This window comes from Sander lucioperca, chromosome 1 (assembly GCF_008315115.2).
Source record: "Sander lucioperca isolate FBNREF2018 chromosome 1, SLUC_FBN_1.2, whole genome shotgun sequence".
NCBI lineage: Eukaryota > Metazoa > Chordata > Actinopteri > Perciformes > Percidae > Sander > Sander lucioperca.
In genome coordinates this window covers 15,838,497-15,960,392 of record NC_050173.1, presented here as the reverse complement: position 1 = coordinate 15,960,392, position 121,896 = coordinate 15,838,497, and the positions used below count along the sequence as shown (strand labels likewise).

The 121,896-nt window shown below is 37.0% G+C and overlaps 1 protein-coding gene across 2 annotated transcripts; it reads left to right on the top strand.

Moving 5' to 3' along the window:
* The first annotated feature begins 810 nt into the window (after positions 1–810).
* On the top strand, positions 811–67,498 carry olfm3a (olfactomedin 3a). Of its 2 annotated transcripts, none has more exons than XM_035999464.1 (6): positions 811–1,092; positions 62,264–62,407; positions 62,783–62,938; positions 64,254–64,473; positions 66,210–66,316; positions 66,643–67,320. In XM_035999464.1, exons 3-6 carry the CDS (start codon positions 62,792–62,794, stop codon positions 67,318–67,320), a joined length of 1,152 nt encoding a protein of 383 aa, XP_035855357.1. In that variant the 5' UTR covers positions 811–1,092; positions 62,264–62,407; positions 62,783–62,791. The 2 variants fall into 2 exon arrangements, with proteins under 2 accessions (XP_035855357.1, XP_031150527.1); XM_031294667.2 differs by lacking the exon at positions 811–1,092 and adding an exon at positions 47,866–47,985 and having other exon boundaries at positions 66,643–67,498.
* Positions 67,499–121,896: the final 54,398 nt, after the last annotated feature.

The window sequence follows — 121,896 nt, the reverse complement described above, 5'->3', positions numbered from 1 at the left end:
AGTACAAATACACATCACATTCATTCTATACAAATCCCACAGGGAAACTACATTTCCCATAATGTCGCGCGTCGTGAGGCGTGAGGAGCATGCAGCGGCAAAGCAGCGGCACTTCAAAAGGGTCACAGTGCAATACAAACTTCCGCAATAACTTTGAAACACATTACAATACAGACTCCAGCCCTACACACCACATCTGTCCCTCATCACTCCTCCAGAACATAGTCATGGCATAGTGCATCAACATTGGAATTACATTTATAAGTGGAATACTCTGTCAACGTACCTGTCTCTCTCAGTTTCCAAAACAGACTGAGAGAGAGACGCTCATGCGCATGTACCACAATACACAGGTGATTCGCTGATCACAATTATCAACATATCTAAACGAAAATAAATGTACATGAAACATTACTGCTTTCTTTTGGGCTGAAAACAATTCAACAACAGTGACAAGGCTAATCTAACACAATCACTGCATTTTAAATGACATTATAAGAAGGTAGTAAAATCCATACTCCCCCCCTGTCATTGTCGACAAATGGAACATCCTGTTTCCCCTTTTGAGACAGTACCACTTAAGAAAATAAAGTTAGCTGGAATATACACAAAACACACTATTACAAATGCACTATTAACATCGTTGTTCTTTGACTTTGACTTCGAACTTTGGCCAATCACATCCTTCTATGGCCCACTTCCATCCTACCATAGAGAGCGCATTTAAGTCCCGCCCCCACCGGTGGCAAAAATAACTCTGCCTGTAGCTAGCTAAAAACACGAGATTCATTTAAGCATGTCAAACGGTTATTTTAGCACCCTTTGTCTACCAGAGAGGACAAGTTAGCTGTTAGTAAGCTAATGTTAGTTATGTATTAACATGCTAAGGCACTTGCAAACACAATACTATAGCTTTCTAATTTATTTACATTTCACTATAACACAAGTTGCATACTATGTGCAAAATGCAGCTTTAGCTTAATTTACAGACTTGTCACTTGTTTACTGTACAAGACATCTTGATGACAGCCATGCTCCACCCTCAACCTTTAGCCATCTTGCCATCATGAACCAGGCAACCTGTTTGACTCAGTGAGTACATTATCATACTCTCTTACTTAGCTAAGTGGCAGTTTTAGGGGTTGGTATGCAGGGTTAAAAAAAAAAAAAAGGTTTGGCTGGTGAGTCAAGCAAATCTACCATCCATTTGCATATTTTACCAGCATTTGGCTGGTGAATGGTGCTAATTTTGAACAGTCTATGGTCTGGACGCAAGTGATGGACTGGACCGACTGGCCCACATGCATATACTGTACCTAAGATCCTGACATAAAGATATTTTATAAGGTTTTCAGCTGTGGGCCCTTTTGAGCACATGTGGGTGCTTTTGGTAGTAAATGACAACATTCACAATCTGCAGCAAGAGGTTTTTCTTGCTTTTAGGGCTTTTTCAGGAATTGTACCTAAAATGGTTGCAACTGTGGCTTATTATGTAGGCAGTGTTGAGATCAATATCTGATTGCTGAAAAATCACCTTCCTAGCATATCCTATCAACTACAGAATGACTCAGACTGTATTTTTTTTTTTTAATGTTATTAGCATTTCAGTATTCTAATGTCACCTTTTCAAGAGATAATTTGGGTTATTTGCAATTAGTGATAAAGAGGGGCTGAAAAAAACCTAAATGTCAGCAGCAAATACACAGAGCCTGGAGCGCTTTTATGTTGGGGCGTTATTGGCTTATTGAGTCACACCAGGAAAGTATATTGCAAAATTAATTAAATGTTTAGTATTAATCTTATCATAATTTTGTTTCCAAGTAAAACAAGAATAATGTTCTTTATGACGTTCCATAAATAAATGCAATCTAGTTAAAAGGGCTTTAATTACATACATTTTGAAGACAAAGAGTCTGAACAGTCACAACAGTGGGCTCTGATCAGCCGTCTGTAGTGGCTCCTCTGGTTCAAATGTAAACCAGCTGAGCGGAGGCTTTCCAGCTTTAATTCAAACTAAATTCTCTGGTGGCAATCAGGACCAATGCTGAATTGTAATGCTGCTGACCAGAGATAAAATGCCTTGAAAAATGTGGGTTTTTGATACAAAACAATGTCTTTCTCCAACATAAGGGACTTTTAACTCCTCAATAGACCCCTAATGTTGCCTAAAACACCCCCAACACCCCACCCCTTTCCCCCATCCTCAAAAAAACAAAAACATAATATAATCCCCTCACACATGCACTGATGTACAATATGGCTCTCCCCGTACCAAATTTAAGATCAACCACATATACTTGATCTCTCTTTACATTTACTGCAGAACATGTACAGCATCTCTACATGACAGATGGGTTATCGCCATGTGTACACTTCATTTTTACTATTCCTATAAGACTCACCAACCCAAAGCAGGGCATTAAACATGCAGGCGGAGTGCTCAGTCAAACAGATAGGTATTGAGTGGCAATCATTTTAAAGCACGATCCCGGCTCTCAGCTCCACGCAGTCCTCAGAAAGCAACTGGGGAAATCTGCTCAATACACTGACTGGCTGGGAAACACCAGGGAGTGATCTTACTCCACTCCAACCACCATGTTACCATCACATCCTTTCTTAGCAAACTGTGTGTATGGATGTAACATGCTCTAAGCTATTGTGATTGAGTTAATTAGCGACCCCAGCGGGCTGATGTTACTGTATTCTCTAAAGGGAGATGAAGGGGCCGATCAACTACTGTAGGGAGCCAGAGAGCTGAAATTACTTTCATAACAATTGACAATTACATTTTTCAGGGATTTGTATCTCTGGAACTGTACATAAATTCTGCCGTTCAGACTCTGTCAAGGGCCTCGGTTCAGACTCATGTATGAGCAAGACTCCAATCAGGCAAATTAATCTCCAGCCAAGAGAAAACTGAAAATTGAGGCAGACGTCAAAAACACTGATATTGACAACTTCAAATTCTCATCACATTCTGGGAGCATAAGTAGCAAAATGGTGGATAAGAGCCAGTCAAACACAAAAGGTATTAAGGATTGTTTAAGTTTAAGTTAATATGCAATTTTGCTAAAACAATACCCTCTCAGTAAATCAGCCACCTGAGCTTTTGTTTTAAATGGAGAAAATACATCTTTAACTGAAACACAGTAAAGCTTCAGCTAAACACAAATTCAATTCAATTAAAAAAATATCAATACAATTCAATTTTATTTATAGTATCAAGTCATAACACGTTATCGCAAGACACTTTACAGATAGAGTAGGTCTAGACCACACTCTATAATTTACAAAGACCCAACAATTCAAAGAGCAAGCATTTAGTGAGACAGTGGTTAGGAAAAACTCCCTTTTAGGCAGAAACCTTGAGTGGTGAGTAAAACTTCCTTTTAGGGAGAAACCTCGGACAGACCCAGGCTCTTGGCCGGTTGGGGGTATGATGAACAGTGGCAATTATAGTCACAATAAAGATAATGGCACTGTGACTACAAATAGTAGTTGTTGTAGTAGTTCATGGCGTAGCAGGGCACTGCAGGGCGTAGCGGGGTGTAACAGGACATAGCATGACGTAGCATGACGTAGCAGGGCATTGCAGGGCGTAGCTGGATGTAGCAGGGCACTGAAGCGTAGCAGGGCACTGCAGGGCATAGCAGGGTGTAGCAGGGCATCTAGCAGGACCACAGTGACAGCTGCAACCATGATTTAGGTGCCACCCTAATCCAGGGAAAACTGCGGGGTGAGAAAACATAAGGGCTCCGGGGAACACGCTCCCCAGAGCTAGGTTAGTAACAAGCATTTGCCCACAGATGAAAAGAGAGAGAAGAGAGGAGCTCAGTGTGTCAAAGGAAGTACCCCGGCAGTCTAAAACTATAACAGCATAGCTAAGAGCTGTTGAGAAGCAGAGATAGGAGGGGGCGTGCCGTGACTGTGGTTACACACCCTCCCCCGCCAGTCTAGGTGAACACTGCAACTCCTCACTCCCTAAATATAAGCTTTCTATGAAGAGAAGCAGAGATAGGGAGGGGGCGCGCCATGACTGTGGCTACACACCCTCCCCCGCAGGTCTAGGCGAATGCTGCAACTCCTCACTCCCTAACTATAAGCTTTATCAAAGAGGAGAGTTTTAAGTTTACTCTTAAATGTAGTGACGGTGTCTGCCCCCCAAACCCAAACTGGGAGCTGGTTCAACAGGAGAGGAGCCTGATAGCTAAAGGCTTTGGCTCCCATTCTACTTTTAGAGACTCTAGGAACCACAAGTAACTCTGCATTCTGGGAGCTCTGGAGTCCAGCCTAGAAGTAACAAATGCATGGACTAGTTTTTCAGCATCGTTTTGAGACAGGATGTGCCTAATTTTGGCAATGTTACGCAGGTGAAAAAAGGCTGTTCTCGAGGTTTGTTTTAAGTGGGTGTTAAAGGATATCCTGATCAAAAATAACTCCTAGATTTTTGACAGTAGTGCTGGAGGCCAGGGCAATGCCATCCAGGGTAGCTATATCTTTAGATAATGAGGTTTGGAGGTCTTTAGGGCCCAGCACAATAACCTTGGTTGTGTCTAAGTTTAACATCAGAAAATTGTAGATCATCCAGGATGTTATATCTTTAATGCATGCTTGAAGTTTAGCTAACTGACTGGTTTCATCTGGCTTGATTGATAGGTATAATTGGGTGTCATCCGCATAACAGTGAAAGTTAATTTTTTTTGTTTCCTAATAATATTGCTTAGAGGAATAAATAATAAATAAACCTTTATCCATGGAGAAGGGAAGAGAGAAATTCAGTTTAACTTTATATCACCGTATATCAATGTTGTGACCATCCAACATCTCTAAAACATAAAACATACAACTCTGAAGTCTGAATAATTTAACTTATACAACTCTATAAAATAGGCCTTCTGCCTGTCATAAAGTAGAACAATTAAACTCTAATTAGTTGGATAACTTTATATCTGTATGTATATGACAGAAATACCAAAGAAAATACAAAATTTGTCAATTCAGGGGTGCAAAATTGTCACCCTGGTTTGTGTGCTCTGTGTCGATACCATGAGTTTATTTATTTTAAGTTCCCTGAACTGATGTCCCCCTTACATTTGTAGCAGCAATTACATTAATTCTAGGGTGAGTTTTCCCCTACATCCTCATGCTAAAATCAACTCTAAATATACGTGTTTTTAATCTTTTTTCTTACTTTGCACCCCTGCATTTAATTGAATATTTTTTTAAATATATATTTTTTTTTATAGTTTGTAGTTTAAGTACAATATGCATTTTTTTAAAGGTGCAATATGTTACACTGACAGCTAGTGTTTAAAATAGTTACTGCAGTACAAATTCAAAATGCTGGAGAGTGTCGTCTCCCCCGCCCTCTCCTCCCCGGACTCTTAAGTTCGCGGAGGTTGCCAGGCTGAGGCCACAGCATCCACAACAATGTTGCTAGACGCTTGTCTCACATAGCCAGACATTACTTCACAGCACAGCGGAGTAGCTAACGTTAGATGCTGGCTAAATTGAAAAGCATAAAAGCCTGTGCTTACCCGGAGCTCTGTACCCAACTGACAGACACACTTTTTCGGCTTAGAATTATGGTAAGAACCGCTAAAAACACAACAACCTCGCCGTACTCTCCACCGGACGGACAGCAGTGTTGGGCAAGTTACTTCCAAAACGTAATACATTATAGATTACTAGTTACTGTCATTTGAGAGTAATTAGTTATATTACAATATTACTGTCTCTGAATTGTAATGCGTTACACTACTTTTGCCTTACTTTTGAGTTACTTTCACCAAAATAACAGGGGAAGTTTGATTTGGCAGATAGCTTGTGAATTTCACCACCGGATCAATAAAGTCTCGTCTTTATCCACTTTAATACATCATAGATTATTCATATTTTGTATAATTAATATAAATATGCAAAGTAACTAAAGCTATACAAAATAGATAAGTAAAACATATAATAGGCAAGTAGGAGAAAATGAAAATACTCAAAAGTATGGCATTGTTGTAAAATGTTTGTTTATAGCACTTCAATAAGAAATTCATGTTGTTTAGGTTAAAACACTCTAAAGGAAATGTTCAATTATAGTGTGATTAAAACTCACTATTAACATTTACAGTACTTGATTTACAGCTGATTTGTGAAAAGGTAGCCTACACAACCTTATTTAACAGTAATTTAGTTTTACTGCAAACCGTCACAGGAAGTGCTTTTATTTTGTAGTAGGCTACACGGAAGTTGTCTGTTGTGTAGCCTACTCTTGCTAGCTTACTGAGAAGCAACATGTCCGTCAGGCTCAAGTTGTTCACTTTCTTGTTTGTAAAACTGCAACATATTGAACAGTAAATGGTCACAGTAAAAGACAAGCGTTTTTGGTCGTCATTCGAAGCCATTCCACTACAGGCATAGTTACTCTCCACGGCTGATAAAAATGCAATGATATTTACGTGTAGCAAGCCTCAACATTAATTCCCGACATGTTTATATCTGTCAGCTGCTGACGTACCGTCACCTGTTGGGACATACATGCTGTCCGTACTGTCTCTGGTTCTGGCTCTGACCACGGGAACAGAAACAGGACAGCTCACTTCAACGCAGCGTAATAACTCCTGAAAATAATATCCATCTCGCAAATGTATTTGTCTCTGCAGTCATCTCAACCATCGAATACAGCGACAGGAAAATAATACGGCTTTTTTTTTTCCTGTGAAGAAATGTGTCGCGGTGTTGGTGAATTCTTAAAAAAACCAATGCACCAATAAATGCTGCGTTAAAATGCGTTGTAACTCGCGTTACTGAGATTGTAACGAGTATAATATTACCGAAATTTAATTAGTAATGCGTTATATTACTGCGTTACAGCAAAAAGGAATACATTACTGTAATTGCGTTACTTTTGTAACGCGTTACTCCCAACACTGACGGACAGACACACTTCCTAGGCTTAGAATTATGATAGGAACCGCTAAACACACAACAACCTCGCCGTCCTCTGCACGCGACGGATAGACACACTTCATCGGCTTAGAATTACGGTAGGAACCACTAAAAATAACACTACCTTGCTGTCCTCTCCACCTGACTGAACACACTTGTTGCCGTTGAATGGCAACAATTGCTAAACCCACTGCAAACTCACGGTCCTCTCTTTCCGATTTACAGCCCCCCTCTCTTGGCTTAAAATAACTCATCATTGTCAGCTACGACCGCTGAACAGGCTACACGCTGTAAACAGCCGTGGCCTGCTTGCCTGGTCCTCCGGTAATGTTAGCAGTTAGCAGGGTTAGCATGGCGGCGTTAGCCAGGACCAGTCAGGATCACTTTACTGGCTGTGTCTCAATTGTTTTTGCGAGTAACCAACTCGGGTACTCTAGCTATATGATTCAGTGTGATTACACAAATGTTGAAATGACATAAAATGCCCATCCCCTGTAGCTGTGATAAATTAGCCTAAAGTTAATGCTTACCTGTTCAGGAGGAAATTAGCCAACTCTGTGTTTGTTTGGGCTCTAAGCTGTCTCCATCTTTCAAATACATCTCCAATATTTACCCGGGGTTTGTTATGTCTCTGGTCACGCAACTGTTACAAACATGCCGTTTTTTTTAGGTCGGGTAGAATCTATCGCCGTTGATCCGGTTCGTTTCTTTGCTGCTTTCATGGCTGTACTAACGTTACAGCTGTAGTGCGCTGGGTTTACAGGTATATCTGGCAACCCGGCCTGGCTGTCAAACTGGGCAGTTGATAACAACACACAGGCCAAAACACAAACAGAAATTCCGTCACGGAACAGAAATTTCAAAAGGAGAAAATACTGGCATTAGCATTGTTGTCAGAAAAGATAGTATTTCAACTTAGCATGTTTCTTTAATATCTGATGACGCATTGGGGTCATTTTTGGATTTATTACAATAAATATATTACATATTGGACCTTTAAAGTTTGCCACTGACTTGCTACTGACACGGGCCCCAGTGCAACCACACTGTCTACACTGTCTATATTTAGGCCCTTGGTGTCGTCATTGGATATTATAGTATGCACATTACAAACTTTATTTCTCATATCCACAGGTGCAGTGTAGCCCTGGGGTTATAAAGTATGATGCTGCATGACTCACAGTCTTCACAGAATGTCAAGATGTGTTTGTCTTTTGGGATAAAAAGATTTTGACAAATTAAATGTGAGTGTGTAACACTAAATGTCTTTCCAGGCATGATGTGTTTAGGCAGTTTGGTATCTATTGAGATTGGGTGATTTTTGTGTGGATAATTTCTGTTCTGATTGGCTCATTTAATTTACTCGGTGGGTGACTTTTATTTTGGGCACTCAGCTTCTTAAAGGGACAAAAGTGTAGCCATTAAAAGAACAGTTTGACATTTTGGGAAACTCACTTATTTACTTTCTGACTGTAAAATGAAAAGATCACGGTTAGCTTATTTTAGCAGAGAGCACAACAGCAGAGAGAAACAGACTTTATTGCGGTTTGGGAGTTTCAGGTGAACTTGTGAAAGTCGTTGCCGTAAATGTAACGTTATGGTCACGCCAGGGGCTGATTGTGGTCGAGCCGTCAGTGTGCACCATGGTGTGTGTGCATGGAGATGAGGGGCTATTCACTGTTATTCCATGCTGGTAGACGTTCTTCTTTGGCATTTATCGGCAGAATAGAACACTTGTAGGGGTATATGCTGTGAAAAGAAAACACAGGCATACTTATCATTATACTCATACAATAATAGTTCTCTGATTGTTAATCACCGCTATCATCTCTTCCTGCAGTAATCATCGAGTAGTAATATTAATATCCCAGTCCCTGCAGGATAATCATGTGATAGTGACCGCCAGAAGAGTTTTGTGAATCCATTGTTGCAGTCAGAGTGGAATCCAGGAATCAGTCACTCTCAGAAAATCCTTGTGGAAAAACCCTCGCACTGTCATTAATGATTGAGTGGAAAAAATGACACTGTTGTGGTATAGCGCTGAACTGGTACCTAGTGTATGCGGTCTTTTTCTATGTTTGCCTTTCAAAATCCTCAAGTGGAATTAAAGGCCATATTTAAAAGGGGAGATAAAAAAGTATAGGGAGTGATCAGAGAAGCACAGCAAGTGATTGTGAACAAGCCCTAAGGCACATGCCAAGGCCCCACTCGTTAGAAAACCTGAGAGACTGTCAACAGCAGATCCACCGGGACCTATAACAAAGCTCACCCCATGAAATGCTTCAAAGACATGCACTCATTTGAATAAGTTCAGATAAGTCCTGCTCTGCACTCTCCCATCCTGTGCATGAGGTATTGTAGTGCATGGCAATGAATCCCAAACAGGACACAACAGGCTCTCTGACCTCCCTGCCAATAAATTCTAGTGCATCTCCTGGGAGCAAGTGAGCCAGTGAGCTCTTAAATAGCAGGTAAGGGACAAGCGTGAAGATTGTATTTACCAGCCAAGGACAAGGGAGGCAAATCTCACTGGGCAGGAAAGACACCGCACAATAGATCTTGGCAGCACCTGTTAAAACATTTAACAGGTAGACTTTTCAAAAGCCATTTCTTTACTCGAAAACATCCCAGGAAAATAAGTAAAGAAGAGAATAAAGCAACATGAGGAAGGGATATCTCTATGTTCATATTTATAAATAATGTTGGATTAACAATTAAGCAAGACAAACCGTATGGAGAATAGCTGCATTCTCTGAAGAATAATGTAATAATACTTATCTGGTTATACTGGCCTAGTGTGGGTATATTATGAAAACATTTGTTATGTGTGCAAGTGCAAGGAGAGACAAAGAATGATATTTAAAAAATACCTTATAAGCTAAAATGTTTCTTCAAACCAAGAAAGTGAGGAAAAAGGCAGCGGAAAATTGTTATAGGCTTGTTGTTATAGACATTAAAGCAGATCTAGTCTGTCTCTATGTGATTGGCTGCATAATTGATTATGTGAATTATTAGTTATTTGAACATGCTGGTGTTAGGTAGTTGGGCAATTACCACTGTGTGTATAATGTGTGTATGCGTGATATGGTCCAAAATTCTATCCAATTTCTTCTCTTGTTGCTCTCTCAGCTTTTGTTTCACAGTGTTAGGCAAGATAAAGCCAGGATTTAATTAGTTTATACTTCATGAGGAGTGGAACTTAAATGTTGGTTGGTTTGGTAACAACACAGGCTTAAATTTAAAGGTCCCATATCGTAAAAATTTAGAATTCAGTGTTTATTTTTATTAAAAAGCGGGTTGAGGTGCTATATAAGTACTGTGAAAGTATGAAAACGCTAAATCCACAGAGAAATGCACACAGCCCGTTTTCAGAATCAATGCCTTTAATACAAGAACCGCCATGGCCCATGCCACTGAACGCTGTGATTAAAAAAATTGAATTATTCTGTCATTGTTTTTGCTGCTCTGACTTTTCCTTATTTCCAATTCTACACATTCCTACATTGTCATTATGATAGAATAACGTTTAAAAAAAGAGGGTTTTTTGGTGTCGTTTTTCATAAAAACACCCTCCTTCAGTCGCCAGGAGCAGCGGCTAACCCTAACCCTCTCCTCTACGGCCGAGTTGACACGTTTCCATGACGGCCGTCAGAACCGTCCCATGGGTTGTGCCAACTGTGCAACTGCACAGGGCCTTGCGCCTCTAGGGGCCTCGCGCCTGCCTGGTTTGCAATCATGCAGTTTTTTTTCTGATTCTTTTTTTTCGTTTTTTACATTCAATATTTTTTATGCATGTTCTTGACTTCATATGCTCTAAAATGAAAATCTGTTTGTCAAAAAAGAAATAAAAATAATCAAATATTCATTTATAATGTTAAGCCGTTACTATGGTTACGTTAGCGTGCGCTGCGAGAGTGCGAGCGAGGAAGAAGGAGATGGGAGAAACAATGTCAGCGAGACCTATTTCGCAAACACTGGACTACAAAGACTTTATTGCTGAGTTTGCGGGCAAGAAGGCAAGGAAAGTGATTTTCACTTTATCAAGCAAATAAAAATAAAAAGAATATAAAGTGACATGCACCTGAGCTGCCATGCCGTAGGTCAGACGGCCTATTATTTTGACAGCTAAATAGTCCGTTATCTCTCTTAACACCCAAATACAAATACAACTCTCTCTGTAGCAATGCCTTTCATCCTATCTATTTTGGCACGTATTTCAGCAACATGGACAGAGGGCGTACGTCCACATTTAACACATGCACCAAGGCACACGAGAACAGGCACGCACGCACGCACGCATGCAGGATATGACTATATAGCTGTCTGAATAACGGCAGTCCCCGTGCAGGTTGACAGTGATTCTTGCCCGCATCACGGTGTATGTCAATGAGCTCTGACGGCCCGCACACACCGCATTCAGACAATGAATGGTAGATAGAAAACTCATTTGCATGCAAACAATCACTCACATGCACTTATAATCACACTAAGGTATGTACAGTATTGATCCTTTGATATGTGTAAAATATGACTCTAGCTATATGCTATAATATCAGGAATGTTATTAATGTGACTCATTTGAACAAAACATTTAGGTTTATGAATTGTTTTATTTTTATAGGTTGGTGTGGATGTGAGTCACACACGACTACACACTCTCATACTGTACTGACATCCGTTTCAACTGTTTTCAAATTGCATCCCTTTTCAGCATGAAGGATTCTTTTATTTGTCCATAAGCATAAGTCCTTACATGATTATGGTACAATTCATTTATCTACTCTACTCTTTTGATTAGAGTATGCACAATAAGTGCGTTTCCATTAGGGGTGTACGATTCAGAAAATGTCACAATTCGATTTGATTCCGATTTTTAGGCTTACGATTCGATTCAATATCGATTTTCGATTCAAAAACGATTCTCGATTAAAAAAACAATTCACAGTATGTAAATGTGGTTACTTTTCCCATGTGATTGCAGTAGACATACAATTTAAAAGAAACTACAAATCCAATGTAGTTTGATATTACTTTATATGTCTTCATACAAAAATAAAAACTTTTGCAACTAAAAACTGCAAAAGTGCCAAGCTTTGAAATACATTTAATTCAAGTATAAAACTGTTAAAGAAAAAGAGCTTTTACATTTAGCTTTAAAGTGCTGTACTCAGATCAAACAAAAAATACTGCTAAATGTAGTTTAAGGAGTACTTCAGCTACCAGGTTGACTGTTGAAATGTGAACTCGACTGGGCACGTTGAACTTCTTAAAATTAGGCCCTTTCTTTTTAGAACTGTGGCAACTCCAGTCCATTCAACAGAACTTTTGTGATGTGTCAGAATCACATAATTAGCGTTGGGCACATAGATATAGAACAATAGATATGACATGACGTCATAACAAATGGCATAACTGTCCGCCATCTTACTAGGGTACTGTTTACAATTGTCACCTATTGCAGCAAGTATGGTTGTCAGCTCTGCAGCACCTAACTGCTTTACCAGAAGGACCGAAGAGACCCAGGAGGCTGGCATCACTTTCCACATGTCAGTGGGAGTAGATAAAGTATTTTTTCTCTTCTTTTTTTAACTATAAATACAGAAAAGTTGGTGAACTAGCTAGCTAGCTAGTTACGTTACCTAGCAACTGTTAACGGACCGGCTGAGATGTCAGTTATTGGTGATTGCTAGCTAGCTCTTAACAGCATTTATGAACAGCAAACATCCTTTTAGTTGATTGATTTTTTTTTTAGTTGATAATTGATTTTTGACCTCAAAAAAAACTGTTATAACGTTAACGTTACTAAATGTCTTACATTTAGTAACGTTAACGTTATAACAGTTTTTTTGAACACGTCGTTAATATTACCCCTACATTGACTGCTGCGGCTGATTTCACTCAATCTGTGTTAAGTTTTCAGTTAAATTAAAGTTAACGACAAGTACTCTTCTCTACTCCTAAATCTCATTTTATAATATCTCAAGACAAATCCGGCAAGCTAACGGTACGTTAAAATGTAACGTTACACATAGAGTAAAGTTACGTTACACAAATCAACATTAGCCACATCCAGCAACACAGAGCCCTAACCGACCAGCCACACTTAACGTTACATTTTCACCAGCTAACGTTAGCTCCCCAAATATTAGCCATGTTGAATCCTGCTGTCACTCATCATATATTAACATCTAGTGTTGTCAGCTTACCTCATGCCTTTACACGATTTTCCTTTCAGTAAAGCAAATTAAAACTTAATAATCCATGTCTTGATGAGGTAAAGTAACTTCAATCCAGAAAGGATTCCTACTTCAGCAGCAAAGTCTCCGCATTACTATCGTAAATGTAATTTCCATAACGTTAGCGCAATGAAAATTGCGACAAGTTGTATTGGTAGAAAAATATAAGGATTATAAAGACAACATGAGCCTCTTTCCCCATTGATTCCAATTGAAGTAATTCTAAAACTTAACCCTGCTAAGATGGCCGCCAAGTGGTTCCATCCTGGAATGGCAAGTATGAATTACATGTCATATCTATTGTTCTATATCTATGGTTGGGCATCGAGAACCGGTTCCAACTTGGAACCATTTAAAAAAAAAACGATGCCATTGGAATTGTTTAGAAAAATTTTTTCGATTCCGATCATCAGTTCCAAACGCGCAAGTTTTGGTTTCCATAGTGGCCACCGGATTTCCGGAAGTGCTTGCCGTGCCCGCTTGTTCTGTTGCAGCCGTGGAGCACGGTAAGCGGCGCTCAAAAGTGTGACTTTATTTCACCTTAAAAAAGCCTGGGTCGGCACAGTGCAACACATGTGACAAACTTATTTCTTGCATGGGAGGATGCACTACAAATATGACTAAACATCTACGCTGCTCTTGTGTTAAGTAAACGCAACGTTTTTCAACTTTCTGCTAAGATATATGTGACTTTTTTGCAATGAAAATCATGCAAGCCCCGCATATTTCAAAAAATGCGCCTGTGGTGTCTTAAATAGTAATGCTGTGATGCTGTATGAAGAGGAATCCGCCGACACTGTTCTTGATTATAAAAAGGTTTATTACAAGCAAAGATTCAGCATCAATTTTACAAACTCCTGAGAGCTTGGAGAACGACCAACCCAAATTCTTCCAAAAGTCGTTCTGACTTTTCTTCGTGTGAGCAACATATATATCCTATGCATTGTATCATCATAGGACGTAATTTTGTAAGTATACCATTGGATGGGTAACTGACCAATCGATGCCTGTTATCTGGCACAACTCCAAAAAAGGTATCTTCTGTCTTGGGGGGACCCCTACTCATGTTAACAATTTCCAGATGTTCTCAGTGAATGTAGAGTAAAGTTCATAGGACTCCCTTATAACAAACCTTTAAGCAAAGTTTATAGAAAGTTATAGAATGGTCATATACTACATATTTCCCCCCTTCGAGACTTAATAAAGTCTCGAAAAACAAGAAGAGTAGGAATAACATTTCTCATTATAACATGTTCCTTATAATATAACTTTCGGAGTGTAAACAAATTTATAGAATGTAACAAAATGAAATCGTTGGAGTGTGAGAGCGAAAAACCCATCTGGCAGCTGTCTTTTCAAATAACCATCAATCAATCAAGATAGGAAAATTCTCTCACGGTCCCTCTGCCTAGGCGACCACCTTAGTACTCCAGATCAATTAGAAAATAAATCTTTATCAATTTATGTAGAAGTATGGTTTAAGCAAATACATGTGAAAACCTCAGAAAATGAAATAAAATCAAAACAATGTCCAAATTCAGGCAGGTCGACCCTTCGGATCTGAAAAAAGGACTTCTATTTCCTAGACCCCATTTCCCTAAGCGTCAAAAAAAAGAGAAACATCTGAGGTCTCCATATATTCACTTCATGACAAAAGCTTCATTATCCAAGCAATTAATACAAAAATATGATACAAAGTATGCTTTACTTATGCAAACATGTATATATCAGACAAACACAGGAATGTAGTCCACTACATTGCAGCTTCTCAGCAATGTTGAATATCAATGCAGTGTTGGTGTGGTGAAATCTGAACAGATCCACACCGTCCTAGTTCAGAAGTCTCCTAGTTCCTTCATATTGTCCATATTTGTATCTGAATCTCCCTCTGCACATTACCCCATATGCTCTGGAAGAAAAGAAAACACTGACCAGTATCGTTTGCAAAACAACACATGAAAATTAAAAACATCAAATAAGAATAAAAATAATAATATCAAAAATAATATATGATAATATGAATCACATTCCATTTCCCCCCTTCGACCAATAAGAAAACACAAAATACCCCTACAAAATCCAAAGAAATGTGAAAAAGCATACAATAAAAAACAAAAAATTAAACCAAACCCTCATTTTAAACAAAATTTAGCCAATCATTTTGTAGCATGTAATTACTTGCTTTTTACAAAGTACCACACAAAAGTCTCTCTTCACTGTTTGGTTACCAGATAGTGGGTGTAATAAATCTCCTCATGTCCAACTCTGTCAACCTCATCTATGTGACATTCCTGTTTAAATTAGACACAAGACAAACCAAGTCTGCTTGCTAATGTAATATGCAGAACAATTGTAAATTGTCCTGCAATCATTTTCTTCTAACCCTACATACTTCAATAACACCACTGCAACGTATGCAGACTAGTGAAATTCAAATCAGATTTCTAAACCGCTATATAAATAACAAAAGATGCTGGTCCATCATTGGGCTATAATAACTGACTTCCATTCGCGAATCTATACTTAGAGAGAAATCATGAACAAATGACTGGTACACTATAAACAACAAATAAACCAATGCAAACAACCTTTCATTTGAGTAGACTATACCTGTGATTGGGAGTTGTCTTATCTTTTCTCACATTATCACTGCTAATGTTTTTATGCATTCTCTATGCATCCCTATTTTACTTATAGTTACACAATTGTTCTAAGCTTACTTTTAACCAAATTCTGAGAACAGCACTCTCAATCTGCTGTTTATAACAACTTTACATCAATCCAATTCAAATTCATACATGAGATTACTTCCCAATAAATTATCTGGGCAACAATCAAATAATAGAAACATCTTCAAAAGTTGCCTATGACATTGGACCACAAAAATAAAACAGTGAAATGTTCTTTTAACATTTCCTGACACACCAACCAAAGTAACATATTTGTCACTAGTCTTGTTAGAAGCTGTCACAGGAAAATCATTACAAATTTAACAGAATAGATTTCACCAGATACTGACAAAATGTAAAGTTTTCATACCAATTTGCTTAATTTAGATGTCTTAACCCTTCACATAGGTGTGTTCACATAGGAGTAACTATTTTAAAAGCAGAAATAATTACTTCTTTAGAGTCATTGTATTTTCAAATTGTGTGTTTGTTGATGCATTACCTCCTTTTTATGTGTTGATGCGTCAATGCGTCGATGCGTCGATGCGTCAGAGCAAATCCGGTCTCTCTCACTCCTCCCTCTTTCTCTGGTCAGTCTGCTGATGTCAACGCTCATCTGTGCAGATCTGTACCAACTTGTGACTGTCCTGATCCTCAATTGTTGGATCTCTTTCTGGTCCTGATGACACCAGCTGACACCCCCTTTCAGATCTTCTGGGCATCTCTAGAATCTTGGTTCCAGACTCCTATAAGGGTTCACCAGTCCTCCTCTGTAATTTCCTCTGGAGTTTCTTCCTGGTCTATTACACTCACGGGCAAAGTGTCCATCCTGTCCACAATTAAAACACGCTTGTGGAGATTGCATAAAGTATGAATCAAATCTTCTTCCTCTACTTAAGCTTCCTCTGCCTAAGCTTCCTCTCCAGTTCTGTATCTGTCCAAAAACTGGCTGTGGGTATAAAACAACTGGAACCACTAGTGGTGGTTGGAGCAATTGCGGTTGGACGTGACACGGCTGAAGTTGTGGCGGTGAATGTTGATTTGGTGGGCATTAATTCTGCCTAACCAAAACCTGCTTCTTCTTCTTCTTCTTATTCTCCACCAGTTGCATTTGATTGAGTGTTCTGGGAGTTTCTTGGTCTTGTTCTTTCTGCTCATTTCTATATAGCTTCACTTGACGGGCTATATGATCTGTATAAGCACCTTTTGCCATGCTTCCAAGTCCAATCACCTCTGCTAGTTTACTCCTTACTGGCAGGGGCAGCACCTCCTGCAGTTTGGTTCGCAAAATTGACTGCTCCAGTTGGCTCAGATCTGGATCATTTCCTGTAATATTTCTCCACACTCGATAAGCTCTTGACACATAAACTCTCGGTTTTTCTTCTTGTCCCAATGGCTCAATCAGGACGTTATCTGGATGTACATTTGTTGGATACTCATCTCTCAGCGCTCTCCACAGACGACCTCCACTTGCAGCCAACAACTCAGGATCATATACAGAAGTCCTCACATAACGATTAAGTCCTGCTCTCTGGAAGATTTCTCCCATAGCTGGAATCCCAACAAGATTAGCCAAAAGTCTCTTGATATCTCCTATGGCAAACTGTCTTCCCGTCGTAATTTCTTCCAACTTTGCAATCCAAGGATGTGCTCCCTCTTGAAGAGTAGGCAATTTATCAAGAATATCTGACATATCAGTGTTCTGCAAGGGCTTATACTCCAAATCTTGAATGATCACTGGAAGCCTCTTCTTCCTTGTGCCCCTTTGTCTTGGGCACAATGTATACTTCTCCACTTTCTGGGATCCTTTTTTCAGCAATTTGTTCCTCTGTATCTTTAGCTTCTCAAAGTGTTCTTCCAATCGCTCCATGTCTCTTTCAATCTCTTCTATGCTAATCGCTGCAGGATGAAATCCTGTAGCTCCTCTGCTCTCCAAATCTTCATCGCTGTCTCCATCTTCACTTTCATCACACTCTTCTGAATCACTCTGATCATCATCATCATCATCATCATCATCATCCTTTGTCTTGCTAAACCTCAGTCTGTCCTTAGTTTCCAGATGTTTCATTTTCTTCTCACTTTTGGAGCTTGGATTCATCTTTATGGTTGTTTCAGCTTGTCCTCTCTCAATTATTAGTTCATCTGTGAATGTTTCACCAAAGTACTTTGTAGGCATGTGTGACGTTACTTCTTTAATGTCAGTCTCTGGTCATGCCCTGAGAGCCATCTGGGTGTCCAATTCAGTCACTTAACCATGGACAGTTGTAAATCTGTCGCCCCTCCTTCTCTGCTGCTCCAGCTCCAGATGCAGTTTCTGGTGCAAGTATGTGGGGGATGGGGCCAAAGTTGACTACCAAATCAGCTTGTAGAGGAGTAAGACAGGTCTGCTCTGACATCCATCGAGGCACACTGAATAAACACAAAACACAACACCTCCAAGAAGCATTACTTATACTTTTAATCATACTCATTTTAGTTTTCTTGCTTCTAACCTATGACATCATTAATTCAAAATGTTGCTACAAAAATATTACCTAAGTAAGAAAAGTATCATAACAATATGTACTCCAAGTATCAAAAGTAACAATGTAGAAAAATATGTTTGTTCTACACAAATCCTAATTCATTTCTTATGATATGTCAGATTACAATAATATCCAAAAGCAATTTGTCTTGGAAATTACCACTAGTCATTCCTGAAAATTACATAATTTATCTCTTTTTCCCTAAGTTTTTGGTGCTTGTGGTATGGCAGTTTTTACTATTCTCATCTAAACATTTACCCTCCTGTAGATTGTAACCCCAATGCTACAGTTGTCTCTGTAACAACAATATTAGTATGAACTCCAGTATCCTAATTCAAAAGTACATTTATCTCTTTCTTTGTCTTTCTGTCACTTTCACAACACTCTCTTTCTGTCTTTAACCACCTTAGTACCTTATTGTACCCTTAACTTTCTCTTAAAGTCATGCCTTTTTTCCATTATCCCATAAAACTTTCTTTTCCCTTTCTACAGCATACACTTAACATCTTCTCTCAGCTTTCCTGACCATCTTTTGTAACAATAGTTACCCATTATTAACTCTAACTGTTTGATTAGGATTGAATTACTCGCTGTTTCTTCACAGGAATCAGATTCATTCATTCTGTTTTCCACCTTCACAAATGTCACTCATTTCCTTGGTGCAATGACATAACCACATGTGACAGTAGAGAACTTTAACAAAATCAAAAACCTTATAGTATTATCAAATTTCGAATTGTTTTATTCAAAGTAAAATCATTTTAGATGCCTCGCCACTCAAAACAAGTGGTCCAACATTTTAAAATGACAGAGGTGACAACCCTGAAGCCCATCAATCAGTCCTCTCATCTCTTACTTTCAATAGAGGTATAGAGGCTGGACTTTCCTTAATCCAGGGTGATCAATCACTGATTTGAGTTCCAGCAAATCACCTATGCCAGCTATTAATCTCTCTTTTTTCCTTTTTCTTTCAGGCCTGAGCCTTATTTATCCTGCTTTTATCCTCAAATCTTTCTCCCAATTTTTCTTTTCATGCTTCAGAAGCAAACATAGTTAAGGCTTCCTAATTAGAAGGACATTTCAAATTCTAATGCCATTTCTCTAGGTGTTTATGACATTTTCTCTCTCTTTTTTTAATCTATCAACATAACTCTCATTTATAAATTTGATGGATCCCAATCAAATAGTTACATAGTCAAGCAACAGCCACTTTAATGTTTTACTGAGCTGCACTCAACTCCCCTTCTCCTTTAGCCGCTCCGTCTCTGCCCTTTAGTGCAGGTAAGGAGTGGCCTAAACTTTCTGTGAAAACTTGAATTCCTAGCATTCTTGGGCATGCGCAGATCAGTCAGCAGTGTGATTTCACAGTGTGAGGAACTCCACAGCACCTAGGCTCACACTCAACCAAAAGAATAACTAAAGAATCACTCAGCTTACTTTAACATAGAATTTCTTAATCTTACTAATTTCAAAGCAGCAGATAACGCAAATAGCAATATGCTATCATAAAGCAGTTTAAACAATCTCAAAGAAATCAGAGAAAACTTAATGATTCTTACAAATTCTCTCAACAGACAGACCTATTGTCTCTCCATTTTTTCCTTCAACAGACCACATTAAAACAACAATGACACAGGACAAAACAAACCAACACAAAACATAAAGCACAAATACTAATTTGAAGCTTCTTATTTTTACTATAGGTTAGCCTAATCTATTTTCACGTCCTCCAAAGGGCTCATAAATTTTTATATGTTTTTGAAAACGTTCTCCTTCGAAGAAGACTCATAAGATTATTAAACAAAAGTCCTCCCAAAGAAGGCTCATACATTTTAACACTTTTGAAAACGTTCTCTTCAAAAAGAGACTCATAATTTTAGCCATAATGAACAGAATATCTTTCCTTACAGATAACTAAAACTCCTGTCCTCAACCAAAACATATATGTATATATCTATCTATCTATCTAATATAGGATCCTTATGACACATGCACAGGCTATCACACACAGCAGAAACACCACTGTTCACACACACCGCTGTTCACACACACACACTCTCTCTCATACACACAAAAGTCGACATCATTCATGCATGTAATTCCTAAAAAGAGTCTGCTTTCTGCCGTATTGTTTTTTTTTTTTTTTTGTTTTTTTTTTGTTATTATTTTGCTACCTAGGTATAGACGTCCAATGGGAGTCTGCTTCGGACATTATTCGTCAACAATGAATCGATCGGCAAACCTACCATTGAACTGTTAGTCTACACCTCAGTTCTCAGAACTGGCTCAAACTTTTCATCTAATAAAAGTTCAAGACTACGGCCCATCCTATGATCGCCTTTTTTCAAAGGGCTTTTTTTTATCAGATTAACGGCGTTATCCTTTATTTTTCTTGTTTCTGTTGGTTTCTCTTTATTGTTCCTGTTCTTTTCTGTGTTCTTTTATTTTCTCTTATTTCCTTTTATCTTCTCCTGATCACTTCTTGTTTTTATTTTCTCTTGTTACCTTTTTCTTTATGTTGTTTAAGCCAAATTGCCCTGGCCAGGGTTAAACTGTTTTCTTTAATCCAATTTGCCTATTCCTTAAAATCTTTTCACATCGTCTATGTGAATATTCCTTAATCCCTTACTTTTTCTCCCTTTTCTCTATTTCTTCACTTCAATTTCCTTTCCTCTGTTCTCTAACTTCCTTAAGCCTTTGCTTCATTTGTCTCATATTCCTTTCCTCTGTTTCTCTAGCTTCCTTAAAGCATTTGCTTTGTTTTCTTCTTATTTCTCATATGTTAACTCACACTTCCCTCTGTCTGCGTTGATTTTAACACAAATAATTTAAAACGGAACCCCATCACACAGCAATCACTACACAAAATACACACAGGTTCGACACGGTGCAATCCCTCAACGCACACACAGAGTCACACACGAACTGACCAGCGCCCAAATCTGTGAGAAAGCTCACCTCATAGTCGACCAATGAAGCGGGAGTCAGTCCCTGAGTGCCCATGATGAAACGATGACCTGGGAGATGCAACCGATCCCATCCTCGTCGCCAAAATTGTGGTGTCTTAAATAGTAATGCTGTGATGCTGTATGAAGAGGAATCCGCCGACACTGTTCTTGATTATAAAAAGGTTTATTGCAAGCAAAGATTCAGCATCAATTTTACAAACTCCTGAGAGCTTGGAGAACGACCAACCCAAATTCTTCCAAAAGTCGTTCTGACTTTTCTTCGTGTGAGCAACATATATATCCTATGCATTGTATCATCATAGGACGTAATTTTGTAATTTGTAATTTTTTATGGGTAACTGACCAATCGATGCCTGTTATCTGGCACAACTCCAAAAAAGGTATCTTCTGTCTTGGGGGGACCCCTACTCATGTTAACAATTTCCAGATGTTCTCAGTGAATGTAGAGTAAAGTTCATAGGACTCCCTTATAACAAACCTTTAAGCAAAGTTTATAGAAAGTTATAGAATGGTCATATACTACACGCCCCCCGCATAAATATGTGGACTTTGGCTGATTATGCATTGAATTATGCGATCGCATAATCGCATTTTTCTGGAGGGACTGACTTGTGACTCTTGGACTAGCATTGCTTAAGACCACTACCTAACTGTCACAGCACACTATTTAGTGGAGGGCAAAATGAAGCAAAAAGTGCTGCAAACCAAAGCTGTCTACACAGCCCAGACCGGACATGCTGTGGCAGAGGAGATCGGCGACATCCTGAAAGAATATGGCATTTTTGACAAAGTAGTGGTTGCTACTGTGGATAATGCAGCAAATACGGACATAGCCATAAAAAGACTAGAGTTTGTGAAACTGGGCTGCTTTGCGCACACACTCAATCTTGCAGCACAGAGTCTCTACTCCCTGACTGCAGTGACTCAGTGGACTGCAAAGATCCGTGCCATCATCGTGTGGATGAAGAGGTCCTCGATGGCAAAGGTTGTTCTGCGAGAGAAGCAAGATCTCCTCAGTAAGAATCACTGAATTTGTTTCATTTGACCACTGTGAATGCTATATAATTAAAATGCCTTTTTTAGTAATATAAATTTTGCATGCATTTATTTTTTTCAAATAGTACAACAATAGCTGATGTCTGAATGTAACTAAATCACATAAATGTGTGATGTTATATAATATAATTTCTCTGTATTTGTGATTTTATTGTTTGTGTCAGAGCTGCCGCAACACTCACTCACACTTGATGTGAGAACTCGATGGAACTCTCTCTACCTTATGATGGAGAGATTCCTACAGCAATACCCTGCAATTCAAGCAGCCAGCTTGGATCAACGGCTGAGAAAGAATATGGAGAGGGACAGGTAGAGCTAGATAGGAGAGAGGAAAATCTGGGTATCCTACTCAACGTATTTATACAGCACAGCACCAATACACAAGATGACTAAAACACTAAGCAGCTCAAGTTTCAGTCAACTTCAAGTGAGAGTCTAATGTTAGATAATTAAATATAAAAAGTGTAAGCAAGAATAACTATTCATTTTATATTATAAAATGTATCCTAATTGTCACACACAGACTTGCCCGGCTGAGTGATGAAGACTTCAGGAAGGCAGAGGACTTCATCAACTTGATGAAAGTTCTTTACACTTCCACGCTTTGCGTTTCAACTGAAAAGAACCCCACATGTGGTCAGATCCTGCCAATTCTCAAAAAGCTTGATATGCACTTTACTGTTGTTGAGGGAGACACAGTATTTGTATCCAATCTCAAGAAGCAAGTTTGAGCAACCTTGTCCAAGCGATATCAGGTAAAAATTAGGTGAACTTTCATTAAAGAACAATACATTAAATAATTATATTCCTGTGACTTAATTGTATATTTAAATAACATTTTTATTTTACAGAACGAGGACATCAGGAACTTTCTTGAAGTGGCAACAGCATTAGACCCATACTTCAAACTAAATATGGATGGTGATGATGACGCTGTTGGTGTCTGGGACCAAATCAAGAGAGACATGATGACAGACTCTAAGCATGAGCAGGTTATATAATGTCATTGAAGCTCAAACATTTAATGTCTCATTCATCATTAAAATGTTTGGTCTATAAATGCCATTCATGTTATTTGCAGTCAACAGGACGATTGTGGAGAAGGTAGTGATGTTAGAACAATGTGGTCAGAGAAAAGGCATGAGAATGATGAAGTGGAGGAGGAAGATGAGAATGTAAGCACAGAAATGCTGAAATTATATTTAGGATCTTAGCCTCTGCCTTTAGTAGATGTTTTTCTTTTAGCGAATAAGTCTATTCTTATTCTTATGCAACCTCCAAGCAAACATCCAAGAAAGTCTCCATTGGAGGACCTTTTTGCCGATGAGGATGCAGAAAAGATGTCATCACAGAGGAGGACCATGTCCTTCCAGGACCATGCAGAGAAGGAGATGCAGATGTATAAGGAGACACCACCAACCTTTACGTCTGATGACCCTGCTGCCTGGTGGTGGAACCAGCGCATGACTTATCCTTTAATGTCAAACATGGCCTTTTCGTATTTGTGTGTTCAGGCCTCCTCTACACCTAGTGAACGGGTGTTCTCAACTGCCGGTGACACAATCTGTGCTGAACGTTCACGGATACTGAGAAGGCAGACATGCTCATATTTCTGAACAAGAACTGTTTTTAATGCATTGAGTTAGTTTATACATGTCCAGAGTCTCCAGACCAGGGTGCAAGTTCTGCATATATAAATCTGTTTTTTGGTCTGGTGCAGAGGCATTCCTAATTTTCTCCCACATGGGCTGCAGCTCCCAAAACTAAAACTCATTATTGAATCAAAATAAAATTTAGCCTGTGACATGTTTTGACTCCACCCCTCAAAGAATCGGAATCGAGAATTGAAAAGAACCGAAATCGAAAGGAAGAATCGGAATCAGAATCGTCGAAATCAAAACGATGCCCAACCCTACACATAATGGATACACATTTAGTCCGGAAAAACTGGAGATGAGACGACACGATGACCTAAATTGAGGACAGCTGCGCTCGTTATTGTAAGTGCAATGATAAGTTAAAGTCCAATAAGTACTTTTTGAAACCGTATGAATGTATGTTCCAGGCCAGGCCAGGATAGGAAATTAATTAACAATGTAAAGATCAACAAGCCACTGACAGTGACAGATATGTTCAAATTTGATTCATTCAATAAATTATTATTTTTTGTTTTAAATCCACCAGCCATTTTCATATTATACTAACATTTGCAGCATCCTGAGCCTTTTTGGTAAGGTTACTAGGGAATCTCAGCCCAGAGTAGTTTTATTCTCCCCAAAACAAGTTACTTTTTTTTTTTTTAAATCGCAACTTTTTTGCAACTTTCACTGTCAACTTTCACTTCATTGCAACAAACATACGAAAGACATTACAACTTTTATCGCAATTTTTTACAAAAGCTCCCGCGAAATCAGGCATTTTGGGCCGCAACAATCTCAAAAAAGGGCCGCCAAATCCTGGGGGGACTGTAAAAGACCTGAGTGGTAAGACTACTTTGTAATTATCCTTACAAGTTTTCCTAAAAGAAAACATAAGATGCATAATAAACTGTAATCCAAGAATAAAGTCGTAGTTGGCTTGTGACAGCTTACATAAAAGCTGAGTCACGAGGCTCCTTGCCACAATTCAGATGTCTATGAGGTTTTAGCCTTTTTACTAAAGATTTTACATTTAGCTGAGGATTGGAACCACTGTAGTAAACTAGTTAAAACCAGCTCCACTTTAAACCAGCTACAACACAAAAGTAAAATGCTATTTTTGCTTCGATGCATTAACAATCTAATAATGTATCTATAATAATGCATCTGTCTGATGGATCATTGCATAATAATCCCTTATACTTTTTATACTTTAACTACATTTTCAACAATATTTAACAATATTTCAGTACTTCTCTTTGAGTAAGGTTTTGAAAGCTTTTACAGTTTGTGCATACAGTGTAGTATTGAGACTTCTACTCAAGTAAAAGATCTGAACACCACTGGGAGGCTGACAAGACTAAGCGAAAGCCATAAAAATCTAAGAAGAATGTATCCCATCCGCTGTTTCCTCCTAAAACGCTCCTCTGTTGTCGGTTTCCGAGACAAGTTAGAAAGAACGCTCTATATACAAGGTCACACCTATCGACCTGCCTCTGATGGATTTGCTATTTAGCCCACATCTCCTCAACAGCCTTATTCACATGATGGCCATTTGAACTCCTGTCACACTCAGAGAGGGAAAATATTCTACCTGGGAGATTGGCATTTTCCTTTGGAAATAAACTATACAATAGCAAAGTGCTGTCGTCATTTTGGAGCTCTTATATTATGTCCGGACCCTCTTTATTTGTCACCACTATCTAAACGATTAACATTTCTGGATCCAATTACTTTTTTTTTATTTATTGAAGTTGTGTTTAACTGCAGAACAGGTAGCATCAAATTCTGAAATAATAACTAATAATAATAGTAAATACTTATGCTCTATTATTCTGCAGTTCCAAAACTAGCTCAAATTTATCTGACTCCCATTACAAATCCATATAAAATTCATAAATTTACACAAAACAGTCGGTACTGGCATCAGACATAGTTAGAGGCAGTTGTTGTGCACTTCCATTTGACCAGTCACTGGAATACTTGATGTGAGCTAAATCCCTTATTTGAGCTGATAATTGATAATGTCACACATCACTGGTCTAATCCTTTGAGTTGAAACAGCCCTCCAAGGCAGCACAGTGTGGTCTGTATGATATCCCATGCTGCCTGACTCTATATTATGCCCTAATGTATATGTCGCCTGATATGTATAGTCTACAGTCTGCTGGAAGTTTAGGTACCTGCTATTGTCCACTATGAGTTGGTTATACTGTCACAGAAACAATTCCTCTGAGACTAAGAGGTTGTTGTTCTGATTAATAATGCAATTAACAATGCTAAATGAAATGACATGGTGTATTCTAATTCAGCCTCACTCGTATATTAGTGGAAAACTATGATGCTATTGTTGAATTACATTTTCATTTGTAAGTTTACATTATTATTTTAATTAAGTCAGTATGGGCTTCCATAAGACCTCGTCACAAAACGTGTAAAAAAGTAATTTATCCAGGACATACAGCACTGCACTTATGTTTATGTGATAAGAAAAAAGGGACATGAATTTTCTGCAATAAGGAACCACTTTTGTTCCTGCCTTCCAGTGTGAGGCAAATCTCTTCACATTGTATATCCATCCAAAGTTCAAAAGTGAAGACATCAAGCTGGCGCAGGTGTGTTTAGGGCATGTACGAATCTACTTTTGCCAGTTTAACGGAGAAAAAAAAGGGTCCGTGCGACAGCGCATGGTTCAAAAGGGTTGTACTTAGTGTCTTAATTAATCATAGGTGTGTTTTGGGCGTAACATGCAATAAACCAATCAGAGTGTCATCTAAAGCCAGGAACGTTTGTATCTTGGCGCATTGCTATTATGATGGCGGATTTGCTAAACAGGAAGGAGAGATTTTCAGTAGAAGAAACTGATCTGCTCATGCGTGAAGTGAAAGCGCGCGAGCAGATCATATAATACTTTTTCACATTGTAATATTTTTATTTTTAATCTTTTCCATGTTTGTGTGCTGCTGCGTGTCCCTGTGTGTGTAACAAGCATAGTGTGTGCGTGCTGTGCACGAGCCTAGGCGCGTTTTACTAATGCGCTGTTAAAATAACAATGAAATGCTGTGTTATTGGCTTTAGACCAGGTTTTTATTGGTCAATGGCGCGATCACTTTCCGCTGCCTCAAGATAGCAATACGCCAATAATGCACCTGAACACACCTCCCTGTAAGCACGCCCATAGCCACAAAGATGGGCGCAGGTGCATTTGCTATTTAAACGACGCGGGCGCTGGACGGGAAATTGACAACTGCGTCGGTCTTAAACTAGCAAAGACACTTAATAATATAATAAGAAATTTAATTTGTGTAGCGCTTTTCAAGGACTCAAAGTCGCTTGCGTCGGGCTTTGCGCTACGCTGCGCTGGGTGCAAGATAGGGCCCTAAGACTGCAGACAGAAGCTGGAAAAAAATTCTGCATTTAAATTTGAAAAACTAGAGAGGCTAAGACTGTAAATTACAATGCTCAGGCACGATGGTGAACAGAAAGCTTCAGCTGCAGAGAGCCAGATTGACTATTACTGAGCATTTGACCATGAGCCAGCCGCGCTGACGTTTTATTGACGCGTTTCAGGGGTCATTTTACATCTGTGTGGCTTGGTCGAAAAATGAGTCCCAGCACTTCTCTGCTCAGGGCTTTGGAGAGAATGAGCTGACCCTTACCTTAATCACACAGAATCAGAAAGCAGACTGATGAAATCGCGTATGTATGACACGCCAATTCGTATGCCATTATTGGCGTGTTATCAAGATGCATACTCGCTTTTTAGCGTGTTTATCAATGCTGTTTGGCCTCCATTGACTTACATTACCTTGCGATTGCGTGTGAATTTACGCTGTAGCGAGTAGTATGAAAGGGCTAAAATCCGCGTAGGGGAGAGGTTGTTCGGGGTGGTGGATGGGTCAAACATAGGACTTTCACCCAGGAGACCGGGGATCGTGTCCCACGTCATGTTTCCTTCGTATCCTGCATGTCACATTTCCTAAAGTCAACTGTCGCTTTCTTCTTTTACTAAACCCAACCCCGTTCTTCTTTTCCTAAACCCAATCGGTTATTCTTTTCCTAAACCCAACCCGTCCGCTGTATACGGTGCTCAAAATGCGTACAGATAACACGCCACTTGGCTTAAGAAAGTGGACGTGTATGTTTACGTGAAATCATGATGTCATGTTGCAGAAAGAAAGTGTGTGCTCCAAGCCTTGAGATAATAAAGAGATGACAGTTACTGCATGCTCTATCTTCCAGAACAAAGTTTGCATTGTATGCATGCCAAGGCAGGCTCAAAGGGAGGAGAGACATGGGGGTAAATACAGGGAAGATGATGAGTCAGTGTCCTGTATTAAGCTGCAGTAACGGGTATGAGGTCAGTGAGGGGACCCTGACTACAAAAACTATCATTAACTATCACTAACATTCTCTGAGAATTTCATTCAACTTTCCCCGTGCTGCATTAGACAGGCAACTGACCGTTCGCTAATCCCCATTCCTATTGGTTACTGTTGCTATGCTTGTCAAGCTTTCCATTCTTACACAGTAGCCTACATATGCGTTTTACCACTCAAATTGATAGAATTTTTTGTAACAATGGGTGGTAGATTTCAGACAGAGGTAGACAGCAGCTGAAATGACAACTGTCTCGAGCAGATTTTACAAGCTATAGCTAATAAAGCTAGTGCAAGCTTTATGAGTTGGTTGAAAAGGCGTTCTTTGGTTGACATGTTAATGTTTCCAGCTACCTAATAAATATGCACTTGATAGCTACATAGCTGTTACATTATATTGTGCCAAGAGACGGAGGCTAAAGGCTACATGTCCAGGCACAAAGTCAGCATCCTTAACAGTTGATAATAAACAATATAATAAAGAAACAGTATTGTTCTTATATTGCAGCATGCCTAGTGTTATAAGAAATGTAAGATTAGCCTCTAACATTTGCTTACACTCTGATATAGCAGCATCCAAGACCAGCTTCCACACAGTAGGAGACTAGTCAGGATTTGGTCCTTTTTTTACACACCAAAACGCAACCATCTGTGGGGTAATAGCATGAATATAACACATAAACTAATGAATATTGTTATTCCTGTTTTACTGCAGTTGTTTTAAGTTTCAGTGCTGTGATCTAATTGCTGTTTCAGTGGCTTTTCATGCAATACTATAAATGGATAAAAAATATTACGCAGTTTCTGTCAAACCACAATACAATAGAGTCACAACAAATATTCAGCAAATCAGCATTAGAGAGTAGAATATTCAACAGAGATGAGAGTTTTGATTACCATAAAGAGTAGCTGTTAATAACAATGTAATCCTTACCTTGTTGACCATATTCTCAACAGTTATGACTTTAATTTGAATATGATGAAGGCACTTTTAATAATTTAAAAATATTAGTCTTAAAGGGATACTTCACCGATTTAGCATTAAGCTTTTTATCAGTAGAAACACGGTAGTATTTTCGAATGACCGTGCTTCCCTCTGTCATGTCCCCCCGAGACGAGAGATCTCTGTATTGTGGGTCTGGAAAAAATCTTCCGATGACGGAATACAACGATTTTTGCGTCATCGGAACATTTTTTTCCCAGAGGCAATAGACTACAGCCAGTAGTAGGAGCTACTTCCGCATGTTTTCAACCCGCCCATAGGGGGTTGGACTGTCGTCTTTACCCGAAGGTTACCGAAGCAAAACGAGTGTCAGCCATCTTGAGTCTTCGCTAACAGGGAGCTCCGTCTTTTTAGCAGAAAACTTTTACTACAATTATGTGCATTCAAACTACCGCACGTGTACCACCGGGATACATTGGTACAGATCGGAGAATATGCAGGACACTTTATTACAGACGGAATACTCTACACACTACGCGAGCTTCGCCTTCTACGGAGACCAGTACCTCAGCCTGCCATGTCACCCAATGCCGCTAGCCGGGGAAAGGGACCTCGACAGCGGTGTGCAGGAGTGGAAAGCAGCTAGGTGGAAAGCTAACGCTAGCCAGACACCTGTTCCATCAATCCTGCTTGCAAGTGTCCGCTCATTAGACAACAAACTGGTCTACATCCAACTTCAACGAAACTCCCAATGCGAGTTCAGAGACTGCTGTGTTTTTGTTGTTGTGGAAACATGGCTGAACAACAGTGTACCGGACTATCCAGCTACCAGGCCTGCTAGCCTTCCGAGCAGATAGAGATGCTGGTAAGACTAGTTGAGGTGGGCTGTGTTAACACGGACTGGTGCAGAAATGGGGTGCTTGTATCCAACTAACTGCTAACTGCTGGTGGAGTTTGTGACTGTTAAATGCCGACCATTCTACATTCCACGCAAATTTACGGCTGTGTTTATACTCAGTGTTTACAGTAAGGTGACCAGATTTCTGAGACAAAATCCGGGGACATTTTCAGCTCAGAAGCGTAAATACCTCCAAAAAAGGTAATTAGTGGGGTAGTTTTTTCTTCATATTTTTGCATTAATGTCACTAGGAAGCATACCAGTATAAATATATATTCATATTTGTAAGTGGGATATATATAAGTAAGTGGGATTGTCTGGAATCTGGCAATATAATAACCATTATGGTGGGATACACTGGCATAAATAATAAATAAATAGTTTAGCCTACATGAGAATACATTATAATTTTGGCCCAAAGTTGGAGACCATGTAAAAATTTTGTTGCAATTTCAAAACCGGATTACCCAGGAACCGCTTGTTGTACCGATGCATGTGTTGAGTGAAGAGTTTGTCAGATATTTCACAGAGAGTAATGGATGTGCAGAGATTTATGCAGAATGCAAATATGATAACATGTCATGTAATTTCATTGTTAATTTTCTCGCAAACCATTTGTCACAGCAACTGGCGCTAATATCATTGGAAAGCTTAGATTATGGTTGAGGTGGTTGTGCCAGACTCATGCCTTTGGCTGAGTCTCTATCTGTCAGATCCTAGAATCGCCCCTGCTGCTACTACTCCACTACACCTCAGAGGGAAATGTTGTAATGTTTACTGCACTACATTTATCTGACAGCTGTTATGGTTTCGGTATTTTGCTTTGTATTTTGTTCTATTTCAGTCTGGTATTTTGGTCCTATGTGTTGTCTTATTGTGATTGTGTATTCTGTGGATTTTGTATTATGTTCTGTTTCCTGTTTTATTGTGATAGTCTGGTTTTCTGTGCTGTCATGTCTAGTTTTACTTCCGGTGTTTTCCCGCCCTTGTGATTGCCTGATGTTTCTCACCTGTTTCCCAGCCCTTGTGTCACCTGCCTCTTGTTACCTCGTTATCCTGTTTATTTAGTCTTTGGGTGTTTCTCAATCTCAAGAATGCAAAGAACGGACTTGTCTTCTTGGGGAGAACGTTCTTGCTAGTTGTTCTTGGAAGAATTAACCTGCAAGTTCACAAGCACAGAAAATGCTGTTAACAGTTTGAGACGATGCCTTCTTCCTGTTATTGCTCAACACCCCCAGCACAGAGGCTACCTGTAGTGCTCCAAAATAAAAGCTAGAAATAAAAACCACAACAATATAGCCACTTTATATTAAAACAATCTCCGGACAAGAAAACCTCACAATGCTACAACTATTGCAATAATATTGAAAAATAAAACGTATTGAGCTTTAATTTTATTGTTTATGGTTTAGCTCAAACACCCCTTACTTATTCAAAGGAGTGGAACGCGATCCCTACTGTTATTAGTGTGTTAGTTTAAAGGAGAATTCCGGCCAATTTTTACGTTAATCTTGATCGCTGTAGCTACGCGAGTACTTTCGATAGAAAAGCCCCCGACCCGAATCAGTGCAGGCAACACGGAGTAGCTGCAGCTACGTACTACAAGCGTCCCCTGAGCTAAAACGGCAGTTATCGGGTGCCTTTGTGCCTCTTAACAGACACAAAATGCAATTAATATGTCTGTGCCACATGAACAGGGCCCTTACGTGTCAACAAGATGCTTTTTCAACTCAGACATTGTTTAAATTCACCTACCCTGTCTTGATCCTGCTGGTGGGTAGCTTGGCCTGTTAGCTGCTAGCTGTTAGTTGTTAGCTGCTATCTGCCGTCCGTGATAAATTTGTTCAGCCAGGCTTTTGTAAAAAATCATCACGTAGCAGTTCCGTGTGTATTTGTAGCTCATCCATTTTGTGTGTGATCGATCTGGTGTTGGTGACTAGTTGGCCGTTAACCACAGGTTCCCCTTTAATCCTATGATGTGTTGTGATATTTAAACAAACGATCAGTCAACGGCGAAATAAAAGCCTCTTATTTACGAGACCGGTCTGAGAGACCTCCGGCTTACAGCGGGGTCTCCGAGCGTGACCGTCCGAGTGATGAGCTAGCGGCCCCGGCAGGCGCAAGCTTTACTTTATGGAGCTTCTCAACTCTGAAAACTTTGGAGCAAATTGTCAACTCGGCAAAGATTTTCGCAAGACTCTAAACCGTTCATTTCTCACCTAAAATGTTCTCAGAAGTGAATGTAGTGATGAATAAGATGGCGAAAATTGTTAACATTTTTGGTCTGTCTATGTACCGGAACCCCGACCCTCACTGAATGCCGAAATGAATGTTGGGATACGGGTGATGCCAAGTTCATACAAGTTACCAACCAATGCATCCTCGGTAAAATGGGCGTGTCAAGAACATTTCCGGGAATCTTAACTGTTCCTGGTGAAATGCGAACTTGTGTATTGGGATAGTACTTTGGCAACACCAGATGACGTTTCACAGAGACACAAGAACACAAGTCAAAAGAAGAACACAGATTGAGAAATGCCCCTTGTCTTCCCCCTGTCCTGTGTCAGATCATTTTGTGTTTGTTCCTGCCAGTTTGTTCGTTCCCGTCAGTATTCCCTTTGGTCTCTGTGTTCGGGTTTTGGATTTCCTGCTCTCTGGTGTCTCCACTTTTGGAGTTAGTTTTTTGCCTCCTTTTGTTCTGGACTTTTTTGTATGAACTTTGTTTTTTGTGTTAATAAACCCTCAAGCTCAAACCTTCTCCTGCCTGCCAGCTGTATCTCTGCTTTTGGGTCCTCTAATTTCCTGCGCCTCGTCACAACAGCTTTTGCTTTATTGCTTCAGGCTGGGCTTGTTTCTGCAACAGCTCATTGAGTATCGGATACAATTAAGACTATTGAGGAAATATTTTCCTTTGACATTGGTCCAGTATTAAACGAGATCGCTGCAGTCAGCAACGGCGAAACAAGCTACAATGTAAGTTAATAGGATGTCAATTGTCCAGCTTGTATTTACGTTCATAAAACTGCTCGTTTTTCCACTGACAGGCTCAGATTAATATTCTAAGTGTCTGACAACATTATGGAAAGGATTTCTAAGGAGGTCATTCTTTCTGTTAGAGTAAGTAATTGTAAGTAAGTACAGTAATTTTGGCATCGTAAAATATGGGCATTCTAGATCATCTGAGGTCTGAGCAGCACTTGCTCTGGCTTGAGCTTGCGCGTGTAGGGTGCGCGAGTCAGTGCTACTATACGTTTGGTCAATGTTTTCTTTCTTTCATTCCAATTTCGGGTCTGTCAGTCACAGTGAAAACCGGGGAAATTTCCGGGGACAGCTCCAGCCGGGGACAGGTCACTGAAACCAGGGACTGTCCCCGGAACCCGGGGACGTCTGGTCAGCCTAGTTTACAGCCCACCAAGCGCTAATGCTAGTATGTGTTAGCTTACTTTACGGAGCCTATAATGTGTGTGCACTAAATGTAGCCTGTTTCGTATGTCGTTTTTATGTAATGTCGTTTTTATATATTTTAAATGTGTAACACCACTTGAGCCACAGTGAAACGTTGTTTCGTGTATATGGTTGAAATGACAAACACTTGAGTTGAGTTGACCGTCTTACTGTCTGTCTGTAAACGGTAGGCGTGGCTTGGGAGTGGACTCTAAAGCAGTGAAGCAAGTGCATTCTGGGATTTGGTGTCTTTCATCCACATGAGCCAAAAACACATTTTCTGGCTTTTCTCGGCCTAGAAGCCACCAATTTCTAAAAGAAATTCACATTTCTACTACATAAGTGACCCAATTAAAAGATATATTCATGTTTCCAACGGTGACATATCCCTTTAAAGAAATAGCTCAAGTCTTAATGGGAACATCTATCCTTAAATAACCTAAGGCTTTGAGATTTAATCAGCATGTGATAATCAATATATGCCAGGAGTCATTTTGGGATGTAATGTTGTAATTTACTCTTTGCTGTTGTAGCTGCTTTCTATCTCTTTCTCTTTCGGTTAATGATTTCTTCTGGTCTCCCAGAAGGACTTTCAACAAACCCCACACAATGGCCTAACTTGTTGCCAGCTTTTGATTAAAAGGTGTAGGTGGAGAGAGCAGGAGAGCTGCTGGTGATAGTACAAACAAGTAAATGAGCATTTTTGTGGGTGGGAAGCAGGTATCCTCCTTGCTGCCTTAAGGTTTGCATATAAGGTGAGGATTGGAAGCTCAATATACATTAGTGTTAGACTGATATATGGGGCCAATATTGGACCATTAACTGCTGCCTGTGAGTCAGTTATTCAGAGTCCCCAGTAAGTGTGTTATGAAGGCTAAAATAGCTTCAAAATAAATGAATGATAATAAAAAAGCGGACATTTCCCCAAGTTTCCTCAGTCATGCACGTTGTAGTAAGATTGTTTGTCCACACACCTCTGCAGCATAGCACATCAAACAGAGAAGCAAAGCAGAATCACAGAGAGATAAGTGACCTGAGAAGAGGACATGCCAGCAAAGAGTAAAGATTGAATAAAGACAGCAAGCATTCAGTCTATTATGACTCATACAGCACCACTGTTGAGCCAATCAGTGGGGAAATCACCATCAGTAGTCAGTGCGATTCTCTGTACGGCACCATGCTCGGCCTAAGTGGTTGGTATAAAAGATTGGACAGCAAATTCTCAGGCCAAAATTCTCAGGCAAATTCTCAGGCCCAGTTCTTTTGAACTGCTGGCTGTTAAACTCAGAGGACCCACACCCACCATTATTGTGGTATTGTACAGACCACCTAAACCATCAAATATGTTTATTCCTGAACTTTCAACTGTTCTTACTGCTTTGAATGCAATGTCTCATAATGTCATCCTGATGGGGGATTTTAATATACATATGGACAACTTTTCTAATGCATTCACAAAAGACTTTATGGATATGCTTGACTCCTTTGGCATCACACAATATGTTAACTTTCTAACCCACAACAAAGGACATATTTCAGATCTGGTCTGTTGCTCTGGTATCAAGCCTAGCAATATCAGTACTGCTGAACTACCCATCTCTGATCACAAAGCTGTACTGTTTGACACCCATCTGCCTGTCATGAAGTCCAAAATTCAGCGTGTGATGTCATATCACAACATTAAAAAGGTGGAACCAGAGGAACTTACTTCTCTAATTACCACTTATCCATCCCCTGTTTCTAATACTTCATTGGAGGATTTAGTTGACCACTACAATGACTGCATGTCTACAGCACTTGACAGACTTGCTCATATGAAGACGCATACTGTTTCATTTGTGTACGCCGCTCCTTGGTTTACCTGAATTTTGGCATATATAATATAAAAAAAGACTGGTCTTACTGTACATAAAGACATGTACTCTGAACACCTACTCAGTATAAAAACACCCTCTGTGTTACAAAAACATCATACTATGCAAAGATAATCAGTGAATGACAAGGAAACACCAGGGCTCTCTTTTCCACTGTTAATGGTCTCCCTAAGCCACCTGATAACATCACCCATCAGGAACTCTCTGATGAACGCTGCTCAGTCTTCCTGAACTTTTTTAATACCAAAATTGAGGCAATCCACCAGCAATTAGAATGCTCAATTACTCAGCTGAAACAACCATGCTCACTGAGCACTCAGGGATCATCTTACAACAATGAACTCTGTGAACACTCTCTCTGCTGAAAGTACCATCTGTGGCCTCATCAAAAAGTGCAATTCCTCCACCTGTCAGCTGGACCCTCTTCCAACAAGCCTGGTTAAGAGCTGCCTGTCATCTATTGCTCCGATAATTACATCAATACTTAACACCTCTCTTCTCTCTGGCACTGTACCACCATCCTTTAAAACTGCCATTGTCAGACCAACGCTGCAAAAACCTGGATTGGATTCTGACAACTTCAACAACTACAGGCCTATTTCCAACCTGCCTTTTCTCTCCAAAGTTCTTGAGAAGATAGTGGCAACTCAACTCCAGCATCACCTGAAGGACAATGATCTCTTTGAGCCATTCCAGTATTGACTTCGTCCTATGCACAGTACTGAAACAGCCATGATTAAGATTACTAATGACCTCCTCTGTGCAGCTGATGATGGACTTATTTCCATTCTGATTCTCCTTGATCTCAGTGCAGCCTTTGATACCATCTCTCACCATCTTCTCCTGGAATGTTTAGCCAATATTAGAGTGCGGGGCAGTGTTCACCAGTGGTTCACCTCCTATCTCTCTGGAAGGACACAGTACGTACAAATGCTGAGTTGCAAGTCTGAGAGTAGTGCTGTGACAAGAAGGGTGCCCCAGGGGTCTGTGTTGGGCCCTCTGTTGTTCAATATCTACCAATCTACCAATATCCCACTTGACACTATCCTCAGGCAACATGGTGTTCAATTTCACTGCTATGCGGACGACACCCAGCTCTACTTATCTACAAAACCCACTGCCACTCTTCCGCCAGCTGTTATCACTGCCTGCCTGCCTACCTGAAGCTGAATAACAGTAAGACTGAGCTGCTAGTGGTTGGCTCAAAATCAGCTCTTGCTAAGATGGCACCTTTCACCCTTTCTGTAGATGGCAGCACCATCCCTTGCTCCAACCAGGTCAAGAGCCTTGGTGTCATACTGGACAATACACTCTCATTTAGTGCGCACATAAACAGTATGTCTCGAAGTGCCTTTTTCCATCTAAGGAACATTGCACAGCTTCACCCAGTGCTCACCCAGCAGAGTGCAGAAGTCCTTGTCAATGCATATGTGACATCCCGCCTTGACTACTGTAATTCCATCTTGTCTGGAATCCCTAATAAGCTACTCCACCGGCTCCAACTCATTCAGAATTCTGCAGCGAGGATTATAACATGCTCCAAATCCACTGGCCATGTAACACCATTGCTTATGCAACTGCACTGGCTTCCAGTTGCCTACAGAATACGTTTCAAAGTCCTGCTCCTGGCATACAAGGCCCTACACAATTATACCTCCACCTACCTCACTGACCTCCTGGAAGTTTACACCACTGCCTGCTCACTGAGATCCTCCTCAGCAGGCCTACTGCATGTCCCTAGTGTGAACCTCAGCACCCTGGGAGAGAGGGCTTTCAGCTACACCGCCCCCAAACTGTGGAACTAACTGCCAGACCACATCAGACACTGTGACTCAATTACTGACTTTAAAAACAGACTTAAAACATATCTCTTCAAGATGGCTTATGGACTGACTGACTTTTATTTTTAAATTTTTATTTTATTTTTATGAGATGACTATAATCTTAACGATGTTTGATGATTGTTTGTGAAGTGACCTTGGGTGTCATGAAAGGTGCTTTAAATAAAATGTATTATTATTATTATTATGAGTCCACACCAATATTTTGTGACATGTTATATAGGTTTTAGTGTTTGTCAGCAATGTTCCTTGTTCATTTTCACCTTGAAACCTGCAGTGCTTAACTCCCTGAAAGAAGTAAAAAAGTGTCAAATTGGTGTTGATTCAACTCTTTTAGTATTTTGAAGGCTGTAGTTGGTGGTGCTATTAACCCAGTGTGTATGAAGTCATCCTGCATCCTCATGTCCGGGTCTCCTATCTATGTCAGACAACCCCCCCCCCTCCTCCCAAATCAATAATAAACACGTCAATACTGTTGATGCATGATATTGAGGGGGACTTGAAATAAAGTGTAACCGACATAATTATTGTTTTCATGTCTGTCTAGTTATATGGTATGGTTGGCCATGCAGTAACAGGAATATCCAATTACCAATAGGACTGAGATTTTTCCACAGCAAATGACAAAACTGTAGTAATTCATTAACAGATTCATAATGATTAAAGCATTAACTCCAATTAAATAGTACATATTCACAGTTATCTGTATACTTAGTGCAATGTATATCTATTCTTCTGATGTGATAGCAATTTATGTGCATTTTATTGCGCTAAGGTACTTAGAATCTTTATTTCTAGAAAGTCCACAGGGAGAATCCTGCATTTCCACCCAAACATACACATACATTCATTACAGTAGCTTAAAGTAGAAAGGATTGTTTGGTTTTCAGTTAATTGCTCTGACCCTTTGGCAAAATTAGCATAATCTTGTAAGTATGTGGCAGATGCAAATGCAGGATGCATTACACTCCCAAGTCAGATCACAATTTGGCCAGTACTTTCTTAGACATCAGATGGGACTAACAAGCTAAAGCATATTTTATTGTGTAAGATAACAAAGAGATCTATTTCTGGTTCAAACTAAAGAGGAGTCATACTTCAGAGGCCACTCAACTACCAGCATCCAAAAGGCAATTATATAACAGCTAATTGGTGCACTGTACATTGTAATTAGCTGTGCGCATTGTGATCACTGTGTTGTTGTTGCTGTTGTTGTTGCTGTTGTTGAAAGTTCTTGAGCTTAATTTGAAGAAGCTGTTGTTTTTGTTGCACCTTGGGAGGGAAAGTTACACCTTTATCATTGCCTCCATTTGGCCATGCAAGTGTGCCACTTGTTATGTAGCAACAAGGGTATGAGGTGAATTGCAAGCGTCATATGAGGAAGCAGGTATGATGTTGAATCTGTGGGTAGTAGAGATGTTGTGTAATCTTTTCACAAGTTTCAAGTGTTGATGGAAACAGTACAGTAACGTTTGGGGTCAGCCCTAACAAGCCATGTCAAATATGTATCTATTAATCAGTATTGTTAAAGCTATAGGGCGTAGTTTCTGTCGCCCTATTAGAGTGCGGATCGGGCCGCATTTTTCTGTCTGAGCCTGAGCCCGACACAGTTAAAATCTAATTTTTTTCTCATACTAATGACACATGTACGTTTGTTTGTGTGGAAAGACCGCTTGTATTAAGCAGCTGTAGGAAGGCATTCGGAAATGTCAACAGATGAGCACATCAGCGCACACGGGGCAACAAGCGCACGTTAACACAAGCCACCTACATAATAAGCTGTTTTAAATTTAAAATGTTCAACGCCTTATCGCGCTGATGTGACAGAGCGACCCGAACATCATTTCTAAATATCTGTCCGAACCCGGCCCGGCCTGTCGGTTACCGTCGGGTCCCGTCGGGCTTGGGTCGGGTATCTATCCTCTAGCCCCCATGAGTGATTGGCAATGACAACAACACTGTCGGCACGTCCACATGATATAAGCCTTCACATAAATGCAGCACCTTCAACCTGAGTTCTAATTTCCCGAAGGTAAAAACATGTGCAGTGCCAATAAAAAGTAGTTTCTCTGCATTTCTACATAATTTAGTCATAAATTGTAGTCTGATATCAAAGTCACAATAATGGTGAAGCTACATCTGCCTGCAACATAAAAACAATTTTTTTAAAATTGTTTTTTTTTTTTTTTGAGGCATTTTTAGGCCTTTATTATCACCATAGACTGTATATAGAATGGACCAACAGATCCCGTTGCTCTGGACGGAGACCAGTGAAGGATATTAGAAGCACTTTTCCAGTGAGCGCCGAGCGTTACTGCGCAGCCTCCAACTGAAACTAGATGTGACGTGAGCAACCTGTCTGAAAGTTGTAAGTCTTCTGGTAGCTGTGCCAAGAGAAATCTCAATCATTCTGAATATCGCAGAGATGGAGAGCGTAGGTATATGTAAGGAGATAACATGGACACAGGCTAATTATTGCCAACTAAAATGCTAGTTAACATTAGTAATTAAACTTAAACAGCTAATGTAAGTCGAAACTGCCTGCGAGCTTCTCCTGTACTATACGGTAATTCCTCTACTATGCAACAGTAAGTCCCGTGGTTATGACACAATCGTTAGCCTATTTTTACAAAAACGTCTGCTACAGAGCCATAACGTGAGGTACAAGGTAATGGAGCCTTTTATACATTGTCGTGTTTCTTTAGAAATAAACAATGGACAAATAAAGTCTTTAAACGCTTCAGATGTAAAGTTATTTGCTGTCAAAAAGACGTCAAAATGAATGGCAGTAAATGGGATGCTAACGGGGGGTGAGTGCTTGTTAGCATCAAAATGGCGCCATAGGAGAAGCTTACCCCTTTGATTTTCACAGGACAGATGAAGAAATGAAAGGGGAGAGAGAGGGGGAATGACATGCAGCAAACAGCCGCAGGTCGGAGTTGAATCCACGGCCGCTGCGTCGAGGAGTAAACCTCTATATATGTGCGCCTGCTCTACCAACTGAGCTAACCCAGCTACAACAATTTTATGTTTTGATTTAGCCTATTTATTGAATTATTTGCTCGAACTGGTCAACATCAGCTTGGAAAGAAAAAGTAAACCCTTGGTTTTTAGTAACTAGTTAAACCTTATTTTACAGCAGTGACCTCAACCAAATGTTTCCTGTATGTGTTGATCACTTCTCCTCATCGTGCAGGAGGAATTTTAGATAATTTTCCCGTACAAAACTGTTTGATTATATTCATATTTACAGATTATTCAAGGCCTGGATTGACCTTAACCATTCTGAAACATTATTTTTCTTATGTCTGAGACATTTTGTAGTTCATGTTTCGCTGTGTATTTGAGCATTTTCATGTTAACATAGCCCAACTTAAAGCATCAAATTCTGACAGCTACCCTGAAACTTCAACTAGTAAAAGTGATTTTTATACATTTGACTGCATTGTTTTCTCAATGAGTAATGGTTGTTCAGGTCCAGTGGCAGCAAAACAACTACAAATCATGGTGATACCTACTCCATGCTTCACTTTAAGGATGGTGTTATGATAGGCTATTAGTTTGCTTTATCACTCCAAACAAAGTATAAGGTGTGTGTGCAAAAAAATATATTTGTTTGTTTCATAGTTTGTTTTGTATAGTTTTGTTTTCACAGAACATTCTCCCAGTAACATAACAGAACTTCCAGGTTGCCAGTTTTAGATGTACAATGTCATCAAGGGAGAACCGTGCTTCCCTCCATGGTGCCCTTCCATGAGTACAATTGTCACCCTATAGTTTTCTTTTTGATGAGACATAAATGGCGACCCAGCAACTTTGAGATTTTTTGGCAGGTCCTTAACTGTAACTCAAGAGTTCTCTTCCACCTTTTTAAATCTTTCTTTGCCATCTTGCTTTATCTGAATTACACGTGATTGAACTACAATTTCAACTCATTGATGGGGAAATCTAACTTGTAGAAGCTTTCTTAGAAGTCATTTGTGAAAGAGTTCACATACAATGTCCTATTTGGATTTTTAATATTGAGATCTTTGAATAAATATGGCAATTTGAATAACAGTTACTTGAGTGTTATTAGTTTACATAGAGTGTATTTGTCTATTATAGTGACTTTAGTGCCACCAGCTTGAAGTCTTCCTTATTTTCTCTTTAATAATGCTTAACATGCTTTTACAGGTTAAGGCCACTAGATGTTGATACCCATTACTGATGTTGGCAGTCTTCAGAAATGTGCATCACTTATCACTGCTTATAGTGTGCATGTTAAGTCCTTGCACAATGAATAAGAATAATGCCGGGAAGCGTGCATAAAGAAATCAGCAGTGCAGCACCACACATGGTCAAGAAGTCCACAGGGTACCATTAATTAGCTCCATTTCAAATATAATGTGTTGTTTTGTAAATGGCAAATAAAAGAACTGTTACTCAGTGAATGACAGCATTAGTAGAGATCAAAGTTCCAAGTGCTTTTCAGACCCACCAGCTACTGCAGAATGACTAAAGACCCCTCACATTGAATGTGCTGTTTCTTTCCCTCCATTTTTCTGTACCACCAAATGCCACTTGATGTTGCTGAGCAACTAATGCCAGAAAAGAGAATGAAAAATGAATAACAGAGCAGAGGGAATGACAGAGGAAGGACGATATAGCAATAGCACATGTCTTGAATCGAGCAAAAGGGCAGGAAGGCAAATCTGGAACAAAGAAGACAGAGAAAAGGGGAAGTAGAGGAAGCCGTAATGGAATAATTTTAATACAAATTGGATATTGGTCTGTCAATGTTGTCCAGCGCTGACATAAAAAACATGAAACACATGCATATATTTTTCTAGGAGCTGTGGATGGCAAACTCCCTCTTATGGTAGGAGAAAAAGAAGAGAGGGGCTGAAGAAACGAGTATAATGAAGACAATATTTGCAATGATCAATGCATGTCTTACTAAAACAATAACATATGGTATAACAGGACATACCACATGCTGTATAGTACATACTGTACATGTTTTCTGTACATAATTGTGTGTGTGTGTGTGTGTGTGTGTGTGTGTGTGAGAGAGAGAGAGAGTGAGTTCAGAGTGCCGGTTGTCATCGGTCAATTGTGCTTCTTCTGTAGTTTTCTGCAGGGATGATTGTTCATTGTTGTCTTGATGCATTTCAGTTGTAGTGCCTGACATTCTCTTATGCCCTGAGTGGCGTTATGATGTGTGTGAAATGACTGCTGATGTAAATTGGTGGCATGTGCACCAGTTTTATTGCTTTATTCTGTATATTTGTCAGAAATGGTGTTGTTGAAATGGTGAGTGCAGGACATCTGTACTTTGTACTACTTTGTACTTTTTTTGCTTAAGTATGGGTATGCCCCTTTAAAAGCATCCACGGTGTGTTCCCTATTGGGGTGTGTTCCCTATTGGGATCTTGCCATGCTTCATGTCACAGCAGAGGGGATAGTCAAGTGCCAAGTACCTTAAAGTCCATGTGGCCCGCAGGTGCTTCTTTGGTTGCCTCAAATACCTATACAAAGGCTTACAGTACATGAGACCCTTACTCATCACAAAGAGCATCCTGAAGGGACTCTTGATTCATGGTTCATGTTTTGCCATAATTTCATAAAGAGGAACATGTTTTCCCACACTAGTTTGTGCGTAGTTCTGTGTGTGTACAATACTCAACCTATACTCATTTCATCAAGCATTGGAATTTGTTCCGTGTTTCCTGTTGGTCATGTTGAGCTGTGTCTTAATAATGCTTGGATAAGAAGTGATATTATTGTGACTGGGTTTGATGGAATATTGGAGTTATCGTTTCTCCTCCTTTCCTGGTTTTGTTGAGGATTTGGCACGGTACAGTCAGATTGATTATTGCTCGAGCTCTCAGATGTTTTGTAGTTGTGTGTGTTCCTTGAGATTTGCCACGAGAACAACACGATAAAAACAGGACATTTAGAAAGTAAACATTACTGATATTTTACATGTAAACAAAATAAAAGTCTGAATGTTGTCTCTTAAATGTGACTTTTTGAACCATCTTTTTTTTGACCTACTATAATTGGTCAGTGAGGTATTGGTTGATTCTGCTGTTAATTGTTGAATTGGCTTTGCCAATGATGCTGCGGTATAATACATACATGGTGTACGTCACATGTAGCGTGTGGTTCTAGGCGATCGCTCTCTACTTCTTCAAAGTCTCTTCAACGATACTGGCTACCTCAGTGGATTAGTAAAGATTCTTTAAAGCTCATTAGCATAAGTGATGATAAGTGTTGGAATGTGAACTTGTCCAAGTGTAGGGGAAAAAGGACAGGCAAAGGTAATGGTGACAACAACAGTATTTGGACTTCTTCTCATACTTCCACCCAGCTTTGTGTGTTATTGCCAATTTATGAACTCAAGAGATGAAAAATGACAAAGAGTCCTTCATGCTTATAGCTAATACTACAGGGAGCTCTACAGTTTGGACTGAAGCCATTAGAAGACAACACTGTGGCTAATATTGGTAAATCTTCTTTACTGAGACCGAGACCACCACATGACAAAAGACTTCTCCCCAGACGACTCATTAGATTACCTCTGGGCAAATCAATGCAGATGGACATGCACATGCCACATTCATTCACACACACACACACACACACACACACACACACACACACACACACACACACACACACACACACACACACACACACACACACACACACACACACACACACACACACACACACACACACATACACACACACACACACACACACACACACATACAGAACACACATGTTTATCCCTCAGTGATGCATTAACCTTTAACCCCCACCTTGTGTCTAATAATCTGATAAACACACAGACACACGTGCAAACATTTCAACGTGTGCACAGGTTCTGGGGTTGTGTATACAACTCCGTAATTGATACATTACACATCTCAGTTCCTATTTAATATACAGACAGTCTTCTGATCAATCCAAAGGAGAGCAGAAAAGAGGTAGATGAGAAGAAAAGGGAGTGAGAGTCTGACCTGTTTTGAGGTGTAAAAGAGCAGAGGTGAGATAGAGGCTATCAATTAGCTATAGAAATATCATCATTCCAATAAATGGCCTCTAATGGGGTGTTGAATAATGCAGAGGCATTATATATAGACATACGTTAACAGCATTACACATGGCAAACAGCAGAACCTGCAGTTCACAGACATCATCATCTAAAAGAATATAGAAATAAGCTGATTGGTTTCCTCCAGTAGAAGGTCTGTTTAATTTGAATTACTCCAACTTAACCATCTGAACTAGCTCTATTAACACCTGCTTCATTAAGACTCCATCATACTGCTGTGAATAGGCATTGCATCACTCCCAGATCTCTCTAATCTACTTTGTATATTGGATTTAATTCATGTTATCATTTCACCCAAAAACTAGAGATCACACTTGTCTTATTAACATGCAAACACGGACGTAAGCCTAGTTTCTTTTTCTGTATCAAAGTTTCCTCTACAAACAAATGGAGCTGCGCATGGCTCTGTAGAACTCATTGGTAGGCAGTGCTTCAAGCGGTGTATTGAAAAGCAGTTTCATTCCCTCTTGCTTTAAACTATGACAGGAGATTTCTTTTCTATTTGCTACGGAGGGAACACTGTGTTGCAGTCTAAAAAAACACAGCATGCCACCTGAAATAGCAGACTGCTCAAAACATACCAGATAAACTGGATGGATGAATAAGCAAATGCAGAAAATAATCCTGCTAATTAAAGTATTTATAAACCAAATTTTGCCCCACCAACTGCATGTGAAGTTTGAGTGGATCTTACAGTTTTACCTGAAGAAGGTTTCCGTGAGTCATGAAGTTTCACATACTCACAGAGTACAGTAAACCATAGCTTGGTTACCACTTCAGTCTGCTATTCCCATACTAATTTTGGGTGTTTGTGAGTGCAACCAGGCATACGGCAAGTGTCCCCAGAGAAGCCACGGTATTTCTATGGAACAATTAGTCCTCCACACCTCCAGGAGAGGGCTAACATGTATTTAGGACTTTTTTCCACTCACTTTTGTTATTCTTTACTCTGCTGCTGGTCTTGTTCAGACTGCCAGCCCAAATCTGTTTTTGTCATATCCAGATTGTATCCAGACAAAGTCTTGTCGGCAAAAAGAAAAGTGATGCCAAACGTTCCAAGGGGACTGCAGACACTGCCTCTTTTGCCAGTCAAAGGATTCATCCTCTGGGGTATTATTTTTGCAATTACAGAATTGTTTTCATTTACATTCTTAGCAATCTTCTCCATACAATACATACAGCTGCATGTCATTTGAAATGTATTTATACTTTGGTAAAAGTTCTCAAATTTCTTATTTTGATATAACAATAGTGGCCTATTTTCACTTCACTTCTATGCTAAAGGATTATCAAAGAGTATCCGAGCAAATAAAAACATACGGATGATCCCGGTAATCAATAGAACACTTTTTCATTGGTAAACTATGTATTTTTCTAGTGATTCCTACAAGTCAACATTCTTAGGAGGATCTACCATAGTCATGGGCTGGTATACGATTTTAACGGTATGATAACCTTCAGCAAAAATATCACAGTTTCACGGTATTGCAATTACAGCTTTAAAGTGTATTATTTTTTTAAATGTCTGGGTAAAAAACTTTTTTTTTCTCCACTGAACACAATGTATGTACACTGGCAGGGAGACAGATTACTAAACTGCACTTCCTGTCCTTATGTCCACTCATAAAAAACAGCTCATTCCTTAGGAACGGTATGACAGAAAATGTTAGTGGTTTTGAAACCGTGACTTTTTCAAACCGCGGTATACCTTGAAAGGAGCTACAGAACAGAACGTGAGAAATGGATTGCTGCTGTGATGATTGCACACAACAGATTCAGTGCCTTGAAAATAGACCTTCAAAAAAAGAGGAGGATGTGGAGAGATTATTCTTCATGACACTAGATTTGAACCCCCCCAGAGCCTGGTGTCACACAGCTGATGACCAGATTATCAAGATTTCAACTTGCTGCCAGCAGCACTGCATTTGTACCGCTGCCTTTCTAGAGGCAGCATCTTCACACTAGCCTGCACTGGCATCTCATCTCCCCACTGCTGCTCCACTGATGAATAGTTTCATGAATATATCAGGCATGAGATATTCATGAAACTATATGATGGTAACCACAGATGTGTGCAGAACCCACCCACCAGCCTTGTAAATAAAAGCCTCTCAGCTCCAGCTCTGAATGAGAGTCATAAAGAACCAGGCTCCCTTGACTGCTTCCTTCTTCTTTAGGAGAAAATGTGAGGAACCATAGCCTTATTAGTGATGAGTTTTTGGTGTTGCTACACTACATCTGCTTTTTTGCCTTAATGACCTTGAAGGTATATTGTAGACAAGCATAACGTGGGGAAACACCTCTCTGATTTGTAAGGTGTAGAGTTACCCACCAAGGACACCTGCTCTGAATCTCTGTCACCACAATGCCCGTTGTTACATGATTATTTGTGGACATTTTTAAGTTTGCGAAGGCTAGTTGTTATGACAGCGCCAATAGCAGATCATTAACTTCTTGTCCATGGATGCACATTCAAAATGGGACAAATATTGTTTTGCTTTGATGGAATTTAGTCCATTATTCCATACAATACTGTTGTTAATTTGTTCATTTGTTTGATTTTTGTTACAATCATTATCATCTATGCATAGCAATTTGAGTGGAAACTAAATGACAAATTGTCACAAGAGAGTCAGTTCATACACACACACACACACACACACACACACACACACACACACAAACACACACACACACACACACACACACACACACACACACACACACACACACACAAACAAACACACACACACACACACACACACACACACACACACACACACACACACACACACACACACACACACAAACACAAACACACACACACACAGAATCTTGAGTGCACAGTGACAGTAAGAGGTATGTGCACTGAAATAAACAATAGCAAAGCATTGTTTCTTCTTTTCCCTTTACAAATGGACACAATCTGGAGGTGATAATACGAAGGTCATGGAAATCCTGATAACCTGATACATAGGGTACATGGCATGGTAATAGATCTATCTATATCTATCTATCTAGATAGATAGATAGATAGATAGATAGATAGATATCACCTCCAGCTTGTGTCCATTTCTAAGGGGAAAGATAGATAGATAGATAGTTGGCCCCTAAACCCATCAAGTGATGTCACACCTTGATGCGCCTCCCCTGCAGTCTGCTGGAACTGAAACATTTGTATATTTCCCCCTCGTTCAAAACTTTTTTTTCTCGGCACTGCCTTCAGTCGGAGCACCGGGGAGCTGTGGGTGTAATGCCGGTAACCGCGAGGTCCCTGTGCCGCCGTCGGAGCGCGCTCTCTGTATTTCAACAGTAGAGACGCGGTGAGTGAACAAGAAGACAGGAGCTCTATGTTAAAGGACTGCACCTTGGAGAAAAGTGGCTGCCCGGAGCCCGTAACCATGCGGGTCCTGTTGAGCGTCCTGTACCCCGTCCTCTCCCTCACCATCTTCGGATTATACCCCTCTATGGTGAGTTTCTTATTTCATATTAACTGCCACTTGTTTCATATCAGAACGTTGCTGTAATCAATGCTTACTATTAATGACTATAGTATACTCGGGTTTGATCGCATTGTAGGTTCTTTACAGTAAACCGATACGTGACAGTTCCTTTAATGGAGGCTGGCATGGCAAACTTCACTCAAAAGTCCTACAATTTAATGTTGCCAAATTTATCGACAGCAATATAAACCTGGTTAGACAAGATTTAAGGAGCTTCATAAATCCATAACATGCACTACACTTCGGTATAGGTTTAATGAACCTATCTGCACTTATTTCCATAATAATATTATTTTAAAACTATGAATAATCAGAAGGCTATACCTGCAGCGCTTCTCCACAAAGGTGGACTAAAACAAGTAGGTAGAATGAATCAATTCTAAAACCTCGGACTTTTTGAAAATGCAGTGCTAGTTGGTAGATTACGTGTATGACGAATTTACTAATAGACCTTATTTGTTCGTGTAGGTAGCCTACTTGAGTGTTTTATCGGGAACATTTTTTTTTCGATCAGCAGCAAAATAATAAAACTGCCACCTTTTCAATGCAGTTTTGCGTGACAGTAACCTACTCTATTAGTCAAACAATAAGCAGAACATTGAACCACCATCACCACCTTGCCCACTTGTGGATCTTCTTTTTTTTTGTTAGATACATGAGTTGTGATGCAATTGTGAGAGCAAGTGCATTAGGTGAGACAATCATGTCAGCCTAAGTAATTGATTGTTTTAATATATAGCAATGCTTACATTATAAGACCCAAAGACGCTTCCATTTGTGCCCTATATAACTAATAGTTCAGCAGGAGCATGGTTATGTCCCAGTGGCACCAGGGGCTGTCTCTCTTCTGTCTTAATTAAATACTGTGTTGCTGTATTTAGTTTGTCTTTGTGCTCAACAAAGCTCAAACCAAATTTGAGGGAAATGGAATCGCATGGGCAGTGCTTTGTACTGAGGGAAGGATGGAATAACTGTGACTAAAGCTGACAACTCTGCTCAAAGTCCCTTATGATTAATGGAAGAATCAGTTTGTTGCTCAGAGTCTTCTGGTGATGAGGGTGTGGAGCTGTCCACTCTCTGGTGTTGAAGCTTCACTACACAAGCTCTCTGGCTATGCAGCAACCCACAGAAGAGGAAAAAAAAACAAAAAAACGATATTCATCATTTCATATATGCAATTGTCTAAACCTTTTTGAGCAGAGCAGAATAATGCTAACAGCCAAGGGCAGATACTGCAGGATTGAGATCCTTTATCTAGTCCTGAAACAATTAGGGGATTCATCAATTAGTCCGTAGATAGAAAATGAATTGATTGTTAATCAGTTTGTCATTTATCAAATAGAAATATCAAATATCTCCTTGTAGCATCTTATCCAATGTAAGGACTTGCTGCTAATTTAGTGTCATATGATTTCAAAAGCCTTTGTTTTTTTTTAGCAATTCAATGCCTTCAGTGTGGTTATTCCTAACACCTTATAGGTTAAGCAATTCAGTGAAAAGGTAACCAGCAATGAAAATGATCATGGCAGCCCTAATGCATCCCTGGTCTTCAGGTTTTGGTTATTGCGTTAAGAGAGCTCTGGGTATCTATTCTGTGTTATTCTCTTTATATTTTAGAAATATGTTACTTCTAAAGATTATCATTCTGTTCTGTTTCTATCTTTCATCTGTTTTTGATTGAATCAATGAATACACCGTTGCATTGAGGAATATGAGATATTGCTGGAGCAGGAGCTGCATGCAAATGGCGCAGCCCCAAAGACCTTTCTGCTTCAGTGTTTAAAAGTGATCTGGAAAGCCAAACCTTTTATAGTATACCAGTAAGCTGAAAATTATTAAGCTGTCACTCACAGGCTGTCAGACCTTGTACACAAGGCTTTGTTCATTATAGTAAGGGGTGGCAGCCTCTACCTCTTGGCATTTCAGTTTGTGTTAGTGCTGCCTTTTGTTTTGTTTTTTTCCCACAGGTTAAGTTCCAGCATCTTTAAAATAACCTAGAAGCCAGATCTATTCTGCAAAAACTGGCTAACACAAGGGCTGATGGTATGGACTCCCCTTTATCGGGGTGTGGCATGAGTGATATTACCTCTGCAGTGTACACAACAGATCCCCAAGGAGCCTTTGTGAGAAAATAAAATATTTGCATAGTTTAGTTTCCCTTATGGTCTGTGCCAGCCCGGTAATTACACAGTGACTGCTAACAGCACTGTGTTACGCTCATCATGATCGAAATGATGACAGGAATATGTGTTTTTATGATTACACATTATATTCTGCACCTGGAGGACATATTGATTGGAGGAGAAAAAGAGATTTAATAGACTCCAGGAGTCTGACGTAAGACTGGTGCCAGAATTCAGTTGCTCACTTAAGATTCACTAGACATAGTGTCCCTTTAAGTCGTCACAGCTAACGGCTAAAAATCAATTCTGAGAGGTAGGTTAAATCACATTGATTTTCTGTAAGTTATAATTCAAGTTCTTTTTTTTTAACATTGTCTTTCAATAGAATTCTATTTTATGATCTGGTAATGCCAGTCTTAAACAGGCTACGACTCTTTTGCAGCACAGTACCTCCAGTATCACAGTACCTCCAGTATCACAGTACCTCCAGTACCACAGTACCTCCAGTATCACAGTACCTCCAGTACCACAGTACCTACAGTACCACAGTACCTTCGGTATCACTGTACCTACAGTATCACAGTACCTCCAGTACCTACAGTATCACAGTACCTCCAGTATCATAGCCTCCAGTATCTCAGTACCTCCAGTATCACAGTACCTCCAGTACCTCCAGTACAGTACCTCCAGTACCACAGCACAGTATCTCCAGATGAGTATGATCATTCTACTTACATTTTAAATTCAGTTACAGTTATTAGCCATCATGACCATGACATTTGCAACTGAATATGTTCTGGGAAGATGAAATGAAGCAGTAGATTGAGAGACTTAATGTATTTCAGCTATGCTAAAACTACCAATTTGTTGGCAGGACATGGCTTTTGTGCCTAAATGGGAACTTCAGTATTTTTTCAACCCGGACTCTATTTTCTCATGTTTTAAAGTGACTAATGGGGACAACAACTTTTGAAATTGATAAGTATTGAGCGAGAGCCCAACAAGCTGCATCCAAGAAAAGGGCTGCAATGTATTCCTTCGGGGCTATTACGAACCGTCAATGTATCTTTACTAAAAGTGCTTTTTTGCCATTAAAAGGTTCAGATTATTATTACAAGTGTCTGACATCTGTATAGAAAGGACCCTACAGAGAAATAAGACGTTTTTCATTACTTTGTTTGTTATTGTGTCTAACCAAGTCTCGCTCACTAAGAAGGCTAGTTCTGAAATCTCGCAAGAGGTGACTTGATGCCCTAAGACAGCGGAGTGAGAGAGGGGAGAGGACTTCCAGGATGAGTTTTATTGTGTTGGAGTACATAATGTGTAACTTAGTGTTATCTAAAAGATAGTCATATCATGGCTGAATATTTAGATGATTTGGACAATGTGACTGAGACAAATCACCACTGGGAAATTTCAGAACGAAACATTCTCAGTAAGCGAGACTTGGTTAGAAACAGACCAGATCAAGCAAAACGTAAAGAAAAACGTTTTATTTCTCTGTAGGTTTTTTTCATTATGTAGACACATATACTAACAATGTAAGCCTGTCAGGGGAAAAAACAAGCACTTTTAGTAGACATACATTGGTGGTGCGTAATTGCCCAATAGGATTTCATTGCTGCCTGTTTCATGGCTGCCAGCCTGCAGGGCTCTCACTCAATACTGGACCAATTTCAGAAATGGTTGTCCCAATTAGTCCCTTAGACACTAAAACATGGGAAAATAGGGTCCTGGTTGAAATATATATTGAAGTTCCCCTTTAATAGTGCCATGCTGTTCCCTGGGATATGACGTAATCTGGTTAGTAACAGCAAACGTGTGCCTAGAAAACCTTAATTTGTCTTAATATGTTTGCACCTTGGTGGATAAACAACAAATGATGTGCATGTTTTGTTGAACAAAACTAAAGTAACTATGAATAATGTGGATGTTAAGGAGCAGTTTCTCTTGGGATTTTAGTTACAACACCGTTGGGATGGAGCTTTGTGTAGGCACGTGGCTTTTGTGTTAGCCACTGTGAGTAGGTGGCAAGCAAACATACTATATACACACCATATGCCAATTTACAGAGTTACAGTTTTCAGTTTCATATATATATATATGTCAACACAAACAAAGTAAACAGCTTGCCACAAGACTGCCAGCAAAGTCATTAGTTGTGACGCTGCATGTTTCATGTTGGAAGCAGGGAGGGGGTTGTCAGAGCTGATGGACTGGAAATAAAGAAAGTCCACTGATGATGAATGTGAATCATTTATGCCAGTAGCAGGTTAAATATATGGCGCTCAGACTTAGAGAGATGGTAGACTGTTTGTGTCTGTGTGAGGTTGTAATGGGTTTTCTGTCACTTGAATAACTCAATTGAGCTTATGTTTGTCAGACAAGTGAATTCATACTGTCGATTAGTAATAAGATGTCTAAGTACTGACAGTGACAGAAAAGCACCAGTTACCTCGGAACTGGTGCTACCCTTACCCTTTTCTGTTCTTGCATTGTGCCGTTTTGCCCTATTCTGGCTTCTTGTCCTGTTCATTCGAAAAAGAGATACATCAATGTCATTCATATGTATAATTAGGAAATGCTTAAAATCACTTTATTTTTTATATGTGATGATTATATGTCTTTACAGTGATTTTCCCTGGTTTTGGGCACTTTTCACTCCTTATGGGTGAATGCATCTCAGTTAATATTAGTCTAAGCCATAATTACAGGAGTTGAGACATGATGTTGAAACTACCGGGGGTATAGTTACCAACCTCTCCCTCTATGGCCCTTACGATTGCTATAATTACATTCATGCATATCACTGGATGAGAGCTGAAAGGCTGGACTTGAAAGGAATGGAAGACATTTGTGGTCTCAAGAAATTTATACTGTACTCAATTAACCAGAGAGATGATTATTATGGGCTATGCTTGTTAATTTCTTACTAGCGAAGATAAAATGTAACATAACTTATTAAGTAGCTTTAAACAGAGAGGCAGATAGACTGATATAGTCTGAGATAGTTTGAGTTTGATGAAGGTTACCTAAAACATAAAGTCATACCGTAGCACCCAAACGTAATATCTTACTGGCAATGTGTCTATTTTGTATTTTGGTGAATTTTGTATGACTGGCCAACTACACATAATGTAAGATCAGACCGTTGTTTCATTCTAATATAACCCTGTTTGGCTGTTTAGCTGACATGATGTGCTCATTGGCACACTAAGTTATGTAGATATTAAGCTAGGCATTCCAACAATTGCAGCTTATGTTGGAGCAGATAAAGACATCATTTTAATTCTATCTTTCCACTTCACTCTTTTATCTTTGGCTTTCAAAAGGCTAGAATAAAACCTCTCCACACTCTTAAAATGTCAGGTATCACTCTTAACAGCCCTGTGCACACCGCTTCAACATGTGGAGAAGTGCAAAGCTTGACAAACCTGCTGTGCTTAGTTATGGTTTCTAAGCTGTAATTGGACAGTCACTGTTCGGGGGAGGGGTTTAGTGAACGAATGGTCAATTTTAGAATTCCAGAGCAGCTGCTGTACAATCGAGGTCAATTGCAGTCTTAAATGTTAATTGTAAACATCAGATTTCATCTGTTCTTCAAAATTTAAAGAAGCAGAATTTTGGACAGATGTTCAGCACTCGTACAGTGATAACTCCAATGTACAAAGGAAATGTGACCAATTTCTTCATCAGCAGTAGCCTCTGATAACAGTACAGTCTACAAACTAGTTAGCCAGCTAACAACTGTGAATTAACAGTAGGCCCTAAATGTCCATATATCCTGCTTTTATTTAAAGCAACACATTTGGGGACATTCTCTTGAAGTTGCTGGAAGGCTTTCTAAGAAACAGAAAATTACGAACTGAAGTAATTAAAGGAAAGTAGTTACAGCAAATAAATTGCAATAACTTCAAAGAACCTCGTGGAATGCAGTGAACATACTAATGCAATGGTTTAAAACAGTATTCTGGTTTTACCCGACTAGATCATATTATTGCAATTATTGCATATTGCTCTGCTGATATCAAACCAGTGGGAACACATACATCCTTAAGTGATGCATAATGTTGGTTTTTTTAGCACACTGTTCTTCTGCTTATACATCAGAATGAAGGCCGAAGTGGAGTCTTTAGCCACACTAACACCACTGTTGAGCATAATTAGAAGGAGAAAATTCAAAGGTTGCTAAAGAGCAAGAAATAATCAGGTGAACTAACTTTGCTGCAAATGTTTTAAAAAGTCTGCAGATTCTGTGGCATTAACATGGCAGGAATGTCCTTTTCCAAGATTCGAAAACTGAGTTTGTTATGCAATACTCTACTAATGAGCATACTCTTACTTTACAAACACTTACTGTGAAAAGCTGCCAAGACATATGCATGTTGATGACACAGATTGGATTTGGGCATCAATTTAAGAAGAGAAGAGAAGTTCTTATCCTGACAGACTGCTCCACTAGAATTGCCAACATAATGAGTAAAAATTCCAATTACAGGGCCTCCTCGGGTATCCCAAAAGAGTAATGCTTAAAATGAGGGCGCTTAAAATGGTACCAAATACACCAGTCTTATCTTACCTTAATTTTGGCTACGTTGATTTACCATATTTACTGCCCATCGTAGTTTGAGGCATCCTCAACCTGACTTTATTTTAGAATGTTATATATAACTTTACATTAGAGCACTGCCGCAGCTGCTTAGTATTCCGCTTGTGTATGCATGTGTCATTCAGTGTGGCCTGGAGATGTCCACTGGCTTTACTCCACCGATAATGTTTTATGACTGTTTCATTATCATCCTCCGTGGTGCCTATGACTGACATGTCGTCAGCCAGAAGACTCACTGAAGCACACCCTAGAGAACAAGCACAAGGGTGTGAACAAGATAATGCTGTAGCTCATTCAGAGACTGTCTAGGGCAAAATGTGCCGAGCTCTTGCAGAATTATCTATTCAATCTTCTCTTCGCTGGGGTCAAAGTGGCCAAGAAGGTGGCACGCCTCTAGGAAATTAATCTCCCTGAAAGCCTTTATTCACAGTCACATCTCCGAGAAAAGATGGCCTTTTCTTTTGCTGTGTCTTTTCCCCCCTCCCTCTTTCCCTGCATAGTATGCATCATCTCTTTGTCAGTATCTTACTGGAACCTTTTCTGGTCTCAGGATTATAGTTGCCAGGACTGCTGTTGCTGCTGTATTTAGGGGCGTTACCATTTGTCATAGCTGTCTCAGATGTCTGCATCAGTCTGGTTACAGAGCTGGCTGCACATGCAAGTTCATCTTCCCCTGCCATTAGAGCTAAATGTTAACTCATTTAAGCAATATGATCATCAGTTACAGTACTGACATGCGCATTCCACTTCACTTGCCTCCAATACACGGGTGGCTTTTTGTTTGGACAGGATGATAGATGACTGGATATACTGTATAGCATCTGTTTAGGTCTCTATCTTGTGGCAGGCAGGACGGCAGCGTTACTGTGATATGGGATTTAGCTTTATTGGCGTCATTGGCACCTGGATTGGTTTCTAAATGTATTTATTAACAGGGATTTGTTTTTAAGTTTCACACAATGGTAATTTTAAAGTTTTAATCCAGGTTTTAAAACAGGTTGATGCAAAGCAAAGTAGATACAGGACAGAATTCCTATTTGTTAAGCCTGTCTGGTAACTGCACTCAGTGCAGTGAAAAGGACTTAACTGACAATTCCGATGTTCTGCATTGTAATGCACACAGATAAACCAATAGTGACTAAGAGTAAAGTTGTAAGGCATGTGTGACTTATGAGAGATATTTCCAATCTATCACTGTATACCTCCATCTTCCAGTTATGTCTGAGAACTTTGGGAAGAAAGGTGCCACTTGAGGAATTACCAGCTGAGAGTAAGCTTCCACTTCCATATGTTACACCCCAGTGAAAAAACAATGATAATGGCTACTTAGAATTAGTTTATTTGTGTCCATGTGTTGCCTCTCTGCAGCTCTAGCTGATGCTGTTGAGGTAGTTGGATACCTCTCATGCTATTTATCTAGACTGTATGTATAACAGATTGATTTCTGCCACTGCCACTGACAATCTTTTAATTTTTTGCTTGCCCGCGTCTCACCTGTGGAGTCCCTCTGGGGAGTCCTTCACATTGCCAGACTCATATAGGAAATGCAATCAGCCATCATGAGACTGGCAAAAAAAATTTGATCAAGAGACCAGGGCTATACTCAGCAGGGTGGAGATTCGTTTACGGTGCACAGTCAGCTACAGTATATGGACTTGTTGTAAATCTTGGCAGTGGCTAAAACAGATCCACTTAGCACTAAACAGAATCGTTCCTGAGTCCAACTAGGTTTCCATGCAGGTGCAAAGAGCAGCAAAATATCTTCTATCAAATTACAGAGTAAAAAGTAAAGTGCAGTGAGTTTACAGAAATGTTACTTAACTGTAGTAAGAATTACTGGTGTGGAAAATATATTAAAGTATATAAAGCAAATCATTTTAAATACAAAACCTTTCTATTGTATCTACAATTGGTAACAACATTGACAGAAAAAGAATGCAAGGCAAAAGGAAAAATGTGCATGAAAAGTAAAGCAGGAAGCAAACGCGACCTAATATTCCGGCTCCGTCACCCGTGTTTTCAAAACTGTAATCGTAAATTGCTCACAGTCACGGGTGAGGGCAAAGGAAGTGATTCAGATTTGATGACAGCGGCTAGCTCTCCCTGACATCATTCACTAACTCAATCGTAACCATATTACCCATTTAAACCTACTCACTCTCCCTCCCTCATCAACCCCCTATGTCTTTCCCTCAATCACACAAAAGAGGTTGATGAGGACAAAAATAAGTGTGAAGCAGCCAAAGTAAAATACATGATGAAAGAACAACAAACAGAAAAGGGATTCAATTAGGTGTGTAATTGTCAGGATACCTGTCTGCTGTGAAGAGCATGAATCTTATCTTCCACAGGGAACAATTCATTAAGATAATTGTTTACGCTTTGTAGGTGCACCATTGACTTTGCATGTTTGTACTGAGTAATCCAAGATTTTGAAAGTCAAGTCTACCTTTGACCAGCATGCCAGCTGTAAGCAATCAAAGTTATCCAGATGAACATAACACAGACATTGGCGGTGACTGACTTACAAACATCATTTATTGACAAATGACAATAGAATAGTTTTTATCACTTAAAATCTTTACTGCCAAAACTAAACCAATATTATTGTACATATTTTAGTTTAATATCTTCAAAAAATGTACTTACTGACAATGTGGAAGTCCAACTGTAACTGGCTGAAACAGGCAACTCTACCAATATTAATTTGTAAATGATATAATTTATTTTGAGACTGAAAAAAATACTTGCTCCTCAACCTTTGAAAGAAATAGTTGCCTGCTTAATCTTTTGTTTCTGGGAATACTACTATAAAATGTAACATATTACATGAGTACACTGGCCAATAAAGGCTATACTATATATAGGTATTAAATAGCACAATTGGCAGCAATAATAGTCTAAGTCAGCACACAGCACAGCAAACTAGTCCTGCAATAAACCCAACATACCCAACATACACAACACACAACAGTAAACCTGTGGCTTGCCACAAGATAATAAATTGAGCATTTCATGTTAGGTTAAAAAATGATTATGTTAAAAAAATACTTCCATTTCTTTTCCTGTCATTTGAATATTCCTTGGTGGCCAGATGATGGATACAGTCATATTATACAGTACTGTAAATGTCACTCTTGGATTCACTGAGGCATGAAAAGTTTGAGTGCTAATTCACAGTTTAATCAAGTCGCCTCATAAAAGCCCAACATTAATAGGGAGTAGAAGTGAGACTGACCTTGTGTGCAGCAATAAAAGTAATATAGTTCATGATCATTCATTATAAGTGGCTACTGGACTGTCACATAATTTTTGAGTCAGTAAGTTATATTAGATCCTTGAATAATAGAGGCCTGTTTTTCAAATAGCAGGCCAATGTTAGATAACCCTGTAGGATGTTGGGTGCATGCTTTAACATGAACAATAGTACAATGAAGGTTTCTAATAAAGTCACAAATCTGAACCTGTTTGAAGATTATAGGGTGACATGGTGAGTTACACAGATGTAGAGACAATTCTATGATAATTTTACACACCATAATTTTAGCGTTAGCATTGTATCATACTGTTATATTGTAAGGCGTTTCTATTATTGTGTTATGTCTTTGTTTCTAGAATGTAGAGCACAGAATGTCATTCTAAAGAAATTTATTTGTGTTTAAAAGAGCTCCCATTAGTTAAGATACAAATGAAGAAATAGATAAAAGACAAGTTAAGATGTAAAAATAGCTTACCAAAAAAAGTGCTCTGAGTAAATCAGGTAAAATCAATTTTAGAGGCTATATAAGAAATGGCACATACAATCTGTCTTAGGTTGATACAATAGGCTGTATATAAAGATGGATTGCTTGACAGCGCCACAGAAGTGAAGCCAAAACATCTGGATCGCCCCCTGTGGCTGGCTGCAGTATAGTTCATAAACCCCGCCCCTCCATGTTAGCGGATGGGACATGGGCCAATCTAAGAAATCAAAGTATACATTTTTTTCCTAAGATGGTTTTTGTCATTTTAGGTAGGTCTGATCATGCTGATGTTTGTTTAAGTGTTCATTTGTCTGATAAGTTTTGATTTTATTAGTTATTTGATGCTATAAAACAGTCTATGGTTGATACAGTATCCAGATATGTTTACCCATGATATGTTAAGACCACAGTAAACTATTGATTTACATAATAAATCTGGTCTGATTTTATAAAGGGTTAATGCATCTTAGTGCTGATTGGGCTAGTGATCCTTTTTGTGATAAAACCTGGAGGGGTTATACATTTTGCAGTTGATTTCTGGTTTTGACTTGTTGAATATTAAATACTGGCACAAAATGTTGTCTGTTTGCAACTTTGTTCTAAAATTATTGATGACTATTATTGATGAGTCAATCCCTGGCCAAGAAAGAGAGGAGATCAAGGAGAACAGACGAAACATGAATCAGTCCTGGCAATTATTATTATATATATTATGTGTTTGTGTGTGTAGTACATGCTGTATGTAACCACTCATGCATGTGTGTGTGTGTGTGTGTGTGTGTGTGTGTGTGTGTGTGTGTGTGTGTGATGCCTGTGCAGAGATCGAAACACTTTGCTGAGCGGCTTGGCAGAGCTTTGAGCTGCTGGGTGCTGTTTTGTGAGGATGATTAATGACTAGACTTTAGCGCGCAGCTTTGTGAAACTATTGTAGCCTTGAGTCTGATCTTGAGAGATCGAAAATATTGAAAAATTAGCCTGGCCTTATCAACAACAGTTTCATAAATAAAATACAATGTTATAAAACCACACGGGATAAACCATGTTGTTCCTCATGTATGATACAGTTGGCATGCATTAGCAAGTGATTTTTAATCAGTAGGTAAGCACCGGTGAGATGGACTGTTCTGACAATGCCATCTATCTGCCTATTTTTTAACTTAATCTCCCTGTTTATCCCTCAACTCATCTCATCATCTTATGCTTGCTGTCCCTGTACTTCTCTGTAGAGATATATCTGCCTGCATACCTGCTCTCATACCTCTATCTCTTTCCCCCTAATTGACAGTCAAGTCCTCTTTCTTGTTCTTTGTCAGCATTGTCCTCTTTTCATTGTTTTTTTCAGCTACCGTTTTCCTACATAACCACCTCTTCTGTTTGTTCATAAACCCCCCTTCTTCCAAATTTGCCTTCTTTTTCTTCAGATATGTCACTCAGATATATAGTGGATGACAAGGTTTACTCGCAGAGTCCTTGGTGGCAAAGTATATCAATATTTATATGAATACAAAAGCATCTTCAGGCTTGTTTGTCTGTTTTTTCTTGATTGAAGCGTCAGCTCGATCTCTCCACTGCTAGAGAGTGTATGGCCACAGGTCCTATGAATAATTGAAAAGAATTACTTGAAGTTACTTAAAGTTCATGTCTTTAGTTTTCTGAATGATTCTGAATGGCAAGATGTTGTGCATTATCTTTAGACAACCCCACAGCTCTAACATAGTGGCAACAGTTTGAAAAAGATACTGTAGTGCCAATAGAACTCAAAGAATAATAAAGAATAATAAATAAAATAAAACTTATATTTTGCCTGCTTACAAATGGGCACGTTATAAATATTCTACTCTTACCCATGCGGTAATATAAAAAAAAGAATGCACCCCACACAGGGTAATTAACCCTTTCCTAAAACCTTTACCCCAAACTGTGATTATCCAATCGCTTAGCAACCGTAACTAGGCACAGCAGGCCTGCCAAGCTTTGGATTTCCCTACATGTAGACCTACATGATTTCCCTACAAGCGGTGTGCACGGGCTGTATTAAGAGTGATAGTCTGTATATAAAGAGTTTGGAGGGTGGTGTCTTTTTTTCAGCCTCTCCAAAACCAAAAACACAACAGCATAAGTGTAAAGGATGGATTCAACTGTGTGTTTGTCTAATCTATGCTGCAAATTTGAGCATGCTTGCCTAACTCCCTTACTACCTATAGTGGAGTGGTAACCCAGCATTAACGTTACTTCCAAGGCCAAGGAGCAAGTTAAACATTAAACTTGGTTCATGATAGCACACCCACTGTGTACTTTTTCTTTCACACAGCTGTGACTACAACCAATAAAGCATAACGATTCTCTGTCTTGTTTGTTCAAGTATCTTAACTGAGTGTCCAAACAGGAGTATGTTGGAATGAAATAAGAGTCTTTCATTTTCTGTATCATCATCTTTATCATACATATAATACTAGGATGTACTTCTAGCTCTACACTAAGATACTAGAACAATGCTGGATCTGTATTTCCATGTCTTCTACATTGATCATCAAGTCAGGGTGTTGACTTCCTGGGAGATGCAGCTTTGGCCTCAGTCTTAGCATGATATCATGTATATACAGTAGGCGATTGGAGGGGGGATGCAGAATGACCAAAGTTGCATGTCCCTTGTTAACCTGCCATACCCAATCTCTATCCCCTAGTAGCAGGGGCAGAGGGGATATTTAGTTGAATATGTTATTCTAGTCTGACTCATTGATCCTTTATCTGACTGAGGTTTGTTGGAATCTATGGTCCCAACCATGGCTCTGATATATCAGTAGCCTAACTGTGTATTGATAAATCCATGATGCTGTCTGTGGTTCTGAAGTAGCAAACCGATTTGTTATTGAGGTTGAATGAAACAAACCCGTTTGCATATTAATGGGGTTTAAATGGTTTTTATTTTAACACTAGTCAACATTAAAAAGTAATCTTAAATCTGAATCTAATGCTAATCTAATGATAGCTAGCTAACTACAGCTGATTAAACTTGCCTGGCAAAGTTACAGTAAATGTATAGATGAATAAATATGGGAGAAAGATGCTCATCTTCATCTATAAACATGATAACATTGATTTTTTTTTTAGTGTATGAGCCAATTTCTGAAATCATAACCTTAGGCTCTCTAGTTAGCCGCGCAAGCTGTAGTTCCAATGAGACAACCTGTAGGGGGGCCAAAGAGGGAAAAGTTACATAGTATGCCTTTAAAAAAGCCTTTTTTCTGTATAAGTTAAGTTTCCCCCTCAACATGTTGTTACATTTATTTATATATGCTTGCGAATTTGTCAGCAATTCAGATGCCCAAATATTTGTAATAAAGGGATTATCTCAGTAAAGTAATACCTGATGTACTAGTCTGGGGATGCAGAATAGCTGCTTCAGAATATGCATCACAGATGAATTTATATTTTATTTCTGAAACATTATAAACACTAAAACAAAATGGACCCAACCTGAGACCAATCAGACATTAAATTTATGAACTGATAATTATTATATTATTAAAGTTGAAATCATTGTTTGATGCAAGGTGTGTAGCTACGCACTGACTGCTTAGGTTAATTTAAAGTGGGATGCATCTGTAGCAGTATATCTTTGTTGCTAAGCTTGGAATTACTTAAGCATAACAGCCCTCCAAAGAGAACCAGTGTCACATAAATATGAACTGAATGATTGTGCAATACATAATCTAAAATATAGATCTACCCTTAGTGCATACAGTACATCTATTTGTTTGTGCTTGCAGACTATCGGCCCAAAGGAGGGCTGGCAGGTGTACAGCTCGGCCCAGGATGCTGATGGGCGCTGTATCTGCACAGTGGTGGCACCGGAACAGAGTCTGTGCTCCAGAGATGCCAAGAGCAGACAGCTCCGCCAGCTACTAGAGAAGGTAAGCACAATGGGACATTTACCACCCCAGTGCAGCATGCACACATACAAGCACACACACTGTTAAAGATGGGAATTATAAAGGAACACATTTCTATAAGCTTTATTGTTCTTTTGAGGAGTGTAATACTTGTCCTAATATACAATGTTTATCATGTGCATTTTAAAACAGGTATGCCTCTGCCAGGCTTGCCATGTTTGTTCTTTTTCAAAAATAGCCTGTAAAAGATAGAATAAGTAGTCAAGGGAAGGCATCCTCAATTCACTTACTGACTTAACTATACTAACTACTACTATACTATACTATACTGCTAAATGTCCAATTTGTGAGTGCTAACCCTGTTTGAGGTGATCATTTATCATTGTTTTATTCTAGGTGCAGAACATGTCTCAGTCTATTGAGGTGCTGAACCTGCGGACTCAGAGGGATTTCCAATATGTCATGAAGATGGAAAACCAGATGAAGGGCCTGAGGACCAAGTTCAGACAGATTGAGGATGAGAGGAAATCCATCATAGCCAGAAACTTCCAGGTATTCTACAGCCTGGTTTAATCACAGTTTGGTTTAATCAAATGTTCAATAGATCTTTTCTATTTGGCTTTTCCTATATTTCATTTCATGAATTCCATTTACACCATAAACATGTTTTCAAGTGTGATTGAACTTTATACATATATACATACTTTATACATTACTTACATTTTTACAATTTTATTTCAAAGAAGAGAGGTACAGAAAGACTGGAAAAAACAGGGGAATGACTGACCTAAGTCAGATTAAATCTCTATTACATCACATTCCATTGATGAGAAACTGTACAGCCTTTATTGTTTTAGGCTTAAAGAAATAGTTCAACATTTACAATTTGTAATTTCGAGGATCAATTCCACTCTCATGTCTTTATGGTAAATATAAGACTACAACTGGCAGCTGGTTAGCTTAGCTCAGCATAAAGACTGGAAACGGGGATACTACTGGATTGACTCTGTCCAAAGCAACTTCAGGAAGTCACTGCTCCTGGCCAAGAAATAGTATGACACCTAACCTAACCCCCTAACTTCTTTGTCAGTGTGCAGACCTTTTGTGTGTCATTGAAAATAAATAATATATACTCTACAAAATATTCAGAAGCTCTCTAATTCAGAAAGCACTTACGTCTTTGGTTGTTTCACCGGCTGTTTTGCTGCTGCAATTTCCCTGTGTAGATTGCACTGGACAGCTGGTATAGGAGTAGGAATATCTCTAGTGTGGCAAGTTGCAACACTAGAGACACTGAAAGCATTGAAGAAATAACTGTGTGGAACAACCACTAGCATGGCAAGGACAGAAACAAAGTCATGGTTTAAAAAAAGAATGCTGGCCACCAATACATCTAAATATCATATGTAAATTCTATGTCATATGTTTTAGGTCGGATAAATATATATTTTTAACAAGCTGAAAAGGTAAATGCATGGAGGATGGATGGGTGAATTAATGATTGGTTCATTGCTTCATGGTTAGCTTATAGTTCCATTGGGTGTTTCCTACAGCACATGCTGTACACTATCAGTCTGTTTTCTCATGATTAATAATACTAGACTTACTGTCACTTGCAACTGCATGTTAGCCTGGAGCACTGGGGCAACAAGGGACATATGTACAATTCCTAATCACTTACCAGCATTTTAGTCTACCCAGTACATGGGTGCATTATTTTGATAACTAATAATTAACCATGTACTGAAGCAGGGATCACTCCTCAAACAAATTGTAGTTTTGTTTGTCCCTGACTATCACACCTATCCACATTGTACCACCTCTCTCTTGTTTTCTATTTCTGCTGCTGTCACTGTCACTTCTGCAGGAGCTTAAGGACAAGATGGACGAGCTGAAGCCGTTGATCCCTGTACTGGAGCAGTACAAGATGGATGCTGCGCTCATTTCCCAGTTCAAGGAGGAGATCAGGAACCTCTCAGCAGTGCTGACAGGCATCCAGGAGGAGGTTGGGGCCTTTGACTACGATGAGCTCTATCAGCGAGTCCTGCGACTGGACAGCCGGCTCCGCAGCTGTATGGGCAAACTAAGTAAGTGGTGAACACTGCATGTGCGAGTGTGAAGTGTTTTTGTGCTCATTGTATTCAGTTGTTTTGCTGCTGCTGAAGAAAATAACCATAGGAGAAAAGTAGATCTTAAAATAAACCTTTGTAGCCGGACTTCCTTGTGTTTTTGAAGTAAAAGACCACAAATGAGTGTAGTTGTGTACACCTATGTACAGCAGGTTACCTTGAGAATTCTACTTTCAATTGCTGTTATGCTTTTCTTTGTTGTGTTGCCCTCACATCCCACACAAAGAATGTGTTTCCTTTAAAAGAAAAAACTGTTTAATGGAAATTTGTTTTCACCTCAATGTCATGCCAGTGAGTAAAAGAAGTAATTAGTTTTTGTTCTTGTGGAATATTTGGTGTATTGACAGCCTTTGGCTCTTCAAACAATAAAATGTTCCACAATCTTCCACAAATCCACAAAGGCTTCTGAAAGTGACATACTGTCTACAGTCTATAAAGTCTACAGGCTATTCGTTAGTCAGCTGTGTTTTTCATCATTCATCATTTCATCATTTTCTTCACAGTGGCTGAATAAGACCCACATTAAAGACAAAATTAGGAAAAAGCAATATGTTGACTTTTATATTTTATATTTTCATGTATACTGTAGACGGGTAAATGGCAAAGGTAGAGTTTGCATGAAAGGTGCATTTACATTTGATTGTAAAAATTAGGGCTGTCAAAATAATGCGTTAATTTCGATTAATTAATCTGAGAAAAAATAACGCGTTAAAAAAAATAACGCAGATTAATCTATTCCATATTGACGTTTGACCCAGAGCCGTTCTAGCCACCATTCGACTGTAAAATGAAGGAGGGAGACGAGAATGTGCTGCCTGGATCATTAATTGGAACATTTACTTGTAAAAATCTTCTTCCTGAATAGGGTTGGCTACCGAAATCTGGTGCCACTGATATGTCTGCGCTTCTCTCTGATGCTCTGAAACAGACAATACAGGCAACACAAACACCGCTGCACGTGACGCTAGTTAACACTAGACGGAGAAACAACACGATGGTGCGTTCAATGAAACTGGTAAACTACAGCCTCGTGGTGCATTTGAAGTTATTGTAAATGTCCTTTTCCCATCTGGTGGTGTTTTTGTCGTTCAACAGCAATTTACTAGTGAAATAAGTTAATGTTATTGTTATACATTATTATTAAATCATTTCATTTTGACCATATGGCCTTAGCAATAAACAAGCCGTTCTTTAATGTCACCAACTATTGTTTAGTACAATTTTTTTTCTTTTCTTTTTTTACTTTCTTAAAAAGTATCAGTTCAGGCACCGTTAATTATGTATGCGATTAATTTCAATTAATTAATCACAGAGTATGTAATTAATTAGATTACATTTTTTAATCGATTGACAGCCCTAGTAAAAATCTGTCCTTTGCTAATTGTGCTCAAACCAAATCTGTTGTTGTTGTAACAGCTCGTAACTAAAGACTTTAATGATATGTGAGGTCTGTATTTACATTGTATTTAGGTGCAATGAAAACAAGGAAAAACTATGGGCTAGGCATGAGAAAGCTGTGTAGTATACAAACAGCAGTTGCACCATTATGCTTTAAGCAGCTCGCTGCCAGTGCTATCTTAGTATGCACCAAGGGTACACTCTCTGGTGGCACAGGCATGAAATTGGCTTGAGAAATCTAGTTAGAGACAAAAAGCACCACAGAACATCTTATCGCTGCCTTTCTTTATTAACAGCGTGTGGGAAATTAATGAAAATCACTGGACCTGTTACAATAAAGACATCTGGAACCCGGTTTGGGGCATGGATGACTGATCCTCTAGCATCGACCAGAAACAACAGGGTGAGTTATGAGAGCAGGGGAGTGCTTTCCGAGGACTGGGCAGTGTGTACAGTACAATATCTGTGTTGTGTTTTTAGAGTAGGTAGAATATCACAACAGCTGAAGACTGTTATCATGGAATGGGTTTTGATTTAACTAAGTAGTGTATGTTTCTGAACTTCTCATTTTTGAACTGCATTTCTACACTTTTTTTTATAGAATCAGATAAATTATTTAAAGATGATCATTTAAAAAAGAGGTTAGAAAAAGTTTATATCTGATGGTTGACATGTATCAGGCTATATCGAGTTTCTCACTACCCATTCTCTTCATCCTCTCTGATGTAGGTTTGGTATATGGACAGTTACACTAACAGCAAGATTGTGCGCGAGTACAAGACGATGGACGACTTTGTAGCAGGGGTGGTTTCCCGAACCTACAACCTCCCATTTAAATGGGAGGGAACCAATCACATTGTCTACAATGGATCCCTTTACTACAACAAGTACCAGAGCAACATAATTGTCAAGTACAGCTTCGAGACAGGCAGCGTGTTGGCCCAGCGAGCTTTGGAGTTCGCCGGCTTCCACAACATGTACCCATACACATGGGGGGGGTTCTCCGACATCGACGTCATGGCTGACGAACTGGGAATGTGGGCTGTGTACGCGACCAATCAAAATGCTGGAAATGTCGTCATCTCCCAGATTGACCCTTACACTCTACAGGTCATGAAGACTTGGAACACTGAATACTCCAAAAGGAATGCGGGCGAATCATTCATGATCTGTGGGACGCTCTATATCACTAACTCTCACCTGTCCGGAGCGAAGGTTTACTACGCTTACTCTACGAAGACTTCAAGTTACGAGTACATAGACATTCCTTTCCACAACCAGTACTTTCATATCTCCATGCTTGACTACAACGCCAGAGAGAGAGCACTGTACGCCTGGAATAACGGACACCAGGTAATATTTAATGTCACCCTCTTTCATGTCATAAAAACTGATGATGACTCTTAAACATGATACTTTTCCAACCAAAACTAAAGCACCATCGTTTGTGATATAAAAAAGGACCTCCTAATTAACCATGTTTTCTTCTGTCAAAAGTGGACTATGGTATCTTTAATTGCCGCTAGAACTTTTCTAATTCGTGGCTCTGGCTGAATTGAGCATGGACACCAATGACTTGATACTTTACTGAAAAACATGTTCTACATTTTTTACTCCTTTCCATTGCTGCTGATCAGACTGTTATGCCTTATTTGCTATGTGTTGGGTCTGCCAGCCAAAAGACTGTCGAAAGCTTTTGCATGAATGTCCACATTTTGTCTACAGTGATTTCCTATGATAGTGTTTATGTTGCAAATCTGTATTGCTTACAGTGTTTGCATTTGTGTCTATTTAAAAGTCTATTTAAAAGTATTGAAACCTTAAAGGCAACCTTTCCTGCATATTTGCCACCATGTTAAGCTATCTGATTATAAAATATAGTAGTGATTCTTTTAAAGATGGGACTGTAAAATATTGCTGTTACGGATGTATCTGTGGAAAAAGAACATTTGTATTTTTTATAAAAGAAAACCATAAAAGTATATCTGTGCATTTTCATGAAAATTAAAATATTGTACATTTCATTAAAATGGTTTTGGCTGTTAAAATGTATATCTGCCATGATCTGATGAAATAACAATCAGCTCAGCCATTCAATGATTTGTAACCAGAAGTCACACCCATACTTACATAGCAAGGTATCATGGGCCTAAAGATAACATGGATATACATAATAAAAGCCTACTTCTTTATATTTATACAAATAAGGACAGAGATGAATATATATTGATAAGTGATGATGATGGCAGTATCTGTCAGGAAGAAAGGAAGGGATTTTCTTGCTCTCAACATGAGGCCTTGAGAATCATTCTTTGGCATTTCAATCAGCATGAAGTGGCAATGAACCGCTAAGATGATTCACAGCGTTCACTATAATATCCTTCTCCTCACCATGATTTCTCTACAGTATCTTCAATAACAGAAGTTTGCTTTATGGTACCTGATAATATGTTTTCGTGTGTCACAGTGTGGTCTATCTTTTTTATAGGTAAACACTCACGTTTTCATGCACATATAATGAAAGACGCCTGAGGCAAAGTACATTTGCATGCACACTCATAAACAAACACAGGCTGGAGGTGGGCTGTAATCTGTTACTTTCATGAAACCCATTCAGCAATCACAGGGAACTGCAACATCAGTGACTGGCCTCTGACACAGCCTACAATGCCTTTAATTCAAATGAAGAAAGTTAGAATTGCACTAATAAAAGCAGCACGTTATCTATTAACAGAGACATTAGAGAAAAGACCCAAAAAAACACCTATAGAGACTAGAGATAATGTATAACTGTAGTAGTACCTGCAATTAAAATGCAGCTTTGTAATGATCTTTTTCGATTTGAGAATCAAGATTTTTGAGCCTTTGCACAGCCTCTCTGAGTCTGCAGGTTTACAAGATCATCTGAATATGTGATTGGGTTCTTTAACAGCCCTCACTGCTGTTCTCACTCATTTATTGATTGCCCATCTCGCAATCAAGGCTACAAGTGTCACATGTACAATTACATGCATCCCCATTGTATCTCAAACTGCACCACTAACAACAATGTAAAAAGACCAAAAACTTCCCATCAGAGGGTCTTTATTAAATATAGAAAATGGCTCATGCAGAGAGCTTGATTAGCATTGATCTTCCCACTCTCCCTCCCTGTACACTGCATGTGGCTGTTTGAATGTCTGGGTACTTATTCATAGAGATAGGAGCATCAGATCAAAGTCTGCATGTTTGACCACACACATCTTTATCGGTGCTTAGCGGCTGTCACAGGATACACCGCACAGGGTGGATACACTCCAGTGGTTTCTATATAACACTGTAACAGAACAGGGCTGCATTGGCTTCAGGCTATCGGCCTCACCTGTGATGTGTTTTTGATTTGGCTCATTTGGATTCTGAAAACTGAAAAATGGACAAAGAAGCTGTGCCAAGTGGGAAACAGACAGACACAGTAAGCACAATGATAGAAAGTGGCTTTAACTGTTACCTCTTTTTTAAATGCAACAAACGACAATTTAGATTTGTGTCGAACAAGTAGTCACTTGGAGGATTAGAAATGTTAAGGTCATAGATCATGGAATGTAACCCAAGCACAAGTGTGGCCAGGGCTGACCATTGGAACCAAGTACAACCCCAAAACCTAGTGTTGAGATTGGCTGATGGACTTGCCAGATAGACATATTAGCAAAGTAAACACTACTCTTTGATATGACCGAAGCAAAAAGTACTATGTCAAGCCGGTGATGTTATTATGCTTACTGTACAACAGTCAGTGATAGCATGATATCAGTCTGTAACCCTGGTTGGTAACACTTTACAATAAAGGTACATTAAAGCCCTTCCTCTGAACTGGTAAGCAGCACCATCATTTTAGTAATATCAAAGATGTTAAAGTTGTGCATTTTGATGCATATAGTGTATTGGAGGGCTACTCTAAAATGCAACCACCTTCGACACCCAAAGATGACGCTGGATGTCACCATATCCATTAGAAATACCTATTAAATTATAGAGGGTGGAGAAGGTTTACAAAAAAGCACTTCCCATTACTAATACCTGTCACAAATCATGTTTTTACACACAACACACCTACAGCATTACATCTCACATGTCACACACTTTCCAAATCTTCTCATTAGTAATGTCACATACTACTACATATATACATACTATATTGCCACATGAAATGCCATTTTCCAGAAATGCCAGTAGTGCGTTAATGTTCATCACACGTGTTCTCTGTTGCTCGCTCATAAATTTAGTTGTGTGAAGGATTTGTGGAATCCAATTGAACACGTTCTGTACCATAACAGTGCCTTCTTGTGTATTTCAGTAGAGAGGATCAATTGGAATTGCTCTGTGGTTCCTTTTCATTGATCCAGAGGTGGCTTTGAAGGGCTGCACACTATTCCATTTCAGCTAAATTAATGGAAGTTCCCAAGAAAAGTAATTTTGTTCATATGCTGTAATGACTGGGTGGTATCTGTCAATAATACTACTGAACTCATAATTGATTTCAAATTCACCTCATCCTGGATAGGGACTACAATCCAGGGTGCCTTGAAACTTCTACCTTGATTCCCTGTATAACTTTTACGTTGAAGGGATTCTACTCAGACTCACTTTTCTGCGTTACATTGTTTTCTGTGTCATCTGCCCAGATTTGATTGCTCAGGGCCTTATGATGTACACCAATTCCCTCAGAAGCTAGGAAGCTAAATGAGCGTGTGCTGCACTTTGTGAGACAGTAATTTCCTTGAAGTCAAGGACAGTAGGCAGGAAACACCTGCCAGAACTAGTTCCTGTTTGCGCAACGAAACGCAACTTCTATCTTGGCTGACACATCAACAAAATACACTAAAGTTTCTTTGATAAATTCTAATTGTTTTGTGAAATCCCACCCGTCATCTTTCCAATGCCCTAATGTAATATACGTTTTATGAAAGACCACAGCTACTTCAGCAAAGTGAGAGTTTAGGTGCCACAGTACGGTCCAAATCAAATGCTAATTTTTCTCTTGTGGAATACTCTCTCTCGATCTCTTGCTCTCTTTCTGTCTGTCTCTGTAGCCATGAAAGAAGGCTGGGAAATTACCCATCATAGGAGTAATGACCTCACAGCATTGTCAGTCGCTGTGGTAGATAATTATCAAGTCACCCTAAGTAAAAGTTGTGTCTCTTAATATGACTGCCTTGACATGCTTCTTGAGGGAGCGAGAATATTATCTGACGCTAAAAGAGGGCCGAGAGGTTGAATAAAAACATTATTGAAACATCAACGAGTATGATAATTTCTGCAACATAATCATTATAATCATTACATTGCTTACAGCCTATTCATAGATTGATTGCCTGGCTGGAAACTGTGTTACTCTTGTTTAACACTAAAGGCCCAAAAGCAGTAAATCAATTGCTGATTTAAATTTCCCTGCTCTCAGAACCTCTCTGTCTCTCCTCCTGAACACACTTTCTGTACAAATCTTGGTACATTTTCACAACCAGCTATAATTAAATGAACACACCTGTTCATATGGTTTCTTTGGCTACTGGCACTTCTAGAATCAAGAATAGAAACATTAGTTATGGTTGCTAGGGGTTTAACAAGTAAGGCTCCATAGCCATTCCTCAAACTCATCACATTTAATGTTGTTATTTAGTGTTTGTGTGAATCCACGTTCCATGGTTATGTTTGCATTTTTTTTCCATATTTCGTGAGTGAGACATGAGGATGTATACAACACAACCTTGGCTGTGACACAAGCTTTTATTCAGAATCCTACGGTCACGGAAATATCCTCACAGAAAGCATTTATCAAAATCCCTTAATGATCTAATGAGTCAAGTCCTTGGGGAATGATGCATTATGTCTCAAAGGGCACATCAAAGTTTATGTTGGCCTTGAAAGTACAGCCACAAGGTTGCAGGAGATGATTCGGTTGACTCTTATGTTATTATCTTTTGCTCTGAAGATTAAATGAACAAGATTCTTTTGAACCCACAATAGCCAAGTTTAGCTGAATGCCATTAATCTTAAAGGAACATTTGTTTCTGGATGCTAAGTGCCATTTAAAATATATTTAAAGTAAAAAATGTATTAAAGCTGCAACTCTATTAGGTTGAAGAAATAAAGCAACAAGATGGAACATGTTTTTACCTTTCATCGTTTTCTTCCCCATGCTCCCAGAAGAGAGAGGGTATCAATGTGTGATTCATTGTCACCTAACCAAAACAAAAGTAATTGAAAGCGCATATCAGCAAGGTTCCATTTTCATTTTATGTTGAAAAGTCCAGGTCTTGTGCTGATTTCCATATAAATCATAGGCAAGCTTTGGTATTTAGCTTTTTTTGCTGTATTTTCCGTGACACATTCCTTGTACCTAAATGGTTGAACTTGTACGTACAGTACTGTATGGAGTGATGTTCTCGGCTTGCACTGATGGGGAGAAAAATTTGTCTGGAGAAAATAACTTGAATTATTGCTTTCTTCTGGGAGGAGCTTGATCACTGATTTTTAATAAGATGGTGAAAAACTAAAGCTGTCTTACATCTTTGTCAGAGTCACTAAAGTGGTTTAAACAATTATTTAGTAGCTGAATGAGCAGATGAAAGGCACGTATGAGAAAGTCTGAAATTCATAAAATCAACTGTCATAGATAACACAGCAGCACTCTCCTGTGAAAATGCAAAAGAGTAAAGTGGACAATTCTGAATGCCATTTTAGTGATTGTCACTGTGTAGATGTCCAGTGACTGTTATGTATTTAATTAAAGTAATAACTGCTTTGGAGCCCCCACATCAATAAACCCTCCAACCAGCCCAGCATGGGGGATAAGTGTGTTTACCTGGCTCCTTATCACTGCTGCCTTCACAAAACATGTTTGCTTCCCCGACATGTGTACAAGGAACGGGCAAGCAATAAACAGAAACAGGCTCATATTAGCCTATATACTGATTAGAGGCTAGCAACACAGTAAATGTAGGCATTAAGGTGGTATAGTTTCTTTAAAGAAACATGTCAGTTTACTCGGTATCACGAATTTGGGCATGAGACCTTCCCACCAATGAACTCCCGGCTATGGCACACACCTATTTGCATATGAAATTTGAAACAAGAGAGAAAAAACCACAGGGCACACACACACATACACAGCAGACCAAATAAACAATATGACCACAGTCATACCACAGTCATAACACTTGGTATAGTGGGAAGCTATGCATTTGCACAATGCATAATGCATGCACAATATTGGATTTATAGAGCACTCATTACCCAGAGTCACTCAACATTTACTGCTTAACCTACAACAAACTAAACCCTGGGGTGATAGTGACACCATATATTTATGAAAATACTCTTTTACATAATATAATACTTTGTGTGCATGGATTTTCCACAAAAAGTTAAAAAGAGTTCCCTTGTTAAAATTTCTTAAAAATGACATTTTACCTCATTGGCAAATCCAAAATGTATGAATATTCAAATGTAGTTCATTTCAGAAGTTTAACTACACAAGATGGCTCCTACTTCACTGAAGAATCCATTCTCAGTTCACCTTCACGTTCACTGTAGGCTCCAAGTTTCCACATTATAATTGTTTAAGTTGCATACTGGATCATGTTTGGCTTACAATTATGAAATCATGCTCATACTTACCAGGCTTAAACTCGATTTAAGGTGAGCACAGAGAAATATTTCCCCTTCTGCAGATAAAAACAGCCTTTTAATGTGAAACATCCAAATGAAGCAAAAAGCAAAACATTTTTGAGTGGAGGAGAACCCAATTAAAATCACAAAGCAGGGCTACAACAGGAAATAAATGAGACAACATATATTTTTTAATTTGCCTACATTAAACTTAGTTAAAGAGTTATGGATAATTATTCACCAGGAGGCGATAAATCAAAAGTAATGAGTGAAATCCAAAGTGCCTCCTAAACACCAGCAAGCAACCTTCCCCAATACCACACACAAACACACAAATGTAGCTATGAGCATTTAATAAAAAGCAGAGCATGCTCGGCTGCCTATGATCGATGCTATGATTGAGTCCTCATCAACAAATGTTAAAGTTACCCATCATCACATACAGATGCAGTGTCAATGCAGATGACAATTATTTCTTGGTACAATTAAGACATCAAATGTGAGGGTCAACAAACCAGACTGAGTGGGACTTACAAGTTGTTGTTTTTCTGATCTTTGAGATAAAGTTAGTGTTTTTGATATTGCGCAGCAACGCTTTGATGGTGCTGATCTTTAATAAAGTGAATTAGTCATGAATCACCCTCATGCATACATTAATAATAGCCTAAATTTACGCTTGATCAATGATGATGAAGATACAGAAAAATAGAAATGCATAGGAAAAACAGCATTTTGTCAATATTTTAGAGACCTTCACAAATGATGTTTTCAGGGGAGCTCACGTTTTATTAAGAGGAGTCAAGCTCCCCCTGGCTCCCCTGTAGTTCCCACCCTGACTGTGAGCAAGATATTTAACTGATATTGTACAGGCTTCTATCATAATAAAATGATTCATCTTTTAGGGGTGTTGTTATCAATTATGAAGCTCAGTTTGTCTTTATTCTCAGAAAATAACTGCACACGCTCTCATAATTAATTCCTCAGGGCAACTACAGATATTTCACCTTCATTGCATCACTTGTTCAATATCTATCCCCTGGTGTTTCCCAATGGAATACAGGTTGACAAATATGAATCCGACTGTCCAAAGTAATAACATGAATTAATTATTCCTCTGTTGTCATGCACAAACCACACTGCCAATGCAGTTTTATCATCTGTTGTGACCTCACCTGGTGATGAATGGCTTTCAAATCAGATTAATGGCACAGAAAGATATACTGCAGGTGATAACATGTAGATCACAGCAGAGCCAATGGAGGGAAATTAATTAACAAAAACAGCCATGGACACAAATCACAGCAACTACATGCAGTATCACAGGCTCACTACAACAGAGAGATTTATTGAAGCTTTTTTCATTTGCTTTTATAGAACAATGTCTTTCATTAATGCGAAACATGTCTCACCTGAAAAGCAGTAAAGCTAGCAGCTTTACAGTTTTTACTGATTGCCTGCTTCATCCACTGTTCTTATTGTTAGATCAACTGTTTGAATCAAAGTAATTGCTATGGACTGAAGAGTGAAAAACTTACAAAGCCATATGAGTGCCTCTGTGAAAATCCCGCTTAAAGAAATTTGAAAAAAGACAGTGCTTAATGAGATGTATCGAGGGATTCAACGGTCATGGTATTATTTTCCTACATTTCAATCCAATAAAAAATGAGCAGCTGTCATTGATTTATTCCCACAGGTGTGCAATAGTTTCAGAGCCAATGTTTTTTCATGGCAAGCTGCCAGAGATTAACTACAGCACATCAATATGCTTCGTATAGAGACATTCTCATCGGATTTCTACTTACTTTGCTGTCTCAGCTATTGCTCTGCTTTTGTTACATTATGAAAGGGTAAACCTGCAGTCAATGTCACTGTCACTTACTGTAGCTTAACTTTGTCTGTCACAGAGTTGAAACTTCATCTGTAGAGCCGCTTCCAGACAGAATTACAGGGGAACAGGGTTGATAGTATTGAAGTATTGGATTATTATTTAGTGGATTTAATGTGGATTTTGTGTGTGTGTGTGTGTGTGTGTGTGTGTGTGTGTGTGTGTGTGTGTGTGTGTGTGTGTGTGTGTGTGTGTGTGTGTGTGTTCTGTGAGCACAGGGGTTGCACAGGTTAGTCATAGTTTAGTCATTAAGACAATCACAGATTAACCAATGCTTAGACTGATTAACCAATGCTTAGATTGACAGAATAAATATCTTAGAAAAACACACAATGCACACAATGATTTTTTTCACACCTCAGTTATTGTGATACCTCATGGTCGCAGGCAAGTCCATATGTGAATAAACCATTAGCGAGACTCTACAATCATGCATTGAAATAACTGGGCAAAAGGCCAACCAGATCAGATCATTGTCACGTCCTGAGAGATCTGAACATGTTAAGATTTGACAATTACATTGCATTTGCAAATTCCAATCTCATCTGGAGCTTTTCGTGCATCCCTGTGGAGGGTGGGGGCATTGAACCCGAGTGGACAATGTTCAAAGTTTCCATTGCTGAAGCTGCGGTGGGGAGCTGTGGTCTTAGAGTCTTAGGTGCCTCAAGGGGCGGTAACCCACGAACACCGTGGTGGACACCGGTGGTCAGGGAAGCCGTCCGACTGAAGAAGGAGTCTTTCCGGGATATGTTATCCCAGAGGACTCCAGAGGCAGTTGCAAGGTACCGAAGGGCCTGAAGGGCTGCAGCCTCTGCCGTGAAAGAGGCAAAGCAGCGGGTGTGGGAGAAGTTCGGAGAAGACATGGAGAAGGACTTTCGGTCGGCAGCAAGGTGCTTCTGGAAAGCCGTTCGCCACCTCAGGAGGGGGAAGCGGGGAACCATCCAAGCTGTGTACAGTAAGGATGGGATGCTGTTGACCTCAACTGAGGAGGTAATAGGGCGGTGGAAGGAGCACTTTGAGGAACTCCTAAATCCGACTAATACGCCATCTATGGTAGAGGCAGAGCTGGAGGATGATGGTGGATTGTCGTCAATTTCCCTGGTGGAAGTTGCTGAGGTAGTTAAACAACTCCACAGTGGCAAAGCCCCAGAGATTGATGAGATCCGTCCAGAAATGCTTAAAGCTCTGGGTGTGGAGGGGCTGTCTTGGTTGACACGCCTCTTCAACATTGCACGGAAGTCGGGACGGTGCCTAAGGAGTGGCAGACCGGGGTGGTGGTTCCCCTTTTCAAAAAGGGGGACCAGAGGGTGTGTGCCAATTACAGGGGTATCACGCTTCTCAGCCTCCCCGGTAAAGTCTACTCCAAGGTGCTGGAAAGGAGGGTTCGGTCGATAGTCGAACCTCAGGTTGAAGAGGAACAATGCGGATTCCGTCCTGGTCGTGGAACAACGGACCAGATCTTTACTCTCGCAAGGATCCTGGAGGGAGCCTGGGAGTATACCCAACCGGTCTACATGTGCTTTGTGGATCTGGAGAAGGCGTATGACCGGGTCCCCAGGGAGATACTGTGGGAGGTGCTGCGGGAGTATGGGGTGAGGGGGTCCCTTCTCAGGGCCATCCAATCTCTGTACAACCAAAGCGAGAGCTGTGTCCGGGTTCTTGGCAGTAAGTCGGACTCGTTTCAGGTGAGGGTTGGCCTCCGCCAGGGCTGCGCTTTGTCACCAATCCTGTTTGTAGTATTTATGGACAGGATATCGAGGCGTAGTCGGGGTGGAGAGGGGTTGCAGTTTGGTGAGCTGGGGATCTCATTGCTGCTTTTTGCGGATGATGTGGTCCTGATGGCATCATCAACCTGTGACCTTCAGCACTCACTGGATCGGTTCGCAGCCGAGTGTGAAGCGGCTGGGATGAGGATCAGCACCTCTAAATCGGAGGCCATGGTTCTCAGCAGGAAACCGATGGAGTGCCTTCTCCAGGTAGGGAATGAGTCCTTACCCCAAGTGAAGGAGTTCAAGTACCTTGGGGTCTTGTTCGCGAGTGAGGGGACAATGGAGCGGGAGATTGGTCGGAGAATCGGCGCAGCGGGTGCGGTATTACATTCAATTTATCGCACCGTTGTGACGAAAAGAGAGCTGAGCCAGAAGGCAAAGCTCTCGATCTACTGGTCAGTTTTCGTTCCTACCCTCACCTATGGTCATGAAGGCTGGGTCATGACCGAAAGAACAAGATCCAGGGTACAAGCGGCCGAAATGGGTTTCCTCAGGAGGGTGGCTGGCATCTCCCTTAGAGATAGGGTGAGAAGCTCAGTCATCCGTGAGGAGCTCGGAGTAGAGCCGCTGCTCCTTCGCGTCGAAAGGAGCCAGTTGAGGTGGTTCGGGCATCTGGTAAGGATGCCCCCTGGGCGCCTCCCTAGAGAGGTGTTCCAGGCACGTCCAGCTGGGAGGAGGCCTCGGGGAAGACCCAGGACTAGGTGGAGGGATTATATCTCCAACCTGGCATGGGAACGCCTCGGGATCCCCCAGTCAGAGCTGGTTAATGTGGCTCGGGAAAGGGAAGTTTGGGGTCCCCTGCTGGAACTGCTACCCCCGCGACCCGATACCGGATAAGCGGACGAAGATGTGTATGTGTATGTGTGTAATCTCATCTGGAAGTACTTACATGAACAGGCACCTCAGGCTCTCTGTGACATGGTGCAACCATTACAGGCCAGTGGATTGTCCACTAGAAACACAATTGCCGGGAACTGTAAAATATCCTTCAGAAAAACCTCTTTTGGCCATACATCATTCTCTATCCAGGGAGCTATGGCATGGAATGAGATGCCCATTGAGCTAAAAGCTATACAAAATAATTAGCTTTTAAAAATTAAACTGAAGAAGTTTTTAATTGATAATCAGACCTGCAGTCACATATAGGGGTGGGACGGCGTGGGGTGGTGTGTGGGCGCAGGGGGTGGGGGGGGTTGCTACAGATGTAGCTGTCTTACATGTTTATGTGCTTTATGTATTTTAATTGTGGCAATGTTTAATGTTTGTTTTCATGACTGTTTAAAAGCCCTTCTAGGGACAGGCATTGGAAATTAGCAATAGCTATAAATGCTGTGATGCTGTACATTGGAGATTTGTTGCACACATGTCTATGTCTAAGCATCTGTCCCTATTCAAATAAACATGAAAATAAAATGTAGGCAGGGTTAGGATAAGTTGTAAATGTTATTGTATAATACATGTTCCTTTTTATCCAAACAATACGATAATATTTATAATGTGTATTATTTGCTAGTATTTGGGCCCCGTTTACACAAACCTCGAATAGCTTACCAGGGTGTCCCATTTCACGTGTCTGCATTATGTCTTATGATTGTACTTGTCTTTTAACTTGTGTGAATTAATTGAACTGAACTGCACTGAACTGAACAGATTCATTTTGGTGCGCAGGGGCCCAACTTTAATCCACCGATCCAATCAATGCTTATGAGTTGTGTGTCAGGGGCCTTTTAAAAAGTGTTTGCATGGTAAACCTACAAAAAAGATAATTATAACAGGAAGTGTAATTGAATTAGTGAAATAACTAAAGGCACAACAGTTACAGCTGAGCAGGTAAATATTTTTGGTTATTAGTTGTGTGCATGCAGCATGCATCGATCGCCTACAACTTCTGCATACTTTCAGTTACAAAAACCATTAAAATATCAAAATGTTCAGCTCCTTAAGCACATTTGTGCTTGTTGTTGTTGTTGTTGTTGTTGTTGTTCAGCTTTTTTCTACCATTTATACTTTTTGAAATATTAAGCTTTTTTCTTTGTACATTAAAAGTCAATGGAGCAATGTTCAAATCCTCTTCTGGCTTCTTCCACTTCAAAATGCTACTCCTTCCATGTACTTTTACCTACATACGTCATTCAAATATTAAACTATCGACATACTATACTTTGACATTTCCCATATACTATACTTTGACTTTTTATGTTATTTGGTGGCATGTTGTCTAAGTGGTTTGCACTGCTCTAACTAGCACTAGCAAGTAGGAACTGCAGACTCTGCTCCCTGGTTCGATCCCCAGTCCAGTATGAGCCTTTATCTGTGGAGTTTTCGTGTCCTTGCAGACTTTCTTTGAGATACTATATACTATGGCTTTTTCTACATACTATACCAGTGGTTCCCAACCTTTTTTTCTTGGCGCCCCCCCTACTTATGTCTAAGAAAAGCTGAGCCCCCCCTCCGAAACCGAAGTTGAGGTAACTTTCCCTTACTTTCTTTGTTGATACAGAGGAGTTATCAGCACTTTTACGTTTCTCCGCCATGTTTCGTTCATAAAATAGTGATGCCGTGGTGGGATGATAGCAGCTAGCAGCTAGCAGCTAGCAGCTAGCAGCTAGCAGCTAGCAGCTAGCAGCTAGCAGCTGACCTGATGACAGCAAGGGTCACAGGTGAAGAGGTCCTGGAGGTTTGACCTACTAAGTAGCCTGCCTACAAGTTTAAGCGAGAACAAAAATATATAGTTTTTATAAAGACTTTTGTATACATTATATATTCTAGTGTATTATCATAATTTCTTTAACGTGCAAATATATATTTTTTTTACCTCAACATCAAACCAGATAAAGAGTTGCGCCCCCCCTGTGATCTTTGCTGCCCCCCTTAGGGGTCCCTGGACCCCAGGTTGGGAACCACTGTACTATACTATGGCTTTTTTTAATCACTTTTTTCTTACAATACTATGGCTTTTTTGACATACTACACTATGGCTTTTTATCACTTTTTTGGACATACTATACTATGGCTTTTTCGACATACTATACTATGGCTCTTTTATGACTTTTTTTAACATACTATACTATGGCTTTTTCGACATACTATGCTATGGCGTTTTTATCACTTTTTTCGACATACTTTACTATGGCTTTTTTAATACTTTTTTTTGACATAGTACACTATGGCTTTTCATCACATTTCTTGACATACTATACAATGGATTTTTATCACTTTTTTCGACATACTATCTCTGTCTCTTGCAATTCACTGCAATTTCCACACAATTACTTTTTTCGACGTACTAGACTATGGTTTTTAATCACTTTTTTTGACGTACTATACGATGGCTTTTTTATGACTTTTTTTCGACATACTATAATGTGGCTTTTTTGACATACTATACTATGGCTTTGTCTACATACTATACAATAGCTTTTTTAATCATTTTTTTGTCATACGATACTATGGCTTTTGTTATCACTCTTTTCGACATACTATACTATGGCTTTTATCGACATACTATACTTTGGCTTTTTTATGACTTTTTTAACATACTATACTATGACTTTTTCGTCATACTATACTATGGCTTTTTATCACTTTTTTTAACATACTACACTATGACTTTTTCAACACACTATACTATGGCGTTTTTATCACTTTTTTCGACATACTATTCTATGTCTTTTTTGACATACTAAACTATGGCTTTTTTATCACTTTTTTTCGACATACTATACTATGGCTTTTTATCACTTTTTTTCGACAGACTATACTATGGCTTTTTTATCACTTTTTTCGACATACTATACTAGGGCTTTTTATCACCTTATTCGACATGCTATGCTATGACTGTTTTCATCATACTATACTAAAGTACTGATAACAGTAGCATTTCTCTGTGAGAAACTAATAAAATAATAATTTGAAAGAATCCAGTTATTATGTTGATACATAACTGTAGCAGAATAACTCACTTTGGTTCAACAAGAATGGGATTCAAACCCATGCAAGCAGAGCACAATGTATTTGCAGTCCATCACCTTAACCACTCAGTCATCTCAACCACCACGTCTGCCTATACCTATGTACATACTATATCAACATACTATACTATGGCTTCTTTAACACGTGTTTCGACATACTATACTATGGCTTTTTTATCACTTGTTTCGACATACTATACTGTGGCGTTTTTATCACTTTTGTCGTCAGACTATACTAAGACTTTTTTCGACATATTATACTATGGCTTTTTTATCACTTTTTTCGACATACTACACTATGGCATTTTTATCACTTTTTTCGACATACTATACTACGACTTTTTTATCACTTGTTTTGACATACTATACTATGGCATTTTTCGACATACTATACTACAACTTTTTTATCACTTGTTTTGACATACTATGGATATTTTAACACTTTTTTCAAAATACTATGCTATGGCTTTTTTATCACTTTTTTCGTCATACTATACTATGACTTTTTTCGACATACTGTACTATGGCTTTTTTATCACGTTTTTCAACATACTATACTATTGCTTTTTTATCACTTTTTTCTACATACTATACTATGGCTTTTTTATCACTTTTTTCGACATACTATGCTATGACTTTTTTATCACGTTTTTCAACATACTATACTATTGCTTTTTTATCACTTTTTTCTACATACTATACTATGGCTAATTTATCACGTTTTTCGACATACTATACTATGGCTTTTTTATCTTTTTTTTCTCGACATACTATACTATGGCTTTTTTATCACTTTTTTCGACATACTACACTATGGCTTTTTATCACTTTTTTGGACATACTATACTATGGCTTTTTCGACATACTATACTATGGCTCTTTTATGACTTTTTTTAACATACTATACTATGGCTTTTTCGACATACTATGCTATGGCGTTTTTATCACTTTTTTCGACATACTTTACTATGGCTTTTTTAATACTTTTTTTTGACATAGTACACTATGGCTTTTCATCACATTTCTTGACATACTATACAATGGATTTTTATCACTTTTTTCGACATACTATCTCTGTCTCTTGCAATTCACTGCAATTTCCACACAATTACTTTTTTCGACGTACTAGACTATGGTTTTTAATCACTTTTTTTGACGTACTATACGATGGCTTTTTTATGACTTTTTTTCGACATACTATAATGTGGCTTTTTTGACATACTATACTATGGCTTTGTCTACATACTATACAATAGCTTTTTTAATCATTTTTTTGACATACGATACTATGGCTTTTGTTATCACTCTTTTCGACATACTATACTATGGCTTTTATCGACATACTATACTTTGGCTTTTTTATGACTTTTTTAACATACTATACTATGACTTTTTCGTCATACTATACTATGGCTTTTTATCACTTTTTTTAACATACTACACTATGACTTTTTCAACACACTATACTATGGCGTTTTTATCACTTTTTTCGACATACTATTCTATGTCTTTTTTGACATACTAAACTATGGCTTTTTTATCACTTTTTTTCGACATACTATACTATGGCTTTTTATCACTTTTTTTCGACAGACTATACTATGGCTTTTTTTATCACTTTTTTCGACATACTATACTAGGGCTTTTTATCACCTTATTCGACATGCTATGCTATGACTGTTTTCATCATACTATACTAAAGTACTGATAACAGTAGCATTTCTCTGTGAGAAACTAATAAAATAATAATTTGAAAGAATCCAGTTATTATGTTGATACATAACTGTAGCAGAATAACTCACTTTGGTTCAACAAGAATGGGATTCAAACCCATGCAAGCAGAGCACAATGTATTTGCAGTCCATCACCTTAACCACTCAGTCATCTCAACCACCACGTCTGCCTATACCTATGTACATACTATATCAACATACTATACTATGGCTTCTTTAACACGTGTTTCGACATACTATACTATGGCTTTTTTATCACTTGTTTCGACATACTATACTGTGGCGTTTTTATCACTTTTGTCGTCAGACTATACTAAGACTTTTTTCGACATATTATACTATGGCTTTTTTATCACTTTTTTCGACATACTACACTATGGCATTTTTATCACTTTTTTCGACATACTATACTACGACTTTTTTATCACTTGTTTTGACATACTATACTATGGCATTTTTCGACATACTATACTACAACTTTTTTATCACTTGTTTTGACATACTATGGATATTTTAACACTTTTTTCAAAATACTATGCTATGGCTTTTTTATCACTTTTTTCGTCATACTATACTATGACTTTTTTCGACATACTGTACTATGGCTTTTTTATCACGTTTTTCAACATACTATACTATTGCTTTTTTATCACTTTTTTCTACATACTATACTATGGCTTTTTTATCACTTTTTTCGACATACTATGCTATGACTTTTTTATCACGTTTTTCAACATACTATACTATTGCTTTTTTATCACTTTTTTCTACATACTATACTATGGCTAATTTATCACGTTTTTCGACATACTATACTATGGCTTTTTTATCTTTTTTTTCTCGACATACTATACTATGGCTTTTTATCACTTTTTTCGACATACTACACTATGGCTTTTTATCACTTTTTTGGACATACTATACTATGGCTTTTTCGACATACTATACTATGGCTCTTTTATGACTTTTTTTAACATACTATACTATGGCTTTTTCGACATACTATGCTATGGCGTTTTTATCACTTTTTTCGACATACTTTACTATGGCTTTTTTAATACTTTTTTTTGACATAGTACACTATGGCTTTTCATCACATTTCTTGACATACTATACAATGGATTTTTATCACTTTTTTCGACATACTATCTCTGTCTCTTGCAATTCACTGCAATTTCCACACAATTACTTTTTTCGACGTACTAGACTATGGTTTTTAATCACTTTTTTGACGTACTATACGATGGCTTTTTTATGACTTTTTTTCGACATACTATAATGTGGCTTTTTTGACATACTATACTATGGCTTTGTCTACATACTATACAATAGCTTTTTAATCATTTTTTTGACATACGATACTATGGCTTTTGTTATCACTCTTTTCGACATACTATACTATGGCTTTTATCGACATACTATACTTTGGCTTTTTATGACTTTTTTAACATACTATACTATGACTTTTTCGTCATACTATACTATGGCTTTTTATCACTTTTTTTAACATACTACACTATGACTTTTTCAACACACTATACTATGGCGTTTTTATCACTTTTTTCGACATACTATTCTATGTCTTTTTTGACATACTAAACTATGGCTTTTTTATCACTTTTTTTCGACATACTATACTATGGCTTTTTATCACTTTTTTTCGACAGACTATACTATGGCTTTTTTATCACTTTTTTCGACATACTATACTAGGGCTTTTTATCACCTTATTCGACATGCTATGCTATGACTGTTTTCATCATACTATACTAAAGTACTGATAACAGTAGCATTTCTCTGTGAGAAACTAATAAAATAATAATTTGAAAGAATCCAGTTATTATGTTGATACATAACTGTAGCAGAATAACTCACTTTGGTTCAACAAGAATGGGATTCAAACCCATGCAAGCAGAGCACAATGTATTTGCAGTCCATCACCTTAACCACTCAGTCATCTCAACCACCACGTCTGCCTATACCTATGTACATACTATATCAACATACTATACTATGGCTTCTTTAACACGTGTTTCGACATACTATACTATGGCTTTTTTATCACTTGTTTCGACATACTATACTGTGGCGTTTTTATCACTTTTGTCGTCAGACTATACTAAGACTTTTTTCGACATATTATACTATGGCTTTTTTATCACTTTTTTCGACATACTACACTATGGCATTTTTATCACTTTTTTCGACATACTATACTACGACTTTTTTATCACTTGTTTTGACATACTATACTATGGCATTTTTCGACATACTATACTACAACTTTTTTATCACTTGTTTTGACATACTATGGATATTTTAACACTTTTTTCAAAATACTATGCTATGGCTTTTTTATCACTTTTTTCGTCATACTATACTATGACTTTTTTCGACATACTGTACTATGGCTTTTTTATCACGTTTTTCAACATACTATACTATTGCTTTTTTATCACTTTTTTCTACATACTATACTATGGCTTTTTTATCACTTTTTTCGACATACTATGCTATGACTTTTTTATCACGTTTTTCAACATACTATACTATTGCTTTTTTATCACTTTTTTCTACATACTATACTATGGCTAATTTATCACGTTTTTCGACATACTATACTATGGCTTTTTTATCTTTTTTTTCTCGACATACAATACTATGGCTTTTTTATCACGTTTTTCGACATACTATACTGTGACTATTTTCGACATACTATACCATGGCTTTTTTATCACTTATTTCGACATTCTATACTATAGCGTTTTTATCACTTTTATCGTCATACTATACTAAGACTTTATTCAACATATTATACTATGTCTTTTTTATCACATTTTTCGACATACTATACTGTGACTTTTTTCGACATACTATACTATGGCTTTTTTATCACTTGTTTCGACATACTATACTATGGCGTTTTAATCACTTTTTTTGACATACTATACTATGACTTTTTTATCACTTGTTTTGACATACTATACTATGGCTTTTTTATCACTTTTTCGACATACTATATTATGGCTTTTTTAACACTTTTTTCGACATACTATACTATGGATTTTTTATCACTTTTTTCGACATACTATACTATGGCTTTTTTATCACGTTTTTAGACATACTATACTATGGCTTTTTTATCACTTGTTTTGACATACTATACTATGGCTATTTTATCACTCTTTCGACATACTATGCTAAGGCTGTTTTATCACTTTTTTCGACATAGTATACTGTGAATTTTTTCGACATACTATACTATGGCTTTTTTATCACTTTTTTTGACAAACTATACTATGACCTTTTTATCACTTGTTTTGACATACTCTACTATGGCTATTTTATCACCTTTTTCGACATGCTATGCTATGACTGTTTTCATCATACTATACTAATGTGCTGATAACATTAGCATTTCTCTGGGAGAAACTAATAAAATTGTAGATAATTATTTGAAAGAATCCCGTTATTATGTTGAGACATAACTGTAGCAGAATAACACACTTTGGTTCAACACGAATGGGATTCAAACCCATGCATGCAGAGCACAATGTATTTACAGTCCCCCACCTTAACCACTCAGCCAGCTCAACAACCAGGTCTGCCTATACCTATGTACATACTATATCAACATACTATACTATGACTTTTTTATCACGTTTTTCGACATACAATGATATGGCTTATTTATCACTTTTTCAACATACTATACTATGGCTTCTTTATCACGTTTTTCGACATACTATACTACGGCTTTTTTATCACGTTTTTCGACATACAATACTGTGGCTTTTTTATCACTTTTTCGACTTACTATACTGTGGCTTTTTCATCCCTTTTTTCGACATATTATACTATGGCTTTTAATATCACTTTTTTCGACATACTATTCTATGGCTTTTTTATCACATTTTTCGACATAGTATGCCGTGACTTTTTTCGACATACATACATATAATATGGCTTTTTAATCACTTGTTCTGACATACGAACTATACCATGGCTATTTTATCACTTTTTTCGACATACAATAGTATGTCTTTTTTTGAACTTTTTTTTGGCATACTATACTTTGTTGGTTTTTATCACTTGTTTTGACATACTACTATGACTTTTTTCGACTTACTATAATATGGCTTTTTTATGACTTTTTTCGACATACTAAACTAAGGCTTTATTATCACTTTTTTCGAAATATTATACTATGGCTTTTTTATCACTTTTTTCGACATACTATTCTATGGCTTTTTGTCACTTTTTTCGATATGTTATACTATGGCTTTTTTATCACTTTTATCGACATGCTATGCTATAACTGTTTTCATCATACTATACTGAAGTACTGATAACATTAGCATATATATTAGCACCTATACCTATGTACATACTATATATCAACATACTATACAATGGCTTTTTTTATCACGTTTTTCGACATACTATACTATGGCTTTTTTTATCACTTTTTTCAACATACTATACTAAGACTTTTTTCGACATATTATACTATGGCTTTTTTCGACCTACTATACTAAGGCTTTTTCATCACTTGTTTCGACATACTGTACAATGACTTTTTTCGACATACTATACTATGGCTTTTTTATAACTTTTTTCGACATAGTATACTAAGACTTTTTTCGACATATTATACTATGACTTTTTTATCACTTGTTTCGACATACATACTATGGCATTTTTACCACTTTTTTCGACATACTATACTACGACTTTTTTATCACTTGTTTTGACATACTATACTATGACTTTTTTCAACATACTATAGTATGGCTTTTTTATCACTTGTTTTGACATACTAATGATATTTTAACACTTTTTTCGACATACTATACTATGTCGTTTTTATCACTTTTTTGACAAACTATACTATGGCTATTTTATCACTTTTTTCGACATACTATACTATGTCGTTTTTATCACTTTTTTGACAAACTATACTATGGCTATTTTATCACTTTTTTCGACATACTATACTATGACTTTTTTCGACATACTATAGTATGGCTTTTTTATCACTTTTTTTGACATAATATACTACGACTTTTTCATCACTTGTTTTGACATAATATACTATGGCGTTTTTCGACATACTATACTATGACTTTTTTATCACTTGTTTCGACATACTATACTGTGACTTTTTTCGACATACTATACTATGGCTATTTTATCACTTTTTTCGACATACTATACTATGACTTTTTTCGACATACTATAGCATGGCTTTTTTAGAACTTTTGTTGGCAGACTATACTATGACTTTTTTCGACATACTATACTATGACTTTTTTATCACTTGTTTCGACATACTATACTATGACTTTTTTCGACATACTATACTATGGCTATTTTATCACTTTTTTCGACATACTATACTATGACTTTTTTCGACATACTATAGCATGGCTTTTTTAGAACTTTTGTTGGCAGACTATACTATATGGTTTTCAATCACTTGTTTCAACATACTATACTATGACTTTTTTCGACATACTATACTATGGCTATTTTATCACTTTTTTCGATCTACTATGCTATGACTTTTTTATCACATGTTTTGACATACTATACAATGGCTATTTTATCACTTCTTTTGACATACTATACTATGGCTTTTTTATCTCTTTTTTCGACATACTATACTATTGCTTTTTTTCACATGTTTCGACATACTATACTATGGCTATTTTATCGCTTTTTTCGACATACTATGCCATGGCTTTTTTTATCACTTTTTTCGACATACTATACTGTGACTTTTTTCGACATACTATACTATGGCTTTTTTAATACTTTTTTCGACATACTATATTATGGCTTTTTTATCACTTTTTTCGACATACTATGCTATGGCTCTTTTATCACGTTTTTTGACATACTATACTATGACTTTTTTCGACATACTATGCTATGACTTTTTTATCACTTGTTTCGACATACTATACTATGACTTTTTTCGACATACTATACTATGGCTATTTTATCACTTTTTTCGACATACTATACTATGACTTTTTTCGACATACTATAGCATGGCTTTTTTAGAACTTTTGTTGGCAGACTATACTATATGGTTTTCAATCACTTGTTTCGACATACTATACTATGACTTTTTTCGACATACTATACTATGGCTTTTTTAATACTTTTTTCGACATACTATATTATGGCTTTTTTATCACTTTTTTCGACATACTATGCTATGGCTCTTTTATCACGTTTTTTGACATACTATACTATGACTTTTTTCGACATACTATGCTATGACTTTTTTATCACTTGTTTCGACATACTATACTATGACTTTTTTCGACATACTATACTATGGCTATTTTATCACTTTTTTCGACATACTATACTATGACTTTTTTCGACATACTATAGCATGGCTTTTTTAGAACTTTTGTTGGCAGACTATACTATATGGTTTTCAATCACTTGTTTCGACATACTATACTATGACTTTTTTCGACATACTATACTATGGCTATTTTATCACTTTTTTCGATCTACTATGCTATGACTTTTTTATCACATGTTTTGACATACTATACAATGGCTATTTTATCACTTCTTTTGACATACTATACTATGGCTTATTTATCTCTTTTTTCGACTATACTATTTCGCTGCTTTTTGCAGATGATGTGGTCCTGATGGCATCGTCGGCCTGTGACCTTCAGCACTCACTGGATCGGTTCGCAGCCGAGTGTGAAGCGGCTGGGATGAGGATCAGCACCTCTAAATCTGAGGCCATGGTTCTCAGCAGGAAACCGATGGAGTGCCTTCTCCAGGTAGGGAATGAGTCTTTACCCCAAGTGAAGGAGTTCAAGTACCTTGGAGTCTTGTTCGCGAGTGAGGAAACAATGGAGCGGGAGATTGGTTGGAGAATCGGCGCAGCGGGTGCGGTATTACACTCAATTTATCGCACCGTTGTGACGAAAAGAGAGCTGAGCCAGAAGGCAAAGCTCTCAATCTACCGGTCAGTTTTCGTTCCTACCCTCACCTAAGGTCATGAAGGCTGGGTCATGACCGAAAGAACGAGATCCAGGGTACAAGCGGCCGAAATGGGTTTCCTCAGGAGGGTGGCTGGCGTCTCCCTTAGAGATAGGGTGAGAAGCTCAGTCATCCGTGAGGAGCTCGGAGTAGAGCCGCTGCTCCTTCGCGTCGAAAGGAGCCAGTTGAGGTGGTTCGGGCATCTGGTAAGGATGCCCCCTGGGCGCCTCCCTAGGGAGGTGTTCCAGGCACGTCCAGCTGGGAGGAGGCCTCGGGGAAGACCCAGGACTAGGTGGAGGGATTATATCTCCAACCTGGCCTGGGAACGCCTCGGGATCCCCCAGTCGGAGCTGGTTAATGTGGCTCGGGAAAGGGAAGTTTGGGGTCCCCTGCTGGAGCTGCTACCCCCGCGACCCGTTACCGGATAAGCGGAAGAAGATGGATGGATGGATGGATATACTATTGCTTTTTTTCACATGTTTCGACATACTATACTATGGCTATTTTATCGCTTTTTTCGACATACTATGCTATGGCTTTTTTTATCACTTTTTTCGACATACTATACTGTGACTTTTTTCGACATACTATACTATGGCTTTTTTATCACTTGTTTTGACATACTATACTATGGCTATTTTATCACTTTTTTGACATACTATACTATGACTTTTTTTATCAGTTGTTTCGACATACTATACTATGGCTATTTTATCACTTTTTTCGACATACTGTAGTATGGATTTTTTTGAACTTTTTTTTGGCATACTAAATTATATGGGTTTTTATCACTTGTTTCGATATACTATACTATGACTTTTTTCGACATACTATACTAGGGCTTTTTTATCATTTTTTTCGACATACTATACTATGGCTTTTTTATCACTTGTTTTGACTTACTATATACTATGGCTATTTTATCACTTTTTTTCGATCTACTATGCTATAACTTTTTTCAACATACTATAATATGACTTTTTTTTCACTTGTTTTGACATACTAAACAATGGCTATTTTATCACTTTTTCGACATACTATACTATGGCTTTTTTATGTCTTTTTTCAACATACTATACTATTGCTTTTTTATCACATGTTTCGACATACTATACTATGGCTTTTTCATCACTTGTTTTGACATACTATACTATGGCTATTTTATCACTTTTTTCGAAATACTATGCTATGGATTTTTTATCACTTTTTTCAACATACTATACTGTGACTTTTTTCGACGTACTATACTATGGCTTTTTCATCACTTGTGTTGACATACTATACTATGTCGTTTTTATCACTTTTTTCGACATACTATACTCTGACTTTTTTCGACATATTATACTATGGCTATTTTACTACTTTTTTCGACATACTATACTATGGCTTTTTTTCACTTGTTTCGACATACTATACTATGGCTTTTTTATCACTTGTATTGACATACTATACTATGGCTTTTTTATCACTTGTATTGACATACTATGCTATGGCTTTTTTATCACTTGTTTTGACATACTATACTAGAGCTATTTTATCACTTTTTTCGATCTACTATGCTATGACTTTTTTATCACATGTTTTGACATACTATACAATGGCTATTTTATCACTTCTTTTGACATACTATACTATGGCTTTTTTATCTCTTTTTTCGACATACTATACTATTGCTTTTTTTCACATGTTTCGACATACTATACTATGGCTATTTTATCGCTTTTTTCGACATACTATGCTATGGCTTTTTTTATTACTTTTTTCGACATACTATACTGTGACTTTTTTCGACATACTATACTATGGCTTTTTTATCACTTTTTTCGACATACTATATTATGGCTTTTTTATCACTTTTTTCGACATACTATACTATGGCTCTTTTATCACGTTTTTCGACATACTATACTATGGCTTTTTTATCACTTGTTTTGACATACTATACTATTGCTATTTTATCATTTTTTTCGATATACTATACTATGGCTTTTTTATCAGTTGTTTCGACATCCTATACTATGGCGTTTTTATCACTTTTTTGACATACTATACTATGACTTTTTTTTATCACTTGTTTCGACATACTATACTATGGAAATTTTATCACTTTTTTCGACATACTGTAGTATGGATTTTTTAGAACTTTTTTTTGGCATACTAAATTATATGGGTTTTTATCACTTGTTTCGATATACTATACTATGGCTTTTTTTTCACTTGTTTCGACATACTATACTATGGCTTTTTTATCATTTTTTTCGACACACTATACTATGGCTTTTTTATCACTTGTTTTGACTTACTATACTATGGCTATTTTATCACTTTTTTTCGATCTACTATGCTATAACTTTTTTCAACATACTATACTATGACTTTTTTTTCACTTGTTTTGACATACTAAACAATGGCTATTTTATCACTTTTTCGACATACTATACTATGGCTTTATTATCTCTTTTTTCAACATACTATACTATTGCTTTTTTATCACATGTTTCGACATACTATACTATGGCTTTTTCATCACTTGTTTTGACATACTATACTATGGCTATTTTATCACTTTTTTGAAATACTATGCTATGGCTTTTTTATCACTTTTTTCGACATACTATACTGTGACTTTTTTCGACGTACTATACTATGGCTTTTTCATCACTTGTGTTGACATACTATACTATGTCGTTTTTATCACTTTTTTCGACATACTATACTATGACTTTTTTCGACATACTATACTATGGCTATTTTATTACTTTTTTCGACATACTATACTATGGCTTTTTTTCACTTGTTTCGACATACTATACTATGGCTTTTTTATCACTTGTATTGACATACTATACTATGGCTTTTTTATCACTTGTTTTGACATACTATACTAGGGCTATTTTATTACTTTTTTCGACATACTATACTACGGCTTTTTTTCACTTGTTTCGACATCCTATACTATGGCTATTTTATTACTTTTTTCGACATACTATACTATGGCTTTTTTTCACTTGTTTCGACATACTATACTATGGCTTTTTTATCATTTGTTTTGACATACTATACTATGGCTATTTTATCTCTTTTTTCGACATAATATGCTATGGCTTCTTTATCACTTTTTTTGACATACTATACTATGGATTTTTTATCACCTTTTTCGACATGCTATGCTATGACTGTTTTCATCATACTATACTAATGTACTGATAACATTAGCATTTCTCTGGGAGAAACTAATAAATTTGTAAATAATTATTTGTAAGAATCCAGTCATTATGTTGAGACATAACTGTAGCAGAATAACTCACTTTGGTTCAACAAGAATGGGATTCAAACCCATGCATGCAGAGTACAACGTATTAGCAGTCCATCACCTTAACCACTCAGCCATCTCACCTACCACGTCTACCTATACCTATGGGCATACTATTTCAACATACCGTACTATGGCTTTTTTATCACTTTTTTCAACATACTATACTAAGACTTTTTTCGACATATTATAATATGGCTTTTTTATTACATTTGTCGACATACTTGCAGTCCACCACCTTAACCACTCAGCCATCTCAACCACCATGTTTTCCTATACCTATGTACATGCTATATCAACATACTATACTATGGCTTTTTTATCACATTTTTCGACATACTATACTGTGACTTTTTTCGACATACTATACTATGGCTTTTTTTATCACTTGTTTTGACATACTATACTATGGCTTTTTTTATCACTTTTTTCAACATACTATACTAAGACTTTTTTCGACATATTATATTATGGCTTTTTTATTACATTTTTCGACATACTTGCAGTCCACCACCTTAACCACTCAGCCACCTCAACCACCATGTTTTCCTATACCTATTTACATGCTATATCAACATACTATACTGTGGCTTTTTTTATCACTTTTTTCGACATACTATACTATGACTTTGTTCGACATACTATAGTATGGCTTTTTATCACTTTTTCGACATACTATACTATGGCTTTTTTATCACGTTTTTCGACATACTATACTATGGCTTTTTTATCACATTTTTCGACATACTATACTATGGCTTTTTTTCACTTGTTTCGACATACTATACTATGGCTTTTTTATCACTTTTTTCGACATACTATACTATGGCTTTTTTATCACTTGTTTTGACATACTATACAATGGCTATTTTATCTCTTTTTTCGACATACTATGCTATGTCTTCTTTATCACTTTTTTTGACATGCTATGCTATGACTGTTTTCATCATACTATAATAATGTACTGATAACATTAGCATTTCTCTGGGAGAAATTAATAAAGTTGTAGATAATTATTTGTACGAATCCAGTTATTATGTTCAGACATAACTGTAGCAGAACAACTCACTTAGGTTCAACAAGAATGGGATTTGAAGCCATGCATGCAGAGTACAACATATTAGCAGTCCATCACCTTAACCACTCAGCCATCTCAACTACCATGGCTGCCTACACCTATGGGCGTACTATTTCAACACATCATACTGTGGCGTTTTTATCACTTTTTTCGACATACTATACTATGACTTTTTTATCACTTGTTTTGACATACTATACTATGGCGTTTTTCGACATACTATACTATGGCATTTTTATCACTTTTTTCGACATACTATACTATGACTTTTTTATCACTTGTTTTGACACACTATACTATGGCGTTTTTCGACATACTATACTATGGCTTTTTTATCACTTTTTTCGACATACTATACTATGGCTCTTTTATCACGTTTTTCGACATACTATACTATGGCTTTTTTATCACTTGTTTTGACATACTATACTATGGCTATTTTATCATTTTTTTCGACATACTATACTATGTCTTTTTTATCAGTTGTTTCGACATACTATACTATGGCTATTTTATCACTTTTTTCGACATACTGTAGTATGGATTTTTTAGAACTTTTTTTTGGCATACTAAACTATATGGGTTTTTATCACTTGTTTTGATATAATATACTATGACTTTTTTAGACATACTATACTTTGGCTTTTTTATCACTTGTTTTGACATACTATACTATGGCTTTTTTATCACTTTTTTCGACATACTATATTATGGCTTTTTTATCACTTTTTTCGATATACTATACTATGTTTTGTTTCGACATACTATACTATGGCTATTTTATTACTTTTTTCGACATACTATACTATGGCTTTTTTTCACTTGTTTCGACATACTATACTATGGCTATTTTATTACTTTTTTCGACATACTATACTATGGCTTTTTTATCAATTGTTTCGACATACTATACGATGGCTATTTTATCACTTTTTTCGACATACTATATTATGGCTTTTTTAATACTTTTTTCGATATACTATACTATGATTTTTTTCGACATACTATACTATGGCTATTTTATTACTTTTTTCGACATACTATACTATGGCTTTTTTATCAGTTGTTTCGACATACTATACTATGGCTATTTTATCACTTTTTTCGACATACTGTAGTATGGATTTTTTAGAACTTTTATTTGGCATACTAAACTATATGGGTTTTTATCACTTGTTTCGATATACTATACTATGACTTTTTTCGACATACTATACTATGGCTATTTTATTACTTTTTTCGACATACTATACTATGGCTTTTTTATCACTTTTTTCGACATACTATATTATGGCTTTTTTAATACTTTTTTCAATATACTATACTATGATTTTTTTCGACATACTATACTATGGCTATTTTATTACTTTTTTCGACATACTATACTATGGCTTTTTTATCAGTTGTTTCGACATACTATACTATGGCTAATTTATCACTTTTTTCGACATACTATATTATGGCTTTTTTAATACTTTTTTCGATATACTATACTATGATTTTTTTCGACATACTATACTATGGCTATTTTATTACTTTTTTCGACATACTATACTATGGCTCTTTTATCACCTCTTTCGACATACTATACTATGGCTATTTTATCATTTTTTTCGACATACTATACTATGTCTTTTTTATCACTTGTTTCGACATATTACACTATTTTGTTTTTATCACTTTTTTTGACATACTATACTATGACTTTTTTCGACATACTATAATATGGCTATTTTATTACTTTTTTCGACATACTATACTATGGCTTTTTTTCACTTGTTTCGACATACTATACTATGGCTTTTTTATCACTAGTTTTGACATACTATACTATGGCTTTTTTATCACTTGTTTTGACATACTATACTATGGCTATTTTATTACTTTTTTCGACATACTATACTATGGCTTTTTTTCACTTGTTTCGACATACTATACTATGGCTATTTTATTACTTTTTTCGACATACTATACTATGGCTCTTTTATCACCTCTTTCGACATACTATACTATGGCTTTTTTATTACTTGTTTTGACATACTATACTGTTGCTATTTTATCATTTTTTTCGACATACTATACTATGGCTTTTTTATCAGTTGTTTTGACATACTATACTGTGGCTATTTTATCATTTTTTTCGACATACTATACTATGGCTTTTTTATCAGTTGTTTCGACATGCTATACTATGGCTATTTTATCACTTTTTTCGACATACTGTAGTATGGATTTTTTAGAACTTTTTATTGGCATACTAAACTATATGGGTTTTTATCACTTGTTTCGATATACTATACTATGACTTTTTTCGACAGACTATACTATGGCTTTTTTATCACTTGTTTTGACTTACTATACTATGGCTATTTTATCACTTTTTTCGATCTACTATGCTATAACTTTTTTCAACATACTCTACTATGACTTTTTTTTCACTTGTTTTGACATACTATACAATGGCTATTTTATCACGTTTTCGACATACTATACTATGGCTTTTTTATCTCTTTTTTCAACATACTGTACTATTGCTTTTTTATCACATGTTTCGACATACTATACTATGGCTTTTTCATCACTTGTTTTGACATACTATACAATGGCTATTTTATCACTTTTCTCGACATACTATGCTATGGCTTTTTTATCACTTTTTTCGACATACTATGCTATGGCTATTTTATCACTTGTGTCGACATACTATACTATGTGGCTATTTTATCACTTTTTTCGATCTACTATGCTGTGACTTTTTTCGACATACTATACTATGGCTTTTTTATCACTTTTTTCGATGTACTATACTATGACTTTTTTCGACATACTATACTATGGCTATTTTATCACTTTTTTCGATCTACTATGCTATGACTTTTTTATCACTTTTTTTGACATACTATACTATGGCTATTTTATCACTTTTTTCGACATTTAATATTGTGACTTTTTTCGACATACTATACTATGGCTTTTTTATCACTTGTGTCGACATACTTTACTATGGCTATTTTATCACTTTTTCGACATACTGTACTATGGCTTTTTTATCACTTTTTTCGACATACTATACTATTGCTTTTTTATCACTTGTGTCGACATACTGTACTATGTCGTTTTTATCACTTTTTTCGACATACTATACTATGGCTATTTTATCACTTTTTCGACATACTGTACTATGGCTTTTTTATCACTTTTTTCGACATAGTACACTATGTCGTTTTTATCACTTTTTTTGACATAAATTTGAAACTGAAATTTGTAAACAATTATTTGAAAGAATCCAGTTATTATATTGAGACATAACTGTTGCAGAATAACTCACTTTGGTTCAACAAGAATGGGATTCAAACCCATTTATGCAGAGTACAACGTATTAGCAGTCCATCACCTTAACCACTCAGCCATCTCAACTACCACGTCTGCCTATACGTATGGGCATACTGTTTCAACATACCATACTATGGCTTTTTTATCACTTGTTTCGACAAACTATACTATGACTTTTTTCGACATACTATACTATGGCTATTTTATCACTTGTGTCGACATACTATACTATGTGGTTTTTATCACTTTTTTCATCATACTATACTATGGCTATTTTATCACTTTTTTCGATCTACTATGCTATAACTTTTTTCAACGTACTATACTATGACTTTTTTTTCACTTGTTTTGACATACTATACAATGGCTATTTTATCACTTTTTCGACATACTATACTATGGCTTTTTTATCTCTTTTTCAACATACTATACTATTGCTTTTTTATCACGTTTCGACATACTATACTATGACTTTTTTCGACATACTATACTATGGCTATTTTATTACTTTTTTCGACATACTATACTATGGCTTTTTTTGACTTGTTTCGACATACTATACTATGGCTTTTTTATCACTTGTATTGACATACTATACTATGGCTTTTTTATCACTTTTTTCGACATACTATACTATGGCTGTTTTTCACTTGTTTCGACATACTATGCTATGGCTTTTTTATCACTTTTTTCGACATACTATGCTATGGCTATTTTATCACTTGTGTCGACATACTATACTATGTGGCCATTTTATCACTTTTTTCGATCTACTATGCTGTGACTTTTTTCGACATACTATACTATGGCTTTTTTATCACTTTTTTCGATCTACTATGCTATGACTTTTTTATCACTTTTTTTGACATACTATGGCTATTTTATCACTTTTTTCGACATATAATATTGTGACTTTTTTCGACATACTATACTATGGCTTTTTTATCACTTGTGTCGACATACTTTACTATGTCGTTTTTATCACTTTTTTCGACATACTATACTATGACTTTTTTCGACATACTATACTATGGCTATTTTATCACTTTTTCGACATTCTGTACTATGGCTTTTTTATCACTTTTTTCGACATACTATACTATTGCTTTTTTATCACTTGTGTCGTCATACTGTACTATGTCGTTTTTATCACTTTTTTCGACATAATATACTATGGCTATTTTATCAGTTTTTCGACATACTGTACTATGGCTATTTTATCCCTTTTTTTTGACATACTATGCTATGGCTTTTTTATCACTTGTTTCGACATACTATACTATGACTTTTTTCGACATACTATACTATGGCTTTTTTATCACTTTTTTCGACATACTATACTATGGCTATTTTATCACTTGTGTCGACATACTATACTATGTGGTTTTTATCACTTTTTTCATAATACTATACTGTGGCTATTTTCGACATACTATACTATGACTTTTTTCGACATACTATACTATGGCTTTTTTATCACTTTTTTCGACATACTGTACTATGGCTTTTTTATCACTTTTTTCGACATACTATGCTATGGCTTTTTCATCACTTGTTTCGACATACTATACTATGACTTTTTTCGACATACTATACTGTGGCTATTTTATCACTTTTTTCGATCTACTATGCTATGACTTTTTCGACATACTATACTATGGCTATTTTATCACTTTTTCGACATACTGTACTATGGCTTTTTTATCACTTTTTTCGACATACTATACTATGGCTATTTTATCACTTTTTTCGACATACTATGCTATGGCTTTTTCATCACTTGTTTCGACATACTATACTATGACTTTTTTCGACATACTATACTGTGGCTATTTTATCACTTTTTTCGATCTACTATGCTATGACTTTTTCGACATACTATACTATGGCTATTTTATCACTTTTTTCGATCTACTATGCTATTACTTTTTTATTACTTGTTTTGACATACTATACTATGGCTATTTTATCACTTTTTTCAACATATTATACTGTGACTTTTTTCGACATACTATACTATGGCTTTTTTATCACTTGTGTCGACATACTATACTATGTCGTTTTTATCACTTTTTTCGACATACTATACTATGACTTTTTTCGACATACTATACTATGGCTATTTTATCACTTTTTCGACATACTGTACTATGGCTTTTTTATCACTTTTTTCGACATACTATACTATGGCTATTTTATCACTTTTTTCGACATACTATGCTATGGCTTTTTTATCACTTGTTTCGACATACTATACTATGACTTTTTTCGACATACTATACTATGGCTATTTTATCACTTTTTTCGACATCCTATGCTATGACTTTTTTCGACATACAATACTATGGCTATTTTATCACTTTTTTCGACATACTATACTATGACTTTTTTCGACATACTATAGCATGGCTTTTTTAGAACTTTTTTTGGCATATTATACTATATGGTTTTCAATCACTTGTTTCGACATACTATAATATGACTTTTTTCGACAAACTATACTATGGCTTTTTTATCACTTGTTTTGACTTACTATACTATGGCTATTTTATCACTTTTTTCGATCTACTATGCTATAACTTTTTTCAACATACTATACTATGACCTTTTTTTCACTTGTTTTGACATACTATACAATGGCTATTTTATCACTTTTTCGACATACTGTACTATGGCTTTTTTATCACTTGCTTCGACATACTATACTATGACTTTTTTCGACATACTATACTATGGCTATTTTATCACTTTTTTCGATCTACTATGCTATGACTTTTTTCGACATACTATACTATGGCTATTTTATCACTTTTTTCGATCTACTATGCTATGACTTTTTTATCACTTGTTTTGACATACTATACTATGGCTATTTTATCACTTTTTTCGACATATTATACTGTGACTTTTTTCGACATACTATACTATGGCTTTTTTATCACTTGTGTCGACATACTATACTATGTCGTTTTTATCACTTTTTTCGACATACTATACTATGACTTTTTTCGACATACTATACTATGGCTATTTTATCACTTTTTCGACATACTGTACTATGGCTTTTTTATCACTTTTTTCGACATACTATGCTATGGCTATTTTATCACTTGTGTCGACATACTATACTATGTGGCCATTTTATCACTTTTTTCGATCTACTATGCTGTGACTTTTTTCGACATACTATACTATGGCTTTTTTATCACTTTTTTCGATGTACTATACTATGACTTTTTTCGACATACTATACTTTGGCTTTTTTTATCACTTTTTTCGATCTACTATGCTATGACTTTTTTATCACTTTTTTTGACATACTATGGCTATTTTATCACTTTTTTCGACATATAATATTGTGACTTTTTTCGACATACTATACTATGGCTTTTTTATCACTTGTGTCGACATACTTTACTATGTCGTTTTTATCACTTTTTTCGACATACTATACTATGACTTTTTTCGACATACTATACTATGGCTATTTTATCACTTTTTCGACATTCTGTACTATGGCTTTTTTATCACTTTTTTCGACATACTATACTATTGCTTTTTTATCACTTGTGTCGTCATACTGTACTATGTCGTTTTTATCACTTTTTTCGACATAATATACTATGGCTATTTTATCAGTTTTTCGACATACTGTACTATGGCTATTTTATCCCTTTTTTTTGACATACTATGCTATGGCTTTTTTATCACTTGTTTCGACATACTATACTATGACTTTTTTCGACATACTATACTATGGCTTTTTAATCACTTTTTTCGACATACTATACTATGGCTATTTTATCACTTGTGTCGACATACTATATACTATGTGGTTTTTATCACTTTTTTCATAATACTATACTGTGGCTATTTTCGACATACTATACTATGACTTTTTTCGACATACTATACTATGGCTTTTTTATCACTTTTTTCGACATACTGTACTATGGCTTTTTTATCACTTTTTCGACATACTATGCTATGGCTTTTTCATCACTTGTTTCGACATACTATACTATGACTTTTTTCGACATACTATACTGTGGCTATTTTATCACTTTTTCGATCTACTATGCTATGACTTTTTTCGACATACTATACTATGGCTTTTTTATCACTTTTTTCGACATACTGTACTATGGCTTTTTTATCACTTTTTTCGACATACTATACTATGGCTATTTTATCACTTTTTTCGACATACTATGCTATGGCTTTTTCATCACTTGTTTCGACATACTGATACTATGACTTTTTTCGACATACTATACTGTGGCTATTTTATCACTTTTTTCGATCTACTATGCTATGACTTTTTCGACATACTATACTATGGCTATTTTATCACTTTTTTCGATCTACTATGCTATACTTTTTTATACTTGTTTTGACATACTATACTATGGCTATTTTATCACTTTTTCAACATATTATACTGTGACTTTTTTCGACATACTATACTATGGCTTTTTTATCACTTGTGTCGACATACTATACTATGTCGTTTTTATCACTTTTTTCGACATACTATACTATGACTTTTTTCGACATACTATACTATGGCTATTTTATCACTTTTTCGACATACTGTACTATGGCTTTTTTATCACTTTTTTCGACATACTATACTATGGCTATTTTATCACTTTTTCGACATACTATGCTATGGCTTTTTTATCACTTGTTTCGACATACTATACTATGACTTTTTTCGACATACTATACTATGGCTATTTTATCACTTTTTTCGACATCCTATGCTATGACTTTTTTCGACATACAATACTATGGCTATTTTATCACTTTTTTCGACATACTATACTATGACTTTTTTCGACATACTATAGCATGGCTTTTTTAGAACTTTTTTTGGCATATTATACTATATGGTTTTCAATCACTTGTTTCGACATACTATATATGACTTTTTTCGACAAACTATACTATGGCTTTTTTATCACTTGTTTTGACTTACTATACTATGGCTATTTTATCACTTTTTTCGATCTACTATGCTATAACTTTTTTCAACATACTATACTATGACCTTTTTTTCACTTGTTTTGACATACTATACAATGGCTATTTTATCACTTTTTCGACATACTGTACTATGGCTTTTTTATCACTTGCTTCGACATACTATACTATGACTTTTTTCGACATACTATACTATGGCTATTTTATCACTTTTTTCGATCTACTATGCTATGACTTTTTTCGACATACTATACTATGGCTATTTTATCACTTTTTTCGATCTACTATGCTATGACTTTTTATCACTTGTTTTGACATACTACTATGGCTATTTTATCACTTTTTTCGACATATTATACTGTGACTTTTTTCGACATACTATACTATGGCTTTTTTATCACTTGTGTCGACATACTATACTATGTCGTTTTTATCACTTTTTTCGACATACTATACTATGACTTTTTTCGACATACTACACTATGGCTATTTTATCACTTTTTCGACATACTGTACTATGGCTTTTTTATCACTTTTTTCGACATACTATACTATGGCTATTTTATCACTTTTTTCGACAAACTATGCTATGACTTTTTTATCACTTCAAACTAATAAAATTGTAGATAATTATTTGTAAGAATCCAGTTATTATGTTGAGACCTAATTGTAGCAGAATAACTCACTTTGGTTCAACAAGAATGGGATTTGAACCCATGCATGCAGAGTACAACATAGTAGCAGTCCATCACCTTAACCACTCAGCCATCTCAACTACCACGGCTTCATATACCTATGGGCATACTATTTCAACATACCATACTGTGGCGTTTTTATCACTTTTTTCGACATACTATACTATGACTTTTTTATTACTAGTTTTGACATACTATACTATGGCGTTTTTCGACATACTATACTATGGCTATTTTATCACTTTTTTCAACATACTATGCTATGGCTTTTTTATCACTTTTTTCGACATACTATACTATGGCTATTTTATCACTTGTGTCGACATACTATACTATGTGGTTTTTATCACTTTTTTCATCATACTATACTATGGCTATTTTATCACTTTTTTCGATCTACTATGCTATAACTTTTTTCAACATACTATACTATGACTTTTTTTTCACTTGTTTTGACATACTATACAATGGCTATTTTATCACTTTTTCGACATACTATACTATGGCTTTTTTTTTTCTCTTTTTCAACATACTATAATATTGCTTTTTTATCACATGTTTCGACATACTATATTATGACTTTTTTCGACATACTATACTATGGCTATTTTATTACTTTTTTCGACATACTATACTATGGTTTTTTTTCACTTGTTTCGACATACTATACTATGGCTTTTTTATCACTTGTATTGACATACTATACTATGGCTTTTTTATCACTTTTTTCGACATACTATATTATGGCTTTTTTATCACTTTTTTGGAAATACTATACTATGACTTTTTTCAACATACTATACTATGGCTTTTTTATCACTTGTTTTGACATACTATACTATGGCTTTTTTATCACTTTTTTCGAAATACTATACAATGACTTTTTTCGACATACTATACTATGGCTTTTTTATCACTTGTTTTGACATACTATACTATGGCTTTTTTATCACTTTTTTCGACAAACTATATTATGGCTTTTTTATCACTTTTTTCGATATACTATACTATGACTTGTTTCGACATACTATACTATGACTTTTTTATCACTTGTTTTGACATACTATACTATGGCATTTGACGACATACTATACTATGGCTATTTTATCACTTTTTTCAACATACTATGCTATGGCTTTTTTATCACTTTTTTCGACATACTATACTATGGCTATTTTATCACTTGTGTCGACATACTATACTATGTGGTTTTTATCACTTTTTTCGATCATACTATACTATGGCTATTTTATCACTTTTTTCGATCTACTATGCTTTTTAACTTTTTTCAACATACTATACTATGACTTTTTTTCACTTGTTTTGACATACATACAATGGCTATTTTATCACTTTTTCGACATACGTATACTATGGCTTTTTTATCTCTTTTTCAACATACTATACTATGCTTTTTTATCACATGTTTCGACATCTATACTATGACTTTCTTTTGACATACTATACTATGGCTATTTTATACTTTTTCGACATACTATACTATGGCTATTTATCACTTTTTTCGACATACTATACTATGGCTTTTTCATCACTGTTTTGACATACTATACTATGGCTTTTTATCACTTGTTTCGACAAACTATGACTATGACTTTTTTCGACATACTATACTATGGCTATTTTATCACTTGTGTCGACATACTATACTATGTGGTTTTTATCACTTTTTTCATCATACTATACTATGGCTATTTTATCACTTTTTTCGATCTACTATGCTATAACTTTTTTCAACATACTATACTATGACTTTTTTTTCACTTGTTTTGACATACTATACAATGGCTATTTTATCACTTTTTCGACATACTATACTATGGCTTTTTATCTCTTTTTCAACATACTATACTATTGCTTTTTATCACTGTTTCGACATACTATACTATGACTTTTTTCGACATACTATACTATGGCTATTTTATTACTTTTTTCGACATACTATACTATGGCTTTTTTCACTTGTTTCGACATACTATACTATGGCTTTTTATCACTTGTATTGACATACTATACTATGGCTTTTTTATCACTTTTTTCGACATACTATACTATGGCTGTTTTTCACTTGTTTCGACATACTATGCTATGGCTTTTTTATCACTTTTTTCGACATACTATGCTATGGCTATTTTATCACTTGTGTCGACATACTATACTATGTGGCTATTTTATCACTTTTTTCGATCTACTATGCTGTGACTTTTTTCGACATACTATACTATGGCTTTTTTATCACTTTTTTCGATGTACTATACTATGACTTTTTTCGACATACTATACTTGGCTTTTTTATCACTTTTTTCGATCTACTATGCTATGACTTTTTTATCACTTTTTTTGACTTACTATGGCTATTTTATCACTTTTTTCGACATATAATATTGTGACTTTTTTCGACATACTATACTATGGCTTTTTTATCACTTGTGTCGACATACTTTACTATGTCGTTTTTATCACTTTTTTCGACATACTATACTATGACTTTTTTCGACATACTATACTATGGCTATTTTATCACTTTTTCGACATTCTGTACTATGGCTTTTTTATCACTTTTTTCGACATACTATACTATTGCTTTTTTATCACTTGTGTCGACATACTGTACTATGGCTATTTTATCCCTTTTTTTTGACATACTATGCTATGGCTTTTTTATCACTTGTTTCGACATACTGTACTATGGCTATTTTATCCCTTTTTTTTGACATACTATGCTATGGCTTTTTTATCACTTTTTTCGACATACTATACTATGACTTTTTTCGACATACTATACTATGGCTTTTTATCACTTTTTTCGACATACTATACTATGGCTTTTTATCACTTGTGTCGACATACTATACTATGTGGTTTTTATCACTTTTTTCATAATACTATACTGTGGCTATTTTCGACATACTATACTATGACTTTTTTCGACATACTATACTATGGCTTTTTTATCACTTTTTTCGACATACTGTACTATGGCTTTTTTATCACTTTTTTCGACGTACTATACTATGGCTATTTTATCACTTTTTTCGACATACTATGCTATGGCTTTTTCATCACTTGTTTCGACATACTATACTATGACTTTTTTCGACATACTATACTGTGGCTATTTTATCACTTTTTTCGATCTACTATGCTATGACTTTTTCGACATACTATACGATGGCTATTTTATCACTTTTTCGACATACTGTACTATGGCTTTTTTATCACTTTTTTCGACATACTATACTATGGCTCTTTTATCACGTTTTTCGACATACTATATTATGGCTTTTTTATCAGTTGTTTCGACATGCTATACTATGGCTATTTCATCACTTTTTTCGACATATTGTAGTATGGATTTTTTAGAACTTTTTTTTGGCATACTAAACTATATGGGTTTTTATCACTTGTTTTGATATACTATACTATGACTTTTTTCGACAGACTATACTATGGCTTTTTTATCACTTGTTTTGACTTACTATACTATGGCTATTTTATCACTTTTTTCGATCTTCTATGCCATAACTTTTTTCAACATACTATACTATGGCTTTTTTATCACTTGTTTTGATATACTATACTAATGGCATTTTTCGACATACTATACTATGGCTTTTTTCGACATACTATACTGTGGCTATTTTATCACTTTTTTCGATCTACTATGCTATGACTTTTTCGACATACTATACTATGGCTATTTTATCACTTTTTTCGATCTACTATGCTATGACTTTTTTATCACTTGTTTTGACATACTATACTATGGCTATTTTATCACTTTTTTCAACATATTATACTGTGACTTTTTTCGACATACTATACTATGGCTTTTTTATCACTTGTGTCGACATACTATACTATGTCGTTTTTATCACTTTTTTCGACATACTATACTATGACTTTTTTCGACATACTATACTATGGCTTTTTTATCACTTTTTTGGAAATACTATACTATGACTTTTTTCAACATACTATACTATGGCTTTTTTATCACTTGTTTTGACATACTATACTATGGCTTTTTTATCACTTTTTTCGAAATACTATACAATGACTTTTTTCGACATACTATACTATGGCTTTTTCATCACTTGTTTTGACATACTATACTATGGCTTTTTTATCACTTTTTTCGACATACTATATTATGGCTTTTTTATCACTTTTTTCGATATACTATACTATGACTTGTTTCGACATACTATACTATGACTTTTTTATCACTTGTTTTGACATACTATACTATGGCATTTGACGACATACTATACTATGGCTATTTTATCACTTTTTTCAACATACTATGCTATGGCTTTTTTATCACTTTTTTCGACATACTATACTATGGCTATTTTATCACTTGTGTCGACATACTATACTATGTGGTTTTTATCACTTTTTTCATCATACTATACTATGGCTATTTTATCACTTTTTTCGATCTACTATGCTATAACTTTTTTCAACATACTATACTATGACTTTTTTTTCACTTGTTTTGACATACTATACAATGGCTATTTTATCACTTTTTCGACATACTATACTATGGCTTTTTTATCTCTTTTTCAACATACTATACTATTGCTTTTTTATCACATGTTTCGACATACTATACTATGACTTTTTTCGACATACTATACTATGGCTATTTTATTACTTTTTTCGACATACTATACTATGGCTTTTTCATCACTTGTTTTGACATACTATACAATGGCTATTTTATCACTTTTCTCGACATAGTATGCTATGGCTTTTTTATCACTTTTTTCGACATACTATGCTATGGCTATTTTATCACTTGTGTCGACATACTATACTATGTGGCTATTTTATCACTTTTTTCGATCTACTATGCTATGACTTTTTTATCACTTGTTTTGACATACTATACTATGGCTATTTTATCACTTTTTTCGACATATTATACTGTGACTTTTTTCGACATACTATACTATGGCTTTTTTATCACTTGTGTCGACATACTATACTATGTCGTTTTTATCACTTTTTTCGACATACTATACTATGACTTTTTTCGACATACTATACTATGGCTATTTTATCACTTTTTCGACATACTGTACTATGGCTTTTTTATCACTTTTTTCGACATACTATACTATGGCTATTTTATCACTTTTTTCGACATACTATGCTATGGCTTTTTTATCACTTGTTTCGACATACTATACTATGACTTTTTTCGACATACTATACTATGGCTATTTTATCACTTTTTTCGACATCCTATACTATGACTTTTTTCGACATACAATACTATGGCTATTTTATCACTTTTTTCGACATACTATACTATGACTTTTTTCGACATACTATAGCATGGCTTTTTTAGAACTTTTTTTGGCATATTATACTATATGGTTTTCAATCACTTGTTTCGACATACTATAATATGACTTTTTTCGACAACCTATACTATGGCTTTTTTATCACTTGTTTTGACTTACTATACTATGGCTATTTTATCACTTTTTTCGATCTACTATGCTATAACTTTTTTCAACATACTATACTATGACTTTTTTTTCACTTGTTTTGACATACTATACAATGGCTATTTTATCACTTTTTCGACATACTGTACTATGGCTTTTTTATCACTTTTTTCGACATACTATACTATGGCTATTTTATCACTTTTTTCGACATGCTATGCTATGGCTTTTTTATCACTTGTTTCGACATACTATACTATGACTTTTTTCGACATACTATACTATGGCTATTTTATCACTTTTTTCGATCTACTATGCTATGACTTTTTTCGACATACTATACTATGGCTATTTTATCACTTTTTTCGATCTACTATGCTATGACTTTTTTATCACTTGTTTTGACATACTATACTATGGCTATTTTATCACTTTTTTCGACATATTATACTGTGACTTTTTTCGACATACTATACTATGGCTTTTTTATCACTTGTGTCGACATACTATACTATGTCGTTTTTATCACTTTTTTCGACATACTATACTATGACTTTTTTCGACATACTATACTATGGCTATTTTATCACTTTTTCGACATACTGTACTATGGCTTTTTTATCACTTTTTTCGACATACTATACTATGGCTATTTTATCACTTTTTTCGACAAACTATGCTATGACTTTTTTATCACTTCAAACTAATAAAATTGTAGATAATTATTTGTAACAATCCAGTTATTATGTTGAGACATAATTGTAGCAGAATAACTCACTTTGGTTCAACAAGAATGGGATTTGAACCCATGCATGCAGAGTATAACATATTAGCAGTCCATCACCTTAACCACTCTGCCATCTCAACTACCATGGCTTCATATACCTATGGGCATACTATTTCAACATACCATACTGTGGCGTTTTTATCACTTTTTTCGACATACTATACTATGACTTTTTTATTACTAGTTTTGACATACTATACTATGGCGTTTTTCGACATACTATACTATGGCTATTTTATCACTTTTTTCAACATACTATGCTATGGCTTTTTTATCACTTTTTTCGACATACTATACTATGGCTATTTTATCACTTGTGTCGACATACTATACTATGTGGTTTTTATCATTTTTTTCATCATACTATACTATGGCTATTTTATCACTTTTTTCGATCTACTATGCTATAACTTTTTTCAACATACTATACTATGACTTTTTTTTCACTTGTTTTGACATACTATACAATGGCTATTTTATCACTTTTTCGACATTCTATACTATGGCTTTTTTATCTCTTTTTCAACATACTATACTATTGCTTTTTTATCACATGTTTCGGCATACTATACTATGACTTTTTTCGACATACTATACTATGGCTATTTTATTACTTTTTTCGACATACTATACTATGGTTTTTTTTCACTTGTTTCGACATACTATACTATGGCTTTTTTATCACTTGTATTGACATACTATACTATGGCTTTTTTATCACTTTTTTCGACATACTATACTATGGCTGTTTTTCACTTGTTTCGACATACTATGCTATGGCTTTTTTATCACTTTTTTCGACATACTATGCTATGGCTATTTTATCACTTGTGTCGACATACTATACTATGTGGCCATTTTATCACTTTTTTCGATCTACTATGCTGTGACTTTTTTTGACATACTATACTATGGCTTTTTTATCACTTTTTTCGATGTACTATACTATGACTTTTTTCGACATACTATACTATGGCTATTTTATCACTTTTGTCGACATACTTTACTACGTCGTTTTTATCACTTTTTTCGACATACTATACTATGACTTTTTTCGACATACTATACTATGGCTATTTCATCACTTTTTCGACATTCTGTACTATGGCTTTTTTATCACTTTTTTCGACATACTATACTATGGCTATTTTATCACTTGTGTCGACATACTATACCATGTGGTTTTTATCACTTTTTTCATCATACTATACTGTGGCTATTTTGTCACTTTTTTCGATCTATTATGCTATGACTTTTTTCGACATACTATACTATGGCTATTTTATCACTTTTTTCGATCTACTATGCTATGACTTTTTTATCACTTGTTTTGACATACTATACTATGGCTATTTTATCACTTTTTTCGACATATTATACTGTGACTTTTTTCGACATACTATACTATGGCTTTTTTATCACTTGTGTCGACATACTATATTATGACTTTTTTGGACATACTATACTATGGCTATTTTATCACTTTTTCGACATACTGTACTATGGCTTTTTTATCACTTTTTTCGACATACTATGCTATGGCTTTTTTATCACTTGTTTCGACATACTATACTATGACTTTTTTCGACATACTATACTGTGGCTATTTTATCACTTTTTTCGATCTACTATGCTATGACTTTTTTATCACTTGTTTTGACATACTATACTATGGCTATTTTATCACTTTTTTCGACATATTATACTGTGACTTTTTTCGACATACTATACTATGGCTTTTTTATCACTTGTGTCGACATACTATACTATGTCGTTTTTATCACTTTTTTCGACATACTATACTATGACTTTTTTCGACATACTATACTATGGCTATTTTATCACTTTTTACGACATACTATGCTATGGCTTTTTTATCACTTGTTTCGACATACTATACTATGACTTTTTTCGACATACTATACTATGGCTATTTTATCACTTTTTTCGACATCCTATACTATGACTTTTTTCGACATACAATACTATGGCTATTTTATCACTTTTTTCGACATACTATACTATGACTTTTTTCGACATACTATAGCATGGCTTTTTTAGATCTTTTTTTGGCATATTATACTATGTGGTTTTCAATCACTTGTTTCGACATACTATAATATGACTTTTTTCGACAAACTATACTATGGCTTTTTTATCACTTGTTTTGACTTACTATACTATGGCTATTTTATCACTTTTTTCGATCTACTATGCTATAACTTTTTTCAACATACTATACTATGACTTTTTTTTCACTTGTTTTGACATACTATACAATGGCTATTTTATCACTTTTTCGACATACTGTACTATGGCTTTTTTATCACTTTTTTTGACATACTATACTTTTGCTATTTTATCACTTTTTTCGACATGCTATGCTATGGCTTTTTTATCACTTGTTTCGACATACTATACTATGACTTTTTTCGACATACTATACTATGGCTATTTTATCACTTTTTTCGATCTACTATGCTATGACTTTTTTATCACTTGTTTTGACATACTATACTATGGCTATTTTATCACTTTTTTCAACATATTATACTGTGACTTTTTTCGACATACTATACTATGGCTTTTTTATCACTTGTGTCGACATACTATACTATGTCGTTTTTATCACTTTTTTCGACATACTATACTATGACTTTTTTCGACATACTATACTATGGCTATTTTATCACTTTTTCGACATACTGTACTATGGCTTTTTTATCACTTTTTTCGACATACTATACTATGGCTATTTTATCACTTTTTTCGACAAACTATGCTATGACTTTTTTATCACTTCAAACTAATAAAATTGTAGATAATTATTTGTAAGAATCCAGTTATTATGTTGAGACATAATTGTAGCAGAATAACTCACTCTGGTTCAACAAGAATGGGATTTGAACCCATGCATGCAGAGTACAACATATTAGCAGTCCATCACCTTAACCACTCAGCCATCTCAACTACCATGGCTTCATATACCTTTGGGCATACTATTTCAACATACCATACTGTGGCGTTTTTATCACTTTTTTCGACATACTATACTATGACTTTTTTATTACTAGTTTTGACATACTATACTATGGCGTTTTTCGACATACTATACTATGGCTTTTTTATCACTTGTTTCGACATAGTACACTATGTCGTTTTTATCACTTTTTTTGACATACTATACTATGACTTTTTTCGACATACTATAGTATGGCTATTTTTGAACTTTTTTCGGCATACTATACTACGGCTTTTTTATCACCTTTGTCGACATGCTATGCTATAACTGTTTTCATCATACTATACTAAATTACTGATAACATTAGAATTTCTCTGGGAGAATAGTATATTATAGAATAGAATAATATAGTATGGCTTTTTATCACTTTTTCGACACTTTATACTATGGCTTCTTTATCACTTTTTTTGACATACTATACTATGGATTTTTTATCACCTTTTTTGACATGCCATAATATGGCTTCTTTATCACTTTTTTTGACATACTATACTATGGATTTTTTATTACCTTTTTCGACATGCTATGCTATGACTGTTTTCATCATACTATACTAATGTACTGATAACATTAGCATTTCTCTGGGAGAAACTAATAAAATTGTAGATAATTATTTGTAAGAATCCAGTTATTATGTTTAGACATAACTGTAGCAGAATTACTCACTTTGGTTCAACAAGAATGGGATTCGAACTCATGCATGCAGAGTATAACGCATTTGCAGTCTATCACCTTAACCACTCAGCCACCTCAACTACCACATCTGCCTATGATAACATACCATACTATGGCTTTTTTAACCACTTTTTTTCGACATACAGTACTATTTTATAAAGTTTTTTGACATACTATACTGTGAGTTTTTTCAACATGCTATTCTATGGCTTTTTTATCACTTTTTACGACATACTATACTGTGACTTTTTTCGACATACTATACTATGCCGTTTTTATCACTTTTTTTGACATACAATGCTATGGCTTTTTTATCACTTTTTTCGACATACTATGTATATATATATATATATATATATATATATATATATATATATATATATATATATATATATATATGTGTGTTCCCTTAGGAAAATGTTGAATTATCTAATTCAATTGTTTTTTTTCTATTTTTTTTTAAAATAAATTATCAATAAATCTAACTTACTTTTTTCCTTTTTTATGTTTTATGTCATTATAACTTTGTTATACCGCTCAAAAGACATTAAGTGTGGCTGGTTTGGCTCAGCTGGTTGAGCACGCGCACATATGCTTGGAGGTTTATACCTCGACGCAGAAGTCAGTGTTTGAATCCGACCTTTGACGATTTCTTGCATGTCTTCCCCCTCTCTCTCTCTCTCTCTCCCCTTTCTCACCTAGCTGTCCTACTGAATAAAGGTGGTAAAGCCCAAAAAATAAACTTTAAAAAAAGAAAAGACATTACGCTACTCCTTCTGGCCATGGTTGTGCTTGTTAATTTGAGATGCCAGACTTGCAGATATAAAAATGAGCTCACAGTGAGTAATAATGTGACAAGAGCAAAAAATGCTCAAAAATGGCTTGAGTTTCATAGGGTCAAATCTTATTTACGGATTCATACTCCTTTAAAACCTTAAAATGTTCCACATCTTTTATTAATTAGGAGTTTTATACATCAGTTCTTTTCTTACATTTTGAAAATATTGAACACAGCTGATTGAGATTTCCTAATAAGACACACCAATTTCCCATTTTACCAACTCATTCATTACTCTTTTAGTTATTTCTTTATTCAATTTAAAGCCTGCGCTTCAGTTTCACATTAGCTTTTAGGAAAACTCTCATATAATATTGGTATTATTCTGCTTTTTTAAGACATTCTTATTAATTACAACCATTTCCACTTTTCCACATTTTCCTACATCAACTTCTTACACATTTTAAACAGCAATTCAGTGTAGCAATAGCTTCATTTTAAAAACTTAGGTTTACACTTATGAAATTTTCCACTTTTGTTTGATACATTATTGGTGTTATTCAACATTTCAATGAAATGAATACTACTAAAACTATTTCCACTTTTCCAACTATTCTCACTGCTTAATTAATTTAGCTTTTCAGCATTCACAAGCATTTTCTGCATTAATGCATTTTCTAGTTACATTATGGAAGCCAGAACAGGATTATCAAATGAAAATAAGTATCCCTATCTGAAGAGGTGAAGAAGTTTCCCTCACTCTTCAACCCTGCTTATCCTGCATATACAGCAGGTTTCATTACAATGACTCATCACAGCATCTTGCAGGATCTCCCTCTGCTGAAGGACTTTAACTTTGTCTTCACCTTAACGGTTCCCAAGGGTTATAGCTGGTGATGGTATGTCTTAGCAGTTAAATTAAAAAGTGACTGCTCCAAAGCTTTAATGCCAGCCTGTCTTCCATCTCACAGACAAGACGCTCTTTGGCAGCCAGGAAATGCTGCCGAATGATTGACACCAGAATCATGTGCAAGTGAAACCCAGAGGAGTCTCTGCGGACTGGACTCCGGTTATTGGACCACCATCAAGGGCGCATGAAAACAACAGAGAATTAGGGCTGAAATGAATAATCAACACGGTTGATCGGGAAGGGATTAACAAAAACAAATGGCTCAATAACTACTACAGTTATGCTAATGAAAAGTTCTCCTTGTACCTTAGAGTAATTAATCATATCTTAACTGGGGCCCAGTCCTACTGCTTGGTGTCTGTCACTAAAAAATAATGACCATTACTTTAGCTGTAATTACTCACGCATGCTTCTCAAAAACAATTGGCCCCACCTCTCCCGGCCCCTGTTACTCTTGAGATGTTTCAATTATTGCAAGCTTTCCAGATCGTTTCCTATAATATGATTTGTTTAGTGTACTGTAGTAATTTGTCTGTAGGCCTATTGATCTGTTATGGCAGGAAGGTTTGGACCGTATTCAGACCGCCTCTCTATCCATCCATCCATCTATCTTTCCATTATCTGTAACCGCTTATCCTTCACAGGGTCATGGAGGGCTGGAGCCAGCTGACATTGACAAGAGGCCGGCTACATCCTGGAAAGGTCTCCTGTCAATCCCAGGACTGACACATAGAGACAAGACAGACAACCATTCACGCTCCCATACACACCTGAGGGCAATTTTGGAGTCAACAATTAGCCTAATTAAACTAACCTGCATGGAGATAATGCAAACTCCACACACAGGGGCCCAATCTCTAGCATGTACACAATGTGATTCAAATGCAGCTTTCAACCAACAGCAGCGCTTTTGTCATGAGTGATTCTGTTCTGTCAGTAGACTGAGGACTGTTAGTCTACATTTCTTATCAGAATCAGAATCAGAAAGGGCTTTATTGCCAAGTACGGTTTTTACACATACAAGGAATTTGTCATGGTGTTGTTGGTGCATGTCACACATTCTCTAAATATAAGAAGGATAAGAAGAATATAAACAATATAAGTATAAATATATACACACAGTATGTATTAATAAAGATAAAAATAAAATATAAAATAAAATAAATAAAATAAGTAAAATAAGTAAAAAGGAACTATACAGCAGAGTAGGTACAGTGGCATGAGGAGCCAGAGGTGGGGTGTGGAGAGAGTCAGGGTGGGTTCCGGGCCTTGTTGATAAGGCTAGTGGCGGAGGGGAAAAAACTGTTCATGTGGCGTGAGGTCCTGATGGACCTCAGCCTCCTGCCAGAGGGGAGTGTCTCAAACAGTTTGTGTCCAGGGTGGGAGGGGTCAGCCACAATCTTTCCAGCATGCTTCAGAGTCCTGGTGGCGTATAGGTCCTGGAGCGGCGGCAGATTGCAGCCAATCGCCTTCTCTGCAGACCGAATGACACGCTGCAGCCTACCCTTGTCCTTGGCAGTGGCAGCAGTGTACCAGATGGTGATGGAGGATGTGAGGATGGACTCAATGATGGCTGTGTAGAAGTGCACCATCATTGTCTTTGGCAGGTTGAATTTCTTCAGCTGCCACAGGAAGTACATCCTCTGTTGTGCTTTCTTGATGAGAGAGCTGATGTTCAGCTCCCACTTGAGGTCTTGGGAGAGCAGAAAGACTCCACAGTGTCAATTGTGGAGCCACAGAGGGTGATGGGGGCAGGTGAGGCTGAGTTCTTCCTGAAGTCCACAACCATCTCCACTGTCTTAAGAGCGTTGAGCTCTAGGTTGTTTTGATTGCACCGGGTCACCAGGTGGTCAGCCTCCCACCTGTAGGCGATGAGGGAGGTGTCGTCTGCGAACTTCAGAAGCTTGACAGACTGTTGGTGTACAGGGAGAAGAGCAGAGGGGAAAGAACACAGCCCTGGGGGGATCCGGTGCTGATGGTCTGTGAGTCGGAGATGTGTTCCCCCAGCGTCACATGCTGCTTCCTGTCAGACAGGAAGTCAGTGATCCACCTGCAGATGGAGTCAGGCACGCCTAGCTGGGAGAGCTTCTCCTGAAGCAGAGCCAGGATGATGGTATTAAAGGCAGAGCTGAAGTCCACAAGCAGGATCCTGGCGTAGGTTCCTGCGGAGTCCAGGTGCCAGAGGATGTAGTAGAGGGCCAGGTTGACTGCATTGTCTACAGACCTATCGGCTCTGTAGGCAAACTGCAGGGGGTCCAGGAGGGGGTCAGTGATGGCTTTGAGGTGTGAAAGCACAAGGCGCTCAAAGGACTTCATAACCACAGAGGTCAGGGCGACGGGTCTGAAGTCGTTAAGTCCTGTGGTCCTTGGCTTCTTGGGAACAGGGATATCTAACAGTTATCTATACTCTTTTCATACCGTCATGTTGTTTCACTGACAGAACATCATATGATGCCGCAAAATGGGATTTACAATATTGCAAGGGAATTATGAATGCTTTTTGCACAAAAGTGTAATGCTCTGCTTTTATAACTTACAAATGCATTGCGTACATAAGTAGAAAAAAAATCTCAATGTGTCAAAACTCAATTGTGAATTTTGCCTAAGGATCCTGATGCAGAAGAAGGGAAACCGCCTGGGGAAATCAGATGCCCATCCAAGAAGTTAGCCTCTGCCTATGGGACTTGTTTGTCAGAAAGGTCCTTTGACTGTATTTGAAATAGCCGAGAGACATGCATTCTCCTGCAGTGTGACGGCGTTGATGCCATGTATCTTAGAAAAATAGGGAGGGGCGGCCTCTAGCTCACCAGTAAGAGCATCGCCCCATGTTGGCTGAGTCCTGCAGCGGTGCAGGGTTCAAATCTGACCTGCTACCCTTTGCTGTGTGTCATCCCCCATCTCTCTACCCCTTTCATGTCTATCCACTTTCAAATAAAGGGAAAAGCCCCAAAAAATAATCTTTAAAAGAAAGATAGGGAGAGAGAGCAGTCTGGAAACTGTCTGGGACACTGAATGGTCTGGATTTGCAAGTGTGAAATAATGAATTTAAGCAAAATATTCATTAAGGTGATAAAATAGTGTTATTATTTTACAAAATGATTGCATGCAGATATGTAAATGTTGTTTTGGAGCCAGTACAATTACATTTTAAGTCATGGGTAACTACTTTCTAATTTTGTTATCTAATTATTACTGTGTTGATATTTATGGTAGTTAGACCAATAAAATGTGACATGCACACAGAACTGCAGTGCTAAAGGAGAGGAATATTTGATTCTACTAGATGAAATTGACCCAAAAAAACTTTTTGTGATAAGAAAGTTGTACGCAGCGTGCTTTGCAAGAACTAAGTATAAAACCACAGCACTTAATGGACTTAGCAAATAAACGTATGTTGTTATATATCCCAAGATTTGAAATTCAATGCCAGCCTAAAAAAATCATGTCCATGAAACTTTGTCTTTTATGTGGTGGATCTCTAAAAAGCAGTTCACAGGAGCAGTGGATGGGTTCAGCAACCTTGTGGCTGGTCTTTATCACACTTGTAATAACAGAGAAGAGAGTAATTCCATTAATAATGAAATCTGACTCAATATATTCATCAGCCTACTTGTCATTCTGCACACACTCTGCTCAGTGTGTCACTTTTTGGAGTAAATTAATCATTCCAGCTGTTATTTACATCCAGTGTGTCTACAGTTGTATCAGCCAAATTATTGTCATAAATCTCACTAATTCTTGACACTCTCCAGTTTGGATATGTAACGGACTTGCATGAACTTAACCTCATCAAACTTTGAGTCCCGATATGTTTTCCCCTTTTCATCTTGCTTGCATCGATAAAAGTCAACTATATTGATACAATAATTTACAAGAGTTTAATGAGCCTCTTCTTTCCTCTAAATATCCCCGATGATTAAACACACAACTAAACAAGCTTACTGAAACACTATAAATGCAAATGTGGGTGGCTGAATTGCATTTCATTTGCATGGAAAAAGCCATATCCTGAATCATTTCTTTCTTAATTGGAAGAGAGGTCTCACATTCTTTTCCTCTAACTGACAGAAGTCAGAAGGTCAAACATAAAAATGCATCCCTTATATTTCTACTCTTCTCATGTACTTCTCCTGTACTGACACTTGTTGCTTACACATGATGACAGACCAGTTGCTATAGATACTGTACCAGACCAGGGCTTGTCATCCATCTCTAGCTTGTGTGTTTCTGAATAGATGTTATTATTTTACACACCTCTGATAAATATTCAGCACTACATTTACATACATTCAATTTACACCAGTGATCTGTGTGTAATTAGTGCCAGATTTACTAAGGCTGGAGTCAATTTTGCAGTCAGCGACTGTGAATGCCCTCTAGCAATATTCTGAGAAGGAAGGAGAGCTCAAAAGGTGTAGATTAGCACTGGGATTTGCCTCAGAGCAGCAATGTCGGAGAAAACGTGATAATGTAGTGATGCTGCATTAAAAAACAGATTAATGAAGCAATGAGATTCTAAAGCATTTACTGCAAAGGCCACCTGAGAAAACATATTTCCTTACTGTGTTAGATTCTGTTACTGTGCATAGAGAGATTTGTAAAGTTATGCAACAGTCAGAGTCAATAAGCAACTCAGCAACTGAAACCAAGGAAATGATAAAACAGAATTACATAATAAGGTCCACAAATAAAATGACCATTTAGCTTTTTAAGCTTTCGCAACAGTTGATAAACCAGGTTAGACAAGACATGCTGGAGGATCCTATTAAAGTAATGTGTAAAATGAATTAAGATTCATTTATTCATTCATTCATCCAATAGCCTAGTTACAGAAGCCAAATGCACAATAACAAGATTAGGTGTCTACAGCCATGCTAGCAGTTCTGTGAGGCTGTAGATAGTGACAGTGTTGCTCACAATGGCAATGCTAACATGCTCATGTTTAGCAGGTGCAGTGTTTATAATCTTAGTTTGGAATGCAAACTTTTACTAATAAGACCTAAACCCAAAGTATAGATGATGCTGATGGGAATTTCTTAGTTCTGCAGGTAATTGGCAATAAACGACCAATTAGGATTTGTACATGGTGGTGCAGGGGATCATCAAAGTTATTATAATTCATCCTGAGGTGGACATGGATGTCTAAACCAAACCTTATAGTAAAGGTGGAGGAAAATCCAGGAGTCAAAGTCATTAGGATTCATTGTCTAGGAACCGTGATCGCCTGTACAAAATGTGCTGGTCTAGATGTTGAGATATTTTACTGGATGAGAGAAAACTTTGACGTGCTAGGGTTGCTAGAAGAAAAGTCAGTGGCTCACCAAAGTCCTCCTCCGGGGACCAAGAATATCTCTACCAAATTGTATAACAATCCACCCAATAAAAAAATGAAACGAAAATGTTAACCTCATGGCAGTGACAGAGGAAACGTATACAAAATCTCATGGCATTTCATTCATTATTTGTTGAGATATTTCAATTTAAACATTTTTGAACATGTGTCTACATTTTGTCAATTGCTTAGTAGAAAGAACCCTTTTAACCTTTCAACTTTCCCATATGCCAACAGGTTCTCACTCCCATCTCGTAAAATACGGATGCTTGGTCAGGTGCCTTTGTCGTTGTTATTGACGCTAAAAGTCTCCTTTAGCATCATATAACACACTTTAACTAAACGCGCTTGGTCGGGACTATTGGCGTCCCTTTTGACGCAGTTATGTTAAGGAAAAGGTCCTTGGTGGGCTTACGTTTCCGTGACACGCGGGAAGAACGGGACGGTTGGGTTTAGGAAAAGGTCGTGGGTGGGCTTACGCTTCCGTGACACGGGGGGAATAACGGGACAGTTAAAAAAGAAGCGACTTAAGGAAACGTGACAAGCGGGACACAAACCCCGGTCTCCTGGGTGAAAGTCCTGTGTTTGACTCATCCGCCACCCCAACCAACCTCCCTACGCAAAATTTCGGCCTTACATACTACTCGCTAAACCCCGTGTAGCTGCCTGCTCTCCCCTGTACGTTATACAAACACGTGGAAGGACGCCTTTTTCGTCGCTTCAGACACTGACAGCCACTGTCCAAACGTCTGTATTTTACGAGTTCGGAGTGAGAACGGGTTGCATATGCATGAAATGAAAAATATGCACAGTGAACTCAACACCAGCTGTACTGCCTAAAAAGTTGATTGATTACATTACCACATTAACTGCCAGGAAGGCTTGAACGCTGCTGTTGGTGCATCTACAGATCAGACCAGAGCTCACATCTTTAAGTTTGGTAAAGGGCTTTAAACATCTCATGTATTGGTGTAACTTCTCTCTCTCTCTCTCTCTCTCTCTCTCTCTCTCTCTCTCTCTCAGTATTTAATATGGAGTGAATGGCCCAACAGCATCCTGTGCTGATTCTTTAAAGTACCTATATCCCCCAGAACCTGTAAATGCTTTGACTTCATAACTTGTCTCCTGCTAGTTGTACTACAACACTTACTTTACAAAAATAGGCATATGCATAATTTTGGGGAATATCTTTTGCCATAAAAACATTTTTTTAATATATGTCATAATTACAAAGAGGCATGTCTCCAAAACTACTCCACACATATAACCCGATCCGATACTTCTATAATATATAAAAAAAGAATAAAGAAGAGCGAAAAAACAGATCCAGGATGTTCCTTATTTTTTATTTATTCACCTTATTTTAACATTCAACAACTCTGTTAACAAACAGAGCACTTCTGTTACATATCTCACAGTTTGCTATGGCAATGTTGTTGTCATCAACTTTATAATACCTCTAGACCGCAGACCTACTCGCGCTTTTCGCTTCAAGCTGCTTCCGTGTTCTACTTTGCCGGCATTTAACCAATAGCGTCTCTGCAACAAAGTGATGTCATGCCGCAC

Coding starts and splice junctions, on each gene's coding strand:
- olfm3a (XM_031294667.2), top strand. CDS start 47,866: ATGTTAAAGGACTGCACCTTGGAGAAAAGTGGCTGCCCGGAGCCCGTA. Junction 62,408..62,782: donor TCCGCCAGCTACTAGAGAAG/GTAAGCACAATG, acceptor GTTTTATTCTAG/GTGCAGAACATGTCTCAGTC. Junction 62,939..64,253: donor TCATAGCCAGAAACTTCCAG/GTATTCTACAGC, acceptor TCACTTCTGCAG/GAGCTTAAGGACAAGATGGA.